The sequence below is a fragment of the Anguilla anguilla genome, chromosome 10 (genome assembly GCF_013347855.1).
Source record: "Anguilla anguilla isolate fAngAng1 chromosome 10, fAngAng1.pri, whole genome shotgun sequence".
NCBI classification, from domain to species: Eukaryota; Metazoa; Chordata; class Actinopteri; order Anguilliformes; family Anguillidae; genus Anguilla; species Anguilla anguilla.
This window is the reverse complement of record NC_049210.1, coordinates 12,269,351-12,413,529: the sequence shown is the minus strand read 5'-3', so window position 1 is coordinate 12,413,529 and position 144,179 is coordinate 12,269,351. Positions and strand designations below refer to the sequence as shown.

The following is a 144,179-nucleotide window of genomic DNA, read 5'->3' as shown; positions in this document are numbered from 1 at the left end:
GTTTGACCGTCACTTTACAGGAAATTGCTCTCCGAAAATTTTGTAAGACACACTTGCGAAATGTCATCTTTTTTTTTCTCTCCACCGTTTACCCTTTAAAATCTGTCCTTTTTTGAAAGGGTATCAGCTCTTTAGCATATAAGCTGGCTGCTGATTTCAAGGCTGTGCATTCAGCATTCATTTAAATGACGGGTGCATAATAAGCTATATTCCACAATGGACCGATTTATGTTTAAGCAAGTCCACTCAGCATTTATTATAACACCTTTCCGTGCGTAATGAAGAGCCAGATCCATGCTGTGCTATGAATAGACTTGTGAGCTAATTCACCGCTCATTCACAAAGTAATTGTGTGGAGCCTTCATTTTAACAGCTCATCTAGCGTGCAGATTCGGAGTGGCAACCCCTTTTCTTTACATGCGCTGTTGGGTTTTGGAAGGATGCATCATACACGAAATGACGATCCATTAAACCTGAAGCACTCTTCTGCGGCTGAGAATAATTAAATCCCCTTTATCCGTGCTCTTAAGACAAAGACGTTTATTGAGAGGTGAATGGCTGGTTTTGTGTCTACGCGCAAACATTATAAACACATCACTGGAAAATTGTGCATCCTGTAAACTGGGAGTTTACAATGTCTGAGCAGGATATGGACAGGGAAAGCCTGATTCTAGATCAGCAGTCCTAGACTTTGTGAACATGAGCATTTGTGATGTTCATTTCTTTTTGGTAAAAAATCCCTGCATCAATTATTTACTGTTTTGGTTGAATCAATAATAATCCTCATCCAGTGGAATGCACAGGACTAAAGAAAATCTGAGGAAAACTGCTGGAACCACAGCTGAGAAGCCCTGGCTTGAGTCATTATTTCTGCATGTATTACTTGCATTGCACCAACTTTACTTGGTAGCTATAAAATAATAAATGCATTATGCGCTGTGTGTGTGACATTGTGGTGGATGATGTAGGTAGAAGGTTTGATTTAAGTTAAAATCTCTGTTTAAAGAAAACAGTATTTTGAGCCCATGTACCACATACTCAGCTTAGAGGGGATGGTACCCAGGGTACAAGAATAAGGTTATGTTCATATAATTTCAGGTAAAAGCTTGCAGGTACCAATATATACATTGAAAAGGGGTTGTTTATTTATGCAGATGTTATGTTATAAACATTTTAATAAAGGAACGTGAATAAAATTGTCTTTTTGCACTCCATTGTTGAATAAGTATTACAAAATGCTTTGAGATATATCAGACACACATTTGCATAGCATATAACAATTATAATGTATGTATATTTCTTGTTTCATTTTCAGAGCTGTATGATAATACAAAGATGTACGGATGCAAACAGGATGTTTAATTAAAATAATTATGGAACTATATAATGGAAGGCAAACAGGTTTCCCAGAAGGAATATTAAAAAAGGACTCAAAGAAATGAATAAATAATATATAAGGCTGTAGCTAGACTATTAGTTACACAGCTAATATGCAAATGCAATATATGCCAAATTCTGTAGTGGTATATAGATTAAAGCACTGCTGAAGTATAGCACATTCTCTTTACCTAAGGGACCTAACTGTTCATATACTGTAACCTCATATTGTAAATATTAATTTGTGTGGACTAAAATTCAGAAGCTGCATCAAAACATCAGATAAGATGCACTTAAGATTTCAAGTATAAAACAGCTTATGTAAATGACATTGAATTCAGGCAACTATTATGGAAAACATTAACTGTGTAAACAAAATTAGTTATGTATAAAATCCCACTTTGACATGGATATGACTGTATCTCGATGTAAAGTTTATACTTGACGTAATTTCCTGCTGGTTATGTGGCAGTACTACACATTTGAGGGCTGCACATTTGAGGACTCTGAATTGGGCTGTGTTTGTGTTATAACATTTATTTGGTAATCAATGTTAGGCAAGACGAGTGCAAGAAATGTTGAAATGCAACCTTTTTTTACAGGAAAATGGCTGTTATTGGCTACATTCACATGATGGGGTATTGTAAAGCACATTCATGAAAATTTAAATGTAAGTTCATTTGAGATCTACAGTATATACATATTATAGGTGCATTAGATACACTTTTTTTTTTTTTTTCTGTAGATCAAGCCTAAGCACAATTAAATTGGTAAATAATCTTAAAATTATGTTTTAAATCCACAAATTTTTATGAATGTTCTTAGGCTTATCTACAACCTCTAATACTAAGTGAATCCCGAGAGGAATCCATATTATTCCATGAATAAGTGTACAATTAGCTCATATTCATATTATTTCTTGAGAGGACAAACAGGCTTCTAATGAGGACCACTACAGTGTTGCAGCAGAGGAGAGCACCAGTAAAGAGAAGTTCTGATGGTAATCATCAAGGCTGAACTTACAGCCCCCAACAGCACATATGCGTGGACTAGCCCAGTCATAAGGTAATTAAAGCTAAATGGCCGAGATCAAGAAAATGACAGCACCAGGAGCACATGAACAACAGCACCAAAACCCTCCCTGCAGTTCCACAAACATAACCCCCCCACCCCCCACCCCCCTCTCGGGCTTGCGTCCCTTTGTATTGCCTAATTGTATTTTTATTTATATATTTCCACAACATGTTACAGTGGGATTCATTATCCAGGAAAGAGTCAGGTCTTTCCCTTGTTCAATTATTCAAAGCACAGTCACAGACGGTCTTTAAACTTTCATGGGAGCCAATTTGGAGGCTAGCACTGGGTGCATGGAAAGGCACAGCCAAAGTGCTAACACACCGCTACCAGGTCCTGCCTGCTCGTGGAGGTGAGAAGTGCTTTTTTAGCATCGTTAAAAAAGCACACACACACACAAAAAGCAAAGCCAAAAAAACAAAACAAAAACAAAAGCACCTGTCAAGAACTCCTGATTTGGCATCCATATGGGCTGGCATTTCATCAAGAAATTGAAAATTAAATAATCCCTTAAAAGCCTGACAAGGGTAACCATGGGAAATCGAATGTGCCATTTTACTTTTTTATTGATTTAGTTATGTATTTTTAATCCTGTTTTGTATTTCATCTTCCACGGCTAACCTCAGCATGTGGTGAGCTGCTAGGTTTTATCTGAGGTGAATTCGGCCTTGTAAAGGAGAAACTAAAAGTGACCATACAACAAGGTGGTAGAGAGGAGGCAAGATAATATCAGATGGGAAAAAAGGAAAACATGCAGTCGTATAACACCAACCTACAAAACTTCATCATGATTGCTCTTGGATTATTTAACTTAATGTTTAATACATAGTATTATATTCAAGTGTCCTTCCATTTTCCTTTAATCCAATATTCAGCTTATTGAATCAACCTCTTTTTGAGAGTAAGAAGCTTGCATGCAGAAAACACCTCTTTCGGGTTTATTATTGTAGTATTTACAGTGGCATTAGCCCAAATGTGCACTTGCTATACAGCTTAGTGTAATTGAATTACAGAGGCCTCAATAATTTGGACAAGGCGTGACTCATTTACTGCCAGCTGAATGGACAAAAGCACTTCTTATTCACACACATACACACACACATGCAAATTCAAAGGCAAAAAACAGTGAAGACTATTACTATATTTCTAAATTGGATTACAAAAGAATCCACAATGAATGAACAGATCACAATAATACTTTTCCTTTAGAGAATTCACAATATCTTAAATTGCAATCTCTGTGAAGATTATGGAATTGTATTTATTATCTTTTTTATAGTTAGGATCTAATTCATTAATGTATGAGATAGTAAAATAAACAGGGGACATAATAATATGAAATTGCTTGGCCCCAATATTGTAAAATAGTTCATTGTCTGACCTTGTAGTGCTGTATGTGTAAACTGGGACATGGAAAGATGTTTAAATATTACAACTCCAATGTTTAAATCGTGACATCATGCTAAGTATTAAATATTAGTAGCTTTAATTGTATTTGTTGTACTAATAAAGAGGGGCTCGAAACTAGATAGTCTTATATCAAACACGAAAACATACCAATGCAAAATAAATTTATGCTATATAAAATATGCACAAATGCAATATATTACACTTCTTCAAAATACAAAATAAGCAAAGGTCCATGCACATACCTCTGCACCTTGCAAGCAGAATAAAATAGGCTGGGTACAAAGTTATTCATGACTCCAAACGAAACAGAAACACTGCAGCTTTTCTTTTTATATGAATTCACAACATGAAAACCCTTCTGCTTTTTAAACCTTTCCACAGGTTCAGTGATTCACAAATCTGTCGTTGAACGTTACTGCCGTAACTGAATAGCTAGCCTGATATGCAGGGACAATAAAGATAACTTAATGCATGCTCACAGTATCTTACTAGTGCTTATAAAGCAAAGTCTAAAATTTTAAGACGGCCAGTTTAGACGCTCTAAATTATGCTGCCACACTTTTGTTTGCATACACATCGCTCCTTATGAATTTGACAGCCAGTCACACAACAACACACAACAACCACATCTATTGCCTCTCGAATTATTACCACACACAAATATTCAGTGTCAGGGTTACTGTCTGTGGCAGAGACAGTTTGTGGGAGAGGTTCAGGGCAATCAGAGGGACCACGTCTACTGGTGAAGTAGCACCTGGAGTGCATCTCTAATTAGTCCAGGTATTTAAAGTGTGCTCTCTTCTCTGTCTGAGACAGAGTATTGGCTGACGAGAGAGAGAATGAGAAAGCAGTGGCAGAAAGTTCCTTAGCTACAAAAACAGCTGAAAATGCTTGTGTGAAGGGATTAAAATGGCACTGAACTGCGACACGACTTAGGACCAGACTCAAGTCCTCAGCAATCTGAATATAGTTCTGGGACAATGTTAAATCAAAATCACACTCAGAAGAAGCACCAACAGGAACTAACAAGACAGCTTGAAATGTCAGGATTAATGTAATGTTTGGAACAAGTTTTCAGTTATTAAATCCTTCTACTGCAGTACCAAGCCCTACCTTCTGTTTTTGTTGAAATTTATTGAATGCGTACATAAATTCAGTTATGTGTGCAGCAAAAAAAGACAGCATCTGCATTATCTGTTATTAAATAAATTTCATAAAAGAAAATATAGGTCATCCTGAGTTATACAGTATGTGCACCAAAGAAGAGACAGCATTTGAAGTATTATCAATCAATTTCATAAAAGAAAATATCTCTGCTGCAGTTCAAATACATAGACAAAAACTGCTCCAGTCATCTGTGAATACCAATATGATTTGGATGGTGGTTGTTTCCCTAAGGCTGCCCCACTGCATGCCACTGAGCTATTAATCTATACTTGTTTATGGGTTAGTATGTCAATGACTAGTTTTTCAACTGGCACAACTGGTGAGGTGTTAGCTCTGCCGATATGTCACATACGGAATGGTGCAACATAGGGAGGGGTACTCCCTACTGTGCCATTTTGCTTAATCCTATTTTAACAGTGGAATATAAACCCAGATTGCTGCAGTAATGTAATGGAAATAGAATCGCTAAGGGGATGAATGAGTCATCTCACGGCCATAGTCTCCCCACGTGCGCATCAACCCCGGAGTGGAGCTTGGTCGGCCAATGGCAGGAAGCTCTGAATGGTGACACGAATAGGGAGACCGTCACTGTACTGAGCTCTCCCTGAGCTCTCCAGCCAACTCGGAGCCTCACACAGACAGGCTTGCGGTAAGACTAATGAGGCATGGAGACAATAAAAGAGCAAGCAACCCCCCCAACCCCCCCCCCCCCCCCTCACCCCCTTCCTCTTTCCCTGCTGTGGAAAAGTGGATTTTAATAAGCAGGGCGGCAGTGGCTTCCAAGCCCTAAGCCTTGACGTGCTGTACACTGTGAAAATGTTGAGGGAAAACTTTGCATTACAGTGTTGTCAGGTCTTCAGGGAACAGTTCAGTAAAATGATTTAGCAAATAAAAAATGTTCTATTTAATGGAATGTGTACTGCAGTGTCACCTAGGTCATTTACAGTTTTAAAATCTGTTGACAAATCTGTTTACAGTTGGCAATGCCAATTCCAAGAAGATAACATACTAATATTGAAGCAACCACAACTCAATTATACTAGCAGTATCTGTTAAAATAAAAAAATGCAGTGAAAGGCTATTCAATAAGCAGAAAATAACCATGACCTTCAGTCATCAGATGAGAATGAATTCCACTATGATTTCAATACCATATCTAATTTTACAAAAATGTTCCTTATTCAGTTTCAAATGGATATATTATTCACCAAGATTCTTCTGCTCTACAGAAATCACTGTCATTCAATACCAGTTAATTTCTGTGAATAATATTTTACAGGTTCTTCTCCTTTTGAGACACTTATGCAAATAAACCACCCAAGTGCAATATCCATTTTTGCCAGACATACATTTAAGCTTTTGCCAATAATGGTGATCTGAAATGGTGGCCTAGAATCAATGTAGGCTCTGTCATCCTCTATTGGCAGGTTTTGTTAGCATCACTTCCAGTGTATAGTGTGTCACAAGATAATTCACTGTATGGATCTTTGTGGCTACAATTGTGTAGTGAGATGGATGCTCTTACATTCAGTATGTTTTTAGGAGTTTTAGTGTAAGTACTTGCTGCTTGACATGACCAGCTTAAAATTTTAAATTCTAAATTCTATAGGTGTCAGGACCCTGCCTTTTGCTCCAGTTATTCCTTTTTTTGGCCGCCAGATGACGGCATTTCTCATCCTTGTTCTTTGGTTCATTTGCCTCATTGCTTTCTCCTGCGTTTGATTGTATTGTTGTGTTCATTTATTCAATCATTGTTTTCACCTGTGTCTCGTTGTCTTGTTTCATTCTGCACCCACCGGCTCATTGTCTGTGATTGTCTCCAAGTGTGACCCAGTGTATTTAAGTCCTGTTTCCCTGTCACTCAGGACTGGATCCTACTGTTTCTGTTCACTGTCCTTTGTGTGATTCCCGAGTTTTTCCGCATTGCCTATGTTTCTTGAGTCCTCTGCGTGTTTTCTCATTTAGAGTTTTACAAGTGTTTTGAGTTTGTAGTTTTGCCCATCGTGGCCTTTTGTTGGTTCCCTGTTTGTGTTTGCTTTTTTATACCCTACCTTTTGAGTCTCCTGTTTTACCCTGCACTTGGGTCCTAACCCGCCAAAACCCTGACAATAGGTACTTTATAAAGTTTTCATTTTCATTTTTTTTTCTACTCCAATATATATAACTCACTTTCATATTGTTGGTATGAAATAATGTCTTTAGACATCTTCAAAACTATACAAAAAATAAAAATAAAAACCTGGAAATTACTTGATACTGTAGGTATTCACCCCCCTTATATTCACATATAATTCTAATCTATCAAATGTTTTCTGGGTATTTTCCACTTTTTTTTAAAAGATCATGCTAAATACATTAACTAGGTTCACATATGCTTATTTGGAATCCTCCCATGTTTAATTGCATGATTGCAGAATTAAACTGACGTGAGGTCTTAGAACTAAAACAGCAGATCAGTCACACTATCATGAAGACAAGGGAACTGCCTTTGGAATATTGAGATTAAGTTTTTAGGAGGCAAAGAGCTGGAGACAGTAAGAAAAAGATTGGCAAGACTTTGAACTTTTCAAGGACCACTATTAACTGCATAATAACAAATCTAACAAAAAATACTACCAAGGCTGTCTTACTAAACAGGCAAGAAGGCCAGTTACAATACTAGCAGAGTTACAGAGTTCATTGGTTGAAATGGGAGAAACTGTCCAGGGAACAGCAATCTCTTCAGCACTTCACAGATTTGGCCTTTTGTGCAGAATGGCTTGACTGAAGCCGCTTCTGAGAAAGACCAACATTAAGTCATGCCTGGAGTTTGCCAGAAGCAACATGACAGACCTTGAAACCTTCGGTAGGAAGATTTTGTGATCTGTTGAGACTAAAATTGAGCTTTTTGGCCTAAAAGCAAAATGCAACGGTATGTTTGGCGCAAACCAAACGCTATCCTGACAGTAAAGCCTGCTAGTGTCAGCATCATGCTGTGGTATTACTATTCAGCAGGAGGGATTGAGAAGCTTGTTTTCATCAAGGACAAAATGAACTGTGCCCAAAACAAGCAAATTCTTGAGAGAAATTTCCACAAGAGATTTTTTGGGGCAAAGATGTGCGTCAACACCACAATTACCCAGAGCACACAGCAAAAACTACAAAGGAAAGTCTCAAAACAAGGTAGTCATAGGAATAGAACAGACAAAGTCTGAATAAAAACCCTTTGAAAATATGTGATATGACTTGGAAATTGCTGTCCATTTATGTGATCCTTCTAACTTGGCAGAGTATAAGCAAATTTGCGTAGAATAGGCAAAGCTTATACAGACTACCCAAGAAGACCAAAGGCCTCTAGAAAGCATTTACTCTGAGGGCTTGAATACCTTCTAAAATAATAAGTGTGAGTAATCCATATTTGGGAAAAATGTTGTTTAATAAAAACTATGTTTGCATCATTAATGCAAATAACTATGTGCATAAAATTTTTTATTTGTTTACAAATGTTACCATACAAAATGTGAAAAAGTACAAGGGAGTGAATACTTTCTGAAGCCCAAAATATTGCTTTATCAATGTCATCCTATGAACACAAGCCAGGAATAGAATGGTATGAGATCGTCTAGAGATGAGTGTTGCTAATTAATACAAGCTAGAGATGCTATGGTACAGCACACTTGATAACTGTGAAATCAGTATGTCATTGTGCAATTGTATTTGTCCCTATCAAATAAAACGTAAATACAATTGCCAAATAACCACATAAATACAATATAATAAAATACAGTGGCCTTCTATATAGTGTTCTACATGCTTACATTCCAGAGCATTTTACAAGAGTGTTAAGATTAACAGTCAGCTGATAGTTCAAACAAAGAGGCATATGCACACAAAACCAGGTATGTCTTAAATCCTGATTTATTAGAGCAAATTGCAGCTGTGCCTTAGATATCACTCAGAATTGAATTTAACAAGGAGCAGAACAGCTAAAATCTCTTCCCCCAACTGGTTTAAAATGACTGTGAGGAAGTGCCAAGAAATCAGCTATTGCTGAACATGCCGGGCGATTGCATTAGGTGTAAGATCACTTTGTTTTTCTCATTTTTCTGGACATTGGTTGAGTATACAGCTGCACTGTCATTGCTCTAGTATTTTATTCTATTTATCGTAATATGAAGAGCTCCAGGCAGCTGATGTCCCCACTAGACATGAGTGGCCTTGTGCCAGCTGAATTTAAGGGGCAGAGTAAACCACGGACTAATATCTGGGCGTCAATAGAGTTGTGAAAGGTCACATGATGCAAGTCATAATGTGTCTTCACACATCTTGTGAACAATCTTCGACCCCAGCTACAAACCATTATATCAATATCTTATCTCTTCATGCTTTCAGTTCATACCTTCTCTCAAGTGAGGATATACTTTGAAATATGGTATATAGACCTGATTCACATTACCCATGATGCTCAGAACCCTTATCAATATCAGTGTCCTCACTGCAGGTGCACTTTTCTAGTGCTAATCTCTTGTCTACTGTTTCCCCTCTTAAAAACTGACAAAGGCTGATGGAAGGACAAGGTGGTGTTACAGCTCTGTGTCACCTCTTTAAAATGCCACTTCATTACCCCTCTAGTGGGATACACCAGCGATGCCTCCAACTTGTCATCGTTATTGGTAATGGATTAGTGCCGGCCTCTACTCAAGTTCCACCATGCAAGGCCATCTATGGGATATTTCCACCAAGAGAGTGTAAAAGTGAAAGGCTAGACCCCTATTGCAGCAATAAAGCTGATCGCCCATTAGCTGTAAGGAGCCCCATACATCAGCTCCAGGTGACATCATTTGGTTCCTGCCACTGTGATCGACTCCATCTTCTCCCCCTTTATCTGCATCTTCCCAAGCTTGCCTTTTCATCACACCCTCTGCACTCCTGTCCTTGAACCCCTATGCGATTTTACACTCCAGAATTGCAGACATTCAGGAAAATGAAAGTGTTTCAGGGTAAGGCAGTGCAGTGGCCACTGCTGGGTACCCTCCATGGCATCTATCAAAATGTAAACCCCTTCATTAATTCTTATTAAGCACCAGTTGAAAGGGCCATTAACTGCACCCCCCAAGAGTATTAACCTGTTTATTGCACCGTTTGAGGAGGGGAAAAAGGTCATCATAGTATTACTGATGTCAGCTTTTCTGGCCAATGCCATAAAAGCAAGCCATATATACTTATTTAAAATATTTCCACACTGTTTTGCTGTTATCTGATATCAATACACCTCCTGCTGTTCTTGATTGAGCATGGCATTGAGACTTGATGAAGGCAGTGTGGGACCAAGTCACAGGATCTGTGATCCATTTATTTCTGTTTTTCTCATCAAAATATGTCTGGAGCACAATTTGTGCAAATTACCTCAACACACGTAGTGCTCTCAATCAGATTCCTTACATTTCGTTTCACCTACTCTTTACCATCAGACTGAGAAGCAGGCCAAACCCTCAGCATCTTATCACTGTAGATCAGATGAGTGAAACTGTTTAAATTTGCTTAAAAGAATTTGCAAGATGGTCTCTCTTAACAAGGGAGCATATGTCTGGAGTACAAATAAGACAAACTGCAACAGATAAGATGAAAAAGAAAACATTTGTTATTGTCTTTGGGAAGGCTGTTTGGTGAAAACAAGAAAATAATTGGTGCATATACTGTAAGGGGATAAAGGTTATTTTTATAATTACATTTTCTAAAATCTTTGTATTTATGGTTTGACCAAACATTTCTTTTATATATTCTGCATATTATGATGCCTGTCTTTTGTGTCAATTGCAATTATAGCATTACATTTGTACTAGTAAGTGAATATATCGCAAACAGATACAGTGTGCAGAAACCAAAACAATTCCCACTAGATCCAAACATATACAGTGCCTTCACATTTTGTTCTTAAAATTTGAATGCATTGAACTATTATTTTGCCCATGATGGCAACAAGCTTCCAAGTCACACCTGATGAACAGCTACACAACAGTATATTGACACAGCTATACTGTTACCTGGGTGATGGGCTGGGTGTTTAGTTTGCACCAGGCATACAACATTACTTTCAGGCAAAGTAATTCAACTTTAACCAAATCCTCCAGGTCTCAGGGTCCTGGCAAAGGTTACATGGCTTCTGGCAAACTGCAGGTGTGACCGAAAGACCAAATCTATAAGCGCTGAAGGGATCATTTCGGCCAATGAGCTCTGCAACTCTTTTCGTGTTGTTGTTGGCCTCTTAGTCACTTCTCTGACAGTAGCCCTTCTCATCCAGTTGCTTTTGGTTGAATGGCCTGATCTTCATAGCCTGTGCCATATTTTGTTGTTCCATTTTGTTTCAAAGGACTTAAGGGTTTTTTGAGGAAGGTTCAAAGCTTTGCCAATCTTTTAATAACCTTCTCTAGCTTTTGGCCTCCTGACAATTCTCAAAATTCCACAGGCAGTTCCTTAGTCTTCATGACAGCATAATTGCTCTGCTGTTTCAATTGAGACCTCACTGAGTTGGTGATATTCACTCTGCAATCATGCAATTAAACACAGGTGGATTCAAAATCAATATAGGTGGACCTTCTTTATGAGTTTAGTCTGATCTCTCAAGAAAACAGAATACACCTATCCCAGTGTTGGTTATTGATACAAATTGGATCAATATTCTTCAATTAAGTCATTTTAAGGTTTTCTTTTTTTAAAGGTTATAAAATTATGAAGTCATTTAATTTGAAAAAGAATCACATTTACTTGTATTTTAATTGGACTGTGCAGCACAGTATGAGAAATAAACAGGGATGAAAACTTTCTGGAGGTGCTGCATGTCATTGTTTGGTAGGCTGGCCAGACATCTTCATTTTCCAGGAAATGTCTTATTTTTTAAACTAAAAATAAACTTTCAAATGGGATTTCTGTATTCATAAAAGTGTCCAGTAAGGTTTTTGTACGTCCATAGACTGTATGTAAGCAAACAGCCTGAGATTATGGTCTTAACACCTGCCCACCCATGTCCTCTCTTCAGTATATTGTTTGGATACATTCACATTTAGTTTGATGTAAAATTTAACAATACTGTCAGTCATAGTATGCATAGAGCAGTTTTTGTGTGTGCAGAAAAGTTTCTGTGTGAACAGAGCAGTTTTTGTGTGTGCAGAAAACATTCTGTGTGCATAGAGCAATTTTTGTGTGTGCAGAGAAGTTTTTGTGTGCACAGTACAGTATAGGAGTGTGCATGACTCTGTATTAAATTTCTGTATTGAATTTCTGGTTTCTTTCTCTTCTAAATGTTCTGTCTGGCACAAGTTTACAATCTTCCAAATTGAAAATGTTATGTATTATCCAATTCATGCGTACCACAGATGTTTGGATTTTTTTTTTTAAATGGGAACCTCTTGTGCCTTTTTCAAAACATCTAAGTTTTTGAACAGATGCCAGAGTTGCACAGGAGTGTAAAAATTGATTTAAAATTTCAATCCTATTAATTACGGAAGGCTCAGGGGCCTCCCTCTCACTGTTTATTATGGCTATCTGATTGCTGACTTTTATATATAGATATATAGTCAGACATATTGCCCCAGTTACCTCTTGTTTCTTAATGATTTTTGTGGAGTCAACAGTAAGAAACCTATATGGCTTTAACTCAAGTATAAATGCTGTATGTATATATGACTGTCATTTTGCAGAATGTTATACAATATGATATACAATGGTAAAATGGCTTTGAATTCAAACACTAATCCCACAAGTCAAAGTTAAAGGACATCTCAGTGGTGACCTATATTGGTAGATTTTGAGGTACTAATTGCTCACTGTTTGGTTCATCTACTATGTAATTGCTTTATTTTGCAGATCTGGCTATTTCGGACACATTTAGGCAAAACGTGTGCTTAGGTACATAATATGAAAGTGAAAGCAAGTGGCTATAATGCATTAGTAATTTAAGATGACAGTGAATGTGACGTTAAGTGTTGTGATGAATATGACGTTAAGTGTCGTGATGAAAAGTCATGGCAGGCTCTAGCAGTGGAGACAGAGACACATTGAGATGGCTGGTTGATAGAGGGAGGGCTCTTAAGAAATGTATTTCCAGGCATCCGTAATAACAGGGGCATTGGACCTGCAAGGCGCAGCTGCTGTCACAGAGCCACTGTTTCAGGACAGTGATGCTGAGTTAAAGGAGTGAAGAGGGGGGACATTGACTGTACAGTGCAGAGGGGATGCACTGTGGGCCCAAGACTGGAGTTACTGGAGTCTGAAGGAGACTGTTTTCTTGTGGGATATATTATAATTCATTTTTTCTCCAAGCTAAAAAAAAAAGAAGGTGTTATGGAGTAATATGGGTACAAAAATATTTAATGAAATAAGTAGTTAAAATGAGTGTGACTCATTATAAGCTGTTTTTATGAGCTTATCGCAGTTTTGTTTTTATTGTTAAACCATCCATAAACATAAAAAGCACAAAACGCTATAACAGACTGAACACAAAGCCATTATTTGATGTATGGTAACAGGCTGGAAATATTCCTGGAAATATATTACTAAGCCAACCCACACAGGTTCCTTAGAGATTCTTAGGTGCGGAGTTGCCAAGAATGATAGGCACTGATCAGAGACCAAGCATTTAGAAAGATCCAAAAAAAAATAGGTTGTGCTATCATGTTTTTTCAGGGACTCACTGTGTCCTGCTGTGGAGAGCAAAAGCAATGTGATTGGTCCATAAAAATCTGTTATTGACAACTCTTGTCACTATTGAAATGTGATCAGCCAGATGGCCCCGCCATTGTTTAATAGATTTAATTTTATTTTTTTCAAATTTAATAAAATGACTTTCTTTGCCAGTACTAAAGATATCAGGAGTTGTTTTGGTTGTGAAAGAGGGCAGGTAATTCTTGTTAAATCTCTCAAAAGACAAGGGAGGGTGATAGTGGGATAGGCTACTCACAAGTCCAGATAAACTCTGTGTTACTTGCTGCCAGTATGATTGAGAAGTCTGGCATTCCCAAAATGATTATGTATCCCCTGTAGATTATGTATCCCATGTTTTATGTATCCCATTATGCATCCTATTAGGTCTAATGCATATGAGGATGTCAGGGTTCCTTATTGGTGATAATGTGCATAATCCCATATGTGTGTTATTGATTTTATGTGCTTCTCACCATGTGTTGAGTGTACTAGCTATACAGGGGTTGTCAAAGAGTCACTGCTTTTTCAAAACAGATCAAATATATGGCAGGTCATTAATGTTGGTGTTACTGCAATAGTTTTGTTAAGGAATGCAGGCCTGTCGACATCAGCATATTAAATGGATTGCTGTTTCATTAGCTGTTTGGGTTTCTGCAGTGGCTCTAATTTTATTCTCGGTTTTTTGTTTTTCCAATAGAACTTGTTAATTGTGCTGTCAAGGTTGCTGAACTATTCTTACTGGGGCTGGTTGGGAGCATGTGGAATGGATAATAAAGTCTGGGTAATATGTTCATTGGAGTTCCTGCAATGTGTCCCATCAATGATAAAGAAAGACCAGCGGGCGAGGTCGCTGGTTACGCATTGCAGGATGGGAGTATAGTTGAGGTTGTGAAGATCATTCAGTGTGTTGATATACTGGATTCCAAGGTATTTAACCGGACATATACAGCATCTGAGATTAAAGTCCTGTTCTCTACCATCCCACATACAATAGTTTAGGAGCAGGGCATCAGATTTGTAACCAGAGACTGAACTGAAACAGTTCATGGTGAATGTCTGGATTAGAGGATGCTGGATGTTCAGTGTATAACAGTATGTCGTCAGCATCTGAGGTGATTTTTTGTTCTAACTGTCCTAATTCCTTTATTTGTTTTATTGGTAATGATGGTTACAAGGGGTTCAATAAAGATGGAGAACAGCGATGGGGATGGAGGCAGCCCTGTAAGGTGCCTCTCTGTAAGTTGTTTAATGATTATTCCACTGGTATTAAGAAATGCTATGGGAGACTGATACACATTATATTAATGTAGTTTATGAATTTGTTGCCAAAGCCCCGGTGTAATACAGTGGAAGATAAGAATTACCAGCTTACTCCATAAAATGCAATAGAATTGCCAGGATTTTTTCTTCTCCTCCCTTTCTCAGTTTAAGACTTAATTCATCCACCGATGGACTCAAAATTGTGTCTTATTTATTATGTAATGCTTTACATGACAGCAACAGGAACCACAGAAAGAATATTACCAGAATGCTATGTAGTGAATGTTACTGATAATGTCTTAATGCTCTTGTAATTGAAAGATTTATATGCGTATAGACTTGAATTAAATATCTACAAAAATATTTTAAATGATATTCAAAAGTTATATAATTGGAAACTGCTGGAGTTCTTTTGTTTGCAGTTTCTCTCTGAGCACAGTTTGAAGGCCATAAAGTTAATTAGAAATTTTCCCACGCAAAAGAAAATGTTTCAGTGGCAAATATTTGCACTGACCGCATCACTACACTACAATATACAATCAACATTTTGACCATTGAAGCAGCCGTATGCTTTAGTTAACTTTAAAATTTTCTAATGTTCTGATCTTCTGATGTTACTCTGTTACCCTACAGAAAGTGTTAAAAAAAACACTGTGCACCCTTTACAACCTTGCACCCTTTAACATTACAGTAACTGCTTTCAGAAAGTCACATCAGTTGTTTGGGCAGAAGGATTCTACCATGCCTTGCGGTGTCGCATAATATTAATCTTAAGTTCACCACATACAAGTTTATCAGTTCATTTATAAATAATCGTCAAGCAATGCAAGCCATAAGTCAATGAAGTTTTGATTGACAATATAATTTAACATTCGGTTCTATATAATATTGAAATGACAGAACACCCTCATGCTGTTTTTTTTCTGCCAAGTTACTTCACCAGGGAAAATGTAATTAACCAAATTATCGAAATATATTAATTAACTCCTTTATTTTTGTCATTACACTAGCAACTTTTCTGCAATTTTGGGCATGAGCAAGCAGCTTCATCAAGAACGGTCCATCGAGAACTCTGCAGAGCGGGACACCATAGTCAGGTTGCATAGTCAGGTTGCTGCACAGCCCACTCATGAGACCTGGCAATGCCAACATGCACCTACAGAGGTGCAGAGTACACAGGCAATGGACTGCTGAAGAGTGGAGAAATGTGATATGGTCAGATTAGTCAGCCTTCACCATATTCTTCAGGCATACACGATGCCCAGGTTCAGTCCTAATCACCACTTCTCAGTTATCGCCTTCATCCCGTGTTACAGCATTTCTTTCCTCCAGGAACAGTGTCTTCCAGGATGACAATGACCCTATTCACAGAGCATATGCAGGCATCCACTGGTTTGATGAGCATCACAAAAATGTTATCCTCATGCCATGGCTTTCACACCACCAGATCTGAACCTAAACAAGCATTTATGGAATAACATCTGGGTCTTTATCTGTCAATCACTCCTGCAGAATTCAGATACTGGTGGATTCAATTCCATGGCAGATACAAGCTGCTCTGGTGGCATATGGTGGTCCAACATCATATTAAGTGACTCCATGTTGGTGTTTCCTCCTTTTTGGCCTCTGTCTGTATACACTCAAAATGTATTCCAGCTCAATTAATTTTGTTTTAAATTATGTCCAAATTCAATCTCAATTTTCCTGCATAAATTTCAGAATTTCTCTCAAATTAAAAAAAGTTTAAAAAGTGATAGGTCCATTTTTTTTAATGCACAAACAGATGGTACTGCTGTGTATGTAATTAAATTCAGCAAATAATTGCAGAAAGTAACATGTCTTTTTGGTTGACACGTAGACCTGCTGGATCCTTACTCAGCAAATTTGTAGTACATTTCATACAGGCATGTTGACACCCATTTCCCAAAATGTAACATGGCTGTAGTGGTGAATGCCGGCCATCTGTGCCCTCCACATCTGCTCCATTTCTCCGGCAGAGATAAACATTGTCTCTTGCTCCTTCTGTCTCGCCCCATCTTTTTTTTCACCCATCTCCCCCCTTTCCCTTGTCCCTCCTCTCTCAGCCCCTTGCCTCTCTGGGCTGGGCATCATCAGACATTCCAGACACGCGGGCTGTGGTGCGTTGTGAATTATTCAAGTCTGCCTACCGGGGTTGTGAGCAAATCATAAATCTCCGCGGTTGGGGCTATTTTGGTGGGTGACCACAGCTAAACGAAGTTAAACATCAAAGCGAATCCCAGGGAGATTTGAGTTGAATTATTGAATGCTGCCCTTTCTTAATGTATTGTTAATGTTTTTATTTAGTGCCGTGCCGTCTTTGATTACTCCACCTTTTGTGCCACGCCGTTCCATATCAGGGGTTAAAAAAAGAACGAAATGAACAAACAGAGTGTAATGTAAGGCCTAATGGACTATGAACCCAGAAAAAAACAAAATGGCAGTGTGCTAAATGGCTTTAATAATGCATGCCTACTGAACAGAGGCAAAGGGAACAGCGTGCACCGGTAAAAAAAATAAAAGGCTGTGCATTGTATTCGCTTTTCTAAAACCAAGTAAGTAAACCTGTATCTGTGACCTTCATTCAGATTATGAACAAAATATGAAACAAATAAAAAATAAAAAAGAGCCTTTCTGTTTATTACTGGGTATGCCAAGTGCTAAAAGGTGTTCATGAAAAGAAGTTGATGTGTATTCTGGCATTTGCAGCACAAATAAAATTTAAAAAGGATCATAATCCTGATGTTTCTGGTTGGTACAGGGTACTGTAATATTTTATATTAAACCACTATGGGCACCCTTTCTTGAGTCTATTGGTCCAAGATTGTTAAGTAGCTTTAAAAGGAATGGTGGATTGTAATAACAAATAGTCAATGACAACTTGTTCCAAAAAAGTGGTTGTAAAACTGTTGATATTCAATGTTCACAAATGTTTTATTCAATTTTTTGTAAGAACACTGCATTGAAGAGCAGTATGAATATTATTGTGTATATTGTAACTGATGGGAGAATCTCCCTTAACTCTTTGTGTCTTTCCTGTTTTTATTCCCTTTTCACTTTTACACTTTTCTCTTTTTTCTTATTATCCATGTTGTTGTTTTTTTTTTGTAGTTGTTTTTTTTCTCTCTCTCTTTTGTACTTACAAAATGAAATTAATTTTTAAAAATGAAGCAAATAACATACAGGTGCACAAGATGTTCCAACAGAACCAGGAGTTTGGGTGTGCATCCATCCATTATCTATACCTGCTTATTTCTGGTCAGGGTCATGGGGGGCACTGGAGCCCAGCGTGCATTGGACGAGAGGAATACATCCTATATACAGCACACACCATTCACTCACACACTTTTACCTATGGGCAATTTAGAGTCTCCAATGTCTTTGGACTGTGGGACGAAACCCACACAGACATAGGGAGAACATGCAAACCCCACACAGAAAAGGCCCAGGCCAGGATTCGAACCCAGAACCTTCTTGCTTTTACCCACTGCACCACCGTGCCATCCCTTGTCTTTTTGCAATTTAATCAAACAAATAATAATTTAACCAAATAACATAAAATTGTGTGGTTTAACAGAAACAATTAAAGTTTGTCTTTCCAGTGTTTTCAGAAAAGGCTGGCTACTCCTTTCATTATTACATTTCAGTGCTGTAGGCAGTGTTTATTGAAATGCTTTAACAATCAGAACCATGTTAGTTAATGGAATCTGGGCACTGGCAACCACTCTCCCTGTAAAATGTAGATTAAAAAATAGACTATTTTTCATAAGTTTACTTTTCTGCTTTGTTTCCCTTTTTTATTTAATCCAACATAAAGAAAAATGCTTCAGTGGTGGTATTGTGAATTCTAATTAATACAAATCACAGCAGACAGACCTTACAGAAAAGATTGAGTGTATTGTCTTTATCCTTCTTCATTTTCAAGTCAAATTATTTTTCCAACTTAGTTTGCCAACAATTAGATATTGAGATTCCAGCATCTTATAGTAACAACAGTAAATTCTGACCTAGAATCCCCTTTCAGTGCTGTGATGAAAGCAAAACAAGGTTTTATGCATAATCATGGTGCAGCTTACCTTAGCTCTTATGTACATCGAGGTCAGTCCTGATGGTAGCCTCTTCCTGAATTTGTCAGTCTCTTTTGCTCAGTGTGTGGTAACAGCTAAGCTTTTGTCTCTCCAGGAAATATTAGAGTACAGTTTAAGGTGTTTCTCTACATGAAATGATACCCTGCTCCGAGGCTTTATTGCTTCATCCTGCTGCTTGAGGTCTAAGGCAGCAGTGCGGCCATTTTAAGCAGCCATCTTTGTACTGCTTACTGCTTATGGTCAACCCATTAGTGCATTACCTGAGCTCGGCACAGATGCCAAATTGCAGATATCCTCAGCATGGCAGCGCCAATGTTTAGCCGAGGCAGTTTGCTGTGTAATTGCAGTCAGTGGGAGTCACCTTCCGTAGCCCGCTGAGCACTCCCATTCAAAACAAGCAAGCCAAGGATGAAGTTCACGGCCTCCACACCAACTCAGCCTTCCTCCCCCTACCACCGCGAACAGACAGCCATCTATTTGTTATTCAGCATCTGCCAGACACTGCCGGAAGGCTCAATGGCTCAAAAATTCTTATTTTTCATTTGTGAAAGGACAAAATATTATCTTGGTTACATCTGGCACCGGGTTGATTGCAGCATGACAAATTAATGACTGCCTTTTTATGTTTACACGCAGGATCATCTTCTTGCAATGTTATTATAAATGTCAGTAATGTGTCATACATACTGAATGTCCCAGCCTTTAAACAGATGAAAAAAAGTTAACACACAGAAGTGAAATCCATGAATGGTCATAATAATAATAATAATAATAATAATAATAATAATAATAATAATTTCCATTAGAAACCCCTCCATTGGGGTTATGCGGGGTAATATCCGATTCGGATAAGTCTGGAGAATTCTAAGTGAAAACATGCATGCATGTACAAATAAATACTCAAGTACTTACCACCTTTATAAATGAAAGAAGAGTCTTCTTTTTTTTCTCAGACAAAACATCCTCCTTCACCTTGGTACAGATAAGATGCCTTTAATCTGCTCAGGATTCCATGCAATTACTTGAGAATAAAAAACCAATGGTGTTCCTCATTTCTGGAGCGTGGTCGAAAAGAACTCATGCCAGGTAGATGGGAAATGATTAAAGGAGCCTTTTGCGCTCCGTGGAGCAAAACCGAATCAATCCGCATTGATGTATCACCAGCGTGTAATTAGCATGGCCCTGCAAAGGATGTCCGATAATTCAGCCTGATGTGAACAGGTGTGTTCTGTCTGAGGGTGGTGCAAGAAAAAAAAAAAAAGAAAGGGTTCCACAAAAGCCTGATGCATTATTGAAACTGACTCATGACTCAAGGAGGCCATCCTTACCTGCCATTCATATAGGTTCTCACAGGATGTCAAAATTCGCATTCAACCAAGATGGGTCCGGAAGGAAGGTTTTGACCCTTCATTCAAGAGGCAGTCTTTCAGGTAGCCTCAGTAAGTGCAAATGGTAGTTTTCCAGCATACATGCTCCACTACCCTTCATAGCGTAGAGTAGTTCAAAATAATCACCTTTTACAAAAGGTATATATCTGACGCATTCTACTCTGAACCCAAATTGGGCATTGCTGACCTCACTGTGGAATCATGAGAAAACCAGTACGAAAAAATATTTTTATTTCTGTCTGCAACTGTCAGAAGGAAGGGTTTTTTTTTTCATTTTTTAGTATGTATCCTGCTTATGATTATGCTACAAATTGATGTATCATGTCATCATCCGTAGCCTACTTATAAATTACAGACATTTTGGGTCTCAGGTGATTGATGTTGACCTGAGGGGACAGGTGGTGTGGTCACTGTGCCTTCATTCACAGTACAAGGCAGAAAAATGTGTTGAAAAGGTGCTTTATTCTTTGGAATGAGGTTAACTTTAGGTCTCCCATCCATGTAGTAACCAGGCCCACACTTGCTCAGCGTCAACCATTTGGCAACAGCAGGACCACATGGTGGTATGCCTGCTGTAGTCTCTGGATTACTTGACTAATTCTCTGGTGCCTTTCCCTTGATGCTTTGAGAAGGCAGTAAGCTAACTAGCTTCAATGCTAGCTCAGCTGAGCTGAAGACCTCATAATCAAGCTCAAAGCTATTCTTTTAAAGATACTGATTCAATGCAGAAATAAATATAAACATGTAATAAAATGTGTGACTGGCAATGACTTTTGTTGACTTTCCAAGGCAGAAAATCCAGTCAAATGATCAGCCAACTTGTGTATCACTGAAGTGTGTCTGCATGTGTGTGTGTGTGTGTGTGTGTATGTGTGAAAAGTGACACACAGTGGGCAGATAGGAGACGTACTCCAAGAAGTGTACACCAAGTTTTTCATTTTCTTTGAATTGTCCAACTACATTTCTCTCAAAGCTGCTGTACGATAGCTATAGACTTAAATTGTCCAAGCTGTGACAATAGTCATATTTCCTGACATGGTTGGCTCAGCTATAACTGAAATAGCTTCACATTTCATCAAAATAAAAAATGTCCTGTGTCACAACAAATGGATGCATTGAGGTGAAATTTTGATCATGTTCTAGCAGTTCTCAAGAGCAACAGTGGTTGTGTTCAAAAAGTTCTCTTCAGTGTTAGATTCATCTTTTTAAAACCTCATCTTTTCTTTATTGACTGTTGATGCAGTAATTGATGATGTAGCGAGTGCAATCTGAATGGTCATGTTTTTGCTTTCTTTGTTTACTTCATAGAAACAAAGACGTTACATCATAGCGGTCCAGAGTTCTCGTTCTCTCTCTCTCTCTCTCTCTCTCTCTCTCTCACTCACTCACACACACACACACACACACACACACAGCTAAGCATGAAAAAAAAGTGTGAAAGGGTTGTGCTGGGGAGGGCCAAATCACACACAAGTTTCTCGTGTATCTGGTTCAGATTTGTGAGCTGCAGCAAAAAAATAAATAAATAAAATAAAGCAAGGGAAAGACATGGGAGTGCTTTAAACGTCTAAAATATGAATGCTGACAGCTAGAAGCAGAGGTAAAGTGAAAAGGGTAGACACAGTATGCTGTGAAATATGATATGGGATTTTAACACTGTCCCTCCCCCAATGCACTTGCACGAACATACCAGTGCTGTCCCTGTATGGCCTTCATTTTATAAATCATGTATTTGGATTCACTAACGAAATGTAGCCCCAAATTTCCTTTTAAACACATTAAACATAGCATCACATAGTTTCTGCCGATTTTTTGGCTACACATTAATGCTGCAAACCATCCCGTTCCACCTCATCCCAAAGGTGCTCTATTGGATTGAAATCTGGGAACTGTGCAGGCCATTGCAGTAAACCGAAGTCACTGCTATGTTTATGGAACCAGCTTCAGATGACATGGCGCATTATCTTGCTGGTAGTATCCATTTGAACAAGGGTAGACTGTGGCTATGAATAAATCTCATGGTCAGCAACAATGCTTTGGTAAACTGTGGTAATCTAATGATGCTCAATTGGTATTAAGGGGCTTATTGTGTGTCATGAAAACATTCTTTGCACCATTACACCACCACCACAGTTTGCACCATTGACATGGTAGTATGGATCCATGCTCATGCTGTTTATGCCAATTTCTGACCTTGGATGTTTTTTTATCGCACCATTCTCTGTAATTGAGACAGTAGTGCATGCAAATCCCAGGAGGCAGCTCTTTACGAGATTCTGGAACTGCCACGCCAGGCACTGACAATCATACCATGGTAATAAAGTAATTTACCTTAGATCGTGCATCTTGCCCATTCTTAATGTTTGGTCGAACGACAACAAAAACTTGTTACCATGTATGCATGCTTTATATATTGAGTTGCAGAAACAAGCATTGCTGTTTGGAGGAGAAGGCTACTTGTGCTAATGAGCAGATGTACCTAATAAAGTGGCCACGGAGTGTATAAATCAGAAGCTAATTTTACTTTGGTTTTCTCTTGATTGATAGGACTCCAAATGTGTTCTTTGCTCCCTCAACACATTAAACATATTCATGCTCACAGGCATGTTTTAGTCAGTTGCTCCACATTAAATCACACTACCTCTACCACTGAAAACAGATCTGGAGATATCTTTAGGGGAAGTGCAAATTATTTGTATTCTGGGAATTTCAGGGCTGATAGACACAATATTGAATTTGATTTATGCTTGGGCACAGGCCTTCCTTCTCTTGTCCAGATAATAATATTACTTGAAATAAAATATCTGGGAAATGGAGGTTCATGGACAGGAAAGCACTGGACATGATGAAGTCATCTCAGTGACTGTAGAGCTTAAATGGCACCTAATGCTGTGCTCTGGAAAATAGCAGCAATATTTTGTGTAATTATTTAATTTATATATAATTGAAAGAAGTCATTTTGTGATTCTAAAAGTAGCCTAGGGAAAGGGTTTGGTGAAATGTATGAAGCACACACCAAGATGTACCAATAGTATTACAGCCCCCGGCTCACTACTGTAATCTCAAAACTAAATTTCAAATGGAAATCAGCAGTGCCATTAGCTTTAATCGGACACCAGTAGGATCTATTTAATCTTCTATAAAACACCTGACACAATAAATTAGCCATAAATAGTTTCTCTGTAACACTCTTAATGATGGTTCAAGTTTAGATTTGAATAAACATTCTGTGGACTGTCTTCACATTAATGTTTAGATGCTAATTGTATCAGAGTGTTTTTTGGAGCGCTCAAGTTCAGTGAATTAGTCTAAATTAATTGGTTTTTGATATTTTAAATTTGGGGTCCAAACATTAAAATTTAATGTGATATACTTTTTTGTGGCATTAAAACTGACATCACCCTAAAATGCCCTCAATAATAACAGAAGAACCCCAACAGCACTGAAAACAGATAACCATGACTAACGATTCCATGTTTTAGACTTATCAGATTGCGAAACAAAGATCTGTGTGCAACTTAACAAGGGCAGTTCTTATATAATTTTGCACACTCTTTTCTCTCAGAGATCACTTTGGTTCATTGATATCAGTGGCGAATCTAAGTATATATAATATTTAAAAATAAAATCCAATCCTATACTGGGTACAGTCATGTACTGCATCATTTATTAAGGGTATTCTAGAAATCTTTGGTACTGCTGGCCATAATGAAACAGCTGAACTTTGAACGGTCGATTGAAGAATAAATGTTAAAAGTCAGTTTTTATGGGTGCTACAACTGAGGTCATAGTTTAAGATTATGTTGCCTTTTGTGTTTTTATTTTTCATTTTCTCTTGAGTGCCTGGGAAGTGTGGCTGTGACTGAGAGTGCGCCAGTTGTTTCTGGATTGGTTGGGCCACTAGGGATGGGCTGTGAGGTATCTTCAGCCGATTGGCTCACCAATTACAGTTTATTATTTAAATCTGGTGCCTGTCAACCTGCAGGAAGAAGCTTGATCCTTTCTTTACATTTCCCAAGCTGTTATTCAGTAATTCTCATTGAAACAGTAGCAGTGAGCTGCCATTAGTGTTATCTAGTTTTATCTTGTTTTTTGGTTTAGATAGGGAGATATGAATGGTTGGTGTATTGACTTTGGTTACTTTTCTTTTGTGGGGTTATTTAGATTTTTTGCCCGGGTAGCTCGTCTTTTTTTTGTTTGCTATTTTGGCCTTGGATCACCCTGTGGTCCTGTGTTTTCCTATAAGTTGTAAACAAATACCCTTCATATCGGCAACATACAGGTGTTCAGAGGTTGGTTTTGGAAAAAGAATTGGGAAGGGAAGGTTCCACTTTTCATATTGTGTCTTGGTTTCCCCTAGTAGGGGGCATAACATGGGACAGTGCTATTAAACTGCAGTAAAGTAAAAACAAGGTTTTCTCTGAGAAATGCACAAACTTAGTTCACCTGAAAACAATGCTGTCTACGTTCTACAGCTTATTTTTTCTTCTTTTGCTTCTTCCTGCACATCAACCAAGCTGCATTGGTGTGTTTTTGATATTTGTATTATACAGGTTTAACACCTACATTTAGAATGCTTTCTCTATTAAGTTGTCAGTATCAGTTACAGGCACATACTGTTTTTTGCATTCAAAACTCACTTTTTCTATTCATTTTTTCATTAACAGCCACCTCTATGACTTTATTGATAGAGGTTGTTAGGTATTAATGGATTAATCTTATCATCATTGAAGGATTAGAAAAAAAATGATGGATATTCAATAACGAAATGGTGGGGACTAATAAAGGCCTACAAGGGTCAGCGAAATGAACATTGGTGGTAAGCCTCCAAGCATACCTCTGTTAGCCCACCAGTTATCACCAACAGCTATTACAGGATAAATAATCTCTTTCTTTAAATAAAAAAAAATCTCAGCATAGTTCAGTCTGTTATTCCTTGTAAGGAAAGGGATCTGCCATGACAGAGCTTCCATTTTGACTTGGCCTGATTTTTTTGACTTGAGCCTATGTAACTGAATTATGCTATATTTTTGTCTCACTAAGACTAAAACATGCCAGGAGAGGATGGCTGCAGTTGAGCATCCCCTTTAAATGGGACGTGCAAGTGTTCTCATACCAAAGAACTTTACAGCTGTGATCTACCTGTAGTGCACTGAGTGAGAACATGTTGCAAAACATTTTATATTTAGGCTAGGCACTTAGGGCTAGATCTACTATCAAGGGAGCAAATTAGAGTGATTATGCTAAAAACTGCAAGGTGTCAAAATCCAAATTTGCAGATCATCTACTAAGAAGTCTTATGCGAATGAGAAGAGGTGTTAAGTTGTGCCACAGAATTTTTTGCCTCGTACAAGTCTGCTCTAATTTTCTAAAAAAAAAAAAATTCAGAGCAGAAGCAAAGAGAAATAAGTTTTTTTTGTTTTTGAGTTGAACAACAAAAACACATTCTACTAAAATGCAAAATCATGCTCTCAGGCAGGAAAGCAGTGTGGGATGGCATTGTAGGACTGACCAAGCAGCATACGGTAGAGGAGGTGAAAAAGAGGTGGTGTGACTTAAGAACTAAAGTAAACTTCTGTTTTAATAAAATGCCTACCAGGTTTATGGTAGAGGGGGTCCTTTCTAAAATGCCTGCTGGAGAAGAAAGTTCAGTTGTCACCAAAGAAGCACAGGTACAATAACAGGGGTTGAAGAAATTGGTTTCACAGGCTGCAGGCAAGAAAGTGACATTGCTCATCTGAAGACAATGAGTTGGTAAAACACAAATAACCTGTCTTGTTAAAACATTGCAAACATATTAATATAATAGCATATTGAATATACATTAAAATGTTGTGTCTATTTGAACAGCTGGATAAAAAAAATGATTACACTGACCCTCGAGCCAACAACGGACCCCTAGGTGTAGAAAATGAACAGGCCCAAACTATGGAGATTCACAGACAGGGGCCACTTTCCCTGAATTAGCACCCCCTCTGAGTCTGTGAAATCAAAAAAATATTTACTTTTTGGAAGCAAATTTATTTTCAGGCCCATCGCACACTCGTTGAGAATTAGACATTAGACTCGTATTAGACATTAATATTCCATTTTGTTAAAGCAAGTGCATGCAGATTTTTTAAACAATTGGGACACGCTTTTTGTTCCGTGGTCCCTATTTGAAATCATTTATCTCAGCCACAGTGCTATTAATAGCTAGTAATAGCTGTGCACAGCTTGATGCTGGATTACCAACTAAAGACAAATTAACTGAGCTTGCTAACGTTATATCATGATGGTATTGTTAATGTGAATGTTACCATGTGAACAAAATATACATTTACAACAATTGCATCTTTGCTGGCAACTTTGATATTTCTTTGGTGGCATTTTCCTCCAGTAAACACGCAAGCTTTGAGTGACATCTGCAATAAACATCACCAACTTGGTGCACTGTGAGTCTGAGATATTGGCCAAATACCGCACCGGAGCGGTCTTAGCATAAGTCTGGGTAAAGTCCACGTCAAGTGTACTGCACTTTTTATTATTTGAGAAATGGGACACACTTACACACTTACGCTAAGCCGATGAATGTCCACATCAAGTAACTGAATTATAAAGGGTGATCAAGCGTGCAAGTGTGATAAAGTGTGTATATTGGGACAGTCTCTAGGAGTCTGAGACCAAGGAATTGCTGTGTGGAGAGAGAGAGAGAGCAAGACTGAGAGAGAGAAATCCAGAGAGACCCAGAGATGAATTTGTTGCTTATCTGAAAGCTTGCTCTCAATAAAAATCTGGTGAAAACTGAAATTACCACATCTCCCTGTATCTTGCTATACTCTGTCCCTCCCAGGGGTGTCACCCAGAGTCTGACAACTTCTTTTTAAAAGGGTCAGTATCACACAAAATGTAAACAAAATTAAATACCCAAATGTGTTCATGAAATACTATTTATTTCTGCATGTTGCAACAAAAATGGAGATTAATGCGACAGGCAATGGTTTTCCAATCTTCAGTTGTCCAGGTTTGGTGACCACGTACCAGCCGCAGCCTAATCTAACCTGCTCTTAGCTGACAGGAGTGGAACCCAGCGTGGTCTTCTGCTGCTGCAGCCCATCCGCTTCAAGATTTGAAGCGTGGTGTGTTCAGAGGTGCCTTTCTACACACCTGTGTTGTAAACTGCTGTTATTTCAGCATCAGCTGCCTTTCTGTTAGCTTGAAAAAGTCTGCCCATTCTCCTCTGACCTCTCTCATTAACAAAGTGGTTTCACCTGCAGAACTGCCGCTTATGGCTTGTTTTCTTTTTATTTATTTTTTTATTTTTGTTATTGCACAACTCTGTAACCTCTAGAGACTGTAGTGAATGAAAATCACAGCCATTCCTGAGATAGTGGAGCCACCACAACTGGCACCAGAAATCATACCGCAGTCAAGTCACTTGAATCACACTGCCCATGTTTAATGTTTGGTTGAACAACAACTAAACCTCTTCACCATGTCTGCATGCCTTATACAGTGATCTCCATAATGTGTGGGATCAAATTGCAGATTCTCAGCTTTTCTTATTTTATATATTTTGGTTGTACCATGTAGAAATGACAGAAATTACAGTGTAAAGCAGTGGTCCCCAAACTCAGTTTATGTTTCAACCAATCTCTTGATCAATTAAGGTTGTTAATGCATTGAAGTTCAACTCTATTAACTTTTTTCTTGAAACATACTTTTTAAAACATTGCAGGTTTGATTGATTCCATTGCACTAAATTGTCTTTGAACTCTTAATTCTCCACAAGTAGTTTAGGTTATGCTACCAGGTGTCTGTTTCAGCAAATAGGACCCTGCTCATTTCACCTGCCAGATAACCGAATCAATGAAAAATGTACCTCCTTGAAAAGCAATCATTTAGCACATATAGAATATAATACAGGACCAAAATGTCTCAGTAGGCATTAAAATGATTGTATTTAGAAAAGCAAAATCAATAATGGTTGGAATGAGTGCCAGCATACTCGGTGGGTTAACAGTCACTTGGTGCTTTGTTGCAAAATTATTGACTTTAAGGCACAACCTGCACATTCAATGAGTGGGTATAATTTTGTTCCATAACACATGCTCATTTATAGAATTTGGGATTAACTGGGCATGTCCCATTTGTACAAAATTCATTTACATAGTAATAGAGTACAATCTCCTTCTAATAACTGATTGTACATATTGGACATGTTATCTTTGTATTTGTATGCACCTTTAAAACAGGGATCAAATGACATACTGTACATTCTTAATTTGTCACTCTTTGCACTGTGTTAATTGTGTTAATTTTGTCAGTGAAGGTTCTATTTAAAGCTATAATGTGAAAAATAGCAGGCCAGGTTTTCTATATTATTAAACATTTTAAATGCCTCTGTGCCACAGAAGACTGAACAGAGTGACAATGGGTTTGTGCCACCACACATTTTGAGTAGATCTGATCCGTAATATACTATTTTCATATAAATATGCTGAATTAAAACCAGTTATGCACAAGTTATGAAAATTGTTTTTGAACAGCATGTACATTACGAGAATCGTTTCTTTTCCTAAGTATCCATAATGGCTATGAACACAGAAAATATTTATAGCACAGGTTTTGAAAGAGATAATTGGCCTGAACAGGTTTGTGCTTTGAATGATGAACTGCACATTTTCCACAGTATTACTTTTAAAACACTTGTGGACACATTTCACGCTCCAAACAGATGTACCCATGACAATTGCGAGGTTCAAAAAAAATTGAGAACAATCAAGCAGCATGAGACCTTTTAGTGTTCTATTTTTTATACTTTTGGTTAAAAAAAATCTGAGACAGATAACATAAAAAATGTATCCCACTGTCCCTATTGCATTTTCTTATTTTTTTCACCTTTTCGATAGAAGCACAATAATTCTGGGGGAAAAAACTGCCAGATGAAAACTAGGGTCATGTACCAAGTTCGTAATTGACGGGTTGGAGGGAACATCAACTTTTTCTGGGCTTCAGTCCCAAAATGAGCCATTAGCAATTAGATGAGCTTGATGGGAGTCTGTTACCTCTGTTTCACTGGATAACACCCAATAAAATGAAAATAACCATTTATTTATTTATATTGTGCTCACACAAAATACACACACACACAGACACTGCACTCAGTTGTTCCCTTTTTCATTTGCAATAGTTCATAGTTAGTAAAAAAAAAATAGGAATATACCATGTATAATTCTATAACTCAGATTTATTTTTATAACTATGAATGGGTGAGTGTGAGGGTGTCTGTGTGTGTGTGTGTGTGTGTGTGTGTGTGTGTGTGTGTGTGGTCAGAGCCACTTTAGCATGCATTGTTAGAGCAAAGAGTTGACAGGTCCTGATATATAAATGAAGTGAAGCCTATATCCGTCCTGCCACATACCTTTCAAGCTGATTAGCATAGTCATCCTTCACTTGTTTGTGCATCTGAAGCATCACCCTCCCGGCTGCCCAGAAGACAGAGAGAGACAAGAGGAGGATGAGCAATTCTGAACACAGGGAGAGTGGCAATCAGAAAGCAACACATTTCAACCAAAGCACCCTTCTGGCCCTTCTCTTGACAGTTGAGTCTTGTCACACTGGGTCTCCGCTAGGTTTGGTTATTTTGTATGCGGTCCTATGTTTATGACTGAAAAGGTGGGTTAGAGTGGGTAGAGTACTAATAAATTGCTTTCAGTCTCATCCCACAGTTAAAAAACTGCCATTAATTTTCACGGCACACATATAATCACGTGCAAAGAAACATGTGTCCTGGTTCCATAGCTGCAGTAGTATGTAAAGATGTGGGACACAAATAAACACAAATATACACCTACTGGGGTTATTTAACAGAGTAAGTAACATCAGTAGGTGTATATTTGCGTATATTTATGCCACGTACCTTAACTTCACCTTCTCATTTCAGCTGCTTTCAGATTTTTATTTTTTATCCATGATGTGCAAAGTATCAAATGTATCAGATGCAATGTGCAGTGTTTGAATGCAATACTTTGAATGCGTTAAATAATTGAAATAAATTATCAATTCCTTTCAGGGCACATAGTAGCGCTTCTTATTTGGCCTATAGCAGGAATAAATCTGTGAGCCGTGCTGTTCTTTATGTTGCGCTGGTACTTCGGTCACAGTCAGATTGACTGATCAGGCTCTCTCTGCATGGACAGCAGATGCTGACCAATCAGAATCCCCCAAGGCAGCATAGTCATGAGCGGGTGCAAATAAAGCCCTCTCACTCAGTCATCTCCAGCTCCTCAACTGACAATGTATGCAAAGCAATGCTGAAGTATTTAAATGAAAACAGAATAATGTTGAATACTACAGCATGTGAACCGGCTAAATTAGTATTTGTTAACACCAGATTCATAAATACTGTTCTCAAAAGTTAACAAAATAAGCATTTAAGTCCTGTTTTTCTCTGGCATATCAGTAGTCATTAGCCGTTTCAATTACATTCATAACTTATTTGAGTCGGATGCAATTAAAACCAAGGTACACGCAGTCTGATGTTACTTTCATACAATCTAGTCCGATGATTGTATCAGAGGTGCAGAATAATTTTAACAGTTAATAACAACGCCCTATGTGCGTACGCAGGTTTATTTTTGGAACAAACTAATGTTAATCAAGGAAACACATTTTCATTGGTAACGTGAGACCAGCCACATCCTCAGATTATGAAGCATGGGGTTTTGTTCATAAAAAAAAAAAATTGATTTGAGGTGCAAAATTATGCTTTCCTGCCATGCGCAATACAAATCTGAAATACCTGCAATGCATCTAAATCAACCTGCTGTGGCTGTGCTCATTTACATAACCAGTCTTACCCTGCTAAATTGAAAACATGCGACGACGCAGAATTTTGCAGCACTGGCGGTAATTTGCGGCTTGCTTAGTAAATATGGCCCTAAGAGGTCTTATTGCACTGCTGAAGGTAGTTGATGCCCTTGCTCTTGTTCTAGGAAACTTGAGTGATTACTGCAGCTGCATGGCGGGGATGTTCCAGTGTAATTAATGTTTCCTATCTGTGTATTCAGAGGGCACTCCAATTTCATATAATCTGAGTCACACTCATGAGATGAGTTCAGATATTTTTGAACCTCAGGCCATGTATGGTGGCACGGTGGTGCAGTGAATAGCATCAATAAGGTACCGAGTTCAAATTACATCTGAGGGCCTTTCTGTGTTCTCCTCGTGTCCATGTGGGTTTCCGCCATTTACTCCACTTTCCTCCCACTGTCCAAAGAGTCTAACTGGAGACTCTTAATTGTCCATAGGTATAAATGTGTGAGTGAATGGTGTGTGGGCCCTGCGATGGATTGGTGACCTGTCCATGCTGTTTTCCTGCCTCTAACCCACTGCATTCAGGCTCCAGCTCCATCCTGACCCTGACCTGGATGAAAGTTTATAAAATGTATTGATGTATGGATTGCTTTTATATGGCTGCTAGAAACAGAGGAAAATACTCATGTGTTGTCCTTACAGTCCTAATTGTTGAGTCTTCTCAGGGTTTTCAGCACCAGAGAAAAGCAGAGGTCATATGGAAGCATACAATTGCCCTACAAGCTACTGAGCTCATAGTGAAAACATCCATCCATCCATTATCTATACCCGCTTATCCTGGGAAGGGTCACAGGGAATGATGGAGCCTGTCCCAGCCTGCATTTGGCGAGAGGCAGGAATACACCCTGGACAGGCCACCAATCTATCAAAAGAAATGCACACCATTCACTCACACACTCATACCTATGGGCAATTTAGTTTCCAATTATCTTACCTGCATGTCTTTGGATTGTGGGAGGAAACCGGAGTACCCAGAGGAAACCCACATGGACACAGGGAAAACATGCAAACTCCAAGGCCCAGGCCAGATTTGAAGCCAGGACCGTCTTTCTGTGAGGCAACTGTGCTACTCACAGAACCAAGTGAAAACATGAACAACACAACATTCCAGATTGCTTTCTCCACAGTACTTTATGCTAGTGAACCACAATTTTGGCTGAAACTAAATGTGAAAACTCAGAGTAAGGATGTGAATGGGTACTCAACTCTGGAGAGCACTTAAGTGCAAAAAATGTAATAAGCACCAGCCAAACATGTTCTCTGAAGAAAATTTAAAACAAAAACACAAAGACCAGGTAGCACGCTTTTCATTATATCTCAAACTGACCTCTCAGTTCATCTCCAAATGTAAGCTTGAATTGTCCTTAAATAAGATTCCATATGAATCTGCATCTAACTTGCAATCCCACTAAAAATGTTTTAAATGTTTCGCATATAGTAACTATATACTCCATACATCTAAAACCAGTTCTTAAATGTATGTTAAAAATGTAAGCTTATTACTTTCTGTTCAGTTATTACTAAAGACAAAAGTCCCTGTTTTGTTACTTAATCAAATTCAAACACTCTGGGTGAATACTTCCCTCCGAGATTAAAAACAAAAAGAATTACACAACACACCCAGAAGGCAAAACAGATGGATAGTGTGTCCATCATTACAGACAGCCATTCTGTTAATCTGTCAAAACGGCTCACGTACAACATGGCTTCTGTTTGCTCTTTAGTTTGAGCATTTCCTTTTTGTTTATTTATTCACAGATTATTAGAAGGAGAAATGAAAGCATCTCTGAGAATATTTATATAATCATTGCATTATTTGGAATATCAATCCTTATTCTGAAAGAATTTGCATTAAAAAAAAACATTTTATGCAATATATTTATAAAAATTAAATTCCAAGCCTTAGTGGACAGTCTTGGTTGTATAGTTGTGTTGTCATCAACCACTTACCAAGATTACGTTTATCAGCTCTCCCATTACCAGTGCTTCCAGTTGTGAGGACCATGAATGCATGGGGCAGATTGGATGCACATGCAGATTTCAGCTGGTCTTTCCTAAAACATCTCAAGAACTCGGAAATCAGCTGATTTTAGATTACTCATTGAGTGCCTTTACAACCTCCAGCACCATTGAATGCAATAATAATAAAGTTCACAAAAAGTAGAAAAAAAAATTCTGTTTAATTTAATTAACAAGTAGTTTTACATTGATATACCTAGTACTCCAAAGTTATTCAGTGTTTGTTGGGATGAGTGTGATCGCACGCAATGCTAAGACATAATTAATACTTATCTCACTTTTTTGCATATACATTATGACCAATACATTTTTAAGTGCCATTTATATGCTTACCTCTGTTGGCATGTAGTATTTCCATGCGCAGTTGATGGTTTGATGGACAAGTCTTTTGTTTTATACATTGAAAATTGTCTTTTGATTTAAAAAAAAAAAAAAACACAAATTCCTGACCTTATTTTTTAGTTTGGTGATAATTAATATTCTTACCACATGTGTTCTCATTGTCTTTCACCTTATCTTTTCTTGTCTTCTCTTAAATTGCTTCATCTTATCTGGTCCTGTCTTTTCTCAGATTGGAGACAGGAGACAAAAGTTCATCAGGTTTCTTTTTAACACGTTCTAAAGCTCATTTAATATTTTATATAGTTATATCGCCCTGAAAGTGCAAAGGCAAAATGCAATGCCAGCAGGGAGCCAGGATGCTGAGGGGAGCAGGATATATCACAATAATTCATCAGAGGGTAATGGAGGAGATCTTAGTGGAAAGTTAATAGCCATAATAGGATGCAAAATCACTTTCTGGAAATAAACAAAAATGTGATAGAAAAGCAAACAAAGCCAATGTAATGAGGTGACCACTGGGTCATAGGAAGAGTTTGACTTTTAAGCATGATGGGGGGGGGGCAGTTTTTCATCATGGAGCAGGGAAAGGGGGGGGTGGTCTATGCAATTGGAAGAGTAGGTGAAGGTAAACAGACGTAAACAGACGTAAACGGACGGTCACCACAACAAACGACATCCCAAATAGCTTGGCCTATAGCTCGCTTATTTAGGCATACACAACACACCAGGACAGAAAGCACAGAAAAGAGGCATGGCTTGCCACATTGGCTCACATTGTAGTAGGCTAACAGGATATGAATACAGTGCATAGTCTATGCTATGAATTAGCAGTTTGGCGGAACCAATCACTGGGCTAAGAAGAGCATGGCTTGAAAATGAACCCGGAAATGAAAATGGGGGAATGAAAGGCATTTTTGCAGGAACAAAAACGAAAACAGAAACAAAATTAGCATCACTGTTCCTGAGATCCTGCTTGCATTCAAAGGTGTCAAAATGTCGATCTAAAATGCTGATGTGAAATGTAGCCTGGGGATTTTTAATTTCAAGGAGAGATGCTTGCAGTTTAACAGGATAACACAACAACTATATATATAATTTTTTGTACATTTGTATTTTTCTATTTATTTATGGTAAGTGCTATGGTATATAAAGAATAAATGACTTCAAGCATGCAGTTCTCATGATATATAAGCTTTCAGTCTGGTGCTACATTACCATCTCAAGCATGCACATATATCATGAAAACTGCAGGGCTTGGAATCATTTTTCCTTATGCACACACACACACGTGTATATAGTATGTTAAAAAGTGTTGCATTTATTTTTCATGAAGAGTCTATTCCATCATGAGACTGTTCTGCATGTAAATTGATATTATGCACTCTTTTTGCCACGCTCATCCTGAGGATCGGAACATTTAAACTGTAACTGTCAGGCCATCGGAGACCAGTATTTTGGGGGGGGTAATCGGACCTGAAAACCAAATTGTGGCTATTTTCCCCTTGCTAAATGCTTGCTGGGATACCTGACAGGTCCAAATGGATAGGTCCGGTGTTTGAGCCGAGTGCAGAGAGATTTAGTGAGGGAGAGTGTGAGAGATGAATTGTTGCAGTGTTGGAAGGAGCAGAGAGACTGGTGATTTAATGTTGGGAGTAGAATAGAGTGTGCCTTCTGCAAGGGGAGTTGGATAGAACTTCATTGCTTTATCCAAAGCAGACCCTAAGACAGGTGAAAGGGTTTAGTGTAGGATATTTCCATTTGTGGGTGCTCAACATCAATTCCCACAAAAGGGACTGCTCCAAGTGAGAATATGTGAAAGCCATGCTTCATTGAGATATTATTACAACTCGATGGAGTCAACTGCTAGGTGCTATCATCAAACTTAAGAGGTATAGACAGGTGTTTTGAATTTTAATGAACTCGGTTCTAGATACTAGATGCATAGATAAACATTCAAATGAGCATGCAATTTCATACAAATGCCAAACATTGTAAATACTAAATGATACAGCACAACAATTAAATCAAAGGACATTCCTGCACTCCTGTACTGAGAAAAGATGATGTGAGTCAAGATAAGTAAAATTGTTGACAGCTGCTATGTTGTGCAAAAAAATTTTTTAAACAGTTTTAGTACTTCAGGTTATGGCCAAAGCCTCCTGAGCTTGCAATAACTTGGGAGGCAAAATGCCTAACATATAAAATACACCAAATCATGTTTACCCATTAAAAAATGGTTTATTCCATAAATAATAAGGATAATAACAACAACCAAAGAAAATGACATAAGCTGGTAGTGCTACCGACCAGGACAGGCCAGCAGAATCCCTAATCTGGGCACTAGTGGTGCTACAAAAATAGGTGAGTCTTCCGGAAAACTGCCTTACCTCTGTAACCTGCCCTAGTGTTTAAAGAACGTGTAAGAAAAAAAAGAGAAACAAAACAAAAACACTACCAGAAGAGTGAAAAAAGAAGTACAAGAGAAATACAAATAACAAAATAAACTAAGCACAAATGAACAAAGGTGTGGAGCTGGGATGTCTGTTCAGAGCCAGCATCTTCAGGCTTCTGCTTAGCTTTTTTAAAATATTCGCCTCTCCCCAAGATACGCTCTTCCTTCAGCTGCATCCCGCCTATAGCCAATAGAGCAGAGGCACATGCACATGGGCACACAACAGAGCGCTTCCCACAATGCCAGCACACACACGCTGAATTTAAAATAAGGGAAAATTAGAGGTTAATAACACTTCACACTAGACATCTTCACGAGGTCCAAAAAATTGCACCTGAGCATTTCCTACCCGAGGTCTAAATCCGAAAAGACCCACTGATAACAAAACCTGAATCTGAAGAGATAACCAGACCTATTCTCGGATTCGCCAGATCTGGACCCAGTCTGACCTGACCCAAGAGAGACAAATAATTTCATATTTAACTAGAGTAGCCTCCTAGTCTACAAATAACTGGGCATACTTTAAGTCTAACATGTAAATATGTGTTGAATATTAAAATAAGCTAACTTGCATATGTGGAAAAGGCTGCTACACTTTATTGACCTGATTTTTTTTTTTTCTGGCCACAAAACTACTCCACCTATATGAATTATCTGCTGGATTTTGCATGTACTACCCCTCACATAATTAGCATTTTATTTTGTGAAAAGGCATTTAACACTAATCTCACTATCTTAATCTCACTATTAGGGGTGAGCTGGAACTGAGCTACAAGGCAGTTTTCTTGTGATTGGCTGACAGACAACTCTGCTTACTGTTCTCATAAGCATGGGGCATCTCAGACCTGTTTAAATGAAAAGAACAGAGAACATGATAATGAAAATGTTCTTTTGTGTTATAAAACAGGGTTCTGCTCCTTGCAGGTCCTCTTGGGTATATTAGCACACACACAGGACACAGGACAATCGTAATGGACCTTACCTGTACCCAAGAAACCAGTGTGAATTTTACACTTAGACTTGCTCGGTCCCAGGTATTCAGGGGAACCAAGAAGCCCTCTGCTTTGCACAACAAAAAAGACTGCCAATGACAAACTCCATTAAATATATTGAATCGCATACAAAAATGCGGTTGTCTTTCTGTAGTCCCAACAGTTGTGCAATTGCTAAAGGTCATGTGCAAAAAAAAACAAAACAATATTGTCAGTTGATGAGCCAATAATTTGCCTGTTTTAGGCTGAGTGATTGGGGCTCATAGGCACTGCATCATACCCTGTTTTCATACAATCTATCTTCTCAGTCAAAGTCTGTTATTTCTGTGAGCGGAGCACGGGCTCTGTCAGGGAACACATTAAAGCAACCCAATGAAGTGAATCATTCCTTAGGAACACCTGCTGGGCAGAACCAAGTCTTTTGCGGCATGCATTTTATTTGCACTTTCCCGAGAAGTTTTAACGGATGTTGAATGTAAACTAGAAGGATGACAAACGCACACGGGGCATTCAATATCAGTATGTGTATAGTAACTGCTTTTTCTTTCTTTGTTCTTGTTTTGTTTCTTCACTGTTCTGTACTTTGTAAAGGTAAATCAGGCATGCATTTCACAACACAGACAGTAAACACCGTGGCTCCAGAAGATTCCTGACACCTACGTATTCAAAAGATTGATCTTTGCAGAGGGTTAATGGTATTCCCTCAGTATATGCATAGTGGCTTCCTTTGGAATAAAACTGACGTGAATGCCTTAATGTGCTCCCACATCAACACAACACGGCAGCCTTTTTCATGGTGTATATACTACAATGGAGGAAAATTAGTCACACAGAATGCACAATGTGGTAGATAAAGGGCCTGTGCTTATATCACACTTCTGTTCATCTTTCTGCCTGTCTGCGAAACTGCATTCTTGAGTCTCTTCTCCACCCCTATCTTTCCATTTGTGTTATCTATTGACTATGTTGGTGTGACTCCGGGAATGCGTTTTTGTTGTCAGAATTCAATCGCACTGTATTAGCGATGTGACCTGAATTGTCCATTACCCATAATTAGAGCCACGATAAAGCGCATTGAGTGACAGCCATGTTAGAAATGATAGCTCTGACCCTGGCTCAGAGTTCCATTAATGGGCCACTACACACAACCTTTGTGTAGCCTGGAGGGGATCATGTGTTTGGCCGCGTGTGTTTGTGCGTTTGTGTTTGTGTCTCTGTCCGGAGCTAATCTCGCATAGTACTGGGCCGATCAGCCTAATATTTGTTGTGCATGCTGACAGCAGGCCAAGGACCTGAATTCTCGAATATTTAGCAAATCGGTCAACGACAAGTATTTTTGAATTAATTTCCATCATTGTTGTCCATTGAAATAGATTGAGTGCTAACTCATAACCGGCCGCTAGGGGCCGCAAGTGATCAACAACTGCTTCCATTTGGGATGCCTGGCAGAGATCTGCACTCTACTGAGTGCACTCTTCTAGTTTATTCATTAAACACTTCATAGATTGCGGAGCAATAATGGTGCAATGCTCAGATGCACAATGGCTTCCAAAAGCTATGACTGTTCTGTGGGATTGCAACTCTGGCACACAACCATCACACAATTATTCATTAAAAACTGAAGAGAATAATAGTTGACGTTCAAGAAAAAAACAGCAGGGATGATGGAAAGAATCTGTTCGGAAATTCATTTTTGCCCCAACAGCATTGTTATAAACCCATCCATTATCACAGCAAAATGCAGCAGGATATGATATGACATGCCTAAGTCAGCAAACTATGTTTTTTTTTGGGGGGGGGGGGGTGTAGAATCTGTAAGACTATCCCTACATAAGTCCCACCCAGACACGTTTTTAAAAGTTTCCCATTTTTTGGTTATCACTCTCTGGGTGCTTGGCTGACCTTGCGATCTTTCTTACCATTTGTGTACTTCCACATCTGTGGTAATTGCTCTCTTGCTCATCCAGTCCTTTCTGTTTGCTAAGCTGTACTTGTCATGATTGTCTGTTACCAGTTTTGCAATGTTTCCTATAGTCATTGTTACCACAAAATGTTTCTTCTACTTTCTATATAGTATAACATTGCCCTTTGCCTCTAATCCTGTGCTAAACTTCAATCAACCAGCTGCCCTGCTTTCCACTCTGACAGCCCAGTGTCCACTCCCCTGCTCCCAGTCGTGCCCTGCTCTGTCCCCAGCTCTACCTGCCGTACTGTCTGTGAGGCTTATGCGCGACAAGGTCACCTGCTCCCGCTCTGCCTGACCTCAGACTTGTTGAGGGCTCCAGAGGTCACTCAGGCTTACACCTGCTTAATGGCTTCGCTCACCCTGTTCATGAGGACACTGTCAGGCTGGGCTCCCTGCTTCTCAGGCTTTGTTGCTGGACAGCAGGGCTATTGGCAGCCTGGGGGCCAAATGGGACCCATCACAGGTGTGCTCTTGGTTCATTACTCATTGTGGAAAAAAAGAAAAGCATTTTTCAGACGTATCAGAAATTGTGACTATGCCCAGATATGCATCTTCACAGTGTAAGCATACCCTGGCGGCGACATAGCTCAGGAGGTAAGAGCGGTTGTCTGGCAGTCGGAGGGTTGCCAGTTCGATCCCCCACCCTGGGCATGTCGAAGTGTCCCTGAGCAAGACACCTAACCCCTAATTGCTCTGGTGAATGCGAGGCATCAATTGTAAAGCGCTTTGGATAAAAGCGCTATATAAATGCAGTCCATTTACCATTTACCATTACCCCCACTAGTGAAGAATAAGTAATAGCTATGCAGATTTTATGTTTGCACAATCAATATACAGTGCAGTAGATAAGTATTTGGGCAGTGACTCATTTTTTTTTGTTTTGGTAGTGACCTCCAGCACATAGGATTTGAAAAATAAATAAATAAATAAATATGAGGTTAAAGTGCACAATCGGACATTGGACAATTGGCTGCTCAGCTGTTTCTTGGCTAGCTGCGTTTCTTTGCATCATTAACAAAACGTCTAATGTTGATTCTGGGCGTGGAATTAGCATTTGCTGCTGTTGTCTCTCAACATGAGGACCAAATAAGTGTCAATACCAGTAAAACAGGGCATCATGAAACTGAAAATCAGAATAAAGGTAGAGTATCAGTGGATCATGATGTCCAAAGAGAGGACACACACACACACACACACACACAAGCACGCACACACACACAGATATATATATATTCTGAGGGGTGTATACCATTGAGATGGCCACAACTGGTATTTCGCCAGACCGTTTTATTGCACTTATTAGAGACTCTGTGTGAGTTACTGACTTCCCTGTGAGATAAGCTAATGCACAGTAATTAGATGTAAATTGCAATGAAATGCAAGGCACACCATGGGACCGATTCTTATGATACCAACACAGGCTTGAATGGTGTGTGTGTGCATGTGTGTGTGCGCGCGCGCAATACAAATATATGTGGAAAGTTTAATGCCTATGCAAAGTATGTATGTAAACCAATGGAATTTGACTGTAATAAATAAACAGAGCTATATGTATTTAATCCTGGAGATAATTACACTTTTTAATGTAGCCAGGACTTATTTAGGTAACTCCCTAACAAATGTGTTTGTTAATGCCACAGCAAAATGTTAAATGTCTGCCAATGCCTAGATTCACCACCTCAAAATGGACAATATACGGCAAATTCTTAATAAATGTAAAATGATTACTCCAAAAACTAAAATTCCTTATTCTTACGAATTGGTCATTTGGAAAATCTGAGAAACGTACACGTTGTCTTTTGAAAATAACTGTAAAACTTCTTTACTATCCCTTCTACATGCCAATAGCCATGGAACGGTCAATTCTGGATCATGTTAGTCAACTATCTTTGAAGGCATTAATAAGTGGAGCTGGTGGGTATTCATTATTTACCTCAGTAAGGTAAATAGCTGTGCGCCTTCTGTCGTTTCCTCAGTAAACTGTTAAACGAATGTTTACTGAAAGGCAACTAAACAGAAGAAACAACAAAGTTTAAGTGCAAAAATGAACTCAAATAGGCTACAGTTAACTAGGCAGAAAGCACTACAATGACTGTCTTACTTTTTCAGGGTTTGTTAAAGTGTGTTTCCAGTCGTAGCTTGAGGATAGAGGTGATGGGCCAGCATTGGTTTTGTTGTGGGGGTTCGGTTTTCACCAGAAGAGGGCAATCTGAATCATTTCGTACAGCGAAGGTGCCGTAAGAGACAGCCGTGATATTGTTACAGTGGTAGAGCGTGCAACGCCTTCTCTACCCCTGTCCTATTTGGAACTGAGGGACGGACGGTGAAAATACAGGAAGAAACAGTATTTGTCCTACCAGTGCTGTCGGTCTGTGAATCTTTTCACTCTCATATCTCTTTTTTCTGCCAAACATTGGAATATGAACTTTTAGCTACCTGCACTACGTTTCATTCGGACATTCAGAACATTTTTGCGAAGGAATTTTTGTCTGTTGATTTACACTGTTGCTGAGTCTTCGTTTAGGAGAATCGTTTACGCAGTATGGCATAACTGATGGATGAAACGCAATGCGAACATTAAAAGGCAGTCTGACTTCCATAAACTTTTCTTCGTCGTATGTTTCATTTCGGATTTAATTCCATCTGGCTTTGGAATTATCCTCTGCGGTTCCTCTATCACTGTTTTTATTAATTGTATAACCATAAAATAGTGTTAATAATGCGTCAAAATTCTGGAGAGACCTCAAGGCTATTTCCGTGCTTGCACCAGGACACTGAGGCACACTGCATGGCTGGACTCGGAGACTAAAATACGGGGACAAGGTTGCTCACCCTTGCCATACCTCCGGAGCGCAACGGCGGGCAGGTGTGCCTTGTGTGCGCTTGTTGTCGGCTGTCCACCAGCTCCGCTGCTTGAGCGGGTTGGTAGTGGATATTAACGGTACCATCCGAGGAGACCGCGTGTCATGCGGGCTTGGAAGTCAAGTACTAGAAGGCTTTAAACCCGTGGACAGTCGCTGATAGATACGAGGATATGGGTATGTTAAGAGCCATTTTCTTTTCTTTTTAATGCACAAAATTGTTGTTCTTGTAGTGGTCATTCATTTTTTAAATACACCTGCATATAAAAATCCTTAGCCACACATATGCATTCGTCCCTGAAATGTTAAACAAGAAAGACAGTCACATATGGAGCTCGTGTCTGAAATGGCAGAGGAAATTCAACCGAACTCATCCACGTTTGCAGACCGATAGGCGATACAGAACTTAAGAAAGTAGCATATCAGATTTTATTTCACTGCGCAAATGAAGTTTCTATTTTTATTTCAAATAGCAAAACAGGATTGCATCGTTTATATCTACTTAAAAACACAACAGTATGTCTGTACGTAGGTTTTGGACATAGTTAATGTGGCTATTCCCTTTGATATGATTTGCGGTGTGAGTTTGCTTTCCTCTTGAATTATTAAATATGCTAGAACTCAGATACGGAACGTTGATTTTGACTTGTCCGTAACATACCCACACAATAGTAAATGACGATGTGCATTATTTCATTACATTTCTGTCCGGAAAACCGCAGTTTGATTTGAATTATCCATGCCTGAACATAGTCTTCTGTTCTTTCTGATTTAGTAAGCAGCGCTGAGGAGGGCCGTTGACTGGGATTGAAATGCTAATTAGGGTTAATGTTAGAACCTTGGCAACTTTACCATGCATGGCTGTGCATAATTATGTAGGCTATAGGCTTAGTGGTTAGGATCTGTTATCACACACACGGTCATTGGATGTTTTCGTTTTGCGATCAACAGGTATGCTTATTTGATTGTGGAAATATCTTTCTTTGCAACTCCATGGTAACTTATAGTAATGCAATGCCTCGTTCTTGCCTGTCTCCCTTGTCCTTAGTGTGCGTGGTGTGCTGTTGGCTGAGGCTAACGAGCATTTTGTTGTGACTTGGGCTTCACCGCGGCAGCTGATTGATGCCTTTGCGGCTGGAGAGCCAGAAAGAGTCTGCCTCAATCTGCGCATCTCGCATTTCTTTTTCGCTTCATGTATTTATTTTTGGTGGGTGCAAGAGGGACCGATTCTCCTCGTTATTGACCCGTTGTCTGTATGACCAGCTGTTGTCCCTCCCCGCAGTTTTCGGTGATCAGTGTGCTTATGAAGCCACTTAAAATCGTTTCCTGACACTGCAGATACAAGTCCCTTTCGCCCACGGCAATACCCATAACATTCAGTGTACACACGAATATGCACAAGTACTCTGTATGTGAGCTACCATTAATAATAGCAATGAGCTATGTGTGTTTCGGCGTCCTGTATGTGACTGAAAAATAGATGTGCGTATCTTTATCTAGAGAAAACATACCAGAATGAACGCTTGCTGAATAATGAACAAAAATGCTTAAGGACATTGGGATGTTCTTTCCAAGTAATTTAAAGGTCATCGATAACTAGTGTTGTCTGTATTCTAATCCTAATCCAGAAACGGTATTTATTGATATTCTTCTTATTATTTATTTATTTATTTTACATGTCTGTATTGTAACTATTGTGTGTTTGTGTGTGAGAGTGTTTTGGTTTGTTTTATAATCCTGCATACAATTCATTAATTTTATGACGGCTTTACAGGATATTCATTATCACTGTTGTTCAATTACAACTCCGATTTGATAAATGAAGGTTGATATACTACATTATCACTATAGCTTGCATCCACGAGCCGTTGAAGCGCGCGTGTGTGTAATACTAATAACAATAATAATAATAATAATAATGCATTTGACAGTTCGTTATGTTTTTAGTCTATTTGCACTGTTCTGATGCTCTTAGTAGCATGTAGGCTACTGTAGTACGTCTGGCCACGTACCTCAATGATTAATAGCGCCAAGTGGCTCTGCGGCATTGGAGAGGTTCCTGTTTTTGCGAACACAATGAGAAAACTTAGCCAGGAGCGGAGGCGTACAGTTTTAACAACTATTCAATAATCGTAGCAAAACGAACTATTTAGAATGCACCCAGTGCATGTGATGTAGACGAAAAATATTTAATCAACATGCCCGGAATAATTTGACAGAATATACAGTTTAATAGCTTTATAGTAAAAAGTCAAAAGTACATTAGTGGTCTTTTTCCCCCCAATATTCTTGGTCTTGTGCAGAAGTTTTATGGGAACAAATTTGTTGTATAGCCTGGTATAATTATATTGTTAAAACAGTTTGAGTGGTTCAGTATCCATATGTTTCCACAACTTTGGAAGTAATTTTGAGGTAATTATCAAAGCGACTCCATAAAATTATCAGCTGTCCCTTGGTTTAATCATATAATTAAACAGTTAGCTGAGGGATAGAAACCCTCCCACTGAATATTATTTATTTTTCAAGGTGAATAGAAGGGAAAGGAGGTGTGCGATTTGAACAGGCCTATGCAGTGTTTCATCCAGTCGTATTCATAATAGTGGCAATCGTATCTGGATAGTACACCCATAGTATACCATTGAATATTTTTTGTTGAGTTTCTAGTTTACAAAATAGGTATTTGATATCTGTAGCTAGGCAATTGTGTCTCGTGGACTATGCCTTCCCATCTGAAACTAGTAAATTCATTATGGTTGAATTGTACTGCATTTTCTTGCTAATCCCGGTGGTATCAGTGTGTTCTGTCATGTGGTTATTCCTTCATAACACAAGTTAAATTAAGTAGCCTAATATTATTGATATATGATCCTATATTTGAATGCAGTGGGTGCTAGAATCACATTTTCCAGTTTTGATATGTAGCCATTAGGGAGTGTTTAAACACATTGCAAACTTTTAAGATTTAATGTATTACAATTTTAATTGTCACTCGAGAACTTGAAATTATTATCATCAACCATGACATAGAGTAACAATAGATCATGTAAGAATTTTCCGAATATTTACTGTGCGAGTGTTGCCGTGTGCGTGTGTGTGTGTGTGTGCATGTGTGTGGACAGATGGCAGGTTGGGATACTAGACTAAAATGAGAGGCGAATAAATGCCGAAGCACTCAGTTCACACGTGTATTTCCTTTGGAATTTGGATCAGCAGTGAAGCAGAGGTCACTGCTGTTGTGGTTTCAGTTAATATCTCATATATGTTTTCATCCTTCTCTCAAATAGGTGCATCACAGTAGGAGACTGTTAGACAGATGAGGTGTCCCTTATTAAATGGCTAAGAGCTTTCTCATGTAATGGAGTGGAGAGGGTGTCAAAACAGATAACTGTAGAGGAGATTGAAAGCCTGTCAGGGGCTGACAAAGAGAAGCAGGCAGAAGCCATATCTTTTTCCTCAACTTGATTGCCTATGCTGAGAATTGTTCTCTTCAGGTATAACCATCACTGTCAGGGGAAATTAGAATCTGGGATATGGAAATATCATTAAGAAAGAAGAGAAGAATAAAACAATGTCACTGTTGATTTGTTTGCATTTTTTCCTGTTGTGTAGTTTTTGCCTCTGCTACGTATTGGTACCTTAGCCCTCCCTGTAGAATTCTATGGTGTCACTACTACAAGAGAATGGGTGTGAGTGTAGTACACTTAGGTATCATCAAGGGATGCTTAACTTCCTTTTATTGTTGGACGAGAATGCCTTTCTGTGACTATGCTCCTACAGCACAGAATTAGTGACAATGCACACAAAGCAGGGCTTACAGAAAACCATGTACTGTATGGACAAACTGAACTTGCGTTTATTTTTATTATTTAACTGCAAATTAGCAGGATAGATCAAAAAATCTCTGAGAGCAGATTTGCCCCATGTCCTGTAATAACATCAATATCAAAGCACATTAAGTCAGTGAATGGTGTTTCTTGAGTGCATTTTCTTGGTGGCCATGATGTCTTGTACAACAGAATTTTTTCCAAAGTATTAGAAACTACAAAGTTTTCAAGGGTGAAAAAAATAGGCTTTGATGCCTACTCATAATATGGGAAGATGCAACAAGTGTTTTGTTTTGTTGTTTTTTTGTTTGTTTGTTTTCTTTGCTGAATGACATATTTTAACATGCAAGCAATAGAGACAGAATCCCAGCCAGTTTCCCAAACCATTCCTATAGTACCAGGTTTTGTAGTGTCTTTGTCTGAATTTGGGATGTGCCTCAAGAAACCTCTGGCACCAGAGAGAATGCTCAGAATCAGCCAGTACAGAATAAGCAGTAAAACAAGTCAAATTATATTGAGATTCTGACCAATTACAGTGCCCTGAAAAAGTATTTGGCTCCTTCCTGATTTCCTCTATTGTTGCAGATTTCTGACACTGAATAGTTTCAGATCTTTAGACAAAATATAATGGTAGACAATGGGATATAGGGAAAGGGAATTGAAGCACAAAACACATTTTTAAAATTATTATTTCATTTATTTAATGAAAAAAGTTATCGAACATGCTTATCACCCATGTGAAAAAATAATTGCCACCTTAGTTACCCAATCAATCAATTGACCACATTTAATTGATAATTAGTTTCAGCTGATTGAACACAGCCAGGTTGGATTGCAGTCAGAAATGTTGAATCTAAACCTCAATCATATTGAATCTTACCATCAGACTGAAGTAGTCATCACAAGTTTTTATGAGCACACTATGTGCCAATCAAAGGAAATTCCAGAAAAGATGAGACAGTTGTTGAAATATATCAGTCTGGAAAGGGTTACAAACCCATTTCTAAGGCCCTAGGACTCTACCGAACCACAGTAAGAGCCATTATTGCCAAATGGAGTACATTTGGAACAGCGATGAATCTTCCCAGGAGTGGCTCACCTGCCAACATTTCTCCAAGGACGCAGAGACAACTCATCCAGGAAATCACAAAGATCTCAGAAGAATATCCAAAGAACTGTAGGCCTGTCTAGCCTCAGCTAAGGTCAGTGTTCATGACTTCACAATTAGAAATAGACTGGGCAAAAATAGGATTCATGAGACAACAGCAAGGTGCTAACTATTGCTAACCAAGAGAAACATCAATGCTTATCTCACATTTGCACAAAAGCACCTAGATGATCCCCAAGCCTTGAGAAAGTTCCATAGATAGGTGAGTAAAAAGTGGAACTTTTTAGGCAACACAGGTCCCATTATGTCTGGCGTACCAACATTCAAACATAGTGGTTGTACTATGATGGACCAGGATGACTTGACATTATTCAAGGAACAATGAATTCAGCTTTGTTCCAAAAAAAATCCTAGAAAGAATCGTCTGTCCATGAGCTGAAGCATAATAGGGTTAGGCAAGACAATGATCCAAAACACAAAAGCAAGACCACATCCGGATGGCTGAAAAGAAACAAAATTAAAGTTTTGGAGTGGCCTAGTCAAAGTCCTGATTTGAACCCAATACAGATGCTCTGGCAGGACCTGAAACAAGCAGTTCATGCTCAAAGAACTTACCAATTTGTCTGAATCAAAGCAGTTCTGTGAAGAAGATTGGGCTAAAAGTAAAATTGTGAAAGACCAATATCAAATTATAGAAAGTGTTTGATTGCAGTTTTTGCTGTTAAAGGTGGTGCAACCAATTATTAAGTTTAAGGGGGCAATTACTATTCCTTATAGGTGTTATGGTGTTTGATAATTGTTTTCATTAAATTTATTTAGTTTCTCTTTACATTTTCTCTAAACATGTGAGTCCATTCAGTAATTGAGGAAATCAAGAAGGGGACAAATACTCTTTACACGGCACTGTACCGTACGCGCACCTGACATTTTATGTGTGATGGTTTTATAAGGGAAAAACCACTTAGCATTTGGAAAAGAATATACTTGGAAATGGAACAGAATGAAGGCTGCTATCACTATGCAATTAAAATCTATTGAGTGCGATTCCCATAATTACGGTAGATTCGTATTATGTTTCAAGCTCTTACAGGATTTACATTATCAAGTGTAAAAACAACAAGCCATGTAAAGTGTTGACGTATTGCCTTTTCAATCTAGAAAATCGGTGTCCTTGAATAAGACTCTGCTGTGTCTGTTCACCCAACCGTGAGCATTTCACTTCGTGAGGACATATATTCTGAGCAAATTCACACACTTTAGCATCCTGATCTCACCGCGGGCTTGTCTTGTAGTTTCTGTTCTGTCACACACAGAGAGGGCCCATCATATCTTGTACTTATGAGCAGTGGCAACAGAAACATGTCTAACCTTGCCCTGTGCTATATAATTAAGCACTTGACCCTGCTTCTTAATAATAAGGCCACAGTAGAACTGCAGAAACACATATACCAAAGCTGCACAATTGCTGGTAAATCAATGCCTCCCATGAACCCACATTAAAATGGTAAATGTAGTTCTCCAAATATAAATCATATCGGTAGTATCTGCCTTCAAATAATGGAATGAAACCTATCTATTATGATTATTACTGTTCCATTACATGAAAATGCAGTTAATGTATCATTTCCATATCATATTCATATCCAATGGGTTTCTGTTTCTGAGGCGTCTACTGTTCTTCAGGCTCTGAAAATTCCCTTTGTCCACACACAATTCCTTCACAGCATCTGACATTATTTTTGATGAAAGCACAGTGTGTATGGAACTTCCAAGGGAGATTGTTATATGCCTCTGTCTGTTAAAGATCATAAAACAGCACGGACTGAAATAAATTACAATGTAATTAAGCACTGAACATTCATTACACCAAAGAGAACATGGAAGGGTGTCCCTCCATGCAATGTTTTCATATGGGAAAGATAAGTTGTTTTGCATCAGTTCTGCATCTAAGGGTTTTGTTTCTATGATATTAACTGCATATGGGGGCATGCAAATGCACAGTGCATTTGTTACATTTGTACTAACCTATCCCAGTAAGAAAAATGAATGAAGGCAGGTCCTCGTTTTTTTATGTAAGACCCATTTCCACAAAGCATATTGCACTATTTTTCCACAGAATTTGACTCTTGCACCTCTTAATGACGGGGTCTAGAATGAGAGAGTTTCTCACATTTAGAACACAGCCAAGACTCTAAAAACCATGTTCTTTGTTGATATATTCTGCAGATTGTAGATTGTAAAGAGGTTATGTTTAGACTTTTGCATGGGTGTTTTATGATACTGCTGTTGCAAGACTGCAATTGGGAACTTTAATATTTACTGTTGATTATCAGCGAATAAAGAACAGCAAATTAGCTATCAGTTAGTGAATACTGTTATAAATCATTTCTAATCATTTTAATAACATTGAATACATGGCCCTTAAAATGAGGCAAACTAATTAGTTTACATACATGTTCATTCATTGTTTTTTTATTGCCTGTATAGGTTGTTCACGTTAACTGAAATCCATTCATTTAATATCTGAATGTAACAGTGATATTACCAGTTTTCTAAAGTGCTGTTTTTCAAAATGTTTCAATATTCCTATTGGTTTTTCCACCAATTTTTAATATAATTTAACACCTAAACAATGTAAAAAGTCCACTTAAAGGTGCAGTATGTAAATTTGGAGAAACGAGCAAGAGAGCTAGATTTTGAAACAAAAAGTTCCACCACTGCCCACCCCTCCCCTGAACTCTCCCTCCAGAGGCTGTACCTCCAAACATATGCACACGCGCTGCCTGACATCTATATACCCAAAATATTTTGTATTGCTTTCTGAATTCATTCCTTTGAACCTTTTGCAAAAAAGAAAACAAAATCAGAGGTGAAAATTCAAATTCAAAGAATTCAGTTTACTTGAATTAGCACTAGTCAGATTCTGTACCATGCACTGCCAGCAAGTGATTTTAATGTCATTTTGAACCAAATTCTGACATTTAAAAAATATGTTTTGCAGGCAAATTATTGTATTGTTGTTGACAATTACTTTATGGGCAGAAAAATGTGTGCCAGCATGGTCATTTTACTGTAAGTCTCTCTGTGCCTTGTGTTTCCAGGATCCCTGATGCAAGGCAGGTGGCTAATGGTGCCACTGCTGTTGCAGGCCTGGCTGTTAGCATCTCCAAGCAGTGTCCGTGAGCGTCCGTGTCCTCAGAGCTGTCGCTGCGATGGGAAGATAGTCTACTGCGAGTCCAACGCTTTTCGTGACGTGCCAAAGAACGTCTCCAGTGGGTGCCAGGGCCTGTCTCTGCGTTACAACAGCCTGGTGAGCCTCAGGGCTGGGCAGTTTTCTGGTCTCAGCCAACTCATCTGGCTCTACCTGGACCATAACTACATCAATTCCGTGGACAGTCAAGCCTTCCAAGGTGTACGGAGGCTCAAGGAGCTGATCCTGAGCTCCAACAAGATCACGCAACTCCAAAATGCAACTTTCCACGCTGTGCCGAACTTACGCAATCTTGACCTGTCATACAACAAGCTGCAGGGCCTTCAGCCTAACCAGTTCCAGGGCCTGCGCAAGTTGCTCAGTCTCCACATTCGCTCAAATTCCCTGAAAAGCGTTCCTGTACGAGTCTTTCAGGACTGTCGCAACCTAGAATTTCTGGATCTGGGCTACAACCGATTACGTAGCCTCACTCGTAATGCTTTTGCAGGACTGCTTAAACTGACGGAGCTTCACTTAGAACACAACCAGTTCTCCAAAATCAACTTCTCACACTTTCCACGCCTCTACAACCTGCGAGCACTGTACCTGCAGTGGAACCGTATCCGGTCAATCAGTCAGGGTCTCACCTGGACCTGGACCTCTTTGCAAAAACTAGACCTCTCTGGAAATGACCTGCAGATTGTGGACGCCAGCATCTACCAGTGCCTGCCTAACCTACAGACACTCAATCTGGACTCCAACAAGCTCAGCAATGTGTCTCAGGACGCAGTGGTTGCCTGGATCTCCTTGACCACCATCAGCCTGGCAGGCAATGTGTGGGATTGCAGTCCCAGCATCTGCCCCCTAGTGGCCTGGTTGAGGAATTTCAAGGGAAACAAGGAGACCACCATGATTTGTGCTGGACCTAAGGAGGTCCAGGGGGAGAAGGTGATGGACGCTGTGGAAACTTACAGTATCTGCAAAATCACTCCGGCCCCTGCTATCTCAACACCATCCACTCTTCCAAACACTCCTTCCAAAGCTGAACGTTTTCCCATTCCCACTTTATCAAGAGTGGGTGAGGGGCTTTCCCAGGGTAGTTTACCCAGCCCCACACCCTCAGGGGCCACCTCAACCATCCCAGAGCAGTTTGAGCACGTTTCATTCCACAAAATAATTGCTGGGAGCGTGGCACTCTTCCTGTCAGTGGCCATGATACTGCTGGTGATCTATGTGTCGTGGAAGCGCTACCCCAGCAGCATGAAGCAGCTGCAGCAGCACTCCATGGTCCGCAAGCGCAGGAAAAAGGTGCGGGAGACAGAACGCACCCTCAACTCCCCCCTGCAGGAGTATTATGTGGACTACAAACCCACAAACTCTGAGACCATGGACGTGCTGGTCAATGGGACAGGCTCCTGCACCTACACCATCTCGGGCTCCAGAGAATGTGAGGTATGATCCGTCACGCTCCTAAAATCCATTTCCACTACGGGGAACCAGAGGTAAATTTTCCACTGCTTTTGAGGAAAAAAAGTTGTGATTTCCCTCCCGTCCTCTCCTGGCTTTTTGTGTTTGGAGGGTAGGGCAGATGGGTCACGTCACATTGTAGCTTGAGTCATACTTTTTTGGGCTTTGCCAATTACACGTGTCCACCCAGACAACATAAGGTTTCTTTATTAATACATCTTGATTGCTGAATCAATTACTGGCCTTACAACAAGTTATTATAACATTAGTTACAATGATCGATTGCTTGTTCAAAGTACACCATATCCCAGTGCATTGCCTCAGAAATGTATGCACTAGATCAAGTTACTGTGCAGTGAGTCATTTCCTATCCTGCATGATATTTTTTATATTGCCACCAACACAGAATTTGCTGCAGGCTTTGTTTGCAGTAACTGATGCCAAGCCAAATGAATACAGAGTGTTTTACTTGCATTTTTCTTGACAATTCAGTTAAATATAATATATTTTATTGTGACACTGGCCACGTTGAGTAGGCTAATTTGTTAGAGTAACCCCAGTTTAATGTATTCTTAATTCATGCTGGATTCTGATATATGAATGTACACTCAGCATAATGCAAGCAGTTTTCATTGATGGCTTTAGCCTTTTACAGATCAGTGAATCACAGCAGATATTAGGTCGCACTCACAATTTATTTTTCTGCTCAGTGTTATCCACAACAGCCAAAGGGTTCTGAACTGTCATTCAAGCTCTTGGAGACATCGGTTCTATATGAATATGGAATAAAAATCTAAAAACACAATTCCGCCCAAGCTCTATACTCGGTAGATTTACACAGAGCCTTAGAGGGCTAAATGCATGAAGGAACGGGGAGCGACTGACTTACAGTGGAAAACACAATTGACAATAAATAAGGAAAATTCTCCCAGAAACTGCAAATACATGAGAATTCACACATTGAGTCCACTTGCTTCTTCAAGGGGACATTTGGAGCTGTAGTACTGGTCAGCTTCACTGTCCTTTCTCTAGGCTATAGGTTTATAGGCTACATGTCTGAATTCCTTTGGCAGAACATGTAGAATAACACATGCCAAGATTAATTCCTGTTTTGTCGCATACCCCTTTATGTGTGTTATCTGCCGCAGTGACTTTTGAAGATTGTGGTTTGCTTTATTTATCTTTTTTGTGAGTGTTTTTGTGCTGCATTGCTTAGTATTTGTAGTTACCATTATTTGGTTGATGCTTTCCTTTCTATTTGTAGCTTTGCACTGTTACGTGAGTAGCTTTTTCTTTTTTTGGCGCTCTTTGTATGTTTTTTTTTAAAGGACTTAAGCTGGTGATGGATTGCAGCCATCACAAAAGCATTCTAAAGATTCAAGGAAATGTCTAACAATAGTTGATCCTGGCTAGATCTTCCCAACAGTGTACAATTTTGCTGTATTTTTGTTTGTGTCAACAGTTGCTACGCTACCAAAGCATACATACAGATTCAGATACTCTGAAGCCACAGCGTTTAATTTCATTTCCTTTCTGTGTACTTTGGCAGGAGCAATGTCAAAACGCAATTTATGTGCAGAAAGTCATTGAGGATAAAAATTCTGAAAACAAGCCTAACATTGGATGTTGTCTTCAAGAAATATTTAATCACCTATGGTGCCTTCAATATCATGCTTTGACCATGGCAGAGCTGTCTATTTGCTTGGCGTTTCTGCAAGAGCCCTTTTTTTCTCATCCTCCTAATCCAGCCAGTTCTCTGGATCTGAGGTGTGTGATTTTCCTGAGGTGTCTAAAGCCCACTTAATGAGGATTTTAGATACCAATGATTCTCCCCTTCTGAAAGGAAACAAGGATCTCTTTTCATTCACTGAAGGAGAGTGATAAGCTACCTGTAATGGCATTTTATTATACTATTTGTTCCCCCCTCCCTCTCTCTCTCTCCCGCTTTCCCTGCTTTTAGCAGGCTCAGGAGTAGTGTGTGTGTGTGTGTGTGTGTGTGTGTGTGTGTTTGAGTGTCTGTCTGTGTGCACGTATGCATGCAGAGCAAATACTGGCTTCATGTCCAGTTACTGCTTAGCAGCACTATGAGCAACAGAGGCTGGAGGCATTGCCTTATCATTGCCTCTGATCCAAAAGGAGCAGCGCAAGCAACTCTACAGAAAAAGGGCCCTAGATTTAATCTCACCAAATTGAAAGCCTTTATGAGAAAGGTCAGAAATTGGAAAGAGGTACTTGGTCTGTTTTTATTTTGGTCAGACATGTGTTGAGTGTTACCCCATGACTTGGCCAAAGGGGTGGGTGTGTTGGGGGTAGAGGGAATCAGACGGCTCAAACCCAAAGCATCACCACCCTACGCAAATGACCTGTCAAACGTTTGATTATTTACTGTGTAAGCTGTCACTGTTGATTTGGTTATTGCTTATTGACTTCATCATAATTAATATTTACCTTTATTAAATGATTGCTTCACTAGCTTAATAGCATTTACGCATAATTACTCTGAATAAAACAATTTACAAGGTGATGGCGCACACATTTGCACGTAAATGCACGTACCCAGATGCACACAGACATAATACGTCTGTCACGCACACTGGGATGGGGGTGCTTATCTGTTTTTGGCAGAGTAATTTCAAAGCCGAAAACCCTTAAAGATTGTTTCTTTAGTTAATTACCTGGTGGATGTTATCTAATACCTCATCTCTCTCATTGTGTGTGAGCTGTAAGTACATTTAGTATGTAGCTTTGAATAACATTTACATTCTTTACATTCACCTGCAGAAACAATGAAGTCCTTTTTTAATCTACTATTTTCAGTAATTTTGCTTTCATCTCTCATCTCATGTCAGGCTCATTGGCTCTCAGCTGCTGGTTTTCATTACTCATTCTCATATATATTATTCATATTTTCACGCTCTCATATTCACATACTGTATGCATTTAGTCCATTATTGTTTATTCAGTTATCATTTTCAGGGAAAGTTTTACGGCAATAGGTTAAAAAAAAGTGTTTTTTTTTAATTTATTGGAAGGGACAGATTTGTTTGAGTAATGCTTTTAGGTTACCATCTTCAAGATTTGGAAAACCATTAAGAATAATTTGTTTAAGAACAACATTATTCATTTACAAACAGCTTCTTATGATGCTGTATGTGAAGATTCATGAAAATTCATGCAAGAATCTCTTAATTTTTTATTTCATACTTACAAAGATGAGCATTCAATGCTTTGACGTCAATATGAATCTAAATACAAGAAAGAAATACTGACTCCTGTCAAACCATTTTTTTATTGCCTGGCAATCAACAAAACTAGAAAGCAATGCTCTCATGTCACTTTGATTGACTGGTACAGTAGGGTTCCCATATGAATTCCAACCTGCTTCAAACTACTATTGTCCGCTTCAGCAATGCGATTCTTCCTGCTGCTCTTTCTTTGGAGGGCTCTGGTTCAGACCTGCTTCATGTAGCACAATACGTTCCTTTTGCCAGTGGAATGCTTCGCAGTGCACATGCCCAGAACGCATTCATACTCCCTTAACCAGGCATCTGCATTTCAACCAAGCACGGATTGGGGGGGGGGGGGCATTTTCTATGTCGCCACAGCACATTAAAATATTAATGCAATCAATAATGATCTACTTCCATCATCTATTTTTCATTCCTTTTTTTAATCAAGTTGTTCTTTCCCCTTCAGGTCATAATAATATAAATGATGAGAACTCGAGTAATCAAAGTAACGAATAGGTTAAAGCCTTAAGCTCACAGCAGGGAATGATGAAAATGGATAAACCCCCTCAGAATATCTGATCGATCCACACCGGGGACTCCTAGATTAAACGTGTGGCAGCAATCTGGTTAGTCGGGCACAAATGGGATAAATTGGATGGAGACCAATTTTCTTTTTCCCCCACTCTTTGTTTTTATTTTTTTTTGTTTGGCGGAGGAGATGAATTACTACTTCATAGAAGCCACTGGGGAGAAGGCTTCAGGAGAAATGGAACGATGACACGTCAACATTAGCGTTGTGAAATGCTCACAGTTTGCCTCTCTGGTCACAAATGAGAGCGCCTCAAATGATGAAGTTTGGGGTGCTATGGAGGACTATTGAGGTCTCTTTTTTTCAGGGGATCAAATAAGACCTGCAATATCAGATGTGGAATGGATGACCTATCTAGGTAGCTCTTCAGTGGTTGATAAGAGAGTCATGTATGGCATACATATTTTTTCTGAAGAGTAAACTGAGTGCGTGAACATTACATATTGTAAAACTAGTAATATTTTCTAAATACAATAAATATTACTCAACTAAAAAACTATATTTTTTGTTCCATAGTTAATGCTTCATAAGTATCTAAGCATATTGTGATGGCATGCATTGACGGTGATTAATTTTATAGGGATTTAGGGTGGATTATTTTGATGAAATGTTTTTTTCTCCCCACTGCATAATTATGTTTCTTCTCTCAGGTTATTTTTGGCTGGACCGCAACAGCGGGGCCAGCCCTACAAACGCGAATGTCTGTGACTGAGTGACTGAGCGATGAAGTTACACCATTGGTCGGCCGGGTGAAGTGTGTTAGGTCCAGCCATATACTAGGTTTTGACCTGGTCTTGTTTTTAATAGGCTCATAATTTAAAAGTGGAAAATGCAATCGTCCGTATCAGTTTTTGTAGCCTGACCTAAAGTCCTGTAATGCAAGCTTGCTTTCCGAAATAATTCAGCATCTTGGTTGGTGCCTCAGCTGTGTAGAATAATGCATCCGGAACATTCAGTGTGTTCTCAGAGCCACTGTTTCATTGAGTCCCTCCCATGCTGTGCAGTGTGCCACAGGCTGGCCTGTCACCATTCACCCATGTGAAAGAGCACCCACCTGGAAATCATGCATTTGTTTTTTTTTTTTTCTCATCTTAAAAGCCATTGAAACACTTGAAATGATATCCATTCAGTCCATCCCCATAACTGGTAATTATATACTGGGCAAGAACACACCAAATCTCCCTAATCAATCGGAGACACAATCTCTATAACTAGCTGTGTCATGGTTAAGTAAGAATTGTGTCTTTGTGTTTTATTTAAAGCCTGGAAGACTTTTAGTTCTGAGAAAATGCATATACGGTATCAAAGACCTAGTGAGTGACAGCCTTCTTGTATAAATATACATATATATAATTGCTAGTAGTCCTACTCCTGCCTCATAGGTTACAATATGCCTTATCCTCATCCATGTGTTTGTGCACTTTAACAAATTGTGACACCGGATCCTCACACGCTTAGCCTCCAGACCCAAGCCCCCAGCCCCCAACCCCCAACCCCCTTACATTAAAGTGCTTTGAGATCATTGATGGGAGATGTAATGTGATGTGTGAATTCTGCACACCACTCGTGTACTTTGATATAATTGATTTATTTGCATGCCCAAAGGACAGTGTTTTGATCCACTAGTATCTTTGAAGATTCTTGTGCATCAAATTGTTGTGCTGTGTGGCCCAAATAGCAACACTAACTCTTGTAGCTGCTGGGGTAAGGTAAGGCAAACATTAAAAATGTATAGCTGGCATCAGCTATCTGGCTAGCCATACAGATAAAATATATATTTTTGGGAAAGAGACTTCTATGACCCCGGATTGGCTAAAATGTGTAAACTCACTGGAATACAGAGAGATTATCTACTGTCTAATTTTGGGAAAACCAAAGTGGCCATGCTTTGAATGAACACACAAGAAATCACACTCAAATGTACTAATAGAAGGCAGAGACGTGATATGGAATGGTTTCACTCTCATGATCTGTTCTGTGAATGGTTCTGTTAAAATACGCTCACATATCCTTGGCACGGTGACTGTCCCTGGCACCTAAGTAATGTGTTAAATTAGAAATGATGTTTTTGGCTGGGCTGGGACTTTGCACGGTAGAACGGGAGGCCGGCTCACATGTTCGTACGGACAGGCGTGTGCCAGGAAGTGGGACGTGGACACGTGAGAGGCAGTCGATCGCCCACAGCCCACCGACCGTTTCAGAGCCCTGCTGCCTCCAATCTGCCCTGCTCTCACGTGGCCTGCTGGGGTAATTAAACCGCCGTTTTTCACCGTGGAGTGCCAGCCACTAATAATCCCTCCACCTGACTGTTGTGCTGTGGTCCTTCACATAAGACGACCGCGGTTAACTGGCCACTGAAGTCAGAACACAAGAGCCGTTGCTTTGTGGGATGCCTGTCACGTGGGCTCCCAGCCTGTACAAACCCCCCCCCCCCACCGCACCATGAGGTCTGCGGGCAAACAATCCAAAGCAGCGGTCTACACACAAAAGGGTAGGGGCTGGTGCAGCGCTTGGTGCAGCAAAAGGCCAGCTGGTATGAATGTGACGCATTCTGAGTGATGTTCCTCTGCAATGGAACAGGCTGCAGGCTTAATTTAAACATGTAATGTTTACTGTCAGTCACTATGAGTAATGTGCCTCATCCTCACATTGACACTCAGGGGATATGATGCAGGAGTGATAAAGGATGCACATTCTATTTGCATGCTCCACTCGTTGCATGCCATAAGGTAACATAAATGCATACGTTTACCAAAAAAAACTTTATTTTCGCTTCAGTAATGAGGAACTGCATATTTCAGTGGCCATCTTGCGGATGTTAGGGCGTGGCGGTGGAGAGACTGATCACTTCCCACACCGACCCACAAAGGCCCGGCCTCTTTGATTTAGTGGTAATCACAGTTCTAATTTCTGTGTGGTGCATTGCAATTTATCAGGATTATCATAAAGTTGCGCGGAAAGCCGGAGCAAGGGCACTGCAGCATCTCCTCAGAATGAATTACTGCCTACGAGCCTCCGTGTCAATCAGGCGTACGCGGCGTCATGCTCAAACTGCCCGCGGAACCCTAGCACCGCCGCGGCGCTCTCATGATAAATATTAATCTCAAATCCTCAGCTACTGACGTCCAAGGATTCACAGAAAGGCTTAAGGGTCTCTGCTGTTTGCTTTGTAGAGGAGAAAAAACTTTGAGTGTCCAGCTCCTCCAAAGATTTTTTATTTTTTTTTGCAAATAAACGGATAAGACAAAAGCCGTTAAGACGAGTGCGCTCTGGGGTAGGGGGTGGGTTGCTCACAGTGTTGGACCACTGTACATCCAGCTCTTTAATGGTTTTTAATTGATAATGAATACAAATAATCAATGCTAATTAAGTTGGTTGTTTGAATCAAAAGGTGTGGTTTTGAATTCATTATTAAGCCCCACATTGGCTGGAGTATCATCAGTGCACTCAGGACGAGATGAAGACACTGGCCAAAATACTTGTGGTTTTCACTTGAGTTGGCACGCACTGGAGACGCTAATTATTATGTTCCACCTAATCTGGGTGATGTGCTCATCCAAGCAGCCAAAGAGAACATGTGAAATATAAAATGGACTACCTTTACTCCTTAGTTAATTGATCATATGCTTGCATGTTTACAAGCCTTTCATTAGAGGGTGAAGATTCAAATAGCTGAACCTCTTCGATAAAAGAGAGTCGATCTCTGTCAGTTTAATGAAATTACCATAGTCGGTTTTGGATATATAGTAAGGCTTTGAAAAAAGATTCTAAAACAAGACAGTGGTGGAATAGAGTGCCTGAGAGCAATATTGTGTTATACTGACATTTTTAGTATCCTCTGTGCGTCTGTATGCAGCCTCGGACCAATTCAGGAGCTCTCGGTGTGCCCTGTCTACCTCTGCTAAGGCTGTTGAAACGTGCAAGCCCAGCCGATAAGCCTACATAGATTTTTATGGTTAAAGCAAGAGAAAACAATAGCCTGCGGTTCTGAATGGCAAGGAATGGAAACTAATCCCACAAAAGGCGAGCTTCTTTATTGTTTTTTTCCTCTTTCTTTCTCTCGCTCTCTTTCTGAAAAAGCCACAAGGCTCCGAGGGAGTGTATGAGAAAGTCAGACAGAAAGACTAATTAATCCACCCTTTCTTAATGAGGCTATTTTTGCTTATGCATGCATTTGCATTCTCCCTTTCTTTCATTTGCTTGTTCTATGTCTCGCTCTATCTTTCCCCCTTCCCACCTTCCCTCTCTCCTGTTCTCTCTATAATATCTCTCTGCCCGATCTGTTCCTCTTTCTCGCTCTCGCGCTCATCCTGTACACATTTCATGCCTCTCACCTGGTCGTGGCTGTGTGCAGGAGTGTGATAAACACGGCACTAGGTGAGACGGGCGGGAGGTGGAGCGGTCCGCACCTTTGTCTCGCAACTCCCTTGCAGCAGCATCACCTCTGAGGTGGACATGGAGTTTCTTTCGCCTTCATTGTTCTCTGTTGAGAAGCTGAAACCTCCTTTTTACCCCCGGCTTGTCCCGCAGCCTTTGCCCTTTTCATATAGGGGCCATTAGTGTTCATGGTAATGATAGATGACCTCAATAGAAGCTTGCTCATTCCCATGTATGTTTACATTATAAAACGGATTATGGTTTTCATTTTGGATGTCTATTTTAAAATTATTAGAAGGTGCTGTGTGAGATTTACTTCTGACAAGGTCACAAACTTTGTTGCAGTGAGTTTCAAAGGGAATATAATTTATTACGAACACTAAGCATGAGACAATGTAAGAGTTCGTTTTACATAATAATACCTGCACATTGGCATGGTACCCAACGGAAAGTAGTTGTGGTCTTTTCAACAAACAATAATATGATCCATAGATTCAAATAACTCAGGAACTCATTCGGTTAGTGTATATTAGAGGTCAGTGTATTCCTCAAACATATAAGCATTTGTGGAATTTCAATTTGGAAGACTGTAGCCGTACCCACCTGGGGTTTTCTAGGGCAGATGCAATTGTCTTGAATATTAAAAAATGGAGACGCATAAGAAGTCAGTTAAATGAGGCAGAACTAACTGCCAATAACTCCGGACGATTATCTTGTCAAGGTTTCTTTTTTTTTAACACAGAGAAGAAACGAGTGGATGTTGGGGGCGGGTGGGCGGGAACTATTGCATATCAAGGTCACCTGCCTCTCTCCTGTGCGAGATCCGATCTCAGAACCTTCCTTTCATCATTGCCTCTTCATTTTTAATCTTTTTTGGGCCCATTGAGAGAATGCTCTCCTCTGGAAATGAGAACGGTGAGGTCATCACGGGCAAAATAACTCTCATAATTCATTCGAGGATTTTCTGCCACAAATTACTCCATTGCCCTTGCTTTTACTTTGGCCTCCTGTTGCTTCCGAAGGCTGTGATAGCATCAAAAATGGTTCCAGGAGTCAGATCAGTGCCATTTGGGTGAATGTACCCTATTTCAAATGAGACAACGTTGTACATTATTGAGCTCACAGGTGGCTGAGGCAATTTCTCAGACAGGCCAAGCCTGGACTAAAGTGCTGCTAAAACACAGTCTGAGAAAGACAGGAGAGGTGAAAAGCCTCCATCAAGGCATCCTGCCCTTCAGTCTGGCTTTCATATGGGGGCGTGTTGTGGGAGTGCTAAACAGTAGGCCTAATAGTGTTTCTTCTGGCATGAATAACTAATCGCCTCTTGGAAATTCACGACTGAGTTGTTACCCACTCCCCATGATCCATAGCTCTGTTGCCTCCTCCTGGGGCAACCGGGGTTGTTAAAATATAATAGGATTTTTTAAATCCGGGGAGCCAAAAGAAGTGAGCATGCAGAGTTAGGCAAAACATGAGGGATAAGCTTTTTCCTCCTTACCTTTAGAAGAGACAATTAAGGATTTTTATCACACATTGAGCCGGCTCCCCCACCAGGTGGAAGGTATTTAAATCCCCAAAAGCCCTATATCTCTATCTGTGTCTTCCCACTCCTGCATGTAAATGCTGGCAGCTTGTGTTTTAAAGCTCCTATCTGATGTCAAGGAGTGATGAGTCACGCAGTACAGCAGAAGATTTAATGATGCAGCCCTAAGCAACACGGACGGCCTAGCACAAACACCTTCTGCCCCCTGCATTCTCTTCTTCTCCTCCGCTTTCTCCTTCTTCTTCTTTTCTTTCTCCTTCTCCTTCTTTCTCTCAATTCAATTAGTATTTTCAATTAGTTTTATTGCCATGACACACATATAGTGCAATTGTATTGCCAAAGCATTATACAGTTCAAATCAAAAAGCACAATACAACATCATAGAATATACGATTAAAATAAAAAAATATTATATTGCACTACTGTGATTTTTTTTATGAAGCAAAAAATAAATAAAAACTTGCAAGCAGAGTGTATAATAAATCCACTGAATGAAGTTATGTGCAAAAATCAGTCAAGGCTGTGATATTATATTAAAAGAATTGGCATTGTTAGTCAAAACTATGCTGAATCTGTGCTCTTTGTTGGAGTCTGTCCTGTTTATCCCTGAGTTATGCAAACCTTCCTTATTATTTTGAGATGTATATCTGTCTGAAAATACATATATCCCATCTGTTTGATTCATAAAGGATACAGTACGCTTTATGGTTCACCTCAGTAGGTTTTGAGAGTGCCTACAGCTGTCTAAAGTTCTGTGACTAATCAAATACTGCTCTAATTTAGATTTCCATTGTATCTAATGAAACTGCAATCCTTTTAATATGCTGAAGTGGAGAAGAGGCAGCTAATTATCCATCACAATATCAGATGTTTACTGCCTATTCTGTAATAGAATAATTGAGGTTTATGTTTGGGAGAAAGACTAAAAAAGGTTTTTATAGGATTTGTCAAAAACAAGAGGTGATTTCTGAGTGTCACCTAAAGTTGGCTTTCTGCCTCAAGGACTGTATGGGAGTAATTGCCTGGCCTACTTTTGAGTGGGTCTCTGACGAAGCCAGGAGTGACTGAACACTTTGCATGCTGTAAACACTTCACTTGTTTTAAGTGCCCACAACGGTCCTGACTAAACCATTCACTCATGCCTTCCTAATCCACCTTCTGCCTCCCCAGAAGTGAGCCCGCCCTCACTAATACTCCACAAAAGCATTTTCATCCCATGCATTCGTGTGGAAAAAAAAAATCCAACCTTGTTCATTTATAAGATATGAAGATGAAGGGTGAAGGAGATTGCACAGTTTCTCAGAAGTGAGCGTCGTTTTTGGTAATAAATTAAGTACTGGTATCATTGTTCACCACCAGCATACTGCATTGTGGACGCTGTTTGGTGGTTTAAAGGGTTACTTCACGACTGAGTGTCTCGGCCGTGCTTCCCTGTATATGCGAACCTGTACGCTAACAGGCGGAATGGTTTGCCTTTCGTGTGTCACAGTTCCCTGTGCCGTAATCGTACTGTAACAGAACAATTACCTCTGGTTATTTACCCAGGTCAGAAATAACACCGCGGACCTGTGCAGTCAACAGTCCTTTTCCTGGCCCATTTCTCTGGTCTTGGTCGGGCTGCTGAAGAGCAGAAGCGTTTCCTAAATTTGTCCGGATTTCCGCGCGGCTCTGAAGCCTGTCACCCTGGGGCCAGCGCTGTCAGAGTCAGATAAGTCGCATGCTGGGTCTCTCCGACTCCAAGCAGTAGACACTGAAAACAGAGGATGCCCATTTACTGCCAAATGCTCGGGCCCCCAGACTTCAGGGTAACATTAGGTTGTGTCCTGTTTTTGTAAACACTCAATACTTTATACAAAGAGCGTCCAAGGCTTGCAAAACACAGTCTTATTACCTGCTTTTTCTGTTGAAAGCTCCAGGCACTTCCTGATCAAAGGAGGGCAGCCCTGCTTGACAGTCTCATCTGAAGCCACGCTTGTGCTTCCTGCAGAGCCATATTTTGCTGCCATTGAAGAAAGGACTAAAGTAAAGTCTGGATCATACCTTGATCAACACGTTGCTTTGTGTGCTGGGACTCATGTATATGTTGCCTGGCTTTTCTTTTCCCTCGTCTATTTTGTATTTGATGCTTTAGACCAGGTATGTTCATAAAGGAACTGCTGGCACATTCCATTAACCTGTGCCACCTGGTAGAGCTCACATTCCCCATAGTGACGTAGGTCTCATTTAAAAAAATCCAGAGATGACATAACGGTGACAAGTGCTTTGTTGGTTTCCATGGTTACGGAAGCCTTCTCGTGTAGCAGATTCAGGGCCTTAGCTGTCCGCACCTGTACAGCCAACTGAGACGAAACAGCAGAAGCCATCTCTTCCCTCTCTTTCAGCATCCTCTCAACACAAAAGCACATCAGTTCACAATCAGCGTGATCCCACATTTCAAGGCAAATTATATTCATCTAGAAATACAAAAAGCAAGTAAACAAGGAATATCCAGTTCTTCGCACAGCAGAGACATCAAAGCGGTGGAGAGTGCAGGTGACTTAGTACAGAGGGAGATGAGAGTTACTGTTGCTAGAGGAGAATATTCTAGAATATTGCACTGAGAAAGGGAGGCACCTGAGTGACTCAGCCAACATATTGAAAGCCTTGAGTTTAACCTAGAAAAAATAAATGTTGGCAGATGCTATAAGAATGTGAGAGGTCTGCACAGACTAATACTTCCAATTCAGTGCGTTCAATTGGTATAAAAAGTATGCATTCCCTTCTGTTTTATAATGAGACGTGTTTCAGCTGCTCAAACTGTCCTGCATTAACAGAAAACCCTCCAGCCAAAACTGTACTGAACATCCCCTGTAACCATTGTTCAGAGCTCTGAATGTTGTCTTAAAACCTTTGGCACTGGATCATGGTATACAAGTCTCTTATTTCTGACACTCCTCAGTTAAAGAGAAACATCTTTGATCCCATCTGTGCTCTGGGGGAGTATTACCACTTAGCCTGCCTTGGGCAACTTGTCAACAGAAGTAGATGTTCAGAAACCCAGATGCAGATATGCCAGTCTTGGAGTTGGAAAATTCAAGAATGTGGTCTTGACACAGTATATAAGTCTTGGCAAAGACTAGGCAACGATTATATGCATTGATTCAATTAACATTTCACAGTTTCTGAGTTTTATTATTTTCAACTTTACGTTTTCATGGTATATCATTTAGTGGCTGAAGCTACAGGGCAAAAAAAAGCAAACCAGAAAGGTAGGACAGATTCTTTGACAACAATCAACATTTACTATCAATGTACTGTATTTAGTCTCTTGTAACCCTTTGAGAGAAGGGCCTGTTGGACGAAGCTAGATCCCTCTATGCCAATAGCGGTGCTCCTATGGTGATAGAAGCTCATTGGCAGATCAGATTTAGTAGTATTTTCTGAATGTGGCTTTATGGCGCAGTCAGACTTCAGGGTGTGCCTTTTCTGTGGGTATCCCCTTCTGTAAATTTAGAAGATCCAAAAAGAAAGCATGATATGATGGAAGCGGTGTTGGAAGAAGGGGAGCAAAATCAATATTGCATGTTCTGTAAAACATTCTCACCAGAGATAAATCAGCTGGGCGAGATTATCCCGGGGCGAGAGGGCAGAAGCGTTTCATCAATTGCAGATCAGGAGCTCGCATCGATTTCCTCAGCATTGCTCATGTTTGACACTCCCGAGTTCTCTCTGTCCCTCCCAATTAGTTTTCAGCTCAGGATTCCTGTCAATCCCCTTCTGTTTCTGTGCTGATTGATGGCCATATTCCACAAAAAAAGGCAAAGAATGAATTGGTTGAGGAGGATGAAGTGAGATACAGAATCATTTAATCCCTATTTGGCTCCAGAGATGAGAGCCAGCACACAGACTGCTAATCAGAGTTGGGCCAAAGTGGTTCTTTGCAGTTGGACATTGCTGGCAGAAGTACTATGTACTCAAGCACCACAAGGACTGCGAAATCGTTCTGAACAAAATTGGAGGCAAAATTTTGCCCTTGTTTTTTTCTGAACCAGAAGAGGGGTTTTTTGGAACACATTGGGGCTTGCTGTGGTTTCATTTCCTTTTTACCTTAATGTTGCCTAAAAATACCACAACTTATCATTGGCTTGATTGTGCTATTTAACGTTGAGGATAAAGTGTATTATGACAACATTGATTCTAGGCCTTGATTCTTCAGCTTTGTGAAATGTCAGCTCTGCACGATTAATGATTGTCTGCAGGATATCCCGACTTTCATAAAAGCATTGCTCTTTTCTGTTTTTGGAAAACTCACATTGGATGCTGAATAGCAATCAAATTCAGGCTTCCATCAATAAGCATGTGGGTATTTCCAGCTTTTAACATGAGCCCAACCAACTTAAACCTATGATGGTCCTCTGTGCATGAGACTTTCCCCTGAAAATCTCAATTGGCAGGGAGGAACATTTTTATGCATAAAGCAACATGTTTAGTACTTAGGCCACACTTCTCGTTGGTTGTAATTAATTTGTTCTGTCAATGGCAGCTTAAGCAGTTCTGCACCATGATTTACAGAAACATCAGGCCTAATAAATAAATCAAACTAAATTTCTTTCCTTCATTATTTGTTGTTGAAAAATGTAAAATCATGATCCAAGCCATTGACATTCATTCTCCCGTCATTTCATTTCACCCTTGCATCCCTGTAGAATTCACAGTATATTTGTTCACATCCCTAGAAAGCTTGGCTTGAACCTACGATGGTTTGTCTTTCAAAACCATCCAAAAAAAAAAAAATAAAATAAATCCATCTACTTGGTGGAGAGCGTACTTGCTTTTATGGAGCTGATTTTTTTTTTACCCCCCATTTGTACGGTTAAGTAAGGTTCCGTGCTGCTGGGCAGCATAATTACCTGGTGGGGGGATCTGAGTGGGGCGGGCAGGGCTAGCTCAGAAGGCCTGCTGGGTCTGCCCCCTGAGTGCCTGAAACGAGCAACGAGATTGCTCTCTGGCAGCGCCGAGCGTTCCGCTCAGCGGCACGCCTCCGTCGCGCAGCATATAAAAATGCGGCTCCGGTCTCCGGTTCCCGCTCACCTCGTACACACGAGCGCATCTCAAATGATCGTGTCTGCCCCTGCGCAAATACATTAAGTTTGGGGGTTGTGTGTGTGTGTGTGTGTGCGTGTGTATGGGGGGTTGATCTTGGCACTGAGCGGATTTATGTTTGAGATTATTTTATTATCTCCCCATTCCTGCTTTCTTATCTGAGGTCTGCAGGGGCAGAATATACAGCACCAGTGCTGCATAGGGTCTGAGCCCACAGGGTGTTCATTCTCATGAGAGCAAACTGCAGGTTCTGTGACCTCTTTAAAAAATGGCCGAACGGGAGCCTGCGACTACTGGCCACCGATTCAGGGAATTACAAGCTGAGAGCAGAGACAGTGACAGCCCACATGTCTGACTTCATTAGGGACACCTGCCAAGGAATTCCCAAACGAGAAGGGCTTTGCCCTGTCTGTCATGGGCATTGTATCAAATGCCGTAACCAGCAGTAGGCCTTTCTTTGTGCGTTATGGAGGAAAGGGGAAAAAGTACACTAGCTGAAGACCCAGAGTAACTAAGGCAAACTCGACCAGACCCAAAGGTCTATAAATGAGATTTACAAATCAGTGTTAATTTTGGGTAACCTGTGCAAACTCTGGTGTGAAAGTCAAGGCTGTTCTCTTTGGGATAGGACTGATCCCTTGAGTAGGCCGCTTGGTGGAGCAGTCTAATGCTTTTCTGCACAGCTGCTATTCTTATATATAACCGCCTGCTTCATTTATATCCATGTCTAAGCCCTGCATCTGGTATGATCCAAGGGCAAAGTATGTACTCTATCTAAATCTGCCTTCAATTTTTTCTGGATATTTATTTTGCATCTTCTGTCTCGGTAATACCAACACTACCTGTAAAAATTGCGCAAGTCTTTACAGAATCACAACCTAACATCTAATCGCAAGAGCAGCCCCCTGTTTGGATCAATATGGAGAGATGTCTCAGAGAAATGTCATTTAAATGGCCTGCTGGAAATGACACCCGGGCCTTTTGAGCACATCACTATTTTCATGCCGTTTTCTTCTTCCCCTCACCATTTTAAGTCTCTCCGGTTTCCAGCAGAGACCTGCTTTGTGGCACCCGCTGCAGATTTCAAGGGTCCGCCACCGGCCTTCACTTACTGAGAGCGATAATTCCCCCGGCCATATATTCTAACTGGGGGAGAGTCTATAAGCCCCGCCCCCCCGCCCCCCCCCCCCCCCAGACACATGCAGGTAGGACAGCAGTCGACCACAGTCTTCTACTGTGTTGTTCTTAAGCAGTTTAAGAATCCCTGGCACATTCAATATCTGGTAAGCCACACGAATCCTCCATATTTCTGTGAAAGTAGCCTGGTGGAAATTAGAATGCCAGATCTTTTCTTTTCCTTTTTTCCTGAGACCGCATGAGACAGGTGAAGAACGAAAATAAAATAGTAAAGCCAATGGATTTTATTTATTTAATCGAACTCTCAAGGGACAGGCGGATTTGCTTTTTCCCCTTTTCTTTATTTAGAGTTACAGCCTCTGAGATGGAGATCACCCCGTAAAAAATGGAAACAGTCCATGCCAGCTGAATGCAGCTTTTATCACTATATATGAAGATAAATTGAACATTTGTTTGCTTAACTAATGCATCTATTGTCAAACATTTCTCTTGCAAAAAAGTCAATGCCTCAAACTATGTTTGGGTAAAATGAGGAATTTTGCTCACACTGGTAAAACCTTCTAAGCACATTTTGTCTGGGCTGTTGTTGGATTGCTGACACAAAATCCAACAAAAATTCACAGACTGCCAGCGGTGCCTTTTTGGTGTCTACCCACTCCAAGTAAATTGGAAGATCATTATTGTTATTCTTTCACAAATCACGGGATGAGTTGTAGGTAAGAACATTGGACACCTCTATGAGTTTTTCTGTATGAAATATTGAGCTTACGTGGTAGGCACTCATCTAATCGCATAAAAGAGAAAGTGACAACATGAATGAGGAAGTAATCAACAGACAATTAAATTGCTTCTCTCAAATCAGCAAGAGAGAGGTCAAGCGAGGTGTGTTAATTGCTTGTCTGAGAACTTCAGTTGAAGACTGAATAGTTGGTGTAGTTTATGTCAGATTGTAGTGGGAGGAGGGGAAGAAAAAAGACAGAAGAGCAGAAATTACACTTCTGAGGATAAATCGGGATGTGTTTGAGCCAGAGACCCTGTGGGGGTCCTTGGACCTTGACAATGCCTCCCACTGAGAAAGGAGCCTGTTGTAGCTGTCTAGGCGTTTACTTGTGTATTGGTCACAGCTGGAGGCAGATCCTTGAACTTTTGCATGGTTTTTTTGTCGTGCTTTAACGCCTGTGTTTCTCAAGCTATGTTTTGATTGAAATGTATCGCCGTCGATTGACATAGCGGTCTGCCACAGAGACGTAATGGGGCCCTGTGAGAGCCAAGGCCAAGAGGCTAATTGGTTGTCCTCAAGTGATTGATGGCAAGGTTGCCTGGAGATGCCAAATTAGTGATGCCCAAGGTGGGCTGGGAGTGCGGAAGGGGGCGGGGGAGAAAAGAGCGGCTGAGCCGGTGGCTGTGAAACTCATGCGGCTGTGTTGTGAGGACGGAGACACCAGCTGCCACTCAAATGTGCCGCCAGATGCTGTGCAGCTGATTGATGGGGGGAGTTTTGATTTTTAGGCATGCCGCCCTCACAGACGTGATTGATTTCACCCATGTCAGCCATGTGCCATGCTGGCTTTGGCCTCTGCTCAGCTCAGTCATGACAACCTAAGAAGAACTAGTCAACGTACAGTTGCTTTGCTATTGACCTCTTCGAAACGTAGGAGGACCTCAAGCTTCTGTTTGTAAACTATAATAGGCCAAGTACCTACCATCTTGCTCCCTAAAGTCAGCCACTATTTCAGATTTATTCTGACTTTAAAAATAGCCTGTCCAAAATTAGGAGAGATCAATATGGATTCAGCAATATAAATAGACTTAAGTGAAAATGTTCACCCTGCGGAAATTGTGAAAGTCAGTTATCACACAGCCAGTACCCAATTTTTATTTATTTATTTAGCAACCTTTTATTCTAAGCTGTGAATGATAGTACAGTATCATTCATAGCTTTGTACACAACTCCTGTAAATTTGCGGGGCAGTTAATTTTTATTTAAAACATGATGTCAATAGGAAATAAATAGTTTGCTGTCTCACAAGGTTATCTCCCTATAATTCTATTTTCAGGTAAATGTTTTACTGATGTAGTGGATGAATTTGATAGGATGATAATGCTAATTCTGTTGAAGTCAGAGCCACGGGATTCAGACTTTGCAAACCTAACCATAATTTCCACTTTCTTCTTTTTTCCTGCTTCGTCATACTTCATGTGCTACTTTATGAGTGTTTCTCTCTGTCTTTTTTCTCCTTAAGTTCACAGTGAAATCCTGTCGAGGGTGATGTACTGTATAGCAAGTAAAAGCACAGCAGATGATGTTCTTTTCACAAGAACATCCAATCACACATTTGAGACCAGCATCACCGCAAGGAGCAGGAAGCTTATCCTTAACGCATCTGTGCATGTTTACACCTACAGCAAATCCATGTCTAATTAAATAAATCAATTATATAAGTACAAATAAAAAACCGATACTTGGATTGCAGAATGGTTTCACCATTTCTGGGGTCCCCATAAGACCTTTCCCCATTCAGTCATTTGCTGATGCATGTTCCATCAATGGCAGCCCTTGGAAAATCACAAAGAGGCTGTTTTTCACCTTATCCATCAAATTTCAAGGTGTGTGCATCATCTTGTCCTGTTGTGGTTGATTCAGTTTCTATTTAGCGGTGCAGGCTATAGTGCTTTTTCTTTTCAGATCTGACAGCATCCGGGCTTTTACCAAGAGTGCTTCCTAAGATTTTTGCCCCTCAACAACCCTCCTTTCAACTATAATCATTATTTCTTTCAGTTACACACATTCACAGCAACAAGCCATGCTGTTACTTAAATTAGTCGCTCAATCAATGCCAGCTGTGGAGAGCTAGGTAAAAAGCCTTTTTTATAGCTGAATGAAACTGTTAAAAAATTATACCAGCAGAGTAGATTGAAATGCTGTTCATTCTGCATTAGTAGAGCCCTGATATATGGCTTCAAAGTTGACTGCTGATACCGTATTTTCAATGATTATTTATCTTCATTGGTTATTCCTTACACTTGGACATTGTTATGAATCTTGACAATACTCATTATGGTCTTTTAGTGTGTGCATGTGGGTGTATCCGTGTGTGTCTGTTTGTGTCTGTGTGCGTGTGTGTATGTGTTTCATACTACGATGTTATACTGTGGAATGGAATTTTCAGTGTCCTGTTATTAAGAAAAGTTTCTGAAGCACTAAATTGATAAGCTAACATAGATGAGAAAAAAAAACCTTTAGCAAACCCAGCATGGCATAAACCCAAGCACAGTGGAGCAGTGGCATGATCTCTTTAATTTCAGCAAATTCCCTCTTTCAGTATTCTCTATTGCAACTTTGGGTGGACAATGGCAAAAAAACATCATGCTTTTTTAAATGTTAAGGCAGTGCACAGTACATTTCGAAGTATTTTCTATGAATGTGGTTTTTTAAAAATGTAATCATGATTTTACTGGTCTGTTCTTTTTTTTTAAGTAATAATAATAATAATAATAATAATAATAATAATTATGTCAATTCTCTAACAGTATATTGGACAGAATACAAGAGGTCCTGTCAGTTAAGATGTTGAAAAGGATCTTGAGCTTTGACAAGCATGCCCTTCTTCCAGCTTTTATTCAACAAACATGCAGTTATGTCACTTCCAACTCTGGGTGAAATGAGAATTTGTGCAAAGCAGCTCTAGCAGCTACCAAGTGAAATACTTATCGTGATAGATCGCGTTCTACCTGGGACAATTACGAGATACCTTTGCTAAATGTATTTGCTTCTTTTGCTGATCCCCGTGTGCCTGATGTCTGTTCTGCATCAAACAGATGGTGTAACAGCCATGGAGCTCCATCCAAGGTTTAGCTTAAGGACACCATTGCGCTTATGGTGCATTTGGAATGGAACAATTTGCATAAATTAATTTATTTTATTTTTTTCCCCATGCCATTTGTGCTATAGGAATGCAGTTGTACGATGTATTGATTTTAAACAAATATGCTGTGCTTTTAGTTACAGTATTAAATAGTAAAATATGTTCTGCTAGGTGAAAATATGCAAAGATTCTGAGGCAGTTTCATATATTGTACATTTGAGTGGACAGACAAGTTCAGGCTCCATGTGGCCAAAAAATCTAAAATAAATACAAATAAATATAGGTTCTCATTTTTTTCGCTCTAATGCAAAAAGCCTAATGAAACCTGCCTGGCTCTTCAGTGAGTGGGGCTTGGCCTTGGAATTGACAAGCTGTCTGCATCCCAGTATAATTTAGAAACTTCCCTAGGAAAGAGCCACTGAGTTATGGCGTACCCCTCCGTTCCCTCCCTCCCTCCCTCCCTCCCCCCATTTCACCGCCTCTGCTCTCCATTAGCTTTTCTCTGGCCCCTGCAGTGGTCATGGCCTGGTCACTCTGAAGGTCAGTGCTTATAACGCAGATGACACCGCAGAGAGATGGCCTCAGGCAGCTGCCGTGAAGAAGCCTTCGTGCAATTATTCATCGATAGGCTGGAGGAGTTCATTATTAATCTGTTTTCAAATAAAGTTCTCTTAAGGTGGGTTTTTTAAATTTTTATGAGACCCGAATCTGCTTCTTCAGGTCCGAATTGTCTATGTATAACGAGTTGAAATTAAATTAAGATGGAGGTGTATGAAGACCCCAGATGCCTTTCCTGTTGTTGTACTTTTGTTTGTTTGTGTGGGCAATATTCATAATACACTTTTAAATCAGACCGTGACTTAATGGAGGTCCCACCCAGAAATAGGTTCATTACTTTACTTGTGGGCAGAAAATCAAGCAATAACAACTGTGGACCACTGCATTTAATTTAATTCCGTGTATTGTGACCGTGATGGCTGAGAAGAAATACAGTTTATGAAAAATCTAATCAGCCTTGCATGAGTGTATTGTTGAATTCTTGCCACCGGGGTTGCATTCGCAATTAACGTGCATTGGCACTCTGCATTGGTCTTTTGCTGGGGAGAAGTGCCGTTATTTACTGATTGCATCATGACTCAAAGCCAGTTCGGTCGAGGGGGCTGCGGAGGAATGCGCTTCAACCCGAGCCTATAGCGCCGTCTCGCCAGCGCCGTGGATATCCGCTTTGCCGCGCGCGACCGAGCGCCATTCCCTCTTCGCTTTTCGTCATTATTTATGCTTATTATTTTGACGCCGGACGGTGATGGATGGCGTCGCGCGTGCGGCGCTGTTCCGTGATTAATCAGAGGGTGCTGGAGGCCGCTGTCACTAAAACGATTTACAGGTGCATGGAGGGGGTGTTCCGCGGCTCGTTTAAAATGGCGTGCCGGGCGCGAGCGTTCACGAGGTTACGTCGCGTTCGAGATTCTGCCGCGTTACAGAGCAGGGAGAGCCACCGGCAGAGTGGCATGCTAATAGCAGTAAATCAACCTCCCCATCAACTATGCCCAGCTTTCATTGATGCAGGTGAAGCAGGTGAAGCATGCACAGAGACCTAATCAAGGTGTTGTCATCACTGCCTCCCGAGACCCCATCTGCTTTAAGCTGGAGCCCTGTGATGGGGGCCAGTGGATTTTGAATTAGACTAAGATGTACTGACCTTAAAGTGAGTCATCAAAGCAAAGTTCCATGTGAAAAAAATAAACATTTCGAAGGCCAGCAAGCGTTCTCGGAAGCCCAGTCCTGGAAATCTGAGTCATATCAGCCTGAGAATAGTAAAAAAAAAAAACAAGTACTAGCATAATAAATGTAAACGGAATAATAATAATCATACTAGATAAACAGATGTGATGTGTTGCTGTTTGGATGCTGTTGTGGATGCAGTTGTGGTCCCTGATCTGTTTTCTTTTTTTTTAATAAGCATCAGTGTTATCTGAAGGACATGAAATTCTGTTCTGTGCCCGAGTTCATATTTTCCTTTGAGACACATTCCAAAAACGTTTTAGTAGGATCCTAATGGATTTACTTGCATTTGCTGCTCCATTTAGAGACATGTTGAAGTGTTCATTGGTATTATACACAGCCAGGCAACAAAATCCATAAAAGCCTTCATTAAGTTTCCAATGGCTTAATTTACCTAAAAATAAAATAAATAAGAAAATAAAAAGATAAATAAGGGAGAAGAAAGTGGCTGCAGTATAAGTAGCATAAAATACCAAGCTAATATTTCAAGGCTTGTAATTAGGTGTACCCCCTATTGGTTTGGATGTAAAATCATGCAGTTTAAGCATACAAACAAACTGCACACATACTTGCATTTTCTCAGATGAATTTGGCATTAAGGGCCTTGAAGCATTATCCATTTGTTCCCTGCCCTGTTTATGTACCCATTCCAAAGACAGCTGAAGGATTTGTTTCTTTATTGATCAGTTGGTTAGCTTGTTTTTCAGCTTGTTTTGTCTACAGCATAAATTGAATAAAACTTAGTCATGAATATCATTTGTTGTGAAAAATCCATCGTAATGACCTCTCCTCTCTAAAATGTATGACAACATTGAAGACATCAAACTCAAAATTGCCCAAAATAATTCAGTATTAATTGGAACTTTCTGTTTGCGCACAATTTTCTCTTGACCTGGCCATCTTGGAGCATTGGCTCCAACCATAACAAAACTGGATATTTCAAAATCAAATGTACAGTATCTACGTACGGTTGTGTGTGTGTGTGTGTCTCTTCTGTGTTTGCCTGTGGTAGAAATACTATTTTATCAGGGTACACCTAAATCTTCTTTCTGCCTGGACATTTTATACAAACACAGTGTTTACATGATTCTTCCCTCTGAAGACTGGTGAAGGGTCGATTACTGGCCATCTAGTACGCCCCCCCCCCCCCACAACAACCGCACAAGAGTGCATTGTGGGTAGGAGCCCATGATGAAGTGGGAGAAAGCGGGTTAGTGGGTGGGAGGAGAAACAAAGGGCTTGAGTAGAGATTTTATGTGTACGTCTCCATTGCGTGTCTGCCATGGTTAAGCTGGCCATTACCTCTGACTGCTTCTGAATACACTTGTGTGTGTGTTTGTGTGCTCGAAGGTGTGAGCGTATGCGCGTGAGTAAACGCGTGCCTTTTCTGTGCATCTAGTACCCACTGCGTCGCAAAGCGATCCGATTTATGGAACACTGCGGGTCCGGTCATTATACTGACACAGTCAGGAAAAATGAGCTTACCAAAATGCAAATTTTCCTTCATACATCTAGCTGTGGAAGCAAACTAAATAAAAAATATGCCGGTCCTTAGTGTTGAATAATGGAAGAACCTACTTCTGTTAAATTCAAAGATGAATAACAGCCAGGAGAATGTACTATCATTCCTGCTTTGCTCCCTGACCTTCTCCACATACTCCTGCCATAGATCTTTTTGTGAGTTATATCGCAGTCACTGCTGATTTAATTGTGTATTTACATGTGTCAGCAGCAAAAGATAAACCTGGAATATTTTGCAACCATTTATTCAAGGAATCTGTCGGGCAAATGAGCAAACTGCTGCAGCAGATAGATAAATAACTCAAGGAATCTGTAGTTTAAAATATTTCCCCTGGGAAACCTAAGTTGCATGCAACATAGTTTAATACATTTTTCTGCGTGCATGCAAATTTAACTGTGTCATTTACAGTATCAGGCCAGAGAAAAATGTTTTTGGTTTCTTTGGTTTCTTTCCTCTTTTATTAAAATATTTATTTAAGTATTTATTTAAATACATAAGAAAACTGGTGACTTCAGTAATCCTATTTATTTCTTATAGTTGTGAAACACAGCAGTATCCCTTCCAGTTGGACAATTTTTCTTCCTATTTACTGTTATTTATTTATGTATTTATTTATTTACCCGTGCTGAAATTCAAGCATGATTGGATCAGTTGCGGGTCACAATAATTTTTTTTAGCACAGTAAGAGTTTATGTAAAACTTCATAAATACATTAACATGTGATGGCTCTTGATGATGTAAGCATCACAGCTGAAAAAATAGCTTCCGTGTTTAAATGTATGTGGTTTAGAATTCCAGTAGATATGCATCATTGGAAATATACTTCAGTGATACTAGAGAATGAGAGTGTGGATGGTAGTTTATAGTGTACAGTGATAGAAATATTTGCTCTTTAGCTTTGTTCCTTACTCCCAGTTGTTGGATGTATGTCATCTGGCCTTTGGCTCACAGGGAGCTATAGACAAACAGCCTTGCCCCTCCCGGTGGTGTGGAGGAGTCAGCACGACGTGTTTGCGCATAGGAGTGAGGCTACAGTGAGATGGGCAGTTGACCTTTCACTGTTCATCCTGCCTATAGCTCAGGGAGGGAAGGAGTTAATGGGACTCTCTCCAAGCATAGCTAAAGAGGATTTACTTGTGAATCGTGGGTGATTTCTCATTCAACGCACGTTCAGTGAATGGGCACACCAGTTTCTGTAAAAAAAAATAATAATGAAATTGACGCCACTGTTAACTACCAACATTGTTGCACGAGTTCTTCCCTTTTTCCATTATGTTAAAAGTCAAAGTGCTATGCTCATTTTAAGGGTCTATATGAACTTTCCCCGAAAGGCACACACACTGGCTTTCCCAAAACGAGGAGAGTAAAATTTCAATGTGCCGTAGAAAGGCTTTGAATATCGTGGTGTTTTTCAACCCTGCATTTCTGAAACAATCCGGGCAGGGACAAAAGGGAAGGAGAGCGTGCGGTGGGAAAGATAAAACCGAAGCGTGAATTTGTTTTGGCAGACTCGTAAAGGCGGTTACTCGGATCTGTCCTGGAGTGCCTCAGAAACCAGGCTTCTCTGGGAGCCAGGGCTGCCCGCCTGCACTTCTAAGCCCTGGCATTTTACTCTTTCTTTTTTCTTCTTCTTTTTTATTTTCTCTTGCAGTCTATAAACGAACTACTTGTGCCCTGGGCTTCCTCTGAGAGACCTTGCAGGAAATTAATGACCGGGGCTGTCAGTCAACATCACCCCCACCCCATTCCACCTTTTTTTTGCACTCTGCTTTGCCCAATGCCATGGCAACTTGTAATTCATTGAATTCCATTCTGTGTTCATTAGGTTCTGAGGTAATTGTGTCCTGTCATATCCAAAAGAAAACAGGCTTTCACTCATACAGTAAGTGGTTGATCCACAACAGAAAAAAAGATTGCATCATCTCAGCTTTTAGCCTTATTGTTCCAGTCCGCCAACACCATTTCCAACGACATTTCTTAGTCTTTGCAGTAACTTTAGGGCTATAAGACATGTATAACACAAAGACTATAAATTTACTGTACATAAGGCAAGGCTGGATTAAGACAATGGTTTGGTAAAGAATAGAACTGGAAGTAGAGGTTGAAGGCTTCAATTATCAAACTGGAAACAATGTCAATTGACTGACTGGCAGGGGCATGGGTGACAGCTCGGAAAGACAAAAACCAGGAACTGTAACTGGAAACTGAATGGGGAGGCGGGTGTAATAGTCTCTTCTGCAAAGAAAATGTTTTAGTTGTAATAATGGGCTGGTATTTTATGGGACTTCATTTGATAATTGCACCACTTTAGAAATTGCAGTGTAGGGAGGATCAGAAATGACTTTTTTGTTCTTCCCGCGTCCTGGAACATGAAAGGATGTTAATTGAAATGTACCAATGTTAAAATAAACATTTTTATTGCTGTTTTCTATCTCCTATTTTATTAAAATGAAGGACAAATTGTACATATTATTGGGTAAACTTAATAATGAGATTTCATTTATACAATTTGAAGACCACTTGTTCAATTTGAATAGTGGAGGGTAGCAGCAAGCTTCTTTCCTCTTAATCCTTGCACCAAAGGTGTGACCACTCCCACCACATTACATAAAGCCAGGTGCACTTATCTGACAAATGTGTCAGCCCATGGTGGGTATTTCAATCTGGTTATATCACCTTGTATATAGCATAATGTGTCATTTTGTTTCCTTTGCCTGTTTGTTCAGGAACATTGAAGCTTCCTCAGGCACTTTAATTATTAGACCACTGATGGTCTCGTGGTCATTCCCAGGCTAGGAAGCCTGGTTCTCTTCCACCTTCTTCCATCTCACTGCCCCTCTCACCCCCATCTCAGATCAGTCCATCACAAAGGGTCATCAGGACATGGTCAAGGCAGAAGGGTTAACAACAAGGACACCTGATAACTGTTACCAAGCTCTGCAAAATGAGATCTGTGCCCCAGGTTCCACCGAGGTCCCCTGAACACAACCACTACCTCACAGAAGAAGAAAAAAATCCGCAATGATGGTGGAATAGCTCCATGGGAAAAAGATTCAATTACCGCAGTTGTCGTGAAACAATAAATGGCAAATTAAGTGGCTGGCACATCCTACTATTGGAGAGAGGCCACACTAGAATACTAATGTCATCTCTGTCCAAGGCTGGATGATGAGAAGTAGAGGGACTGTGTTCTCTGTCCGCTGTTCACCCCCACACCCCATTCTCAAACTGAAATGAGTTTAATAATTACAGTATGATTTGGTGAGAATGATGGTATTTCTTTTTAGATTAGATATCACGTACTGTTAAAAGTGCAAACATATTGGCACATATTGGGCTCTATACTCCAGCACATTGGATTTGAAATGGGAAATTTTTCCACTGTCCCAATTCTTTTGCATTTTAACTGCACATCTACAGCATGATTCATGGTAGCTTTTTGCACACTGCCCTGTTCTGAGGATGTAGACAAATTGAACTGCAGCTCTGTGTGTTGGTTGTGGTGTGCTTCTGACACAAGGACAAGCAAGGGATATTCAGTCATTGCACTCTTGAGATCTGTCCTTATCCATGGCCTCTATTTGTCTAAATATAAAATGCTTTGTACTAAGTAACACATTGATGTGTCCATTTTCATAAATGAAAAATGGTTAAAGAACTGAAAAATGTCAAAATATAATAGGTAAGGAGAAAGCACAGGTAGATTTAATGTGTATCATTGAATAACAAATTTACCAAATTCATTTTGACTGAGGCAACCTATGCTTTGGTTTAGGGGGAAATTCTTCACAACAGCATATTTATCACTTCTGAAACTATGTTAAAATTTTTATATATATATTTAGTTAAAATTATTATTCATGTTCAAACTATTATATTTAGTATTTCTGGATTTGTCCGTCTGTATCACTGTCAGGATCCTTTGAAAAACCTCTCTCCAACAACATGGCCTTTTGTCATCTTTCTAAAAGAGCTGTTTTGCTCTGGCTTTTACTGCCCATGCCATCATCTGTAAAACCATTGCAAATGAACTGTGTCCGGCAAATGACAGGAGCAAGAAATGTCATCCGTACAGACACTGAACTAATACGTTGACCTTGTAAGCTGACAACTATGTAATGCGATTGTCTGCATAAAACCTCGAAGCCGTGCAAGTGACGCCAAGCTCTTTTTATTATTTGGGGGAACTCTTAATAACTGGAGAGCAAGATAAGAGCTCTTTGATCTTCTTCTTCTTCTTTTTTTTTCCTCTTGCCCTCCCGAGCTAGTCTGTCTTGTCGCAGTCAAACTTCTCTGTCGGACAGACCCTCGCATGCTGGCGCCACTCACGGTACGCGGTCGGGGTGAGCACTCAGAGGGGATGACAGGGGACAAATGGAGGTTAATGCAAACTTTCTGACACATTTTTCTCCTGCTATAGCGGAGAAAGGCCTCACTGGGATAGCCATTGCTGTCACCTTCGTCGTGTTGGCAATCCCTAATGCACCTCCGTCACTTGTTACTACCCTAGACGTGAATGTTATTTTTGCCTCTCATATGTAATCTGGACATTTTCTGGAGCCGCCAACATAGGCAAACAAGTTCTTTCCAAAAACAATCAGTGCCATGCTAATCTGCTCTCCCTTTTTATTTCTGCATTCGTACTCTTAAATTCAGGGTTATAACATCAAATTGCAAAACATTTTTTAACAAGGCCTCAGAGTAATTCTATTTCACTGTTTAACAGACAGCATTAGGAGCCCCATTATATATTTTTCTGCAAGTAAACAAACTAGTTTTTCTAGTAGGAACAGGGGACATGACATCATATACATCATATATGTCAATGCATAACCAGAGGAAAAAATCCAGCCGTGTCTATAATCAATGCATCTGTGTAGTGCAATGAGGATGTGTCAGTGTTCCTGGGTCGACAATACCCCACCCCACTGAAGTAATTAGTTAAGTGGTGTTCACTTTAAGTAAGTTAATTGATTCACTGCACTGAGAACGTTGCATTTCCCCCCTTAAATCTTGTCATGGTTAATTAATCAATTGGTCACTGAGGTGCACAGTATGTTTCCATTCAAGGTATAAGACTCACCACAGAAGAACCAAATAAAACAAAATAAAAATTTAGACAGTGGTTTACAATTCATTCAGATTCATGGACGACATTCAAATGTGTGTATGGTGAATTAATATTTAGCCATATAAAATTTTTATTTCATGCAAAATTAGTGCTATTGCCAGTAGACCATATCCGATTGATTCTGTGGTTTTCCAGATGTTATTGAAAATAAAACGGCATTTCCAGTGGTTCATGTCTAATACAGAAATTATTCAAATCAAGATTAAGAAGAATTTCAGTGTCTCCTTTTACCCTATTTTTATTTTTTGGTATTTCAAGTTCAGATCTGAGTGTAACCAGTGCCTGAGCACACAGATATAAAGATTAGCCTCATTATGAACCAATCTGTGAGGAGCAGATGAGAACCAAGGTGGAGAGGAGGAACTGTTCTACATTTCATACAGAAAAAGAACATCTCTCTATCACAGAGGAAGTTCAGTCTGTCTGATAATTATGATTATCCATAGCTGTTCTTAATAATCAATTTTTCTATTATTATTTATTTTTATTTTTTTTGGCAGGACATGATCTTCTTTGGCTGTTGTTCAGTTATTGTAACTGTGGCACATGGTGCTGTGTCTGAGGTATAAGGCTTATTAAATAGGTTGAATGTTTTGTTGCTGTTCTGAAATGTTCTGTTTATTGAACAAAAGTTCACTCTGAACGGATCGCTATGTTTTGGAACACTCGACAGGAGTGTTGTTGAAACACTGTTGTTGGGTCATTATTACCAGTTAAGTGAGAATTCTGAATTATTTTTTCCTTTGTTCTTTTCATAGTATGAATGGCACAGTTTGTCCACTTTTCTCCTGATTGAAGAAGTATTTAAGAAAAGAATGCACTAAATGCCCTACAATTTCCCATAATGCATTTCTGTGTTTACTACCCTCACCAATGCACACATTACAGTTTGTTAAAATAAGAAAGTATAATAGATATAAAAGATAATTAGGGAGATTTGCCCATATTGCATACGATTTAACAAACTCTTGATGTCCCATATTGAAGTGAATCACTTAATAACATCCATCATGACTGCATACACATAGTGTGGGACCATGCATTGCCCTGAGTCTCTCTAGAACTGCTGGAGAGAAAGTAGAGCACCAATTCAAACATGCCCACTCTAGTGTAAGTGATATTCAATGTATGGTGTGAACTTGTTTTGGGGGGGTTGCTTTTATTGGAGAGCCATTATGTGTTTCAAATGCTTTTTAATTTCAGAGTCACTTATTGCAATATTGCCTACAATAATGTTTTAGTGCATAAGGGTTCTTAAATAAGTAGGTCTTCTCAATCAGCTCTTTGATCCAAAAAGTTCAATAGAGACTTCATCTTGATTTCTTTCACGGTTGGAATGTAATATTCAGAGCGTGTGTGTGGAAAGAGAAAGAGAGACTGAGAGAAGGAGAATTATTTGAAGTAGTTTGACAGTATCATGTATGAATAATAGTTAAGGCATTTAATACATTGTAAATTAGTTTGGTCCCTTTCTAGTTTCTGAGGCTACAGCCACCAATTAAGTGGAAAGGCCAGACTCCTTTCTATTTCCCCTTTATATAATGAGCTAATAAGTCTGAGATATATTACAGCTGTCTGGCTCTGTCTTCTGTAAACATAGAATGATTGTGCAGCTTATAAAATCTGAAATGGTTCAGAGCAATTCGCCAAGGGAGTCTTATCTCCACTCCGGCTTTTGTTTGGAGCCCTTTACAGCAGAGCAGAGGGGGAAAGCTTCTGATATAAATAACATAGGTGAATAAAAACCAGGGCCTCCACCCAGAGGTGCCTATAGTTTAGAGTAGGATTGATGGTTCTTCCTGGACATTAATCTGATGCACCGCAAGACCCCTCAGCCATGATAAATAAAGAGAACCAAAAGCGACCAATCTACCCATCTTGGTCGTAAATTCCCAGAAAGGGGAATGAGACCTGGCCTTACAGAATTTGCAAATTTGTAATTTCTCCTCATCTCTTAAGAGAGAAAAACCTCAAACAAATGGAACAAAAGCCCCTCCAAAAAAGTCACCCCTTTCCCCAACTTCCAGCTCTACCAGAAATGCCGAATGGACAGTGACGGCGAGCGTTCAGTGGATTGCACCGTCTGTTGCGGATGCAGGGATCAATTTCCGGGTCCCTTGAGCATGCTTCCCTTGCCCAAATATCTTCCGAGGGCTTGATTGGGAGAAATGCTCGAGATCCAGATGGGAGCCTTGCAGGCCGACCTCACACTATCCATCAGATCACTCGCTATCTCGCCGCACCTCGAATGGAAAACATTTAGAGCAGAGCAATGGGGGGAGGGTCCGTCTGCTTTCCCTCCCAACAGTCTGAAAGACTCTTTGTTCTGTATTGTCAACTGATATATTACCAAGCTCAGATAATTATAGACCTCCAGGTGGGTTGTTTCTGCTTTTTTCTGTGCACAGGTCTGTTTAGGTCAAAAAGATAACATCGTTAGGGCAGAGCGATTGCCTGTTATGGCTCCTGAGTGGCCAGATAGAGTATGGACCTCTGTTGGCATTAGGTTGTTTGACTTTTTTGATGCGATATCTTGAGCATGGAGTTACTGAACGGTAAGCTAGCGTCAGTGTATTAGTCATTGTATTAAATGTTCAGATATGCTCATTTCTAAATCCAAGCCATAGGAACACTGCATTCTGCAGAAGAAAGTCAGACCCACAGTGTTAGGTGCCAGGTCTGCACCCTCGTTGGTGCTGAGAGACTGCCGTCGTTGTCAGTTCTGCCTTTATCTTGGATCTGGCAGTGCCTCAACACGACAGGTGCCAGACAATGGCCACATCCGACCATTGAGAATTTGGTTTCTTCATGCTCATGTCTGCTCACAGTCCTCTCAAAAAAAAACATTGTTTGCTTTACACAAAACCAATGCCGGGATGGATGTGGTCACATGCTAGTTCGCTGTCTGAGAGCACCTCTTCCCCGTGGCTATTTTTTAACCTTCCACCGCGAGATTTCCCATTATTCATTTTAGATCCAATTTTCCCTCTTCGCTCATTTTCATGTACGTGGATTGGTCTCAAATGTACTCAAATACAGCAGCTGTCGTTTCATGTAGCGGATATGAGACGAATGGCTGCGTTACGATCTTAAACACTTGCAACAAGTATTAAATGGAATTTATTATGTTGGGGGAAAATGGTAATCTGCCCATTTATTCTTGTGAAAAAAAACCACCAAAAATAGAACTCCACCTACAGTCTATTTAGATATTGTCACCAGAAAATGAGTCAGCTTCATGTTTTGATGAAGAAAATACCAATAAAAAATTTGTGAGGCTGATAATGAGGATCTCCTGAGAATAGTTCTCACTTTTCCATAGTTGTTAGAAACCTTTTTAATAAATGTGGGAATTATGTGTAAACATATCACACCCTCATCAGTTAGAACGAGATTATTTCACAATATTGGTTCTTACACTGTGTATTATAATGTATCGTTCATGCCAAAATGGCATAACTTGTTGCTATTCTGTACTTGATGCAGAATTCTGTGGCAGTCTGTGATTGGGAAGGATGAAGGAACATATTTCTTCTCCACAAGGTGTTCACCTACATACACAAGTGCGCACACACACACACATGCACACACACGTACACATCGCACCCTTGGTTTGCACTCTTACAGTGTTTCCCCTATCCCCTCTTCTTTCTCAAACTGGAGTAATCTGGAACCTGGCTCAGTAATAGTAAGTGTTCCAAATTTTGGTGTATGCAAAAAAAAAAAAAAAAAACGAAGAAGACAAGCGTTCATAATAAGGCATGATTGAAAGGTCTATTCTCACCATCTCAGTGTGGAGCTCTTTTGGGAAATGAGGACAGAATAGTAATACCCCCTACTGTCCTGGGGAGAGGGAACACAGAGCCCAATCAATTTCCCTTTTATTCATTTTCCATATGCATATGTATGTGTGTGCGTGTGTGTGCACAAATGTGTGTGCATGCCTAGGCCTGTGTGTTTACTTTTCAATATATTTTGGGTGCCCAGTAGCCCTATCTCACTTACCTGGTATTCTGACCCTAATCCGTCACTGAACCCTCAATAGATATTGAAGTTATTGCGAAATACATTAGTTATGATGGATGTTATGATTTCCTTGGTGTACTACACAGTAATGAACAGCGAGACTCAGATCATCACTTTCATATGGAAATATGGCAGGAGAGCATTACAAAGGCCCCCTGCTTCTCTCTGCATGTACACACATTCAGTTTGTGATTTCACTCAGAGAACTGAGCCAGTCCGCTCCGAGGAGTTCAGTTCAGTAAGTGGTTTAAGTCTTACTGCCCCATTACAGTCACGGTGAAGTGACTTTTTTTATAACCTGCTCACTCATGGGTGCGTAATGTCTTGATCTTAGCATCTTCCCTTTTCCTACTGTAAGCAAATAAATATAAAACACAACACAAAGTACAAAGTGCCTTTGCTCGCATGGGAAATTAATCCGACCCATTAGGTGCGCGTCAGTAAAAACAGTGACGTGAAATGAAAAGTTGCTAACCGCCTTTCCTTCTTTTCCCAGCACATGTAATTAAGGCCAGACTTGTTAATGATTCTTTCTCCCGTGTGTGAAGTAGCCTGTTTGTTTGTTGCCACAGAGTAAATTTCTTTAAAGTGATTGTAAAGGTAAATCTGTGAATGGCTTCTGACTACATTTTATGGGGTTATTATGGTATGTATTAAGAATCAGCAACAGTATGAGAAATCAATTGCATTGCAATATCGGCTTATATCAGTCTAAATATTCTATTCCTATGTGGGGATTAGATGGGTGGAGTTCACTTTATTGCCAGGCTCTTGGGTCCAGGTCCAGCATGAGGTCATGAAGGACCTGACACAAAGCCCAATAAATGGTTTAGTTTAGTATGTAATATGTCCAAATGGCAATGTATTTAGGCAACCTTGTCCAAATAGCTAGTTTACCAGTGAAAATGCAACAAGGTATGTACTGTACCTAGTCCAAACATCCTGTCCATTGGCTATAACTAGGTAACACCAGTTTATCTAGGGCAGTTTGCTCTCCTGCAATTCAATCTCAGCAAGAAAACTTGATAACTTTTTTCATTATTCTTTTTTTTTAATTTAGTCACAATAAATATTTCCACAGTTGTCTGAAACACATTTTTTTTATAGGTAACGGTACTTGTGCATTTTATGAGTTGGTAAAGCCTTTGACACACCGTCCTGCATTTATAAATGCACATGTGCCTCTTTTACTGGCGTTAAAAACCCTATAAATGTGCACCCCATAAATCCTTCCCCTTGAGACTTGCTGCACAGATATCAAGTGTAATATTGCATTTCCAGCCTGATTACGGGCACGCCGCTTACTCTGGCCCGTTTTTTTTTATGCCGGTTGTTGTTTGCATAGTGAAATACCCCAATGACATTGACTACTGCCTGCAGGTTTGTGGGAGTCCATAAAGTGTCAGAGGTTTTGTGAGCCATGGGAAGGAAATGAAATGGCAACTGTACGTCTCCTGTTTAACGGGGGGGTGGCAGGCAGCGTGCTGAGCTCCGTCTCCGGCTCACGCCTAGGCTACATGCGGGAAAAAAAAGAAGGTGAAAGGCAGGAACAGGCAACCAAGTATGCAAAGGTGAACACTAAAAATGCAATTTGGTGGGAAATGGGTAATAAAATTACCCAATTATATAATGAGCATGGGTGGGAGAGGTAATTCTCACTGTGACACGCAGGGACTGTCGCAGAGAGCTACAGAGTGGGCTCGGATAAAGCTGCAGATAGGATGTATGTGTTGGTCTAAATGAGGAAGCGGATAGAATAGACCACAGGAAATGGCACTCCGCAATTTAGACTTATTGCAGTCTGATTTCTGATTTCCCACATTCCGAGTTCATATTATGTTCTGCAGACTTTTTTTATAACGCTATGCATGCAGTGCTAATGTACTTAGCATCAATTGCTAATTAGCACTGCCAAATAGCCTTTGTGAAGCTGTCCATTAACCATCTGTTATGCGCTAAACTGGCTGGGTGATCTCAGAACAGTTTCGCAAAGTGCCATTAACTACTAATCAAACCACGCAACCAAACTGGCAGCTGTTTGCACTTTAAATCACCACCAATCGAAAGTTGTTCCCAATGACTTGTGATGAATGCACACAAAGGCCTGGTTTTGCCTACAGGTATTTACCGATGCCATGGCTGTGTACAGGTGCTATCAACAGATACAGATTACTTTATTGATCCCAAAGGGAAGTTGGGCATTACAGTAGCATTCACACAATACAACAGGGAAAAAACTATATACAAGTATACAAAATGAATGAGGAGTGGGACTGTGAAAGGGAAAGGGAACATTTAAGTATGACAATAAAATAAAATAAGCGAATAAACAAAATAACTATACAGTATAAGGTAGCTCAATATAGCTCAACGTCAGTGCAATGGTGACATGCAATATAGATAATATAGATAAAAGTTCAAAAGCATGCAAAGTGGTAGAGTGGAAGTGAAGGTGTTTGTGGTACTCTGGAAGTCAAGTGACAGTAAATGATAAGGATGCAGTCTCAGCTCTTGTGGGGTTTGAGTAATATAGACTGATGGCAGCAGGCACAAAGGACCTCCGGAACCACACTGTGGATGGATCAGTCTGTTGCTGAAAGTGCTCCTCACCTTACTGGGTGTGTTGTGGAGGAGGTGGGAGTCATTGTCCATGATAGTCAACAGCTTGGCAAGCCACCTCCTGTCCTCCAGCAAGGCCAAGCTCATGCCCAGAACAGAACTCCCCTTCCTCACTGGCTTATTCAGTCTTTTGGTGTCCCTGAAGTTGACGTTGCCTCCCCAGCACACAACAGCATAGAAAAGAGCACTGGCCACAAGTGACTGGCAGAACGTGTGCTGCATTTAACTGTACATGTTGAATGACCTGAGCTTCCTTTTTTTATGAAGGGCATTGGTGATCTTAGCCCACTCCAGTTTATTGTCCAGTTGCACCCCCAGGTACATATAGGTCTGCACTACCTCCACATGTGTCCCACGAATGGAAACTGGTTCAGGTCACTCCCTGCTCCGATAATAGTCCACAATCATCTCTTTGGCCTGAGTGGCATTGAGCTGAAGGTGGCTGGTTTGACACTCCACTAGTCTCCTGTATTTTCCTCCACCTCATTACTGATCAAGCAAGTGGAGCTCTGGTCCAAACAGTTTGCTTTTGCTCTTTGGTTATCACCAGTCCTCTGTAATTGAGTTGGCATTGCAAAGGAGAATGACAGTACAGGTCTTTTCCTATTTCCTGTGTCCTATTCAACAGACCTAGTTGTATGAACGCTGATGTTGGCATGTTTAGTGGGCGTAATAATATCTGGGGGGGACATTAAATTAAAATTTTAAAAAATGAAAGAAAGAGTAAAGTTGATTTTAAAAAGCCATCAAAATGATTCCTAATGAAGACAAGCAACTTTCCTCATGTCACATGATTTGCCATGATACATTTTATAAGGTTAAATTTGTACACTCAAAATTTTTATTTTTTATTTATTTTTTTGCTACAAGATGGTTTCCTTCCTCCTTTTTTAGATTGCTGATTGAAAATCATGGTCTGCTTTTTCTAATAAGTTATGATTACAAAAAGAACATTTTCATCCTTCATATCCCATGTCATTTACTTCAGGTTCTCAAATTCCATGTAGTACGATAATGACACACAAAAAAGTAATTATCTCATTATTTTTAAGGCCTGTTAAAAACCAACATTTTACAGTGTAGCTGGCCCTAGCTTACTGCAAGATTTACATTTTACACATGAACATTGCTAGAAATTCTCCGCTTTGGCTGACTGGACTTGTTTCACAAGGTCCCTGTGGCCCACATCCATCTCACGTTCATAGGTGAGACAGCCTCCATACAATAATTTTGTCCTGGCAAAGGTACTGATTCTGATTCTTGAAGTCACATTTTCTTTTGCTCTGTTGACTAAGGTTTTGTAAAAAAGTAGAAACGTTTTCATTCAGGGCTCACACAAAGAAATGGCACAGCCGCCAGAGAAAGGCTACAGACGTGTTGTCAGCAGGAAAGCAGGAATACGTGTGGTTGGCACATCGATGTGCATGAACTCGATGTATTCGAACGGTTTCATCTTAGTACCTTCTGAATGGACTCTGTCTGCCTGTACCTGGAAACCAAGACCAGGTAAATCAACATCCTTGTGACTTTGATGCTGTCCAGGGTATCAGCATTGTTGGACACAAATGGAGTACACACACAATGTTTAAAATGTACTGAAGAAATACAGACTCCATTCACTCACACAGATTTTGTTCAGGGACACTTTAAATGAAAAGCTGTCGAGAAATATTGCACATAATTCATACAGGACTACATGTTTTTGCCTGACAAATAAAAACCTCCATGTGGTTATATTTTTCAATGAGATCTTTCAATGAGCTGGAGATTTTTTTTTGGTTTTTTTTCAGTGCAAAGAGCTTTTGCATTCACCATGCTCAAATGGATCCACCGAACCATGTAATGAACTGTAAATGCTTCCTCTACACACAGGCGTTCTCCCACACACACACACACACACACACACACACACCAGCATTGTAACATACGGTTCAAGGTGCAGTTGCAGGGCAACGTTTGAGCCCAGAATCATAACCATTCTCATGTTGCTGGGACTTGTACTCCTCTGCTTGTATATTGTATTCGCTTGAGTATATCTGAATGAATGTAAGTTAATGGAAGTTTTTTTCCCCCTTACCCTTCTTTGCCACCCTCTGTTTGCATAACATTAACAACCACTGCCCCCCCCCTTCCTGAGCTGCCACCACTTAAGCATATACGACATCTCAGTGTTTTATATATAATAGTCAATCACAAGGTATGAATAAGTGATATAAATAAATTAGTGGCAATGCACAGGAGACCCTTTGTGCCATCTTCTTTATTGCTTTGTTTCTTTTGTTTCTACTGAGATATGCTGCAATGTCTTCTATTCATATCTGTTCTTGAGACACATTTGATAGATTTTCATTTTTATTTCTTTCACTCTCTTTGTGCTGAAGATACTTAACATGTTTAACATGCATATTAGGACCCGATTTGGTCGTTCGTATAAAACTTTACTGCAGGGTCGAATCATAATTTTAGCATAATTGAAAGCATTTGTAACTCAACGTGGGCTTGAGATACATGTCTTGCGCTGGAACATTTTGCATTAGAGGTGAGAAATATCGAAAAATGAATGTCTGAAATTAATTTTTGTTTTCTCCTTTTGTGGTAGACAGCATTGTTTGTTGGTCAGTGTGATATGATGCAGTATTGTTCTAGTTTTGTGATGCGTCCTGCAACAGATAAAAATATAGATAATACCAGAATTGCATTACTGAAGATCAATGCTTTTTATTTGATCAATCTCATCAAATATTATCTCATTTCATCTGATTTTAAAAGAATTAAAAGGTTGAAACGTGTATCCAAAGTATGTGGTTAACAGATATGCCAAGCGTCCCCACATGGTTACCAGGTCCCCTCTATGTGGCTGTGTAACCATGGTCTCCAGTTAGTTAGGTAGATGAGCACAACACACACACACACACAGAAAGTACATTTCTGTCTGAAAAACGATGTGAATGGTAAATGTATTAGAACCTTGTTATAGCTTATGATCTTCTTAACGCATCTGAAATGGCTTGTACATCAGAGCAGTAAGGCAGTACAGAATGCAATGTACATGGCAGTGGTGAGGTCCAGCGTTGTTGAATTAAGAGTTTTCCAGTTGTCAAAAGGAAATGTAGTACAAGTTGGGGAAAAGCTCTATAAACCCCCCACGGGTTTGTATTCTGAATTGTTTCCTGGGTAATGCTGGATGACGGACACATGAGCTCTCACACAAAGGCCACTTGGGTTTTTAAAAAACACAGCATGATTTATTGCCAGTCATCAGCGATGTGGAGTCAGACGTGGACCAACATTAGCATGGCACACTGGCTAGACTGATTATGCATCCTGCTGCCCTCCTTGCTGTAGGGCTATCCCTGAGTACACAATGTGCCTGTGTGCATGTGCGTGTGTGTGTGTGCATGCATGTGGGTATCTCTGTGTACAGAGACAAGGGCTGAGAAAAAAAAAAGACATTGGAGAATCTTCATTTCATCTAACACATTTGCCTAGCAACCACCTTTTTTCAATTTACAAAGATAATCTTGCATTTGCATGCATATACCCCAATACCTACAGTCTTCTTATTCTCGGAAGTGAACTCATATTTTGACTAAACGATTCACCCTTACTAACCATCACTCTCAGTCACATATTGACTAGCTTTCTGATTGGCTGCCACAGTCCCACTCTTTTTTTGGCCATTGTATGTGGTATTAGAAGACAATGGCCAGCAGAACCTTATAGCCAACAGGCTAGCTCTTCTATTTTTCTCACCTTTGCCATATTTTTTGTGCAAGTATACAGCAACATATTAGGGTTATAATTATGAATTACCCACAGTTACTTGTCAGTATTTTATGTGTAAAAAGGTATCGTATAATGGCACTGTTTCCAATAACTACTACACCAGAGGGTGAAAAGGCTCCAAACAAATAATGCATTGTTACCATGTAATTGTTGAAACAGCATGTTAAGAATTACCAATTCATAGTAAATAATTGGTATCTTATATGTAAAGTCTAAAATACTGTGTATTCCGCATTTACAGGTCTGCCTTATTCTAGCTGTTTTTAGAAGATAAATCTTTTAGCACAGGTTGTTTGAAATCAGGCAACCCTTGAGGTGTGGGAACACACACTGTCTGAAGGTGTAGCAACTGAACCCTACTTGAATCGTGGCGTTGTTTCTATGGAACATTCTTTCCACTGAGCCAGACTCTTCGGTTACTAAGTGCTATGCACAATGAGTACTGACAGATGGAGGAAGGTGAAGGCAATCACAGTATTCATTGATTTTTTTTATATCATATTGATATTTCAGCTGTGTGTAAGTACTAGTTTAATTTATATCCTACTTTTCTGCTGAACCATACTCAGATATTTCATATTAGTTTTAATGACATAGGTTCCCTTTTTCCTGTTATCAATGTGAGAATGAGGGAATTTTGGGTTCAGGTGCTCAATGTTTAGAAGATAGAAACATTGTACTTCTTCAATATTTTCATGTTCCTGTATACCATGACAACCACCTCATTTCCCTCACCTGGTTTGAAGATTGAGCTACATATTATAGTATGTAATTAAAGGCTCAAGTGAATGCTGTAAAAACAATTAAAGATATCAATAGCAGTCTGAGTATACTCTGTGACATTCAGCATGGCAAGTTGTGCATTGTCAGATTTCTAAAGTGACACTGAGAATTTTAATGCTGGAAGTGGTAATTGGGTAAATGTGGTCACTGGTTGTGAAGCCATAGATGCAGTACATTGGGGATTCAGACATTCAGTCATTCGTAGTGCCAGGGCACTACCTATTACTGCAACCACCATCCTTTCAATAATAAGAAGGTCAGTATGAAATCTTCCATCAGCAAAAGTGATGAGGAACTCGGCAATATGTTGGCTTAGTCCTCATGGTGGTAAATTGGCTGTTAATTCAACCAGTCCATCACAGATTTTCCCACAACCGCACTGAAACTTTGGATGGGGGAGGGGGTGCAGTGGGAGATTGGGTTAGAGTCAGGAATTCTGTCGGTCATCTAGAATTATTTGTGAATTTACAATTAAGACATACTTTTATCCACTTCAGCATAATCTGAGATTGTGTCTGTTTACACTGCCAATAGTACACCTTCACGCTCGGCTAGACTAATTTCTGTTTGTAAAATTTAATACCATACTTGATTTGACCAATATTGGTCAGAGTGAAAGAAGGTTTCACAGTGTTCATTGAAATTTAGTGGAATAAGGATTATTTTATTAACCTTATACATCCTGTGGAAAACAAGATGCAAGGAATGATACAAAAAGGGGAGAATGAACAGAAAATGCTGCAAGATTTATTGTTCTAGAGTTATTATGAACAAAATGTACTCGACTGTACAGTACACAACGATCTCATCGGGCCTGACCCTTCTTCTTACAGGGCCTCTCCTGCTGTGGTCACTTATCTCCAGCTTGCCTTTTTCCACCTCAATGGCCCTCTAGTGGCGCAATAGACAACTTGCAACGGAAAATTTAAAAACCGCACCAAATATCACCTTTGGTTTCTAAAATCGGGGTGTGTTCTATACCTAGCGTTCAATATAGTAACTGATCACTTAAAATCATAAGGCAGAAAGGAAACTGATATAGTGTAATCTTGTAAATGTGTGTTTACTGTTTGAATGCTTTCATGATTCAAGATGAATCAATTATTGCACAATGCAGACACAATGATAAAAGGTGATGATTTCATACTTTAGGCCTTAATTATGCTGTATATAAGCATGTTAATCACACCATACGTAATATGATGCATGGTGCAATTAACTGTATTGTTCAGGCGAATACAGTGTATATGTTACTGACTCTGCTGGACCTAGTAATTGTTGCTTTTGCAGTATTCAAGAGTGCATTATATTATCATGATTGCATACGTTACTTCAGATGGGAGCTTTTGTCAAATAAATAAAACATATTTGAAAGCTAAATACAAAGACTATTCAAATTATGTGTGTCATGCTTGATCAAAACAGCTTATCTACTGTATGGATGTGCTACTCTGAGGTGTAGAGGAGTAGGCTAGACACAAACCATGTGTGTTTGCAGGGAAGAGGTTGTAAAGTATTGAATTTGCACCTTTATTTCCTCAAATGAGCACATTTAAATATTCAATGCAAATATTCAGTAATATTTTAAGCTGTACTTGAATTCCATACAATTTCTTTACTTCAAACCAGACAAGAATTTGCTATATTTCCACTAGCGCTATAGTACAGCCATAGAAAGAAGAGATAAAGTTGTGTTGACAACCCTTAGCAATAAACTGCTGACAGTTTTTACACGTTCTGTAGTTTTCAAGCTTGCATCCATTAAGACAGTTATAAAGATGTATGCAAAAATTCATTAAGCTTATTTGTTCTTTGATGACAGAGAAGACAATGACAGTGCGAGAATGTGACTGTTGACAGAGCTAGAATGGGTCTGTGATCCGTTGTTCAGTGAAAATGAACTTTATTTTGAAACCATTTTGAACATTTTTGAGCTCACATAGTACAGTCTACATTCACCAGAATATGGGCAATGAGAATGATGCAGTGAAAGCAATGGATATTCAGAATAATTTATTTATTCGGCTTTAAACTCACATTTACATAAATTGAATCAGCAGTTTAATTCAAGAGCACAGATCTGCTGTAAAAAAAAAGTGTCTTTTGATGATGTATTGCATGATTAAGAGGATTGAAAGACAACATTTCCCATGCAGCATGTAGATGTACCCGACAGGGTCGGATAGGGTCACCTTTCAGCCACATACACGCCTATCAATTTCACTGAGCTAATCAACCATGCAATATTTTATGTTTGGCTACCGAGCTTCATTGTTTTTTTTTTTCTTCCCCCAGACTTCATGAAGCATTTCCAGCAGCATTCTTTGATTTCCCCTGGTAGCGCTGCTGTAAATAGCTTTACCTTTCCCGGTAGCAAAGTCCTTCTCTCGTTTCCCAGAGTCCTCCTCCCTTTAATCCATTACCCATGCCGTAATTAAGGCCCAGCCAACGCAGAGGGGCTGTGGGCCACCTGCAGATGGCCCAGATTTGTTGACGGTGTCACACTAAAAACTCTGTAATCTCCACCACTTTCACGGGGAAAGGGGAAATCAATGCCTTCCCATATTACGTGCTGAGAACCATTAGGATCAGTGGCCCTTGGATTTCTTCGCCAGCCTCTTAAGTTTGTCAGATTTCTTTTCCATCTTTTTTTTGAGGTCAATACGACGTCTCTCTTTCTCTCACTCTCTCCTTTTTACCACCTCAGACAAAAGTCTATTCAGATCTGGCTTTGCTGGAGGACTTTGATAAAAATAGCAATCTTTTGTCTCTGTAGTGTGTTGTCAGTAGCGTTATGGCTACAGCGTGCTAATCCCTTTCTTGAGGAAGCTGTCAATTTGACCGTGGTCCCCTGCCAATTATCTCCATGCTCTCTTTCATGTGTTCTGCTTCTCTACCTCTTCTCTCCATTTTTCCTTCATTCCTATGTCAACTGGTATTTTAACTCAAAGAGAGCGACATCAACGCAGCGAGTCTTTTTAGTCAAATTATTAATTGGAGATGATATGGCGTCATGCCTCATTTTCAGTGACAACCTCAACAAATGTTTTTTACTATTAGATAATTCTACATTGTTGTATTAACATTTGTTTATTTTCTGTTAACCTGGAATTTTTTTAACATCGACCCATCGATTTATCATAGTAGCTATACTGGTTGACTAAATGTTTTGTTGATTTTTCTAAAGAATCTTTCTACTGGAAAATTGATTTTCTTATTCTGGAAGCGAACGTTAAAGTTGGATCCAGACTTTGTTATTATAACTTTCTTTGGCAGAGACGACATCCCCTCAAAGATATTATCAATGAATAAAAAGACACACATTTTAAATGTACCCAGGGGGCTTCATTATTTGGCAGTGAATTTGTAGTTTTTTACAGAATAATACTGTGCTTGGTTGAGCAGGGTTTAGTAGCCTCGTTCCCTTGTCCTCTTCAGTGGGCAAAGTTAGTTCTGGGAATGATTTGCTGTGAGAGTAGATCAGATAAATCAATTAAATAGCATGCGGAATGGTATATTTTATTGCAATATCTATGTATAAGCATCATATGCATCATATTTACTTTGTGAAGTATTTTACACATCATGTGACTTGAACATCTAAACATAATGGGAGAATCTTTGTTTTGTATTAAAATGAGAAAAAAGTAATTTTCTGGTTTTGTTTTTGTATTCAGTAAACAAGCCTCTGTCACTCTTGCTTTCAATTGTATCTATCGTTCTTTATTTCTCTCTCTTTCATTTACTGTCTCCCTCCTTTCTCTGTACTGCACATAAAATAGAATTTGTTATCATTCCCATGCTTAAAAACCCACTCTTCCAGGAACAGACGGCACAAGCAAAATGATTGTTCTGTGGGCACTGTTGGCAAAACAGGAAAAGAGCAGGGATGGGTTGGCATGACACCACAGAAGCTTCGTAGCCTCTTTAAGCACACTTTTCAAGGGCAGTTTTACCCTGGAACATTTGAGCATATTGAATGAAATTTTGTAATGGCGATGTTCAATCTGAACTTCTTCATTTTGGTTCTTGTGGACAAATGAGACAAATCAGTGCTAGGATTCTGTGTTGCTTTTAGTATGCCGGCTGTTCGATTTTTGACTGCCTTTGATTTCTTTTCCCTTTGCTGTTATTTTAAATGCATCATTTGACTGTCTCATTCTGACTTGCCTTACTGTGAGATCTCATTTCAAGCACGTTTAGACTCCTCCAACACTTTTGTTGCTTTACTTATTGATTTCGCCTTTGCTTTTGGTTGTACACTGTGTGGATATCAAGTTCTGAATGGCCTATAAATACTTATAATCATCATTTGTCTGTGAAGCTCTAATAATCTTGTTATTTAACCATGTAACCTTTCTACAACATATGTTACAGTTAAGCTGATCACTTGTCAATATGCTACATGAGGCCAATTCTGAGCTGAATAAATAAATAAATAAAGCAATCAATGTGCCAGATAATTTCTATTCAGACAACCCGCTGTGATCGTTAAGAACAATTTAGTGCCGTTGCTTTTTTGCAAACACGAACGTATTTATGCAAGCGATGGACAGGATGAAAGAGCTGTAAATTGTCCCTATCACAACTTTCCAAGCGACTGAAGACACATATTGCTGTTTTGCATTTTTTCCTTCTGCCATTGATTCCCATTCGTGTTCTTTCCATATGCTCTGGCCTGCGAATCTCACTCCAGGGAGGGAGGCTGAATCATTCATTTTCAACAGCTACTTTGTTGTCACATGCTGTCTAAAATCTGCTCGAAAAAAAAGTCTGACCCAAAAATATATTTCCAGCATCACTCTCCCCTGGAACCTCACCTTTGAAGTCTGTATTAGTCTAGAACTATACTTTCAATGAGGTCTTTGTTTTTCCTAAAAAGAAATAATTCTGTAGATATCCATCAGGGAGACAATAATGTGTGTGGCCCTTGCCAAGAAGTGATCACAGCCTCTTTGTGCTTGGATTGGCTTGTAGATCCCCAGAGCACACACCCTCTGCCAATTGATTTAATATAATGCATCTTAATTAATCAGAAGTGGAACTGAGCAGCTCAAATATATAAATACAGTTCACTTCAATATTTCTTCTTCAAATGGGTAATGCTATTTGTTGTTTTTAATTAGAAGCACTATTGAGGGAACAAATAGCCTTCATTGATAGTCAGATTTGAGCCGAGTATTTATATTGCTAGTCTGTTCTGGGTGTTAAATTTCTGTACTGCTGCCATGAATTCAAACTTTATTTGTGGGAGTGATACCTCAGCCACCTGTTTCTATGTATAATGCACTGTTGATTTGAATAATTCATTTTTTGTCATTTCTAAAGTGCAAAAATCAACACAGCTCAATTGCAATAATAGCTTCCTGCTGTTTTGGTGAAAAAAGGATTTTGATGATTTTGTTTATTCATTGTCACCACCTCTGCACTGTACAGAAGCCCATGCTTATGTTGTATTGTCATGGTAACTCAGGCAGTCTGGCAATAATGAAATGGAAAATTCATTTGAATGACAAAAGGCACATCTGAAGTAAGTTCAGTTCATTATAAGACCATATATAGTAGTGTGGAATTCCTGTTTAAGGAGGGGCACCCTTGAATTTATCTAAGCCATATCTATGGCTACTGAAATTGCCTTATTGATATTTGTCATTCATTTATTACGTGACAGCTTTTGTATGTGACAGCCTTCCTTGTCCGTTCGCTCCCTATCTGTTCGGTTTTTCAGCTCAATGTACAGTATTTTTATGGTGGAAGAATGGGAAAGCGTGTTGTGTTATAGTTATTTTTAATAGCAAGTAGCTCTTTTTTTATCTGGACAAAGACATTAATCTCTTTTACCAAGAATAGCTCAAGAATATTCATTCAACCCAAAAGTAGGCAGTTAATTTCATTTTAATCAAAACTCAGAATTGACATTTGAGAAAATTAATAAGTAGAATGCCAAGCGAGTGAATAATCTGGACATCTCAATCCCTTCTATCTGCATATGGATACGTGCAAAAAAATGAAATGATTACTCACTTGCAGAATTTCATCTTCCATAACACCAGATGATAACTAGGCTATAAACCAGTCATTCACAAGATGCAACAGGTGGCAGTTTTGTGATTCTTGTTGGGTCTTTGACACTTACAGTGTAGTGGCTTTTATGGAGTCTGTGTCAATGTCCAACACTATGTGACAGCCTGTCCCAGCCCCAGCGTCCAAGTGTCATTTAGCACAGATGTGTGACAGCACACATTCAGGTCACATGGAAAAGGTCAATTAGACCTAATAAAGTCTCAATGAGAGAGGGCTCACCCGAGGCGACGGAGCCTTGAGTGGGTGATGCGAGAGGTACATTTACGCGGTGGACACAAATCCGAAAACAAGCGCATTTCCTGCCGTGTGCGGTATGCGTCAACGTCGGAAACCGCAGTCCTTTGTCAGAAACGGACATAATTCCCGTGCACGGTGGTGCTCTTGTCCAGACACTTGGCATAAATTGCCAGACATGGACATCCTCGTCTGAGGACATGCCATGAAATTTCAGTTGCGGGCAGAGTTTATGAATTCATCGGGAATATCCGTGTCCAGATCCATCCCCATTCACGAACGTGGCCCAGGAGTGTGCAGAAGTTTATGGAAATGCAAATGCTGACACGGGGAAACTACCGCTCACAACTGACACACCCCAGCTTTCACAGAAATTTTAACAGGCCGGATATCTTCCAAAAATCCAGTTTTTCATGCAGTGTGAGAGCTCTAGTGTTGGGGGTGGGGTGGTGGAGAATATCGGGGTGGGGACGCGCAAGACAGGTGCCATCTCTTGGCAGGATGTTCTGGTTTGATGTCTGGCCAATGGAGTAGAAGCACTGATTGAGTAGCCGCAGCCAGGCTGGCCATCCGTGGCAGACGCGGGACTGAGTCACGTGGTACAGTACAATGCAGGACCACCAATCCCAGGGAAAAATCTCTGCCCACACTGTCTGTCTTCACTCCTACACTGAATTCTCATTTGTGCTTCTGAACCTCTCTTATGGCTTTGCTGAAGCCTTGTCTGCTTCCATAGTTCTCACTAATCTGAAATTAGATTCACACTGATTTCCCTGTTGCAAATATGTTGCAAACAGTGTTGGATTATGAGTGACCTGCCTGCAGAGTACATTGCAGCAACACATAGGAAAGCATTCAAATAAATGTATTAAAAATATGTTAAAAAAAATAGTAAATGAGTAAATAATATATGATGTGAGTCTGCATCCCAAAAGCAGAAATGCTGAGAGAAAATTACTTGCAAACGGAGACTGCTGGCGTTGTACATTAGTTTCCCAGAAGAAAATATTATTTACAGGAAAAGCAGGGCATTGAAATTTAATTTAATGGAAATTTAATGGAAAATAATTGAAAGACCGAACATTTGTTTTTCTGACCTCTTCAATAAATTTCACCACAGGTTGGCAAAAATAATGGGGAGTTATCGAATTAGAAAACCACCATGGCTGCTTAATGTAAAAACCTAAATATTTGAGACTTTTCTAGGTAATCACTCCAGTGTATAATTTGTGCATCCATGCAATCCATCCAATAAATACAAGGACCAATTTTTGTGTTAATGTGTTTGTTACGCAGTAACAGTAATCCAACTTGTGCTTACTAACTGTGTCATATGTTTCTTGATGATAAGTTAAGTTATTGATGTTAGCAATATGTTGCCCTAAACAAAAGGCAACATCTTATAAAACAGCATACCATTAAACATGGTAAAAAGCATTGATGCTTTATCTCCTAGAAGAATTTTGATGTTGTCACAGCATGCAATTCTGGCAAACCGTCTTTCTGCGTGCAGTTTGACTGAGAACCAAAAATAGGTCTGTGTCTGATTTATGATGCATGCTGACACCAACCTTCAGTTCATTGTGCATTGAAATTTTGAGTCAAGTTTTATGCAAGAATGAATCTGTTTTCATTTCACTGAAAACAGCTGAAAACAGCTCCCTCCATTACCTTTTCAAAAGCGAGTAAATAGTAGTGCAATATGAAAAGTTCTTAGACATTTCAGAGCAATAAGAACTATAATCGATCATGGGGCAAGGTATTAATTTCTGTGTTAAGTTTGGACGCTTCAGAACATAATGTCAGTTATACGTAAAGCCTTACGGTAAAATACATGGCTGTCAAGAGAGTAGCGAAATTGGAAAGAGTCAAAATTGACCAAATATGTTTAAACTGGTTGCTTTTAATTCCGTTTTTAACTTTTCCTTTGATAAATCTAAAACTAAAAAAAAATCTCCCAAGTGTCTAATAATTTCAAATGAAATAACTTTTATCTCATCTTGCATTTTTCTTTTTGCTTAATATCTTTGGTCTATTTCCATGTATCCAGAAGAGACCGACAAGATTATCAGTCCATTTTCCAAATATATTACTCATCCAAGATGCACTGCTGGTACAGACTGGTGCAAAACACCGCACATCAATCTGTCTACCTGTCACATCATCGACCCACACTGCCCCTATGTCCCATAGTTTACCCAGAAGCCCCTCTGACCCTGCGCACACACCTTTCTGAAAATAAACGAATACAATCAAACCTGGTTAGCATCACTTCTTCCAATGGCAATGGCCCTCTCTGAATACAACCCCAAGTCATCTGAGATAATATGGAGCTGGATTTTCATGTCCCCATGTACTTTTTATGTAGAACGGTATAAATCAATCCCACAGCTGGTTTCCACTTGTGTTCTTCCAATTACATTGACCTAGCTTATATGGTCTTGAAACTGAACCATTTCAATAAACTACAATTAGAGCTGTGCTAGCCAAAATAGGAAGGCAAAGACACGATGGAGCGTAGGAGGAAGGCCCATTCTTGTTTAGCCAACCAGACTGCATATTTATATGGATCATAAATTATTTGTCAATGACATGCCACAGACATCACCATGGTGATTTTCACACTTTCTCGGTTTTATGTGCTATTTGCACAAGAGGCATTGAAGAAACACAATGAGTGAAGTATTAAATATGTCCGTTCTGTATTTTTGGAGAAATATGCGTTTTAAATTCATCGTCCTATTTTCAACCGGTTGAGAAAGTTGTCAACTTGATGCGTCACGAACACAGTAACCACTCCCCTTTCCACGCCCCGTAAACCCATAACTCGATACCCATAGTTTGCGCCGCTGGCTTACGGGCAAGACAATGCAAATATTTGACTAACGTTAGGTTCACTTAAATTACAGTGCCTTTTAAGGACTATTAGATTATTTCTGGTTATATTCATTTAGCTAGTTAGCTAGGTAGTTTGCTTTCATAAGGCAATGTTATCGATAACGTTAGGTAGCTAGTTTGCTTTTATGAGGACGTTATAGTTGTGCTTTTATCTTAACTTGGCTAGCTAGATAGCAAAAATTATAATTGGATATAAGTCAATGTCCTTACCTTAGCTATCTATCGATACTTGATATACTACTAAGCTAGCTAGCTTGTGAAAATTCTCCCAAAAAGAGCGCTTATCATGGGGGTAGCTATGGTAACGGGGCACGGTCTGTCAATCATAGCTAACGGACCGTTCTCATTACCACGCCCAGACGGTTTGGGTGAACTTTTATAGTGGGAAATTTAGGCTTAGAAAAATACGTTTTAAAGTACATTGAAATGACTGAATAATAAAAAAATTATGCACATTTGTTTTGTTGTTGCCTAAAGACGACTGGGAAGTGTCACGTTCAACCACCATATTACTCCTTTAAATGTGTTGCTTCAAAGGCCACTGAAGTATCTTCTAGGAATCACATTTTAAGCTGTGTGTGGCATGTGGCAAAGTCGGAAACCACAATTCTGTGTCGGAAACAGCCAGACGTTTCAGAACATACCATGAAATTTCAGCGCAGGCACTGTCCTTGAATTAATCGGGAATATCCAAGTCCAGAAATCCCCAATCACAGACCTGGCCTGGGAGTGTGCAGAAGCTTCTGGAAATGCTCACGTTGATATGGGGAAAGTACCGTTCATGACTGACGCACCCCAGATTTGGACCACAGACCAAAAGTACACTGTCCAAAAAAAGACATATGTTTAGGATTGAAAGGAAATGCTTTGAAATGTGACAAGAGGGCTAGGAAAAGGCTGTTGGGCTCTTTCACCAGCCCATCAATTCCTGGACAAAAGTAACGCTTACAAACATCCTCCAAAGTTGACAAGTCCTTTGGTGCTTACCGTGAAATGCTATAGATGGCATGGTAACACTTTTCCTCACTTGATGGCAAAAGCACACAGGCTATTAGTGCTGGTCCACATTTCTTTCCATGCATCTTCATTAGATTCTATTCACAGCAGAAAACTGAAAATCAGGAGACTGCAGGTGATCTGGCAGGATTTTTGAGAGACAGAAAAGACTCAGGCACAGTGAGATGTAGGGTAAATTGTCCATCAAAAAGAGTGCTCAGTGCTGTTGCTTCAGCTGCTTTGTGAACATTTGACTGGTTGCTGACAGCTGTCAGTGCTGCACATATGGCAGGAATTATTATTATTTTATTTTTTCCACATTGCCCATAAAGAACAATATTGTTAAGCCCAGCACATATTTGTCGGTCTCTTCAGTTCACCAATACTTTGAGTGGGCTCAAGTTCTTTCTGTTTTTTAATGAATAAATTGTTTTATATGACATGATGGACATAGTTTGCCATCCAATAATGTCTTTTAACCTGGACTACCAAACTTCTCTACCACCTGAAAAAGGTCCAAAAAGTTCCCTCTGTTTTGAGATTGCTCACCCTGTCTGCGTCCACGCTGAACTATGGCCTGACATTAAGTGAACCTCAGTGATTCGACCACTCTTTGCCTCCAGCCTCTTTTCCATCACAGCCTCAGTATGGCTGTCAGCCAGTAGTCTGGATGTCTTTGAGGCCCTTCCTGTATGAAGTTTAACATTGGCCCATCCATACTTCCATGACATGTTTTTTTGAACCATTATTGCTTCCAAAATAGGAATTTTCATTAGCTAAGTCATTATTATCAACCAATATGCGTTGATTGCTTTTTTTGAGTGAAAAGAAAACAAACCTTTTTCAGACTAGGGTGCAGTGTTGCAGCTAGCTAGCTATTGCGGTGAATTGCTAGTTCTAAGTCCCATCTCCTGTGCCACTGTCTGCTACAGCAACCCTCCAGTTTATTGGCTGTGACAACATTGTTTGACACTTCAGTGTGATCTGTGGTATAGCTGTCCTTTTTATGCGTATATGATAATAAAGACAGCTACACTGAGCAAAAGAAGCTCAAACTAGTAAGCAAGCATCCATAAATATCAATGAAAACCCCTCAAGCGGGTACCGAGCATGAGTGAACAATATAAAATGGAATGTGATGTTAGATCATTCACACTGGCCCATAACTTCCAGGAACAAGAATGCTGAAGCAAAGGGTAAATTCCAGTCTTGCAATGACTAACGTGTGCTGAAAGTTTCTAATTTGACCCGCAGTGTGTGACTCTCTCAGAGTGTCTGACACAGACGTGAGTCACCATATGGTGCTCAATGCGGCTCTAAGGAACAGGAAAAGGCTGTTAATGAACTGGAATCGGCTTTTGAGCGAGTCATCCGGGTTGTCCATTGATCAAATTCCAGCAGATCTCAAATGTTTAAAAAAAAGGAATTCCATTAATGGAGGTTAATGAGACAATCTAACTTGCAACTGTGTTTGATGGCAGTCGTCAGCCGTTTTTTCTTTTTTTTTCAAAGCGTGTCTACTCATTGGTCTCTGCCCAGATTTAAAATTGAATTGTTCATGCCCAAGCCCCTCTGGACCCTGGATCATGTCAAGTAAAAGCTGCCATTGATCTGAAACATCAGTGCTGGAATGATTTTGTGTACATTTAATTTCCTGCTTCCTCTCTCTACTGTTTAACTGGCACACCCACAAAATTGACAGTTTCTTTAAATGGAGAAAAAGCCAGAGCACACGCCGATGCCCTGCTACGGATCTGTCGGCCCTATCTCAGCAGCATTATAAATGCTTTGCTATGAACATCTTGCAACAGTATTGATCCCAGGTCCTGTCGGGGTATAGTGCCTGTCGTTTTGTTCCAAACAGACGCTTAACTACTGAAATGCTTTAGCTGAACTGATGTTCTCCAGTTCTGAGAATGATAGTTGATATAAGAGTGCTAGAAAATGAGGCCATGAGGGGAAAGTGATGTTTCTTTCACCAGCCCCCAAAAAATGGGTGTAGCTACTGCATCACATTGTTTCAATGATCTGAATAACCATAGTGGAAAGAACATTGGTTCGAACAAGACTGCATTTGAAATGCATTGTTTTCTATTGTTTTTTTGTTTTTTTTAATTGCCAAACAAAGAAAAAAAACAGAACATATGCTAACAGTACAATGTGTAAATCATTAAACATTAAAGGAAAATTACAATTTATACTTACAGATTACAAAACAGAGCAAAAATAAACAAACAAGTACAGGAGATATCAATATTGAAAGTGCACTGTATTGTACTGTACTCAACACATTTTGATATTCGTGAAACCACACTCTTCCATCTTTACCTCCAGGAGCAGAGTAGGAGTTGCAATGCAGGACTGTACCTGAGCTTCACAATGAGGTAGCGTTATTACACACGTTAGCTGCAGGCATGCAGCAGTGGACGGCACCCCTTCTCCTCTACTCTGCATTAGACCAGGCTCCGTCATCCTCCCTCTTTCCAGAGCTGGGGCTGTCCAGCTTCACCAGCGACTATGTGCAGCCCATTCTTCTGTGGTAATATCATAATGGGAGGACAGCTGGCTGCTTCATCTCCTGTCCGCTCACATTTTCAGCCACATCAATAACTCAGGCCGCTGCTCAAGTATGGGGGACATCGCACAGCACTTACACACAGACGGTCAGCCCCCCCCCCCCCCTTCCCTGTCTTCCCCCTTTTCTTCCTCCCCCTTCTCCCTCTATAAACTGAATACAAAACAGTACATGTTGCCTGATGAGTTGTCTCCTTTGATCTTGTTGAGTGGGTATGTTTAAAACAGACCTGTACTGTAATTTAGTAATAAAGTATACCGGTAATGTTTCAATTTGTTTCTTTTTTTTCAATTATTGCTATTTGATAAGAGATTATTGAAGAAAATGCACTTGAGGCAAAGCAACAGATTTGTTCATTGAAACATAATAGAAACTCACCAATCTGTCTGACAGCATGTATAAGGACCTGGCCATGAGAGGCATCCTTGAATATTGTGTGTTTCAGGTATGGCATCTTGAATGAAATGAAAATGCATTTGTATCAGGCCTCTCCATCTTCCATGCATGAATCTGAAGGTTAGTAATCACAGCTGTGCTGAGAAAAGAAGAAAAGCCTGCAAAAAAATTTTTCACCCACCGCCCCATCCCCAAACACCCCCTCCCCCCCCCCCCCGTCCCTCCACAGCACCCCCGTCCCCACTTCCTCATTCCCCAGTTGGTAATTTGTCTGAGAGCTATTGCTATAGATTTAGACATACAGTCTTCACTCTGCTGTCATCACCATGGAAACAGAACAGAAGTAGCGTGACAGTGCGGGGGAGCTGGCATCGACATTCTGCAACACAAGGACCAGAGGCAGCGTGACACTCCGGTGCAGCAGGGATTTAATGTAGACCTAAAAACTTTCGGCTACGACGCTCCATCATGCAACATCCCCAAAACAATTTCCAAATGATTTAGCATGCATAGAGCGCAGAAAAAAAAAAATGTCATTTAAAGTTATGGCATTGTTCTCCAGGGGCAGTGTCAAGTTTAAGATGAAAGTTTAAAGATAAAAATAGCACTAAAAGTGTTTAAATCGATTCGGACTGTGTCCTACGACAAGAAAAAGGAAGGGAAATCAATACAATTTAAGTAAGGGGAATTTCAGGGATATATTTCTCATACTACCCAACACCTTTAACAGGGGGTCATTCTACATTTCATCAGTTGCCTGTTGACCTTAAGCCTTTTTGCGATATGTTAGTTTTTAAAGAAAAAAAATCTATATATATCTACGCCATTATTACTTTGGTCCTTGAAGCATCATGGTGCTTTTGGTATTGTCTTGTAGTTTATTATCTGTTTTAAATGAGTCTCAAATGTATAGAAGTAATGTGACATTGGGTAAGGAGCTAGACTTCTGGCTAGACTGTTATAGATACAGTATGATTCTGAGTAATGCTGATGTTAAATATTATAGATTTGAGTGCAGAAAGGTTTCACCAAAGATAATAACCTAAGGGAGGGAGGGACAAAGTTGGTAGTGTATTCCTTGCCTCATAATACAAAAGCCATTCATTTGTAATCCAACACAGCCTAAAGATACATGTCTAGCATTCCACTATTTTACAGGTGAGGAGAGAAATTTTGAGAAATCACTATCCATTCAAAATCACATTCCTGAAGATCAAATCTACCATTCACATATATTTCAAAATGAAATTTTGTTAAATATTGAGACTAGTTGGTTCTCAGGTGTCCAACAGGTTTAAAAAAATATCTCACACTCGACCATAATTTTGGATTTCTTAAAGGAGTAACATGGTGGTTGAACGTGACACTTCCCAGTTGTCTTTAGGCAACAACAAAACAAATGTGCATAATTTTTTTTATTATTCAGTCATTTCAATGTACTTTAAAACGTATTTTTCTAAGCCTAAATTTCCCACTATAAAAGTTCACCTGAACCGTCTGGGCGTGGTAATGAGAACTGTCAGTTAGCTATGATTGACAGACCGTGCCCCGTTACCATAGCTACCCCCATGGTACGCACTCTTTTTGGGAGACTTTTCACAAGCTAGCTAGCTTAGTAGTATATCAAGTATCAATAGATAGCTAAGGTAAGGACGTTGACTTATATCCAATCATAATTTTTGCTATCTAGCTAGCCAAGTTAAGATAAAAGCACAACTATAACATCCTCATAAAAGCAAACTAGCTAGCTAACGTTATCAATAACATTGCCTTATGAAAGAAAACTACCTAGCTAGCTAACATTAGCTAGCTAGCTAGCTAAATGAATATAACCAGAAATAATCTAATAGTCCTTAAAAGGCACTCTAATTTAAGTGAACCTAACGTTAGTCAAATATTTGCATTGTCTTGCCTGTAAGCCAGCGGCGCAAACTATGGGTCTTGAGTTATCCATCGGTTTACGGGGCGTGGAAAGGGGAGTGGTTACTGTGTTCGTGATGCACCAAGTTGACAACTTTCTCAACCGGTTGAAAATAGGACGATAAATTTAAAACGCATATTTCTCCAAAAATACAGGACATATTTATTACTTTACTCATTCTGTTTCTTCAATGCCTCTTGTGCAAATAGCACATAAAACCGAGAAAGTGTGAAAATCACCATGGTACTCCTTTAAAAATAATTTATTTTTCTACTTTCCAACATTAATCTTTTTCCTTCTGTGGTTGACGCCTGAAGCAAATAAAAACAATGGGGCTTGGCTGACACTAAGTGATTGGTAATTAGGATTTGTTGTTTGAGTGTCTCGTGATTTGTTGTTTTTTTTTTTTTGCCGTTTGTCATTTTTACCTGGCTTAGAAAGCTAATGGCTAAACCAGAAACCATAAAAGTTGCACTGTGAACATTTAATGTTATCAAGTCAACCAAATAGCTAACTGCATGCATAATCAGTTGACTAAATAATGGAATTGATTGGGAAACATTTTTTTTAATCATTGTTTGATTTTTATGATGGGTGGCTGCAAAGTACAGCTACTCTCTCTTTTAAATATAGGCTGAACTAGGTTTTGTTTTATATCCCAAATAATGATCCATATTACTACTATTATTTTACACAGCCTGGGCACAAACACTTTGAATCAACTCTAATAGCATTTGAAACAGTATTGTCTTCCCCATTCTCCAGTTGGTATATAACCGAGTATATGCAGACCTCGTAATCCTCAACAACACGAGAAGTATATAATTGGTGGTGCGTCTGCAGTGTTGAAAAATTAGTGAGAATAGGTGCCAGGTGAGTCTGAAGTCGGGAGGAAGGGATGCAGCTGGAGATCAATAGGTTTGGGGGCAGAAATGAAAGGAATCAAGGGAAACAATGGTGTAGCATTCAGTTCACTGGAGAAGCGGATTGGTCAAGGCTGCGCTGGCTGGTGGCGAGAGCACACGCACCTGTGTTGCGTTAATTAATCAGCCCAAGTGCTTAAAGGTGTGTTCCCCTCCACATTTCAAAGCAGAGACTGGAAGCTCACACAGAGAGCGCGTTTATGATTTTTGTTTCCGTTTTGTTTATTTGAACACAAGCCCAAGAAAGTGAACTGCTACTAAGAACTGGGAGGAGCTGGCCAGGTGAAAATCTGGCCAGCTAAGAGCAGGAAACTGAAAAGTTACCGCTCTGTTTTGCATTCTTTAGTCTTTGTTATTTTAGTTTGTTGTTTTAGTTCTTTGTTTTTGCCCGGAACCCGTGAGGGGGCAGGATGAAGATGTCTGTTTATTTAATTTTGTGTTTGTGTGGGTTCACTCTCTCTCTCTCTCTCTCCATGCGGCAACCAATGGTGTATCTCGGAACTGCCACATCTCCCTTGCAGGGGAGTCATGCTGGCGTGTGAAACATGGATAAATTATTATTATTTTTTTTTTTACTTGATGTCTTCATATTAATGAATTTATGATTTTAACACAATCATATTAAAACGTGTTCAAAATCGCAAGCAAGCCATGGGTTAGGGACAACAAAAATATAACTATTTCATACAACATTTCTTGGTTTAAGGGTGTATTTTATGAGGAGAGGGCAACATTTCTAACAAAATCTTTAAAGCCAGTTTTGTCACAACTGTGTTCTGCAAAGCACAATATTCACTCAGTCATATCTCCAGAAATTTGCTCAGTCTCATCAAAAATAACGAGGGATTTAAAAATGAAAAAAAATGTCATTTTTGTCAGTCGGTTACCTGTGATCTGCCTACGTCAGTTTTGTCAGTTGCTCTATTCTCCAGTGCAGTAGGTTTGGTGGATTAGAAACAGTCAGTTTGGTCAACTTGCTCCCCCCTCTTCAGATGACATGCGTCCTGATTATTACCCTCAAACTGGCATACAGCACAGCATTGAGCTCCTACAGCTGAGATTTGACATTGCACATTGGAACGAAAAAAGGGGAAAGAATACAAATAAAAGCAAGATTCATTTTGTAATAGCAGTTATTGTCTATAGCATATTTAAATTGATACTGCTCCAGAATTGAAGAAAATACTCGTTCCAGGCCATTGAGAGAAGCAGCGAATCGGTCACCAGCTGGGTGAACAGCCAATATTTATCCAGCATTTCTCTCCACTGGGTCCTAAAGTACGATATGCATTTTTAAATTAATCATTTGGCCCTTTCATTTTTCAGCACCAAAAATATGGCTGCCCATGGTCGATAAAAGCAACTTAAAGGCTCAAAAACTGGAGGTGCTTAAAGGTTACCCTATGTTCTTATCTAAAACATAGTCAGAAGTTTCCCTTGAAATTATTACTGACCACATTTATTAACTTGAGCTTGAAATTATTCTGATTTTCTGCAGAAATCATTATTTGAAAAAAATCGGCTTCAGGGAAAATTTTGATGCCAAGTGCATATAAAGCCAATTGCCCTTATAAAGATTATGTGTAAATACTGGCAAATGCTTTTCCAGAATTTCTATGCCCCACATTAACAGTTCATCGATAAAAATACATTATTTTCATTGCACTATTTAAGACCATATTCAATATACCCATTAAACAAATGGTCACACATCAAGTGAAATTTCATTATATTGCCCTAATCAGTTTAGATATTTGGCAGGCTTATCATTTTTATTTCATTAATCTCATATTTGGAATACTTGTTTGACTTGTTCATGCTTGTGCGATAGCTTGACTGTGTCCATGCTCGGATACACTGTATGTAAATTCAAAACACGTTTTTTTGTTCATTGTTTTTCATGGCATTGCTTGATCGTGATGGAAGTGGACAGGATTCATCCATTCATTCATTCATTCATAGCAAATCTGAAACACTTACCAGTCGTGGTCCTTTGACCTGCACACACTTTTTGTCATGCAGCATTTTTTGGTCCATGATAACACTCAGCTTCATGCGTTAAGGCTGCTCACTCCTCTCCTGTTTTACATACAAATTAGGGACCACGTGTAGATCTGGGTAAATCTTCTCATACACAATGTGGGAATCATCACTTACCGATTGTAGATTTGCCAGCATAGAGTTATTCGTCTCATAGTTTGCATGTTTTGCAGGCACTGTCACTTAATGTGATCTTTACCACCAATTCACCAAAAAATTACCCTAACCCCTTTGACAGATGCCAGATCCTCACCCATTTAGGGGGTGCCCTATTTAAAACGTTATAACTCCAGATGTGAGCAGCACAGAGACTTGGAAAATGGTGTAAATGAAGCAAGACAGTTGTACATTACACTGTACATTACAATATGAACTTAGAAAGTGGCACAAATGCAATTATCGTGGTGAAAATAAAAATGAAGTTGTTCTCCTTCAGTTTGAAAGTAAATATTGAGAGATAACGTATATATAACATGTAAAATGTCCCGTATCATAAACTCTTTGACCAAAAGATCTAAGGGTGATATGTGAAACTACTAAAGATCTATAAAGTAAAAAGTAAGCAAAAGTGAACTGTGGTGTCCCTTAGTGTCTCCAAATCTATCCAAAATATCTAAATTAAGCTTAGCTGTAAGTCACAATATAATCACATATTTCACTGCAAATCAACTATTTGACTGTGAAGCTCACTTTTGCATAATTTAGAGTTGCAGGAGCACTGAATGTCTGTGTCGAGCAATCTCAGGACGCCAGCACCCTGGGGGCTTTCTTGAAGGGGTTAAAGTATTTCTGTTTACGAAAGCCAGCGTTTACGAAAGCCAAGATTTGCTGTGAGCAGATGTTTCTAATGTAAACAAGCTTGATGTGCACGTAAAGCGTAAAGCGTAGGCTGCTTAGTGATTAAAACTTATTTTTCCACTGACTCACGCGCGTACTCGCTCAGTTACTCACTCATTCACTCACTCACTCACTCACTCATTCACAAACACACACACACGCACACACACTCTCACACTTGGATAGCTATAATGGTTTCTGTTCAAATAAAATGATGTCCAAACAAATCCATCCAGTTGCATTACCAAATTACCTCCTATTTATTTATTTGGAATTTATGGCTGGTGAATGGGGATTCTGGGTGGTGAAAATGCTGAGTGACCACTAGCCACAGTAGCTGGTGAGCCAAAAAGCCCCGCGTATGGGATAGTATACAAGGTGGTAAAATTTTCTTCAGGTTACACTCAATATTCATCCCCCTCACCCCCCCCCCCCCACATCCCCCCATTCCAAATCTGGATCTGGAAGAGGAGAATGTCCGCAGGCCATGCCTGCCGCTCTCTGAATTAATTCTGATTAGGCCGCCGGTTTCAGGGGTCACCCATGTATTACAATGAAATTAAAATGATGATGGAGACCGCTCTGAAAATTTCCAGAACAACCATTCAATTACACACCAATCACGCCATATCGCGCCCTTAATGCAGCTCATTTCCAGCCCCCGCTCTCCCATCAGGCCCCGGCTCGCTCGGCTGGCCCGCGGGGGGAGGGCGCCCGCCGGCCGCCCCCCCTCTCGCCCCCTTCGTTTTCATCAGAGCCTGTCCGCACGCCGGGCTACCTGTATTTTTGATGATGCTCTGATTTTTAGTGCTGCTACATCACGCTGTGTGTGTGTGTGTGTGTGATCTGCGATCGATGTGTGCCCTTTGTGTGTGTTCATGTACATACTGTACAGTATGTGTTAGAGTTTATGGTCCTGCGTGCTTTGATAAAGCAATGGTAATATACAGTACATGTTTTTATCCCTTTCGCTGTGCCTCCTGTTTAAGTCTCCATATGTGCAACAGTTTTATAATTAACTAACAGCAAGGGAGATTTTTTCTGGCCTCACAACAAGGCCACCCTGACTTACATGCCTATTATGTGTCTTTGTTGTACTTTTATTCAAATTTCTGACCTTTTGGACCCGCATACTGTAACATTACAGCCTCTAATCCCCCACTTGAACAGTCCCAGCAATTCAGTCCAAAATGGGCATATACAGTATATACATGTGTGTGATATATACATGTGTGAGTGTGTGTGTGCGTGAATATGTGTGTGTGTCTGTTTTTTTGTTGTTTTTGCAAGTGTATCAGGTCAATCTGTAATGATTGAATGTGACAGGGGTTATTGCAATGTGCAGGTTCAATTTTTCCCTTTGTTCTGGTTCAGGGCACGCCATTTAGAGGCAGAATTCTAGCCTGGGCTCCGGACAAGGGGGGCCTTGAGTGGACGAAAGCACCGTGAAGCTGTGCTGAGCAGTTTACTGATCCAGGTTATTGAATCTATTTCTCAGGGGTGATCCAAATCATAGATGTATTGATATTTAGGGGGGCCTGAGACTCTGGGGAATGGGAAAGAGCATTGAAAAGCTCTCTTTGAAGCCACTGTAATTTATATTGGATTTTTTCAAACAGTTTATCAACAGTCCTTCTCTATACCACCCCCAAGTTTCATTTGGCCCAAGTCATAACTAAGTCCAGTGTCTCTCCTTTGCTTCCTGTCCGTTACCGTGTAATGTCGTCTAGCAGCCCCAGAACACATTATTTTAGGCTGATTAAGAATATAAAAGTGATGGGAGGCTTTCAATGGCTCGTTTCCTGAGACAGTTGTTAAACTACCACAAAGTTAACTGGCTGTATTGAGGGGGAAAATATTTCCAATGTCTTTGCTGCATCACAGGGATTCTCCACAATCTCCCACCACCTTGTAATTATCTACCTTATCTTTGAAAGATCATTGTTCTTTGATTAATTGGCAATATTCTTGTTTTCATATGAGTGATTAAAGAGATAACTTTGCTTTTAAAAGTATGAAAAAGGATATGATGGATAAGTATTTAGAACAGTAAAAGGGAAACTATTATTAATATGATGTGGTCTTCTGAGGGATATGTCTTTTGGTTTTAATTTAACACACAATCTTTTAACATTTTTAATGTAATTTAACACACCTTTTTATAGTGTTTCCTTTTGGCTGTTGCCTAAATGGTAGTTCCACCATAATAACACCCTATAGAGTTAGCCTTCGTCTTTGTGGCTTAATTGAACAGAGTTCAGTTAATCAGTCACCAGTCGGGGAGATTAACATGAATTGCCTTTGACCCGGCGACTTGGCTTGGAAGTGAACAATTGCTTTGCCGTTCCAGGTGAGCCTCGACCCGTAAACATAACCAGGGCCAAAACTTCACAGATGGGAGGGCTGTGGTTGCTGAGGTGCCTTGCTTGTAGACACAAAAGCCATGTGGACATCTGGCATGTGAACCCATGTGAACAGGGGCAAATCCATCACCTCTGTTCTAGACTTAATGAACCCCCCTTTAGCCGCTGTGCCAAAAATGTTAGTCTCACCCATCGTTTCCATGATGAAGAAAGCTCCACCTCTGTGTCTGCCTGTTGAATCAGATGCTCTCCCTGTTAACGATACACATATTAAATTCTAAAATGGGCAGGGAAATTCATGTGCATTATTTAAAAATTTTGTTTCTTGTAAAGTGTAGCTGTAGCAGGGAAAATGCAGGTTAAATCCACGGTGCCTTTTTCAGAAAAAAAAATATGTGGATCACTGTCTTTGGGTATGATTGTGCATTGGGGCTAATTGATGTTGTGGATATACTATACCAATTTTCATTTAGGGAATTGTCACAGAAAAACATGAAGTGACGGTAAACATTTTATTTGTGCTTCACTCGGGTGGATTGAGAAATTATTCTTGGTGTTTAACAAGTTTTTGGTAAGTATGTCAGTGCCGCTAGTTCATCGTCAAGGGATATCAATGTTCCTGAAGTCAAAACATAATAGAACCTCAGCAAAACAAAGACAAATACAGAAGAGAATTGAACTTAACATTGATTAAACTCAAAGATAATCATGCAAGGTGGTTATAAGGAATTATGCTCACTATCTTCTCTTACTGTTTCAGTCATTATTTGTCTGCATGAGAGTTAATTTACAATTGTATCCAACTTAATCTTACCTTAGCCCTCTGTGAGGTGCTGAGAAGCATCTTATTGAGTTTGAGAATTACAGCACTATGGGAACATGTACAGTGACACATTTGCTGTGAAATAATTAAGAAAATAATTATTAAAATATTTTTATAATTAAATTAAGCAAATTGAATTGTAATTAAATTTAAAAATGTACTTCTAGGTAAGACTGGGTGATACACTACATCTACGATTATCAAATATTTTTAAGCGTATAGTAACAATCAACGCCCCCATATGGCATAATGGCATTTTTTTTCTTTAATCACACATTGGTGCCGACTCCATTTTGTGTTTCTGTAAACTCCATGTGTGATTTTTGCTAAGTCATGTCATATTTTTTCAGTGAAATATTGTGAGTTTCATTCAAACCAGATAATTCACTTTAAGTTTTGCTTCTGGCATTGCAAATGTTCCAAGTCGCCATAGGGCTGCTTTTGGACATTCCACACAGCAGACATCGTAGCAGATACCGACTTGTTTCATTAAAAAAAACTGCCTCATTTGTGGTGGCGAATGGATAGTGCTTGTTCACAGGAGTCATGGTGAATTCAGGCAATTGGCATAGAGAGTAAACAGTCAGAAAGTACGAAGGCAAAGCTTTGCTACAGGGAAGAATTAACATGCATATTAAGTGTTGCAGTGTCAGACAGGATCGGATTCAGATCGGGCGTGTCCTAGCCAATAACTGATCCACAAAATACAATGGTATCAGGAGCTGATACAGATCCATGGATCAGATCAGGACATCCCTACTTTACACTAAAGGTTCTCTTGATCTGAGTGGTATTTTCGATGAGAAAAAGAGGTGAGTTGGAGATTAGGTGAAATTCATACTCCCCAAAGAGGGGCCAGACTACAAGGCTAAGCTAAGGGATCATGGGCCATATTGGGAAATCTATACATTTTTATGAAATATTTAATATGGATGTGTACACACATCACTGTAGATTCATTCAAAAGCATATGGCCACATGTTTAAAATGTAATTGCTATATACATAAAGTATTCAGTTAAAATATGTCCTTAACTTTGTTTTTCCCCTGACAAATACAGTAAATGAACTGGCCTAACTGTGCTTGTGCAGAACTTTTATTTGTGAGTCAAATTTGTAGGCAAATTTTGATTGAGTTCAGGCCAATATCGCACTTGTCATATGATGGGGGGCTTTTCTCAAATTAATTAAAGTTTATTTTGGGGACTAATCTGAGATTTAATTGTGACCCAAAGCTGTACTTCAGAGAAATAGCCACGACCTTCAGCAGTACATTGTTTTCCTTTGAGCTATTCCCTCTTCCCAACAGAAACCAGAAAATAAAAAAGCAAGGACTCTTGTCTGTCATGAGCGGTGTGTGCACTTAGGCTGGATTTTTCATCTCTTATTGACAAGGAAACGCTTATTGACAAGTATTTTCAGCTGCTGAAATATTTCCATTTAAAAATGCATGTGGACATCAGCTGCGTTATTTAACACGCTCTCCGCTTTTTTTTTCCATTTGCGCCTTTGTGTGTTGCAAAGCTCTCATTTATCAGGCGAAGCTATTGCACAGAACGACTGCAATTACGAAATAAATAAGTGGTTTCATATGATGTTTGCGAATAAGACTGGTTTCTTTATGTAAGGGGTTCCTGGTGTGAAAAAGAATGACTTCATATCTTTGAAAAAAGCACCAAAGACTCTAAATAGGGAATAGATGCAATAGATATCAGAACCATCTGGAAGCTCTTTGATATTCTGATCTTGTGGTTGTATTTGAAAGAACTGGATTGATGGCATATTGCTACATTAATTCACATTAGTTTCAGTGTCAATATTTTCCAAAAGTGTGTTCTTCTAAAAGAATCCATTTTCTGTACATCTTGCAAAAATTCACCAAAAACGGTATTGATTTCTTGGAGAAGGACAGGCAGCCAGTTCCACCACCAATGATTTTTCAGTAAAACCCCAAAAAGGCTCCATTCCCAGCATTACATTAGTTACTGCTGCTGTTATTGTTTTGACTTTCCTTTTCTTTACAAGAACACAGGTATACCCGCGTGGCGCTACATTAGCTTGATATCTCTCCGTCTGCAGCCGGTTAGTCCCATAAACCAGTGAAATACATTAGGAAATGAAATGGTCTGTCTCCAGCACATTGATGTGCACTCAGCCAATCTCCCTCCAGCCTCTCTCTCTCTTACACCTGTCCCTTTCCATTCCAGTATATGGCCTTTACAGAATATTACCATGCTGTTCTGTGTGACACGCAGAGAAATGTGAGAAAAGAGAGATGGGAGAAAAGATTGAATATTAAAATACGTCGAGGTGTTAAATGTTTTCAAAATGCCCAGGAGGCAGTGGCAAAGCCATTTTGTTTAAAGGGGTTGTGGGGTGCACGGTCCACTGTTGCCAGTACTGTCCGAAAAGAAAGACCAGTTTGAATATTTCTGAATGCACATGTTCTCAGACTGATCTGGGGATCAGCCACTACTTGGTGTATGAGGGATCATCATGCTGGTTTGGATGACAAACTCCAGTTGGCAGTGTGTTTCACACCTGGGAACCTGGGGTGGAGTGGTACACGTATCTGTACCAAACCATTCAGTATGGGACGTTTGGTTTGGCATACACTGAAATGAACAATTCCAATCTTTAATGAATGCACCAAACGTTTTTTCATTGTGGGGAATTTATATTCAAGACTCTGAGTTCCCCCCCGATGATTTATTGTTAATATAACTTAAGTGAAAAGCAATTTCACATTTTATTTTTTTTTTCTGCCGTACCAAAAAGTCGAAACTGAGGTTCGAAAGAACTAAGATTTATTTGTGCTGATGCACCCCTACTGGAACACCCAGTGGGCTGGGCTGAGTTCAGAAGGCCACTCTCTGTCCTTTTGGAGACTTGTCACTTGCCGTTAGCTCTCCAGTCCCACTTGGTTGACACACATGGCTCTGGCAGTCTGTGGAAAGAACTAACAGCATGCGCTTGCATAATTGCACCAAGCTGCGTGTCCACCCACAATGCTCATTTTCAGACAGGGGGACAGAGCAAACACAGATTATGCCTCATTTATTTATTTATGTATCTCTTCGCAAGCAACTGTGAAACAATTTTTTTATTGACATTTGTTTTGGTTATATCATTTTCTTGACAAAATCTGAGATCTGCATTAATCAGATGTACATGAGACCATGAACAAACAAGGAATGACAAAAGGGACAGTAGCACTGGGTGAGCACCATAACAATAGAAAACCATCATCTGAAGGAAATTGGTTGGAAAATGTATCAATTTAGCTGACAAGGGTTGTCAGAGGGATAATTTGGACATGACATGCAGAAGGCCTGAATTACGGAACACGAGTTACAATTTTCTGTTGTCTGTTTTTACAGTTATGTGGCAATCCTCTCAGTTTTCATTTTGAATTAAATGTAGACCCCTAACAAATCTCGTATCAAGCAATATCCTCACGTGATGCCACAAATGTTGTTGCCAGGGGTTACATAGGAAATAACCCTAATTCTGACTGTATGGTATATTTTGAGGGCGGCATGGTGGTGCAGCACCGTCGCCTTCCAGCAAGCAGGTCTTGGAGAATGCTAATTGGAGACTCTAAATTGCCTGTAGGTATGAGTGTGTGAGTGAATGGTGTGTGTTGCCTGAAATAGATTGGCGGCCTGTCCAGGGTATATTCCTGCCTCTCGCCAAATGCATACTGGGATAGGATCCAGCACCTCCTGCGACCCTGCTCAGGATAAGCGGGTATAGATAATGGATGGATGGATGGATGGACCTCCCACGACCCTGACCAGGATGGATGGAATAATTTGGGGGGTGGGTGGTTTGGGGGATATAAAAAGGCATTAAAATGATAAGAGGCTTAATCTGCAGAAAAAAATGTTTTTAGGGGAAGGGGGGTTCTGGCCTTGTCTTTCCAAACTTTCCAGTAAAGCATCTTTAATTTAATTAACTGAAAGTGGTAAATAGTGGCTAAATAGTAATTTAAATTATCTTTGTTATGTATGTATTGATAATGTTTCCATTGATTGTATTTACCACCCTGTAGCCTTTTCATGTTTGTGTGCTCAAGCTGAGCAGGTGTGGGCTTGGTTAGTATTTGGATGGAAGGAAAATTAAGTTGAAGGCGAAGCTAAGGGGGTATAACAGGTAAAACTACCTGAGTACTAGTGGGTCCAGGGGGCCGCCAGAGGTGTATGTGCATGTGTTCACTGAACAAGTAATGTCTTGATCCATCCTTGCAGAAGAGGTTTGTTGGTCCAATAAGGGGCATTCCTACTAGAAAGGCAGTGCCCCAGAACAGCGATGTGGGTCAGGGAGTAGCCAATTCTGGGCCCCTGAAAGAATAATGCACTAGGCCCACAAAGAATATAGAAAATAATTTAGGTGTCTGCCCTGCGATAGACTGGCGTCCTGTCCAGGGTGTATTCCTGCCTCTTGCCCACTGCATGCTGGGATAGGCTTCAGCACCCCACGCGACCCTGACCAGAAATAAGCAGGTACAGATAATGGATGAACGGGTGGAATTGTAAGTGTCATCCCCTGGATAAGACACTAAACTGAGATCCTGACTTACTGTGGTCATTAAAAATACCATGGCCTTTTTTGAAAGGGCTGGGGAGCTAACCCCTGTGCCCTAGGCAAATTCCCACAAAAAACTGTCTCTATATGTGGCCACCAAATCATCTCCTCCATCTCCATACCTGGTAATATAAAGGTTAAGTTCGTATACAAAGTTTGTATACAGTTATATTCTGTTCTGTGCTGTGTATTTACAATTGACAGCTGAATGTGTGTGTGTGTGTGTGTGTGTGTTGTGTCAGCAGGAAATAGCAAAAAAAAAAGAAGAAAATAAACAAATCTGTTTTATGCCTTGTCGTTTAATGACATTCTGTTCACCCTCTCCAGAATATTCGTGACATGCTTTGAGAACTAAATTATGATCTGTGTATCACTTTGGAGGAAATGCCGCTGTTGTGGCTGATGCGTTTGAATTGCAAAAGGGTGGATTATGTTAATGAAGAAAATTAAAGCCACGTCGTGGCGTGGCATCGTGAAATTGTGCAAGGTTTTGTTTTGTCAGCCAAGTACATTTCATTGCTTTATTACATTGAAATGATCCACTCCCACAGGAGTTACATACGATCACTTGGCAAATTGCTCTGAAAGGCTGTGTGAAACAAATGTTCAGTTAAATTGATCACTGAATCTTGTTTGTTTGTATATATGTCTGTATATACAGTATGTGTGTGTGTTTTTTCAGTACATACATGGTGCACAATTTCTGTTGTTTTGGGTCTGTACTCCAGCACATTGGATTTGAAATGAAATGAATATGAGGTTAAACTGAAGATTGTGAGCATTAATGTGAGGGTATTTGCATCTATATTGGGTGATCCATGTAGAAATTGCAGCCCTTTTTATACAAAATATGCCACATTTTAAGGGAACCAAATGTAATTGGACAAATTAGCATAATCTGAAATAAAGTTGTCATACTTAGTGATTGGTCCTTTGTAGCCTGAAATCTACTAACTGTAGACATCACAAGATATTGGGTACCTTCTCTGGTGATGCTCTGCCAGGCCTGTACTGCAGCCATCTTCAGTGTTCCTGTTTGTTCTGGGGCCTTTTTGCCTTCAGTCTTATCTTCAGCAAGTCAAATGCATGTTCAAACATATTCATGTTTCATTTCAAATGTAGTGCTCATATTTTTGTGTTATTGTAGGAAGAAGATTATACTTCTACCTACAAAGATTGTCACAGAAAAAGTAATTATGCAGTACAGGCCAAAAGTATTAGGCCACCTGTTTTTTTTTTTTTTTTAAACCTTAGGTAGAGAGGAACTCAGTTAATATATAAACACTTTTTTCTGTTTCTACCAACAATAACATAAAAATATGAGTTTTACTTAAAAATAATCTTAGACATGACATTCCTCAAAACATCATTTTGTGTTATTGTAGAGAAAAATGGAGAGAAAAAATTATCTAAATAAAGATTTTTTTGAAAAACTACAGGTGGCCCAGTACTTGTGATTTAGTGTTTCTGCAGTTGAGGCTGCAGACATCAAAATTGGTGGATAATCTGATCCAATTACTGTTCAACTGCCAGACAGCCCTATGGGCACAGACAAGATTAAATGCTGTTTTTTTTTTTATTTCATAAAGAGAAATATATTTCTTCAATGTTTGCCATAAATGGGCCATTAATAGAGTGAGGGGAAATTGCCCGTGCCATTCAGTGCTTATATTCATAACATGTTGCCCTCATAAAATGATCTGTCATATCCTCAAACCAATTTCCAACATGTATGAAAAATGGACTGCCTATTCGGCTCCTATGGAGCTCTTACTTATGCGGCAAGAGTGGCGTGTACAAATGCCAAGTCCTCGGTTACAGTAAGGCCAAACAGTTCTGAAAGCACTGCTGTGATTGCCTCTCTGGTCGCACAAAGATGAGCCGTATCAGGGAACGATATCATGAATGATCGCCTGGGAGACTGCATCACCCAGCGCGTAGAGCACCAAGTTCTCCTCTGAGAATGAGATTCATGCCGCGTCCTATCTGGAAAGGTAAATAGCGCGATAAATCTGGATGCTGTTGGATGTGTTGCCAGAGCCACATATGTCCACACACACCTTGCCTCTCACAGCTGTTTCCAGTCAGAAGTTGCGAAGGATTTTCCCAGATATAATTCAATTATAAAATTGTGAGTACTTTCAGTTGGACTATGTGACAGTGCCTGATATAACAACAGACTGCATAATTTATGTAGATTTTATTTTTTCTGTACCTTTATCTTTGTAACTGGGTTCCACAGTGAAAATATGATTATCATGTGATGAAATGTAAGATCTTATATAGAATAACAACATGCTTTCAAGCAAGTTGTGTTTCCAAAGGTTGTGCTATTTTCTGCATGTTCCCACAAATGAAATATTTGGAAGCAGAAATGTTCTGTCATGGATGGGTTATTCTCTTGATTATTAACCTACTATGAAATCAACATTCCGAAACATAATTCTGAGTAAAACTATGAAAAATGTAAAAGTGTGTATGGATTTGCGGCCATGATGTCTGATAATAGTCTTTTTCTTTTTCTTTTTTTTACTTTTTTTATCTGTATACAGCCTTCGCAATATATTTGTGTGTACTCTAAATAGGCTACCCATTTCATTACATTCAAGAGCTGCATTCCTTGCCCCACTACATAAATCATCTACACTCACCCTCCCTCCAAAACTTAATCCTCTCGCCACCCCCTGCCCCCCTCCCTTTTGGAATTATTTCTCCGAGAACCCTTTGAAATATTGTTGCTCCATAGCAATAACAGTCACCCAGAGCTGCTTAATGAAATATTTATTAGGGATTTGAGGATTGAGGTTATTTTAATTACCATTTGCTAAAGAGGCATCTGATTTACTGGGGGGTTCACTCTTGCCAGTCAGCATTTGCCTTGTGTCACTCTGTAAGTGTGTGGGGTTGTGTGCAAATCTAAGCTGTGGCATTTGTGGTTGCTGCCACTTTGAATTGCAGCATCCCTCTCTCTACCCCTCTTTCTGGCCTCTCCCCATCATTCCAGTCCCAGTCTCACATCTCTGACCGCTGTTGTCCAACAGTGGAGGCAACTCTCACATCACAGGAAGATCTGCCAAGCATCCCTAAAGAATTGGGATGATTTTTAAATCCAAAACGCAATTTCATGCTTGGCAATATATATATATATATTGTCATTATTGCCAAGTTGTTTTTATCTGACTCATATGGATTATTAGCAGAGGATTTTATCCAAATGAACGACCAAGCATTAGCATACAACCTCGCACCCAAGTGGTGTCATACAATGGATGCATGAAGGCTTTTATACCCCTTCAGATCCAATCACATTCAATGCAACAGTCCCCGTTAAATCCAGTCATACTTATTGAAAGCACATTCATAGAGTGACATCGATGACTAGGCCCAGTTTATACAACTCATCTGCGCATATGACACACACATGAGTAAGTATCTAATGGGATGAACTGCATTAGGGGGAGATAAATCCCATGTCTGCTGCATTAAGCCTCTTTTAACAGCGGTGTAAAGTTGATCATATTTGCTAATGCTTAACAAAAGGTTTCAGAGTCAACACTGATTTACTCATCTATTGGGCTGGCGTATATGTTTGTCTCATATTGGGTATGTTGAGCATATTGTGCATATTTTAGTTTGAATTTGAATAAATTGATGTCCATATTTAAAATTTAATTCACATACACAAGGGTAGTTTTTTCATTACAATGAAAACATAAATTTGACTACAACTACGCATTTGCAATGACTGTTGCAATGACTGTAAAAAGTGTTTTTTGCTTTGCTTTTTTTCTGATCTACTATGAAAGTGGTTTGTATGCACTTGCCACCATTAATACACCACGTGATTGATCTGCCTGTATACCACTTTGTGTGATTAAAATTAAAACCAGCTGAATACTGAATGTGAATGTACTTCACACAGAAGAAACGTTGCTGAACACAGGAGAGCAATGAAGACAAAAAAAATCAAGCAACATAATTTTTGATTGGCTGATGTGGAAATGAAAGAGGGCCAGAAAAAGATATTTTTAAGGTGGGAAGATGCTCAAAAATAGAACAGGGTTACTACATTATTCGCTGTACCCAAATCCAAGTCCCACATTTCACTGCCTAATTCACTCCCACTCATTACTCTTAATTCATTTATTAGTATTCAGAACATGTGCTGTATTGTACGTGTATAGCGTTACCAGTTGTATATTGTTTATGTAAGAATCACAGACTTAAATTCTTGAGCTGCCTGAGGTGCTTAGCTGAGCTTACATTCTAAAAAGGTGAATGGAACATTTGAATAATGTCAAGGATATATTTCGAACAAAAAAACAAGCATTTTGTTAGAAACCCTAGAATGAGAACATGCACACACCAGCCAGGCTTTGTCGGATTTACTCCAAGGTATTATTTTTATGTACATTTATAACAAATGGTTTCTGTCGGCAAACCTGGTCCCATGTTACCGTTAAATCACTGTTGGAATGCACAAAATTGCAGCCAAACATTCTCATTGTGTTGAGTCTGTCAATACCTCCTCAGTACTGTGTGAGAACATCTGTAGTCCATTGTGCATATAGCAATATATCTCCAGGTTCATTGTAATTATAATGATGTGTGAAAGATGGTCCTTGGAAAAATGTGGGCAGGTTCGAATGATAAGAACATGCAATTTTCAGGACAGCTCAAGAATCCAGTGGGTCTCAACCTGTCTCTGCTCTTCGGAGGCTTTTGAATGCTGAAATTGATTGTGGTACGTCAATCAGGGAACCTCAGTGCAGTGCGCTCATTAACACACAGACAACAGTGACAGCCCGCGCCATCCCAACCTGCGGCGGGAACTCTCCCGGGTCCCCCGGCACGACGGCTTATCGCCTCCTGCAGGGCGACGGGGTCCCCGTTTGATTGGCCGCTTTATCTCTGACTGCCGAAGAGGGAGAGCGGCCCGGCGGGAATCATTAGCGCGTCTCGCTGGCCGCCCGCGGGCGCGTCCCGGTGCCGCGGCGATAAGAGCGAGCCGTCCGCGCGCTCCTCTCCACGTCCGCACGCTCCGAGCCGCTGGGACGTGAGCGCCAGGCGGATCGCCCGGCTGACAGAGAGAGGTTGGAGCCGGGCCCGAGGATGCTGTTAACATGGCGGCGCGGGCCTCGTTCTCGCCACACCCCCCCACCCCCGCCCCCCCCACAGCCGCAGCCGCGGACCCGGGCGCGTCGCGGCGGAGGCCTGTCGCAGCAGTCTGTCACGTAGCGGCTCGCGGAAAGAAATCATTTTCGCTGCGGCCTGACCTCTGCGCGGAGGAGCGCGAGGGGAAATGATTTGAGTGAACGCTTTGATAAGCAATCCCAACCTAATAGCTTAGAAAATAGAATTAATTGCCGCGCACAATGATGTGAGAGTTGATCGGCCATTCTCCAGAGTATGCACTGTTCTTGCGGAGCCGGAGACAGACGAGGGGAAACCGGCTTATTTCTTTATACTTTTCTTTAAAGAGAAAGCGTAATGGAAAGAGGAAGAGATTTTTCCTTTCGCTTTGACCCAACATCAACATGTGCCGCTTACGCGCTCGGGGGAAGTTCCGTTCACACAGCTTCTGACTCTCAGCTGCTAAAGGCATGCCCCTGCAGTTTGAGGAAGAGCATTTTACTCGGTGTGGCCTGATAGCTGCAGCAGTTTCCAGCGGTATTATGAAAATTTAAACCTCATTCCACGACCTCGCGCATACTTGTCTTGAAAAACATTTCCAGCGATGGGAGGACCGTGGAGCTGTCTCTATTATGGAACAACTGAGGCGGCCAAACAACAAGCAACCTTTAAATATTCAGGTGCTGAATTGGTAGGTTTGTCTCAAAGCAATTCTAAATAGAAAAGTAACTGCATGGGCTTTGACTCTGGGGGAAAAGGGTTATGTATATACACTAACTCCATTGACTGTAATGGAGACCTGGAAACATTTGCTTATCATTGACCAGATGGGCCCTGTGTTTCTAAGTAAACCTTCATTAATGCATAATTAGCTGAATAGAAGATGGCATTTGGAGTAAGGCTGTGCAGAGAAATGTACTGGGGGAATCTGGAGAAAATATATAGAACATCTGTGAAAAATTTTGTTGATACCATTTAAGTTCTGAATATTATTCCTTCGTGTATCCCACGTGCACAAGGAAAGCCTTTTCTGTTTGATGGCATTAGCAGAGTTGCATTTTCTGCTTTGTATTCATCTCTGTAAATTTAATTCCCTTCTTTGTTTCACAGATGCCCTTATCCACATTTATTTACAATATTTAGAACTCTACATTTCCCTTATTCTAGGACCCATTTATACAGTTTGATTTATATTAGAGGCTGAGGTAATGTATCTTGCCATGGGGGTTACAGCATTTCTATTTAATCATGTTTTGAAGCATTTATACTTTATATAAGTAACTGTTCTTCAGACAGTTGTATGCCCTACTTTTTCTTTGTCTCCCTATTTGTAATTCTCAGTGCTATCAAGTAACTGGTTTGAGTTCTCATAAAGTATCAGTAACAGTATGTAGTTTCTCATTTCTCATAAGTAGCACACGAAAAATTCTGAATACTATCAAGATTGGCTCGTCTTCTACTACAATTTTATCAGATAGCAACATATAGCTTTTAATCAAGACAAACAAAAAAAAGGACAGGGGAAGAATGTAAAATGTATCATATAAAATTATCGCTTTTTGTCATTGATTGCCATACCCCTTTTTGCTGAGTGAATGCAAAACTAGCATTCAGCTTTAAAACAAGCATTTAGCTTTTCTGTGATGTCTCCTATCTGAGATGGATTCATCTACAAGACAACTTCTCTATTCGTGTCTCAACATCCTCAATTCTTGTTAATATGAATAAGTAATAACAGCAGATAAAGGGAGATAAATCTTCTTTATTGCCGTCGATGGTGAGAATAGCTCTTCTTTAGTCGCCTCCTTGTGTCCTCTTTGCCGGAGATAAATGGAAGAATCTTTCCAGCTGAGCAAAGGAGGAGAAACGAGGAGGGGAGAAGGTCCAGGGCAAAGTCCTGTGTCTGCAGCATTTGGAGCTTAATGTGCAAATGCTGGCCCCTGCCCAGGCCGCTGCGCGCTAGCCTATGAGTCACGTCTTTAAAAGCCCGGGTTCTAACAGCCAGCTTGCTCCTAATACTCCTGATTAAACCTGGATGGGCACTCCTGCATCAGAGCCAAAAAGCCTTTTATTTTTTAAATATCACTCAGACACAAATTTATGGGTTGGGGTTCAGGGGTGAGGGTGTTTAAGCAGAGTGCCCCAGAGTAAGAAGAGACACAGAAGAGCAATGGGAAAGACAAAGGCTTGTTTTATCTCTGCTGCCATTGATATGTGCAGAAAAAGATATGTGCTTCTTACCGTCTCCCAGGTTAAGCCAGGGCCACCAAGGTGTTTACACTGTTACACTGTTTTCTTATTTTTCTGGGTTGTATAAGTGTGTGGGGGGTGTAACTTAAAGCTCTTGTTTGGCCAAACAGAGTTACATTCAATAGCATTGTAATCGATGGAAAATTGATTGCTCAATTTTACTTAGAAAGGGTGTGTGACAGATCCATTATAACGGCCAGCGGGACTGACAAGGTAACCCAATTAGGTCTCGTATCCAGATGGGGTCGATGGCAACGAGTTTAAGCCACAGTTCCCCTGGCTGCTGGCAAGGCTGAGCACCACAGCTCCCGATGTCTTACCTTCTCAAAATCCACAAAAAATACAAAATTAAAAAACTAATGTTGCAGATCAGATAGCTATACCTTAATAATAAACCCATCCCAGCATAGGCTAATGATATATGCAGGGAGAAAAGTTGCCAGGAATGCTTGCCAAAGCAAGTCTTTCGGAAGTTCCTCCACCCAGGGAGTTGAGCTGGGGAACCCTGGACGATGCGAAGCCAGGAAGTAATCGCACCAGCCACACATAATGGGATCTGCATCAATTAAGAAATTAACAGGAGTGTACGCGTGATTTAAAATAGTGCTCCAAGCTGCTCCCCCTCCTTCCATAATGGCGCTGCAAACATGTGCAAGAGGCCGTTTGTTCAGTGCGACGGAGGAATGCGCTCATTTCCATGCTAAAATGCACTTTCGCCTCTCTCCGCATTTCCCTAATTAGGCAAACATACCCTTAAACTAGCCGTTTGTTCCGCTGGCAGTTTACGACGTGGCTTCCTCGATGCGGACCCCCTGCTAAACGCATTTACACTGTCTGTTTCCCACACAATAACCCAGGACTAAACTGAATACTAAACACTTAGGGAAGGGGGGGGGGAAAAGCCACCACGAGCAAAGCCTCCACAGAAGCACGATGCATGAATAAATATACAAATTTGACCTCGCATGAAATATGTATTGAAGAAGCTCTCTGGCTGATTATTCAAATGCCACATCTTTGATTCCATCATGGTGCCTCTTGGAGGCGGTCCGCGACGCTTCATCAGACGGCCAGTCTCTTTGCGCAAAGCTCCCGCTGCACTGTAATTTAGCGCAGGGGCGGAAATCGTATCGGATTCCAATGGGATCCTTGGAGTGATCTGCTCTGGCAGTCAATGCTGAGAAGTGCTGATTTATTGCAGTCCATAATTTCTAAAGAATGGTTTTCGAAAGCTAACTGTGAAGGGGGCTTCAATAATCAATGGATGAAGAGCGTGATTCAGGCCATCTTGTCATTTTTTGGCCAATGCCGGACACCCCTCAATCTTACTTAATTGCCCACAGAATCCAGCTGCTCTGGAAATTCTTAGTCCAGTCTAATTGCAATTCAGAGGCTGAAATGGAACTGCCACAGTACAGTCCTTTGGTGTAATAAATTCACGATGTGCTTCTGTTCTGCCAGCTTCTTGAGTATAATTTGTAGATCGCCCAGCTGAGTATCTTGAAGGGGGGACAATTACAAATGCAGGCACATACACGCACAAATAATTTTACTGGCGTGCGAACATTTTCTGTATAATTGTGTTCACCTCCATGATCTCCGATTCGGTTCAGTTAATTCACAGTGTCTAAGAGTAAGCTACGGTGTCACAGTGGAAACCAGCTGGTTGCACATTTACATGCGCGCATGTAGATTTATGAACAAACACTGCTATAAAAACCTGCTGAAATGGTCAGAAGTTAATGCGACTTAATGAATTTCAAGCACCGGAGCACAAAGCGGGGAGAACACGTGGAATTTGCAAAGTGCCTGTAATGTAATAAGCAGTTTCTGCTTAATGGAGTCGTGCCACCATTTAAAAGAGAGGGGGAAAAAAGCTATGGTATCCATGCTGCTTTGCTTAAGTGTACGCTTGCATAAAATCAGTTCTGTGCTCTGTTCCCTTTGTGCAGAAAAGCTTTTTGCAGTATATGTGTCATCTCCACATTTGTGTGTATCCGTGCGTGGGTGCGTGCGGGTGTGTGTGAAGCATGGGAAAGCTACCCAATGATTATCAATATATATCTGCAAATTTCAAATGAAAATACTGGCTGTGGACATGTTGAATGGCCTAAAATAAGGATGATAACAATAATACTTGTGGCAATAAAATATTACATAATACAGATGTTTTATTAAAAGTGCTCCATTTGTTTTGTTTTTGGCAATTTAGGCGAAACTCACTCATGCATAGAAAAGAATGAACATAACGTCCCCATTGCATTCAACCACGCTTTTTCTCATATATATGTCATCAGAGCAGGACAAGGAAACAGAACGCACTTGAGTGAAACTGAATTCAAAATACAAGTTTTGGTTCATTCCACTGCGCTTTATAGGCTACTACTGTACAAGTCAAGAAAGTAGATTTATAGCCTAGTCTAATCAAGCTATGGCATTGTACCTATCGCATTCTGTCATAGATTTATTGATCTTATATGGCATCTTCTGATTTGTGTGCATTTGTGTGTGTGTGTGTGTTGTGAGAGAGGGAGAAAAATGAAAAATGAGGTTTAGTGTACTTTGTTGTGTATGTTTGTAAGGTGAATGTTTGGTGGGAAGTTTGACAGGAAATAGGACTTCAGGAGGAAATAATACATCACCAATTCATCATAATTAGTTGGACATATTTCACTGCTTATCATTGTAAGATCGATGACTGTTGCCGAACTCAAACTACAGCATATTTTGATGCACTTCATTTTAATCAGCTTTTAGAGCTCACTTACTGCACCTTCTGCAGCAAGATGAAGTCTGTAGTTTTGCTCATAATTCCTGACCTCTAAGAATGAATCTTCGCTCCGATCAAGGGGGAGAGAACAAAATGGTCTTAATGTCTCCTAATTCCAAATACCCCTGACGGGAAAATAAAGCTTTGTTATCTCTCAATCTAGTTATCTCTGCAGTAAGCCATGTTTTCTTCCTGGCTCTTTTGCAAAGCACTCTTGAGGATCTAATTTTAGTTTTAAATGGAAAAATAATCATTTTTGGCCCTCCTTGTTGTCGTGTCGATACTGTAATAGAGGCGGTGGACTGTTTTTGTTTTATTTACCAAGGGGATTGTGCATCTTTCATGATCATTTTTGCAAAGGCAATTTTAAATTCATGATGACGGTCATATTCAAATTTGGTTCTAGCTTGAACCTGTGCCCACCTGTTCTCCAAATATATGTCCAGCTCACTTTAACCAGCATCTTGTTTCATTTGCATTATTTAAAATGCCACATCTCTATGCAGCAGTGAACGCTGCATGTGTTGTGTTAATAATAGTATCGGTACTAGTTCTGGCAACCCATAGCAGACGGTCCGTAGAGTACGATGCTGTTCAAAACTCTCCATTCAGTGCACAGATGAAGCTGTTCTCTGATCTAGTTCATGACACTCTGGTTGGCAGGGGTCTGAGAAGGGATGCAGAGAGAGAAAATCAAGACATTGATGAATGTTATTTGATAAATTATGGATATCGAGATAGCATTGATCATTCAGCCTCTTTGTTCTTTTTGGCTGCAACTCGAAAGTTACAGAAATGGCAAGTTTCTAACTTCATGAGCGGATCCCCAAAAGTAACAACCATACCTTCATTTTACCAATCCTTGTTGGAAATGGATCCCTCACTGTAGCTGCAGCCTCTGAGCAGTGCCTGCCTTTGCTTTTGTTTTCATTGATTTGCAAACATATTAATCATATTAATCTGGATGTATTACCAATGGCCAAGCAATGGATGTAAAGCAGAGCGTTCTCTAGTCTGCTTCTCAAAATGAGCCTACATGGGCTGAATGGCCTGTCTGTCATCAGATATTTGTATTGGTTTATGTTCTAAAGTCTATTCCTTATGGTTGCATATTTGCCCAGACCATTCAGTTATCTTGCATAACAAGCTACCCAACTGACAGTCAGCTAGAGATTTCTTTAACCTTATTATCTTTCTCTCTCTTTTTCTCTCTCGCTTTCTCTCTCTCTTTCTCTACCTATCTCTTTCTCTCTCTCTTCACCCCCCTCCCCCCTCTCCAGCAGATTCCACACCAGGTGAGTGCACTGACATTCTACAGATATGAGCAACCCATAGTGGACTACTGCCAGGCTCACCAACCACTGCATCTCAACATGAACTACGAGGGTCCCCCCCAGGGACTGGAGGACCGGGTTCCACGAGAGCGTGGGACCATTCAGACTATTGCCCTCCCCACCGTGCCTGCAGCTCCTCTCACGGACCCCCGGACCCCCCCACAGTGATGTCTGCTGAGGAGGGGTGCACTGTCCCCGTTTTCCTCCCTCCGAATGGGTCATGACCAAAACTGAGAACGCAACCCAGGCTGGCATGGATATACGGAGGAGTGGTGACAACAGTGGGAACTGCAGGGGCCTTATTGATGGAATCAGCTGCAAGTTTCCTTTGTGTTTGGTAGCTCTGAACAGGGTGCAACTGTAGTGAAGCAGTACAGGCTATCACTGTGGTGGGAATGAGAAAATAGCTAATTAAAGGCTGCGGTAAGATGCTGTATCTTACATCCAAATAGTTACTCCTAATGTTCTGTGACTTCTTCATTTTGGAAAGAAGTGTCTTTTCTGGGTCTTGTTTTTTACCGTTTGTTCGTGAAATCATCTACAGCTGCCTAGAAAAAAAAGAAGATATCTAAATATTTAAATGTAATTCAATTATCATTATTGCACTTACTGCCTCAGCTATATACAGCTCTTTATTTGAGGAATTAATGCTGGCACTCTCCCAATGTCGTGCAAGTAATTAAATTGAGTCTGCAAAGAATCTGGAAAATGTTGCGATGGGGAAGACAATTGCAGAACAAATTCAAGTTTAACAGAGCTCAAAGGTTTCTTGCTGTTGCTTCTAATAAGGTTTCAATCAGTGGTCGGACATGCAGTCAAATATTTACCATTATTAGATTATTAGGGGTGAGCTGTCCCGATTAAACTATTCAAAGTGGGGTGTGGAAAATGTGTTGAATTGAAGGGTGTGAAAGCGTAGTGACAAATTGAATGTCCTACAAAAGTCATGTATCTATGCTATTTTAAATGCAAAGAATGCCTTGCTTATGTTATTTGCTGTTTATTTTTTATTTATTTATTTTATTCTTTGATTTTTTTTTTCTTTTGCTGCTGAATTTTTCCAATACCAGTATTAACCTCTGTGTGACCTAACACACTACTTGAGTTGACACGCTGATGTAGCCTTTGGTGAGAAAAGCACTAGCCAACTCTTTTTGGACAAACATTACAAGGACTTAGTAACTGCTGAACCCACAACATAATAATTTACTCAAGGTTGCTCGCTCCTAATAATCTAAGAAGTTTGCTGCTTAAATGTAAAAGTAATGATTATTCGCCTGACACCCAAATACCCGTGAACTTGTTTAAATCTATTAAGGAATTTGCCAGTGACTTTGGGGCTTTCATTTTCATATAACTGATATGTACAAGATGCTTTTTTACCATGACCCTGTAGCCCAGTTGATTCAGTAGTGGGAGGATGCCTGTAAAATCTGCAGTAAACCCAGATGCTTGCAGACTGAAGAAGCCTGAGTGTGCCGTGGTGTTTTATATGAAGAATATACACTGAAGGTCACCTGGGCCCAACTGCCCAGCAGTATTGATCGTTCTCCGTGCTGTCTGTCACTTGTGGACGTATAGTCTCTGTTCCTTGGCCCGAAACCCAATCTACCCAGTTCTATGACGTACAGTCAGCAGTGCAGGACACAGGATGCTGGAAGGCTGGACCAGGGGGACACATCAAGGACCTTCTGTGTGACCCCACAAAATAAAGGGACGCTCTTCAGGTCACCTGACTTTCGAAGATGCTGAAGGAATGTCAAAAAACCTATCTGAAACAAAAAAAAAGCCCAGCTGGACTTGTGAATCTTGTAAATAGAGAGTAATAAAATAAAGAAAAAACGATGTCTTTGCTTCTTCAGAAACACAACCTCCTGGAGAAGAGGAGCCTTATCTTAAATCCAGGTGAGCCCAGATAGATAGCAGGGTGTCTACTGTAAAAATGGAGATTTGAGGTTGTGAGGAAATTTGCAATATTTTGCAATATTAGCTTTCTGGTTTTATGATGGATATATATGTGTTTTCTTCTGCTTTATTCCATATTACATGTTTTTCTGTTCTGTCAAATCATATAGCCTACAGCTACATTCCAAGGAAGTCGAAGTCCAAACCAATGATCTTGCCTTTACGTTGAAATAAAATCACTTATAACGTGAGTGGTTTTGGAAATTCTTTAGAAATACACTTTTTATTCTTAAACATGCCATTGTCACTTTGAGAAGGCAGAACTTTTGTTGGAAAATGTTAAGAAAGGCTGTTGGTTATGTTAAATGTACTGTGAACAGTTAGCTTTTCAACAGCAGTGTGGGCGTAAAGGATATTATTATTTTGTCTTGAAAATTACTTTGTATTTTTAGATTTATCTTCAATGGAGAAAGAATAATTGCTTATGAAACACTAAGCAAATCTGAGAGAAGATCTAATATCAACATACCAATACCTAGTGCTGGACCCATGAAACTGACAAATCAACATCTTAAAAATGATTAGCCAGAACATATGGGCCCTATTAAACTCCAAGCCCTCCTTTCATTGCTTTAATATGCCATGAAGACTGAGTAAACCTGCTCTTTCCCCTGTCTGGAAATTAAATGCAATACGATATCAATTAATTTGCATAGTCGGTAATGAGAAAATGAATCTGCAGTCTAACAAAAACTGGACATTGCACCCTTGATAGCCAAGTCCACAAGGTTGAGCTGGCGTTTGTTGCTATTATCTGCACTTATACCCACTCTTGGGGTTCTTCATTTACTCAGTGCCACTCTCCCATTTGAAGTCTTTTGCAACACCTGTCATTGAAGTTCCCAGCATGCATCATGCTTACTCATAGTATTGAATTAGCTTGGGCTGTGAGATTTGTGGTGCTGAGTTAAGCTGCCTGTGTATTTGTTGATTGCAAACTGAAATCAATATAAATAAGCAAGAGTGCAACAGTTAAGCTCAGCTGTCAATCAGTGTACATGTACAGAACAAAAGAGAAAAGAAAGATCAATTTCCACTGAAGGCTTGATTGATTGCTGTTATCTCTTAATTGTTGTTTGAATACATTGTACATCATAAAGTTGAATATTTAAAGAACAGGAGGAGAGATGTTATCTGTTGCTGTGAATTGTAAGTTTTATGAAATGTCGTTTGCATTAATAATGGCCCGTGATGTTACTTAGCTTCCTTTTGGTATCTTTACAGTACACTGCAAATTATTACATAATTGCATCTCATTTTTGTTAATGTAATTGCATTTAAATATTGCTCAGCCACTTTTTAAGATTAACACTATGCGCGTATGCAATTACACATTACGTCTAAGGAAACATTCTTGACTAGTCTTTTTCACTGTTTGAATATGGGCAGAAATATTGGAATCCTAATGCTGATGTAAACGTACCATGATGACAGTTAAAAGAAGCGAACCGAGACCACCGCAGAGGGGTGGCGGTCACCAATCATTTGGAACTGAAGGTGTATTTAGGATGACAGTCCAGTGAAAATTTGTGTGCGCTGTGAAAGCGAACCCGTTGAGCTGCGACAGCCAATGAAAGAGCGCCAGGCTGTGAGCCTGATGGGTTGCGAGATTCCTTATTCGCTTCCGGTCCAGCCACCTCATGTTCTCCAGATGTCGCCCGTGAATCCTTTCTAACCTGAAAGGACGGCACTGTTTACACACTGTAAAGAGAGATTGCAGTACATAGGGTGTCTGTAATCACCGTCCTTTCTGTTCGTTTTCCAGAACACAGTTGTGCTGTGTGAACCCAAATAGAATTCTGGTGTACATGTCACAATGTAGAAATTTGCCAAAAGAAGCAGTCTTTATTTTGTTAGCTAATTTTAAATGAAATCTTAAAATGAATTCCCCTGGGCTGAAAGGAGACAAATCTAAATTGGTAAAAATAAATAGTTTATTAAAGATGTATTACGATTGAAATCACTTGTGATCGCAATCAGATGTGAAAGTGCCCTCAATTACCTTAATGTACACAAGAGTTTAATTTGATGCCTGACACAACCTTAGTTACACTGCATTACTGGCAGTGCATACTGCTTATGTAACTGTGATGTAATTCTGGAAGAGTTACTGTATTTTTGTTCCACTTGTTTCTTTTGCGCTTTATGACAGTATTCTGCGCATTTAACATCATGTTGTGCAGCTTCACATGACTTGAAAATGAGAAAGAAATGGAGTATGGAGGTGGGCATAGACAACACTGTGCATGAGACATAACCCAGACTCTATCATTTAGAAACATATTCGTAAAACTGGGGGATGTTTTTTACCAGATGCTGAGCAAATAATTGAAATAGCATTTCCAGTGATTATAAGACCTGACGAGTTGTGCGTATTATAAAGTGAAGGACACAGTAGCTATCTCTATGGCATTCTAATCTGTTGCTGTAAGAATTAACCCACAGAGTTTGTTACCTTACACTAACTATGACCAGCTATGAGACAAAGATGAAACCATAGAATCGCATTCCCTATCCATCCGCAGCGCTGGTTTTATGTTTCTTATTCTGTGCACACCTGGTGTTCCCCAGGCAGGGTATCTTTGACTGTTAATAAAGAACTATCAACATAGGGCCAGTGTGAGAACCACCCTCTTTTCCTAAGCTGCGATGAAAGACCATCTCTGAAGCTGGCTGTCTTCTCATTTCCCTTATCTTTGTTCTGTACAATGCAAGGATAACAGGATTTTCCAAGCTGTGCAACAGTGGATTTTTGGTTAGTTTTCAGTTTCCGGCTTTATTTTTTTTTATTTATTTGTTTATTTTTCGGAGTCTGATTAAAATTGACACCTGCAGCAAAAAAGAAAAGTTTGGCTTGTTTTTTCCCCAGAATTTGTGGAGGACAGAGCATTCAGACTCTCAACTGGCCCTTGAAAACAGAGAACAGATTTCAATCACACTCCTTTAGAACTGTTATTGTGATCTAGGCAACACTGCTTCCCCTTCCCTTTAGGCATAGTCTTGCATCCCTGCTGGAATGTCTCATTTGACCAAAAGGAATGTGGCCAGTGGGTTGAGCATTGCAAGGAAGCACACTTTTACTTCTTATCTCTGTTCTTATAAACTACAAAATGCAGATCCCCAGACATAAAGACAGACAGAGAGAATGAGAATGGGATACAGAAAAGAGAAGATATAGCTGATGATATCATCTGTGGCATTGGGGAACGAGAGACCAGACATTAAACAATTGGTTCTTGTCAAGCATGGCTCAGGGGGAGATTGTCATAAACAGGCCAAGATGCTTCTGTTACGGCAATGTGAATGAAAACCCAGCAAAGCTACACAATGTTTTCATCTCATTATTGAGATATGGCCCATGTCCATCGGTGGAAAGAACCGAGCAGCAAATGGGTTTGTTTCCGTATTCTGGCTTGTCAGTAGACTATATAGTAAAATCATTACGTATATAACTCCCAAACACATGTCCAGCAGTCTCTAATGCATGTGTTCAATTACCCATCAGTGATTTTGGGTTTTTGACTATGACCGATTCTAAAATAAAAATTTGACGCCTGGTGCTTTTGCTTTTCTCAGCAATTTTATCATTGTGCTGTGATCCTGCTGGGCCAAACATTTGGTGTAAGTCATGTTGAATTGTTATGTGTGAGTATGGTCTATTGTTTCTTGCTGAGGCCTTGCATAGTTTCCTTCAGCAGCTGTATCCCCCCATGGTTCTTACAGAACATTCTAGGTGGTTGTTTGGATACTGTGCTGAGAGAGAAAGACAAGAAAATGTACATGTAAATTTTTTTTACTGTATCACAAATGCAGTAATCCAGCATCTGCATCATAAAGCTTTTTGCCTTTTCCAGCATAACCACAGGATGTAAATAGCTTGTATCACCCCGAGGTCAATTTCCAAAATAAAACATCTATTGCTACCCAGAATTCCAGAGTCCTGAGTCCTGTTCTTAGGATGACCTCGTTTAGATCTCCCAAACAAAACCAATCGATGTTCCTCAGCACATATCTGCCGATTTATCTCCCCATAGATGTTATCAAGCACTAGGCAAGGATGCCATTTTCAGGATTTCCCATAGCATTTTCACAATAGCCTGTGAGGGTGGAATAATTACAGATCCAGTCTACAGGCTTACAGTAAATTGGAGAAGACAAAAAAACCTTGCTACTTGTAAATCTTTTCTTGTCGAAATTTGCACACAGAACATGGAAAGCCAAGGACCGCTGTCCTATAGATGAAATGTGTAATTCTTTTATATTCAATCATTTCATCCCCAAGTAATAAAAATATGGTAGCAGGTTATTGTATGTACGCCCACACAAATTTAAAATACAATTGCTTTTTATATGAAAGATTTGCTGAATATGTGTGTACTTAATTATTCAGCAACAATAGATACTCTGGCTCATGAAACATGTATTCCAAAATGTATAGCTTCTGCTGGTTTTGTCTGTTCAGATAGTCGCTTGTGTTCGTTTTGGCGCCTAGTACTGCATGCTGAGATATGAAATCCGCAGACGCAGATAAAACCATGGAGACCCATGTAACTGTAACAGCCATAAATGAATGCATTTACTGAGAGCTGAGAATTCTTTGGACCTAGCCTCATTTCCCTCCAATCCCATATCGAATGTTAAGATCTTCTGCCATGGATGATCAAGGGGGTACTTGTATTGCCACAGGGGGCAGTGACATACAGACATTAAATGGCTTTGATAACCCCCAAGAGTTTAACATATTGAATTTTTACTGTAACCTTTAAAAACTCCACCATTGTTCCCTTCCCTTAGCTTACATGAGATATCTTGATTTCATAACACATTCCCATACTGGTGTTGAAAATGTGTTTCAATTGGCCTCTTTGCCACTGTGGTGATACGTGTGAAGTTCAATCAGATCAAAATACAGTGAAGAACACACATTTGGCATCTGTGTGAGATTTTGAGCTATTCTTCCTTGTTATAACTGCTTACATAAACCACCCTCTTTGACGGTTTCTTCTCCTAGCTTCAATAATGTTATTTTAATACTGAGAAATCTTAAACTTTTTTTGGCAGGTGGACAAATTCTACTTCAGTTTGGTTCTCCATTTGTACTACAGTTTGGAATTCAAGACTCCCCAGTCAACACATTGAAGTTTATCAATGTAAATATTTAAAAACATCAGTACTGTCATGCTGTAGGTGTTTGTCATCCACTTTCAAAAACATCTGACTGGCTTCTCATGTCTTAAACTGTATTTTTATTTTTATTTTTAATTTATTTTTACCCAAAATAAGTTTTAATGGAATGTAAATACTCTTAGACTAACCGTTGAATAGTTTTGTTTGTTTGTTCTGTTTTTTTTTTCATTTTTCTCTAATCAGCCTGAAAGTAGTTTTGTGGCCCAACCTGGGGCAAAGCAAAACTTGGCTCTTCTCTAAGTATATTATTGTCAGAGATGTTTTGTAAAAATTTTGATGACGAAATAATAAAATAAAGAACTTTAAAGATCATGTAGATTGTGTGCATATTCTTATAATAAATATCCAGCTTTTAACAATATTTACAATTGCCAGAAGTCATTGTAATAAATTGGTTGAAATGATTAATTTTTGGATTGCACATATTCTTTTAAAGGTTGGAGTACAATGTTGCATTTACTATGCTCTTATTTAAGTTGTTTGAATCTTTCAATTGACAAGTCCATTTTTTTACACGTTCTCCTTATTTTGATGGTAAAATCATCAATATTTTGAACGTTAATGTAGGTGCCTAGAAATATGAATTAAGACTAGGGTGTCCACTTTTACTTTCAACATTTTCGGTGTGTTCAGTACTCTAGTTTTGTTGCATGTGCAGCTTCTCCCATTTTATACTGCTTTGCATCACTCCATCTCTCAGAGGTCATAGTAGTTGGATTTTTGTAAATTTAAGGCCTTTGGTTCCTTTGGGGGTTTTAAGCATACAGGAAGAGTTAGTGGTGGGTAAAATGCCTAATAAAACAAATCCATGACACTGACTGATATCTCCACAAAATAAGCACATGGTAGTTCACTGACCTTGCAAAAGCCTCATAAATTCATAGTCTATTACAAATTTTAAAATGACTTTTCTTCGTCCTTTAGCATTTCAAAGAACTCGTGAAAGAGCCACATGAAAATGCAAAAGCGTATCCTGGAAGCAAAACCATATTTGAAGTGCCCATAAGGTATGGCAAAGCTGAAATTTAAAAAGAGAAAGAATGTCACAGCACTATGTCATGACGGTGCTTACAAACATACATTGTTTTTTGAAAATGATAATGCATCTCATGGGTTCATTTATCATAAAATGTGTTTCAGCACTTAGCAGGTAAGCGGGCTAGGTTGCATAAGATTCAAACGTTCTCACATGCAGCCTAAAGTATTCTTACAAGAGTGTTGGTCAAATTCTAATTTACGGCTATCCAGCAGGCTGAAATTAAACTTGAGAAAACACATTCTGTGACATGTGGAGGGAACAAAATTACAGCCCAGCAGACCTGCAGACCATGATAAAATAATGCTGTTCAACATAATTTTTAGCAAAGAAACTGTCAGTGCTTAAAAGGATGGAGGTATGTTTATTATGAAAATATAGCAATTGTATATAATATATTTTGTGTATGCAGGTTATGTCTGTTGCATAAACAGTTTGTGTTAAGTTACATAAGTGATTCAGTTACTATTTAGCCAATAGCAATGGCCCATAAGGATTGCCCTCCAGATAAGGGCACCAGATCAGGGAAGTTGCCCTGTGATGAACAGCCAGGGCAAAGTCAGAGCATAGCTGGGGTTGCCATGCATCTTCCTCCTCCCTTCCATGTCTCCTCTACCTCACCCTATGACATCTCGGAGGATTCCAGGCAGGGCAGCTGGAAGTGTGCCTGATTTCCCCGGGGAGGCAGGACAGCGTGGTGCCCATGCTTTCCGATATTACCCGGCCAGGGTAGGCCGAAGAGACCAGGAATGGCACCAGCTCCGCTCCCAGGTTATTTTTAAACCCACCTGACTCCTCAACAGGCAGGCAGATATCCTCCCGCAAAAGCACACTTCAAGGTGAGTGAAAAGGTTTGTTCTCGTGTTCAAGGTTTCCACTTAATGATTCGTCTGCTCTTCCAGACGTAAAACCGCACCGTGCTTGTCAGTAATTGGTTCGGGTGCCTCTATGTTTCACCATAGTAAATGCAGTATGCTGTGACCGTACTGCTGTGAGCTTCTGCAGATTTTAATAGTGGATAAAAATGTCTATGGCATCGAGATATCCAAAAATGTAGAAGGAATTGATTTCCAACTTTTTGATTGCCCTACACATTATCATGAAACCACTATTTTACCTTTTATTGAACTCTTTCATTTATTTTTTAAAAATGAATGGTTTATTTAACCATTATTTAACTCTTTCCATGTTCCTTTTACGTATTTAAGCAGTTTAGTTCAATTGCACTCATCTTGGGTGGATGCCAAATGAACAAAAGACTGGTTTGTGTTCTTTGTTTTTTCCTTTTAAATTAATCAAAAATGTGAGAATCCTCTCAGAAAACCTGACTCAAAACAACCGTCATTGAATGCGATCTGAAAAGTCTTTTGAATTGTAATTTGCTTTATTTTCTTTTAGCTCTGGAATCAAACTTCACAACTTTTGAAAGCTTGTATTGTGCCATAAATCACAAGAGCTGAGAAACTTGATAAGACAATGCCTTTTTCATTATTTTGAACATTCTGAATACTTTATTTCTAAAGGTTGGCACTGATATTTTTAGAAAAAAAAATCTTTTGAAATGTCATTGGCTTTGAGATAACATATCAGCCATGTGCATATATCTAATATCAATGTTATCAAGCCACTGGCTGCTGCCATTATAACAAATTATCTCCACTGGACTGTACCCAATTGGAGTGAAATACTGCGATGTAATGCACACCATTTACCAAAAACAATAATGGACTTTTCAGCAGGTTATTAGGTAAAGATACAAGACTCTTACTCTTCTTCAGTGTCTAATGGGCTTGCATACAGCAGGGATATGCATATATATATTTATATATGTGTGTGTGTGTGTGTGTGTGTGTGTGTAGTACTGAGCGTATTTGGATGGTGACACAATTACTTTAAGTAACTGTGTCACTGTCTTTATATAATACAGGAATTTACATCCATATTGAGTAATGTAGGAATCACAGCCGTTTTTATACATATTCCCCCATTTCAGGGGACCAAAACAATTGGTAAAAATTAAAAAGGGAGTAATTCCCATACAGATCACCTGATAGGGATGCAAATATCCTCAAATTAAAGCTGTTAGTCCAAGCTTTAACTTCATATTCATTGTATCAGTGTCTGTGTGTGTGTGTGTGTGTGTGCGTGCGTGCGTGCATGTGAACCATGAATGCAATGCATTCTATTTTCCCATTTATTTCCTTTCATTTGGTGCCTGCCCCAGATAGTTGGTGTTGCCCATACAGAGAGGACCCTAGGCCTGTATCCCCTATGCTAGGAACTGGCCTTGGTCGCATGGATTTCTGACCACTTCCCCCAAAAGCTCCTGCATCCTTGCTGCGTCTGTCTAGCGTGTTTGACAGTGGCCCCAGCCTAACACAGTTTTCATTGGGTAAGTTCTCCATCTGTCTCCCAGTTGGATGTAATGTCTCACGGCGTGAGAGGCAAAGATTGTTGTACAAGTTTTGTATTTCATGCATGGCTGAGATTCAAGCCAACTCCACCTGGCTGGACATTGGACATGGTACAACAACTAACTGCAAATCAAACTAACTAAATCAAGTATGAGTTGTAAATGGACATTGTGGGACTATTCTGTATTCTGTTTAAGGTAAAGACTTCTTTTTCCTTTTTTGTTTTTTGTTGGAATGGATTTATTTTGTTACCCCTTGTCAATATACACTTTGTGCACTATGCACAGTTATGAAACCTAATGTTTGCATTGTGGGGTGGCAAGATATCAAACAAATAATGAAATGTAAGATCTTTTGTGTATGCACATGTGTGTGTAATCGCACCACAGTGCCATTCGAGACTGTGGAGAGCTTTAACTGAATAAATATGGATTTCACATACAGACAATATCCGAACAAAAAAATAAAAAATTAAAAAATAAAAACAAGAATGACTGTTTTCTTTTGGTGAAAATATAAGGGCAAATTATGCATGCGGTCATCTCTGGCCTGCAGTGCAGTAGATACCCTCACACCTAACCATTGATGAAGGTTGTCCCCGTGGATTTCCTGCAGAAAGGGCCTCTCTTTGCTGGCGGACATCTCAATAGTGAGCCTCGTGGTGCTGAACAGAAGATCATGTGTGATCGGTGTGTTGACCAAAGCAAATTCCTTGTATGTGTAAATGTACTTGGCAATAAAATACGATTCTGATTCTGATTCTGATTCTGATGGGATGGGGCCTGTAAGGTCTAACAGAGAAGGGAAAGATGGTAGGGAGAACTATACACACTAGTCAGAAGATTGATCGTGCAGAAAAGAAATTTGAAAGTGGTTCAGTGCTACTGCACGAAGGATTAATGGGGGATGGAGAAATGATATGATTACTATTGGCTCTGCATTTTAAGATCGTACATAATCTCACATGATTATATGCCTTGCCACATCATCATTGAATCAAAGGAATCTCAGTAACTATTTCTGGACTCAATTCCTTTTCATTAGCTGCTTGTTTCAAGGCTGTGTTTATTACAATTTTTGTTTATGAATGATTGATAAAGGAGCAATGCGAATGTTAACGTCATAGCTGCGTTATGAAGAATATTCATCTTACAGATTTCATGTAGATAATTATTTTCAGAATAAGATGGGTCACCCTGACAATTTTAAGCTTTGATATGAATTAAAAGGAGGGGTCCTGAGGGAGGGAGTGTGAATCAAATGAAGAATTCACAAGGTAGGAGAGTTATACCTTTCCCACATAATTGCATGATCAGTGTCTAATTATCAACTGTAATCATGCTGCAAAATTACTGTTCTCTCCCTTATTACCTGAGGCGCTCATATCACAATACTTCTCTTCACAGCTCACCCTACTGTATATTCAATTAAAGCAAAGTTAATTTCCAGCTCTGAAATTAAACTGAGATGAAACTTCAATCAACACTTAGTTCAGAGAAAACAATCACAGAAACCTGTCTAAGAGCCTGCTGCAAAAAAGAAATGGGCTCAGTTTTTTAAGACTGACACTTTGCACGTTAAACATGACATTTTGCTTGTCCCAGGATTTATATTTGCCCCAGAGAGGTCAGCCAGGTTGTTCTGGTCTGCGTTGTTCACAGCGGGGGATAGGTTTCAGCTGGAGAAGTGATGACAAAAATGTCTGTCATTGAAAGGCGAGAGGTGCTCGTGAAATTGATAAAAGAAGCAAGGCCAATACTCAGCAGCACTCTCCATCCATTCAGCCATCCGTCTAGTCTTGGTGCCACATCTTTATGCATTATCCATGCATATGACGCATATTCGAGCATGTGCTTGCATGTGTATGCGTGTAGGCGAACCTGTGTGTTTATTGGGCACTTATAGGCATAGACACAGTCATGAGTCCACCATTTTAGTTCACACTGGGACTGCATCACACTTTTAAAAGCCGGTTCTGCAGTATGGATTAAAAGTGAAGAACAATTGAAGCAGTGAGTGCACACACAGATTACATTACAGCATTGCTTTTGTCCGCCAGTTATGATTTTACTATTACTGAGGCTAAGGAAAATAACATCACCAACCGTCTAACATCAATTTTTACAGCAATGTGCAATTTTCCCGTGGACATCTGCATTTACAGGATAAATGTTTAAGCGCAAAAAATCACAAAATCCAATCACAGCAAATTTTCTTCTCCTCGTTTTATGTATTGAAATACATATATATTCTCTTGTTGAAGAACCATTGTGTACTTCAAAATGATCCAAAAAAGAGAGACTGCATTGTCTTCCAAAAATCAATAGCCTCTTGTGAGAAAATAAAAGCTGATGCTTGATTGAAAGATGGTAGTGATTGTTGAGTGAAAAATAACATTCATCAGACAAAGCTCTTTTGTGACTTCCCCAGTAAACAATCAGATGTGAAATCATAGACTGTAGCCACAGCTGCCTCTGCAGCTATTTTTATTCTTGGGAATAAGGGGTCTGTTATATACAAGTGTAGATCTGTTTGTTTGTAGAAACCAGATACACCAATGCATTTTGTCTGGGGGAAGAAGAACATTACCATGCCCATTAGAACACACAGTCTGGATTTCTTTTTTAGGTGATACAAACTACTCCCACAAATCAAACATCACAGATATTATACTGTGAGACCATTATGCATTAGCTAACCAGGTTATTTCAGCTCATTACTGGTGTACAGCACAACAGGGTTCCTGTACAGCCACATTGACTTCAGCATTATGATTTACTAACTTTATTAAGTGGCTTATATTTAATCAAAGGCAATCACATCATGTGCTGGTATTGATAATCACTATGGCTCAAAATCCCCCTTGACCTCTTCCTGACCTCAGTGCTTTTATCATGCTCCCGTCCAGCAAACGCTACACAGAGCATGACCTCTTCAGGAGTTTGTCAAGCAGGCGCTGGACGAACCATTTGGCCTGCCAGTATTTTCCATCTCTAATAGACTGCAAAGTGTGTCTGCTGCTCTCTCAGAATCAAGCAATTAGTTACAGACATGTGTTAATTGGTCTCAATTATTCAGCATTGGAAGAGGCTCATTCGCTCCTTTTGTGGTTGGGAGTTCTGGCTCTTTAATCTGTTAGCTGTTTATATCCAAGTACCACCCGTCATCTTTCATAGGACATTGAGAATTGCACTCATATAGCTCTTTTGGATCTTTTTTCTGTGGTCACAGCTGTTTGGTATGGAGATTATATGAATAGCAAGACAAATGTTTGGCAAATATAAACAAATGGATTAGAAGGCACCTAAATAGACATAGAATAATTTTGCAGTCAGCCATGGTTGTGTGTCAGTCACATGTTACTTTAAACAATCAATCAAACCTGTTTGCTGTTGGGAAGGCTCATTAGGATAAGGCACCACACTGTGGTCCATTGATGAGCCTTACGGTCTTGGATTGACTACAGACTGTGCCAGTACCAGCTGTGGCTAGTAGATCTATTGGGCAATGTGCAATTGGCAAATTAATTTCCCAGGAAATGGGAGGGTTCTGTCAGATAGGGTCCCACATGTATTGCCATCTAGCCCGCAGATTTCAGTCAAAGCCGCATAGGAAAGGTCTTCCTCCTACTCCATACTGTGAGCTTAGCTGTATTCTCAGTGTGAAAAGATGCAGCTGGTGACACCATGTGTTTCAGAGGAAAACCATAGATGTCTACATTCTCCTGAATCAGCAATGGGGTCTGCGCAATTTGCGCAATCTGCGCAGCTGCGGTTGCAGATGATTGGATATTCCAAATTTAGGTGGCAATTTGTTATGCTTAGGCATGTTGGGCATAAAATTTCAATTTTTTTACTGTTTGCTTTTTTCAAATAAATACAAAAAACCCTAATTTCCTACTCTTTAGTTTTATCTAAATATTTGTTGTATATACATATATATTTGTTAATTAGTAGCTGTTCACTGCACATTAACTCGCATTATTAGATTAGCAGAGACTAACTTAATAGAGACTAATCCTGAAACTAGCTTTTATTGGGTGTCATCAGTGATGTGTGGCATGATCACACATGAGTATGTGTGCAAAAGCTGAACTGGTTATGCACTATTTACACTGCGTATAAAAAGAAATTAAGTCTATTTCAGGGTGCAAATACAAAGTATTTTTGCTGGCAATTCACAAGAAACACATAAGCTTCCTAACAGCCAAAATGTCGATGTCAATTTCTGCAAGACACCTAGATGTATACCAGGCCTAGAATGGGGATCACTTTAGGGCATCATCAGCCAATTAACACAGAGAAATTAATAACTCAGGTATTTGCAATTTGTCTGGAAGCAGTGCCAGGGCTACTTTGTATTAATTATCACCAATTAACAAAAACCTAATCAGACGTGCATC

General features: G+C 39.8%; 1 protein-coding gene across 4 annotated transcripts; it reads left to right on the top strand.

Annotated features, from left to right (window-relative positions):
* Positions 1-41,298: 41,298 nt before the first annotated feature.
* On the top strand, positions 41,299-135,061 carry LOC118207083 (leucine-rich repeat transmembrane neuronal protein 4). 4 transcript variants are annotated; one of them, XM_035380377.1, is made up of 3 exons: positions 41,299-42,127; positions 49,984-51,524; positions 129,125-135,061. In XM_035380377.1, the coding sequence occupies exons 1-3, from the start codon at positions 42,124-42,126 to the stop codon at positions 129,341-129,343; spliced, it is 1,764 nt and encodes a 587-aa protein (XP_035236268.1). In that variant the 5' UTR covers positions 41,299-42,123; the 3' UTR covers positions 129,344-135,061. The 4 variants fall into 4 exon arrangements, with proteins under 4 accessions (XP_035236268.1, XP_035236266.1, XP_035236269.1 ...); XM_035380375.1 differs by having other exon boundaries at positions 129,122-135,061; XM_035380378.1 differs by having other exon boundaries at positions 49,984-51,574; positions 129,122-129,253.
* Positions 135,062-144,179: the final 9,118 nt, after the last annotated feature.

Excerpts from the sequence above, each read along its gene's own strand:
- LOC118207083 (XM_035380375.1), top strand. Across the intron at positions 51,525-129,121 it reads CGGGCTCCAGAGAATGTGAG|CAGATTCCACACCAGGTGAG; the intron begins GTATGATCCGTC and ends CCCCCTCTCCAG.